This window comes from Panthera uncia, chromosome D2 (assembly GCF_023721935.1).
Source record: "Panthera uncia isolate 11264 chromosome D2, Puncia_PCG_1.0, whole genome shotgun sequence".
Lineage (NCBI taxonomy): Eukaryota > Metazoa > Chordata > Mammalia > Carnivora > Felidae > Panthera > Panthera uncia.
In genome coordinates, this window is record NC_064818.1 from 74,564,343 (window position 1) to 74,706,190 (window position 141,848).

The window sequence follows — 141,848 nt, forward strand, 5'->3', positions numbered from 1 at the left end:
GTCTGGAAGTTTTCCTTCCCTTTCTATTTCTTGGAATAGCTTGAGAAGGATAGGTATTATCTCTGCTTTAAACGTCTGGTAGAACTCCCCTGGGAAGCCATCTGGTCCTGGACTCTTATTTGTTGGGAGATTTTTGATAACCAATTCAATTTCTTTGCTGGTTATGGGTCTGTTCAAGCTTTCTATTTCCTCCTGATTGAGACATTCCCTGCTCATGGATTGGAAGAATAAATATTGTCAAAATGTCAATATTACCCAAAGCTATCTACACATTCAATGCAATCCCAATCAAAATTGCACCAGCATTCTTCTCGAAACTAGAATAAGCAATCCTAAAATTCATATGGAACCACAAGAGGCCCCAAATAGCCAAAGTAATTTTGAAGAAGAAGACCAAAGCAGGAGGCATCACAATCCCAGACTTTAGCCTCTACTACAAAGCTGTCATCATCAAGACAGCATGGTATTGGCACAAAAACAGACACATAGACCAATGGAATAGAATAGAAACCCCAGAACTAGACCCACAAACGTATGGCCAACTCATCTTTGACAAAGCAGGAAAGAACATCCAATGGAAAAAAGACAGTCTCTTTAACAAATGGTGCTGGGAGAACTGGACAGCAACATGCAGAAGGTTGAAACTAGACCACTTTCTCACACCATTCACAAAAATAAACTCAAAATGGATAAAGGACCTGAATGTGAGACAGGAAATCATCAAAACCCTAGAGGAGAAAGCAGGAAAAGACCTCTCTGACCTCAGCCGTAGCAATCTCTTACTCGACACATCTCCAAAGGCAAGGGAATTAAAAGCAAAAATGAATTACTGGGACCCTATGAAGATAAAAAGCTTCTGCACAGCAAAGGAAACAACCAACAAAACTAAAAGGCAACCAACGGAATGGGAAAAGATATTTGCAAATGACATATCGGACAAAGGGCTAGTATCCAAAATCTATAAAGAGCTCACCAGACTCCACACCCGAAAAACAAAGAACCCAGTGAAGAAATGGGCAGAAAACATGAATAGACACTTCTCTAAAGAAGACATCCGGATGGCCAACAGGCACATGAAAAGATGCTCAACGTCGCTCCTTATCAGGGAAATACAAATCAAAACCACACTCAGATACCACCTCACGCCAGTCAGAGTGGCCAAAATGAACAAATCAGGAGACTATAGATGCTGGTGAGGATGTGGAGAAACGGGAACCCTCTTGCACTGTTGGTGGGAATGCAAATTGGTGCAGCCGCTCTGGAAAGCAGTGTGGAGGTTCCTCAGAAAATTAAAAATAGACCTACCCTATGACCCAGCAATAGCACTGTTAGGAATTTATCCAAGGGATACAGGAGTATTGATGGATAGGAGCACTTGTACCCCAATGTTTATAGCAGCACTCTCAACAATAGCCAAATTATGGAAAGAGCCTAAATGTCCATCAACTGATGAATGGATAAAGAAATTGTGGTTTATATACACAATGGAATACTACGTGGCAATGAGAAATAATGAAATATGGCCCTTTGTAGCAACGTGGATGGAACTGGAGAGTGTGATGCTAAGTGAAATAAGCCATACAGAGAAAGACAGATACCATATGTTTTCACTCTTATGTGGATCCTGAGAAACTTAACAGAAACCCATGGGGGAGGGGAAGGAAAAAAAAAAAGAGGTTAGAGTGGGAGAGAGCTAAAGCATAAGAGACTGTTAAAAACTGAGAACAAACTGAGGGTTGATGGGGGGTGGGAGGGAGGGGGGGTGGGGGATGGGTATTGAGGAGGGCACCTTTTGGGATGAGCACTGGGTGTTGTATGGAAACCAATTTGACAATAAATTTCATATCTTGGAAAAAAAAAAAGATCTTGTCAAATAACACAAGGATCCTGTGGGAGGCATTTGCATAAGCTTCCTGAAACCTAACTTGTAAACAGCAGCAACAGCTGATCACGGCAGAGGCAGGGGGACCCTTCTCTTTACAGCCACTCGAATGGGTTGTCTACGGGAAGTTCAGTTCTCCCTGCTTTCACTGAGATGTGTCCTGGTGGAGACTTGTACCCAGCCACTCTGCAAAACAGTTGTGTCATAAGCATGATTTAAATATGACCTTCTAGGGGCACCTGGGCGGCTCAGTCAGTTAAGCGTCCAACTTCGGCTCAGGTCATGATCTCGTGGTTCATAAGTTCAAGCCCCGCGTCGGGCTCTGTGCTGACAGCTCAGAGCCTGGAGCCTGCTTCAGATTCTGTGTCTCCCTCTCTCTCTGCCCCTCCCCTGCTCATGCTGTCTCTCTCTCTCTCTCTCTCTCTCTCTCAAAAATAAACTAACATTAAAAAATGTTTAAAAATAAAATAAATATAACCTTCTAAACACACTATAGTCATTATCTTCAATTTGTGAGAGAATTGAAGTTGTTCCCACTCTTCGGAAGTGAAAGCAACCTGAAAACATGGCAGCCATTAGAACAGCTGGACGCTGAGCTTCCTGGGCACGATGGCTCTCTCTCAACAGCTGAGGATTTCCCGCCCTTAGAGAAGCGGGGCCTTAAGTGTACGCAACCCAGCATCTCAGCTGCCTCACCTTAGCCCTCCCTCACACCCTTCCTTTCCAAGAATGACTCCTCTCACCCGACTCTAGCCTCCATCTCCTCCTTTGCGGCCCACACTGGTCCCGAAGCCCACTCCTCTGGGCTCATCACCTTTCCATTTCCATCAACACTTGGTGAAGGCTTCGTGTCGAGTTATGTGACATTCATCCAATGAACCTAGGAGCACCCAAATTTGTCTGCCACTTAGCCAACCTTTCCTCGTGGTGTCCTGAGAAATACAGGCAGCAGAAAATAAGTACTGGACACTTTTTCTTACTATTTCAGCATCGTCCGCAACTAGGGTGACCAATTGTCACCAGGTTTTTCCCGGACTCAGGACGCTTCTGGGACAAGGAACGTTCAGCTTTGAAACCAGGAGAGTCTCCGACAAATTGAGGCAAATTGGTGACTGTTATCGATTCAGTTGCACCCCACCCCCCAAAAAATGTTGGAGCCCTAACTCCTAGTACCTGAGAAAGTGACTTTATTTGGAAACAGGGCCATTGCAACTGTACTTAGTTAATTAATAATCAGATGACGTCATTCTGGAGTATGTTGAGCCCCGAATCCAATGTGACTGATGTCCTTATAAAAGGGGGAAATTTGGAGACAGGAATGCACACCAGAAGAGTACCATGTAAAGATGAAAGCAGAGACCAGGGTGATTACAGCAGAAGCCAAGAACCTAAACATCACCAGCAATCCACCAGAAGCAAGAAGAAAGTTCTGGAAGATTCTCCCTCACAGACCTCAGAAGGAACCGACACTGCCAGCATGTTGCTCGTTTACAAAAGTCTGGGCTCACAGAGAAATCATGCTAGATGGTTGCAGACAAGGGAAGGGGTGGGTGAAATTTAAGCACTTGGGGGACGGTGAAGCCACAGAGGGAATGAAGTCACTTAGAGCTTCACCGGGCTCTACGAGGAGCTGGGGGCTTTTGAGGATTGCATGGGTAAGAGCAACCCAAGTCCTGTTCCCAGCTGGAGCACTGGGATTGGGGCTGTGGGTGGGGCTTTGGCAGAACTTCCCATGGGATTGAGTCAGGAATGAGCCTCCCCACCCCAGCAAATGTCTACATGCGATGCCTGCCGAGGAAGCTACCAATTTCCAGGGCATCCCATTGCACTCTTTGAATAAGGAATATGAGCCAAAGACCAGAGGAGCGTTTGCTGAATGTTCTGGACTCTGCCGTATCTTCAAGGCCTGGGTACAACTCAGAGGAAGGGAAAAGGGGTTCCGATTCCATAACCAAGACTGAATTTCCTGCCACTTTGGCTGGGGGGAGCTCAGAGCCGATTAAAGTTGATTTAGAAAAATAAGAACACTGTGACATTTCTTATGTGCACAGATGTAGAGGAATATTCATATCCGACGCACATTCATGGTGCTTGTGATAGGATGTGCTTTCAATTTCTGCAAGCTGAGGCCCGACTGGCTGATGTCCCAGGGCCCGTTCCTTCTCTCAGCTTCCTTGCCTCAGCTGAGCAGCGGGTCCTGTGGAGACAGACACTTCTCCCCATAAACCCCAAACGGAAGTCAGTTTAGAGGGACTCCTACAGTGCTACAGCTGCGCTCTGAACTTGAAGGAGAGGGTAGCCTGCGATGAGGGAGAAGGGCGGCGGGTAAAAAGGAGACAAGAGTTGCCTGGAGAATGGGAGGCTAGAGGAAGACTAATTTGCAAGCCCGCCCTCCAGAATCCTCCGGGGCCTCTCTAGCGCCCCTAGAGGCCACCTCAACTCCAAGGTTCGCATTTCCGCCCCAGCTATTTCTGGCCTCCACTCACAGATCAGGGTGCCCATCAGATTGGATTACAGCCCACAGCTCACTGCACTGTCACATCTGCCATCTGCAAACAGAAGGGAGTGTATTTCATTGGCGGGGGCGGGGGGGTGGAAGGAAGGACTTAGGGTCTGTGGCAAGGAAAAATGGAACGCGGTGAAGGAGAAAACTCTGTTACAAACTCTCCAATGAGCCAGGATCATCCACCTTCCTCTTCTGGTTGTCTTTAATCTTTTATTTTTGGGGGAGAGCTCACGTCTTTTCATAAGGCCTCACCCCTAAGTTGTAGCCTCTGTATGTTTCACTAGTATGTTCCGTCTGCCAGGCCACCCTTCCGTCGTTAGTCTCCACATGGCCAGACGCCTTAGACCTCTCTACTGTCTGAGTATCTCCTAAAACCCATGAGCTTTAGCCAGGGATTTGATTTTGAGTTCGGAAGAGAAATCAAGAAAAACCATCCTAAGAACAAAACTAGTGATGGTGTTTTGGTGTCTCTGTTCATTTCCCCAGAGACGGGGCACTGTGGACGGGAGCTCCTCTCTCAGGCAGGGTGCCCAGCACACGGGTGAGTCGTGGTGGATTGTGAGATGGCTCACAGGTTACTACCGCTACTAACTAACGTCTCAGGATGCACGACTTTTAAGAGAATAGGGCGTATCCAAGGTTATTCATATAATGAAATTACTTTCACTCACTCTCACTCTGATAAAGTCTCGTGAGTGCAAGAAAGGGGGGTAAAGTGCAGACGGCACACCCAGAAGATTTTGACCACCTTGGATTCTTCCACGGCTCAGGATGCACCTTTATTGGTATCCCATTAACAATTATGGTGGCTTGACAGGGGTGAAGTCTAGTTATACCCGTGGGGGTATATTAAGAATGTGACATCACATGACTCCTGTCTTATGACAGAAACAGTCCCTGGGCTTGAATGCCTTAGAAACACAGACCCTAGATCTACCAACCTGCTTTGCTCCCCAGAGGCACCAGCTTCTCCATGTCTCGGTTGACACTTCTTAACAATGAGGGGCGACCGGGTGGCTCAGTCGGTTAAGTGTCCGACTTCTGCTCAGATCATGATTTTACAGTTCTTGAGTTCGAGCCCCACATCGGGCTCTGTGCTGACAGCTCAGAGCCTGGAGCCTGCTTCAGATTCTGCGACTCCCTCTCTCTCTGCTCCTCCCCCGCTTGCACCCTGTCTCTCTCTCTCTCTTTCAAAAAAAAAAAAAAAAAAATTAAAAAATAAAAAAAAAAAAGAGAAAAAATGACCATGACACATGATCTCCCTCACGGGTTGCTTGCCAAGGTAAAATGAACTACAGGAGATCCTCAACTTGCCAAAGTTCCAATGATGAGCTCTTAGAAATAGCACGAAAACTAGCTGTCGAGAAAGTCTTTTCAGCTCTGCCTGATACCAACAGATGGAGCTAGCTAGGTATCACTCGTGTGGAGGACAGAGGAACCCAGGAACAGCCTTTGGGAATCTAAGGTGTCCATATGGCTCTTGCAAGAAAAACGTGCCTTGAAGTTGGAAGGGTTTGAAGTCATTGCCAAGATTTACATGGCAGGCTTTCATCTTTACCACTGCACTAGCCTCTGCCATGAGCACGTGTTTGCCAGTGAACTCAACCTGGGTTGTTCATCCAGGTTTAGGCTTGTTCTCGTGGAATCATGTCTCCGTTTGCAGTCAGCGTCTGGTTTGTACGATAAAATATCTGGTCTCCCTACCCAGTGGGACCCTTGAGAAGCCATTCATTTCAGAGTTGGCACCCAGGGGCTGGTACGAAGACCGTAATTTGCATCCCTGGCAAATAACACACTGCATCAAGAGGGAGAAAATGGTATGACTTTTTCCCGTTTTGACTTAGAATCCAGTGGTAGCTTATATAGCGCGGGGGTTCTCAGCCTCGGCACTGTTGATATTTGGGGCTGGATAATTCTTTGTTGTGGGCCTGTCCTGTGTGCCGTGAGATGTTTAGCAGCATCCCTGGCCTCTACCTGATAGATGTGATAGATGCTGGTAGACCTCCTCCTCTTCCCCGCCCCCGTTTGTGACAGCCAAATGTATCTCTGGACATTGTTGGATATTTTCTGGAAGGTAAAACCGACCCTCTTTGAGGAGCACCAAGGTAGTACGTCTTACAGTAAAATTTGATGTACAAATCTGAGTGGGTTCAGCCTCAGACAGTCATGGTACCTGAAATAGCACCCAAAGTCAGGAAATTTGAAGCCTTTCCCTTTGGGTCTGGAAGAATATACTGGTGGTCATGAGCTCCAGATTTAGAGTCAGACTGATTTGAATGTGGCTTTGCCACATACTAACTATGTAGCCTTATAAGTTATTCAACCTTTCTGAGCTTGTGTTCTCATGTGTATGTGGGTAAAAAATATCCCTCTCTCCCAAGGCAGTTACAAAGACTAGAAGGGACATGACATGTAAAGCATTTAATGCATTTGAGGCATTCAATAAACAGCAGTAATAGGGCATCAATGGTGATGAGCTATGCTATTGTTACTAGGCCTTGGACAGAGGCATGTGATGGTTGAATAGGCGGCTGTATTTGGAAGGCACTGAAGGCAAGTCAGGTTTCTTGGGAATGGACCCTTTAAAAGAAAAATACATAAGACTTTGCCTATAAATATTTGGAGGTGCCGTGTAGTTCTACTGGAAGCCTGCCTCTTTGGTACCTGATTTGATAATCAAAAAGGTACATGTTGATCATATTAAAAGATTCTTGAAACTCATGACATAGGGAGTTTCCAAAATAACACATAGCTTGACCTCTCTGACACAACCCCATCTCTCCCCAAATCTAACCTAAGCCCCAACCGGGGACATGGGTACTGCATAGCCCATGAGCCCAGGACTAGAATGTGTGAACCCTTGGTCAGACGTGATGGCCCATGCTCCAGCTGATGGTCCCTCTGTGTCAAAATCTTCTCCAGACAGTGATATGCTAAGAGAACATGAGCCATTCCTGGTCCTGGAATGTTCCCTGAAACCCAGTCCTGGGCTTTGCCTCTACCCCTGACTGTGCTTATAAATCTTTACTTCACTCTTTCTGAACGTCAACATCCTCACCTGTAAGATAGAAACAAAAATAATGCCTACTTCTTATTGACTATAAATATTGAATAAACTAATTAGTGTGCTCAGCATAGTTCCAGGACACCGTAAAAGGCCCTACACATATTTATGTCTGACCACCTTTCAGACACTCGTGCAAATTAAATGAAGCCATGCTTGGCGGCTTGCCCACCACGTCCCAATAAGCTCACACACCCCCTTCCGCGCCTTCCCACTTCTGCCGTAATTTGGTCCTTCTTCCTCTGATAACCTCAGCGAGGACTTTGCTGGGGAGTGCAGGGTGCCCACTGAGCTTTCTAATGGTTTCCTCCATCAGCACAGGGGAGCCAGACCCTGTACTGTCTCCTTGCTGGGAACAGAAGACGCACGGCAGACGGAGACTCACCATGGCCCCAGCCTGCGTGCATGCGGGCACTGAGCACCAAGAAGTCACTCTGTGAGGGACGTCTCAGTATTGGGAGCCCCTCTTCACTGATGGGAGATCCGACCTCACTCGGACACGAAGCAGGATGAAAAGAACATATTGTTTTAACAGCAGGGTCAACTTAGGCAGCAGGAACCACCGGACTGGCACCCAGGGCCCAGGATACTTTTTGGGGACCCATGAACAAGTCTTATTTCTCTTCAGATCGATTTTTTTTTAATTAATAGAACCCAGCTGGAATTATATTTTTCTTATACCAATGCGGTCATAAATATAACCTTTTATTTATATTTATATTTATATTTATATTTATATTTATATTTATATTATTTATATTTATGGAGGAAGTGGCCCAGGAAGATAAAGTGCATGGGGCCCACCAAAGTCATGATGTGACCCTGCCCAACAGCTATGCGGTGTGTGGGTCTTTGGAAGGGAACTGCTGTTGGGGCAAACAGGAAGATGCTCTTCGGGGAAGAACATGGGACCCTGAGGTCAGGTGCCTGAGGAACAAAATGGGAGGTAAGCTTTTCTTCAAGAGCAGCTGAATTAGTCTCTTTGGGCTCTTTGGGGAGGGGCAGGGGATGCCGAGGAACCGAAGGCAGAGAGAGAGACAGGGAGAGGAATGTGCGTAGGGAGAGTAGTCAGTGGGTGGCATGGGGCTGCCCCAAGTGAAAGGAAAACCTGAGGAGTCTCTGAGAATGGTGGTGGCCGTGGTGAGAGCAGGGAAGGTTGTTGTTCATTTTGGAGCTGTGTGTATCTTCCCTCCCTTATCTCCCCCAACTCAGCTTCTCAGTCAAGTCGATTCTACTAGTAAGTTTTGTGCAAATGGAGTTTAAGCAGAAACAAAAGTCAAAGAGGAGGCAAGTTCTATGTCGATGCAAACGGTATGCAATCTGCACGCCCAGAAGCAGGAGCCTCGTCACAGGGGACCCTGAGCCCATCAGTGATTTCCCTTTTTGTGGGAAAGGCTCTGAATCGGGGGGATTCAATGACAATCTTGCATAGACCACAGGGGGTGGCAATGTCCCAGTCATCGTGGGAGCCCACAGGTCACAGCCGCTCCGTCGCCTTCCACCTCTTGGAAGGTGTCACTTCTGTTTTGAACCCGGGGCAGCCAGGGCCCCGATGCCGGCTGCAGAGTCTGGTGGGCACAGAGCACGGGGAGTGACGGCTAGTGAGTTTCTTTTCGGGACGACGGACACTTTCTGGAATTGGTGGCAATGGTTATGCAACCTTGCAATGATCTTTGAAAACAAAATGAAGTAAAAAACAAAAACAAGAGTGGGACGAATCCAGCGCAGGCCTTGGGAGTGGCTGGATGCAGGGCCTCACAGATCATCTGGCCCATCTCTCTCCACCTGCAGTTCTGCCTGGCTTTGGGTGGCCCCAGCCTCCAGTTGCCTCCTGCGGCTCCCCGCTTACCTCCTCTCGGCTTTGGGGAGCGCAGAGGGAAGTTCTCCTTTCTTAACATTGCATGGAAGTTTCCAGTTTGACTGTCCGTGGTCATCCCTGAACCGGACATTGTGGTCAGGGGCATGGAATGTGCTGATTGGCCTAGACCCGTGTCCCTTGGTGGGGGGATGGGGCACAGGGAGTTAGCAAACCTCGAGCAAATTGTGCGCTCGAGAGTGGGGGGATGGGGAGGCGGCTCCCCGAGGATAAATGGAGTCCTGTGGCCAGAAGCAGGTGTGGGTATTGACTGGGCAAAATTAACAGAGGTTGAGTAACTGACTCTGTTTTTTTTTTTTTTTAAGTCTCTGTGCCTTAGTTTCCTCATCTGTAAAAATGAGAATAATGGTAATACCTGTCTACCCAGGTGGTTGTAAGGATTAAATGAGTTAATCATTTCTATCATTTCAACTTCTATATCATCTAATCATTTCAACTTCTACAATCAGGTTGTGTACTTCCTCAATAGACTGGGTCTTTCTTTAGTTATCAGCAATTTTTGAATGTGCTTTAGCAATACTCAGTCTGCTCTTGTTTTTCTTTTTTTTTTTTTTTTAATTTTTTTTCAACGTTTTTTATTTATTTTTGGGACAGAGAGAGACAGAGCATGAACGGGGGAGGGGCAGAGAGAGAGGGAGACACAGAATCGGAAACAGGCTCCAGGCTCCGAGCCATCAGCCCAGAGCCTGACGTGGGGCTCGAACTCACGGACCGCGAGATCGTGACCTGGCTGAAGTCGGACGCTTAACCGACTGTGCCACCCAGGCGCCCCTGCTCTTGTTTTTCTGCATAAAATAACTATAAACAGTTGGCAAATTTCTACCGAAGATTGCAGTAATAATAATAACAGCCCCAGGAATCGCAGTAAGATTAGTAGGGGAGAGCTCTAATCCTGGCCAGCCTTTCTCCTAAATCTCAATTCCAAACATTCTTCGTTTTCAAGCGGCCCGACAATCAGAATCCAGAACCACACCGAAGAGAATGTTCTAGATCAGGAATCTAAGCGCCTTGACAAAGAGAATGCACAGCCTGGCCATTCCTGCAGTTCCCTGGAGAGTCACGCAGTCTGTCTGAGAAAAGTGGCCCTTCGTGATTCTCAGTGATACCAGAGCCTCTCTCCCCCACTGGGTGCTCATGCCAGAGGGACGAGGCAGAGCTCCAGGGCTGTCCGTGTCACATCGCATTAGTGCTTATTTCTGGAGACAAAAGGCTCCCTTAAACACTAGGAAAGCCTTCTTGTACTTGGACAACCAGCTGAAAACATATAAATTGAATTCCACACTCACAGCACAAATCCATCTTTATAATACGGTCCCCGAAAGTACTTCAAATGACTTTGTGCGAAGAGTTTCTGAGATATGATTATAAGATATGATTGCTTTGGGGGAGGGGGAAAGAGGGAGGATAATTTCATTAGCTTTGTCAGCTTTGGCACAAGGTGACGTTATGAAGGGAATTAGCAACCCTGGAGACTATTAAGGGAATAAATAAATACTTTAATATAATTTGTAAGCCACTGTAATAAGGCCCAGCATGGACAACCCACTACTGTCATTGTGATGTGCTTATGGTTGAAAGTCAAATACCTAAAAAAATAATAATAGTCCCAGGGCGCCTGGGTGGCTCAGTCAGTTGAGCATCCGACTTTGGCTCAGGTCATGATCTCGCAGTCTGTAAGTTCGAGCCCCGCGTGGGGCTCTGTGCTGCCAGCTCAGAGCCTGGAGCCTGCTTCAGATTCTGTGTCTCCCTCTCTGTCTCTGCCCCTCCCCTGGCCATGCTCTGTCTCTGTCTCTCTCTGTCTCTCTCTCTGAAAAAAATATGTCCTGGTTATTATCAAAGAGAAAAAAAATACATATAACTTTCCAAACTATGGTTTGTATAGGTGCTGCTGACCTCAAGGTCCAGGCAATGTGGTGGGCTTGGTTAGAGTCGTCTCAGGCCGATTCCATGGTCTAGGGCTGATGGTGGCTTCCAGATTCCTGGGCAAGGGATGAGGAAATCTGAGTTTTTATCTCCTGGACAAGCCTGCTGTCTTTCCTGGTGGGGCAGGTAGGAAAGACAGGGGGCAATTACTCCTAATCTGTAAATATCCCCCAGAGATAAAGTAGGAATCTATCCCAGGGGTGGCAGAAAGGAGTCTGTTTTCACCACATCGGGGCCGAGAAGATTCTCAGTCACCTCCATCCATTCCCACACTTTACACACAGCGGGGTCCACAGAGAGGGTCTCTAACCTGGTGTCTGCCAGCAAGCACTACCCCTTCCCCACTGGGAGACCTTAGGCAAGTTACCTTGTTTTACCGATCCTCACTTTCCGCATCTGTAAAATGGGGAGGCCTAGGCATGGGTGCTCTGAAGATCCAATGACACGAGGTACCTGAAGCACGGAGAACAGTGCATGCCTCCTGACAGTTGTCCCGCCGCCCTCTCCTGCCTTCTAACATAGACGAAGGAGGGAATCCTCAATTCCTTTTTAAACAGCACCAACAATCTACCGCACACTGTTGCGGGTTTATGAGAAGCTGAGAAGTATGATTCTTTTGAAGAGAACCACACTCAATGCTTCTTGCCTCTGATTTTCTCTGTGACTTTTGAGAAGGCTCCTGGTTGGTCTGACCCCTGGTTACCCGGACGACTTCATCCTCACAGTGACTTCCAGCTCTGTTGTTGGAAGATTCCGATCCTCTTAGGTGGCTGGGGCCCTGTAGAGTGGCGGACCTTTCAGGGATTTTTGACGGAATGCCTTCTATTTCCAGAAATGCGTCCCAGGGGTGCCTGGACGGCTCAGTAGGTTGAATGTCCAACTCTCGGTTCCGGCTCAAGTCATGATCTCGTGGTCGTGGGATCGAGCCCCGTGTTGGGCTCGGCACTGAGCATGGAGCCCGCTTGATTCTCGTTCTCCCTCTCCCTCTGCCCTTTCCCTGCTTGCTCTCTTTATTTCAAAATAAATAAACTTTTTTTTAAAAAATGTGCCCTCCTCTACACAGCTATACAGCATTTTTTGTTATTACGCAGCCTAGCTTCCCTGGGCCCGAAGTGGCTCTAACAGGCACCTGACCAAAGTGGGTGAATCAGTGTTCTTCTCCATGAGTTGTTCTGGAATTGGGGAACAGCAATGAGAAGCAATGAAATACAGCTCAAAATCTGTTGACAGCCATCTCGTCAGCCATTTGGTGGAAAACAGGCCACAATGAGAGAAAAAAGCCAACACACAGAGAGAAGCAGAGAACAAAGACCCAGGGAGAGTCCAGTCTAGTCAGTACCTGACTTTCTTATTCCAATGTCGTAGATGCCCCCTGCACCCCGCTCCTTCCTACCATTTGGATATTTCCTTCCTTGGATTCTTTCAGCCAAAGAATTCTCTTTTTGTCACTTACAACTAAAAACCCTCACTTGGAGCGTTTTTTTTTATTTGATCCAAATACTCTTCATGCTTATTTGGGATGGCATGGTCGTCTTTATTTTGTTTGATTTAATTATTGTAAGAACATCTAACATGAGATCTACCTTGTTAGAAAATCTTCACGCATGCAGTACAGTATTGTTAACTACGGGCACAGTGTTGTACAGAAGAACTTTTGAACTATTCATCTTGTACAACTAAAATGTATGCCCATTGACCGGCAGCTCCCCGTTTCCCCATACGGAGGCCCCAGCAACCACCATTTTATTCTTTGACTACCTTGGTTTGACTACTTTAGATGCTTCATATAAGTGGACTCATGAAGGATTTGTCCTCCTGTGGATTCTATAGTTGCAGGATACAAAAGCAGCACACAAAAATTACTTCTGTTTCTCTATAGTAACAATGAACCACCTGAAAAGGAAATTAGGAAAATATTTCTGTTTAAAATAGCACCAAAAAGAATACAATACTCAGGAATGAATTTAACTGAAGACATGAAAGGTGTGTATACTGCAGACTACAAAACATTGCTGAAAGAAGTTAAAGACACAAACAAATGGAAAGGCATCCTCTGTTCGTGGATGGGGAGAATTAATATTGTTGAAATGTCCATACCGCTCAAAGTGATTTATAGACTCAGTGCAATCCCTTTTAAAACCCCTATGGCTTTTTTTTTTTCAGAAATAGAAATTCTAAAATCCATATGAAACCACAAAAGACCCCGAAAAGCCAAATCTGTCTCGAGAAAGAAGAACAAAGTTGGAGGTGTCACCTTTCCTGATTTCAAAGTATGTTACAAATCTACAGTAAGTAAAAACAGTATGACACTGGCATAAAGACAGACACATCTGCCAGTGGAACAGAACAAAGAGCCCAGAAATCAATCCCTGCATAAATGACCAACCAATCTTTGACGAGGGTGCTAAGCGTGCACAACGGGGAAAAGAGTCTCTTCAATAAATAGTTTCGGGACAACTGGATATTCCCTTTTGCAAAGAATGAAACTGGACACTTATCCTACACCATACATAAAACTCAATTCAAAATTGGTTAAAGACTTGAGACAACAGGAAGGGGCTAAGATGGCAGAACAGCATGGAAGTTTTTTTGCGTCTCTCGTCCCTAAAACGCAGCCAGATCAACACCAAACCATCTTGCACACCAACATTCATTAAAGACTTAAACATAAGGCCTGAAACTATAAAATTCCTGGAAGAAAACGGGGTATAATCCTCATGACACTGGTCTTGTCAACGATCTCATGGATATGACACCAAAGCAAAAACAGTCTCACTCGGGACTACATTGAACTAAAAAGCTTCTGCACAGCAAAGGAAACAACCAACAGAGTGCAAAGTCTACCAACAGGATGGCAGGAAATATTTGTAAACCAACTATCTGGTAAGTGTTTAGTTCCCAAAATATGAGGAAGTCCTACAACTCAGTAACAACAACAACAAAAAAAACCCCTAATAACTCAATTTTTAAAATGGGCTAAGGACTTGAACAGACATTTCTCCAAACAGGACTTAGAAATGGCCAGCAAGTACATGAAAAGATGCTCAATGTCACTAATCATCAGGGAATTGCAAATCAAAACCACAGTGAGTTATCATTCTCACACTTGTTACGATGGCTATTCTCAAAAGAAAAAAAAGACAGCAAATATTGGTGAAAGTGTAGAGAATTAGAATCCTTGTACACTGTTGGGTGGCATGGTTTTTAGTATTTTATTAAACCTACTGTTACGTTACCCTTGGAATTCACTTTTGTTGCAATATGCGGTTACCCTCAGAAAAAACTGGGAGTCCCTCAGGGGTACATAATCCTAACATCTCTGGGTGAAAAGACACCCTCTCTGTGCAGGTCTGAAAAAGAAGAATATTAGAGAGAAAGTCACCAACAGCCCAGCAGGCGGAGAGTCCCAACTGTCTGGAATTTCTCAGAATTTGCTGCTTTCAGTTATTGTCTGTAAGTGCAGAATTTATTACAAAGTGGACCTAACTTTGTAAGAAAAGAGTATGAATTTCTCCTTCAGCTAGTTTGAAAACATTTGGGCAGAGTTCAAAGTCAACAATGACTCTTGGCTCTGGAGTTCTGCATTCTAGCATGGGTGGGCAGGGTTTCCCTGGTTGCTCAGCTCTTAGATTAGATTAAGTTGAGTATTTTGTGAAGCATCAAAGACCCAACGTTTCTCAAAAAATGCCAAGAAGACTCTTGTTTCCCAGGCAACAGCTGTTGCTGTCCTTTAGCTGGTTCCCCACAAATTAATCATGAATATAAATGAAAGTGTTTCTCAACGTAAGTGACTGCCACCCCGCTCTGCCTGTTGAGATAGCACTGGAAAAAGAAAAAAATAGAACAAGGTCTTAAAAAATATCAATGGTGCAACTCAAAGCTAAGTGTCCACAGTATAGCCGAGTGGCTATAACACTGGTCAGAAGAGGGTCTGCCAAACCCAAATACTATAGAAGCACACACTGCCTTCACAGGAGCCGGATGCTTCCAGGTAGGAGGCAGTGTGCTTTCTGCATTTCACGCCATTCTAGCAGAGTGTGGACTGCTCATTGGCTCTTTTCAAAGAATGCTTTCAGGAGCTGCTTGTACCAGTATTTTATGCTATAGTTTAACTTTTGAAGTGTGTCTTCTTTCCAAGGTCAAACACATGTCAATTTGAGTGCATTAGGCTGCAGTAACAGAAAATCAACTCAAACTGGATTAAACTAGAGATCTATTGTTTACGTGAGAGGAAATCCAAAGATGGGTGGGCTTTGGGTGGGTTGACGTAATCAGGCTCATAATATAATTGAGACCCAGGCTCTCTCTGTGATTCTGCTCTGCTGTTTATAGTCAACTGCGTCCTAAAGCTGTCTTTCCTCCTCATGATAAGGTGGCTTCTAGCAACAACCAGGCTATGTTCTCCCTGTTCATATCCACAGGACAAAGAGAGAGCAGCTTCTGGAAGCCTTTCAGAGGAGCTCCTTTCAGAGGAGCAAAGAAGAATGTTACCAGAAATTTCCAGCAAAAAAATTATCATATTTCATTAACCAGAAGCATATCACATGCTCCTTCCTAACTACCTCCTGGTGAGGAGGAAGGAACCCCACTTGGACCAATCAGGCACATGCCTAGACCCAAAGGTGGTAAAGGCAGTTTATCCTGACTTATTAGGATTATTTGGGAAGGGGTAGATAGCTGAATCAAGTCTGAGTGCTATTAGAAAAGAACACAGGAAAAATACATAGCTAGGCAGTCATATATTTAGCTAATGATAACCAGCCAGAAGTTCAAATAACTCATTTTCCTTTCTAGGTTGGCATTTCAGTGCAAATATCTTTCTTTTTCAATTCTTCAAGTCCCACCTCTCTGTCTGTTGTGGATGGAATGTTTGTGCTTCTCCAAAATTCTTATATTGAAATCTTAACCTCCAGTGTGATGGTATTAGGGGGCAGAACCTTTGGGAGGTGCTTAGGTCATGAGGGTGGAATGCCCTAGAAGACACATGGGAGAGTTTGCCCTTTCTCTCTCTTATTGCTTCTAAAGATTTTTTTTTTCATACAGGTATCAGAAAGTATGCAGGATAATACAACAAGCACTCACATACCACCATTTAGAATTTTCTAAGTACTAGTTCAGATCTTTTCCTTTGATCAGAAAAATAAATGGTGATGGATAACATTGAGGCTTCCTTTCCCATTCCTTCTTCCCAGACCGAGTACGACTGTGAATTTGGTGAGTATAATTCCAGTCCATTGTTTGGGATCTATATACAGAGTTGGTTTTTTTTTTTTTTTAATCATTTTTTGAAGCCCACTTAAGTTTGTGTCTGGTTTCCTCAGCCAGGCTTTTAGGCCTTTGAGCAGTGGGAAAACAACATTTATTGAAAGCTTACAACATGCCCGACACCATCCTAAATACTTCACATACATCATCCCCTTTAATCTTCATGGTAGCCCTATTCTTTGGGCACTATCATTATTTCATTTCTATAGATGAGGAATCAGAGGCGCAGATGGGCCCAAGGTCGCGTACCTAATCAGTGACTGAGGAAGCCCATGCGCATGCTCACTGTGTGGACTGCCTCCCCTCCCTTTTACTTCCTGCCTGTTGACACAGCTGTAACAAAATACCAGAGACCAGGTGGCTTATAAACAACAGGATTTATTCCTCCAGTTCTGGGTGGGAACTCTGAGGTCAGGGTGCCAGCTTGGTGAGGTGAGTTGAAGGCCTTCTTCTGAGTTGTAGATTTCTTGCTGTGTGTTCAACATGGCAGAGGGGGGAAGCTAGCTCTCTGAGGTCTTTTTTATAAGGTACAATCCCACTGATGAAGCGTCCACCCTCATGACCAGATCACCTCCCAAGGGACCCACCTACTACTAATACCATCACATTGGGGGTTAAGTTTCCAACATATGGATGAGGGGGGCACATAAGCAAACAGACCATAGCACTGCCCCTCATCTTGAGCCCTTGCACCAGTATCCTGTCATGCTAACCTCAGGCTGTAATGTTATCCCGGCTCATCCTCTCGGCCTCAGAGGTCTTGACACACTAGGTTGATTCTTTTTTCCTCAGACGGAGTGAACTAGAAAAGAAAATCTGAAGGCGATGCTTGTTACTTAGAGCGTCCTTTGTGGAATCTTCCTCATCAACAAGGACCACACAGTGGGGATCCCATGCTAGGCTTTGAGGGTGAGGGGTCCTAGAGGCGCTATAGGTCCTCCTGACTCCTGGCTCCACACCAGGCTGGCCGTCATTGGGTGCTTCTATCTACGTGTCAAAATGCGTGAGGCAGAAAATGGATTAATTTTAGGTATATCCCATGAGAGTAACATCAACTAACATGTCATTTTGATAATGTTGAAACCGTATTATAATTAATATATACAGTATGTATAATAAGTAGAACATCTAACACTTTTATGGAGCTTTCCAAATGCCACATGTTCTAAGCAGGTATGAACCCATTCAGTCTTCACAACAATCTTAAGAGGAAGCTGATCCCTATTTACAGATAAGAGAACTGAAGTGCAGGGCAATTAAGAAATATATGTTTATAAAGGTACTCACATAATGAGTTCAACAAATCATCGGTGCCCACTGGAGGCTGAAGATTGAAAGATGCATAAGGCTGGTTTCTGTCCTTACAATTTTATTCATTCATCCACCCGCAAAGAGTTATGCATTATGTCTGTCACTGATCTAGTCCTTGAAGAAATTAAGAGATAGATTCCCTTACAACTGGGTGGAAAGGCACTCGATAAAGATAGGAACAATAAAAACGATGAACATGCGCTATGGTGTCAGTAGTGATGGGAGCTCTGGAGGGAACATGGCAGGTATGGGAGTCAAACATGAAGGGCTCATCTCGGTGCTGGGAGGGGTCTCTGAGGAGCAGAACTTTCTAGGTAGCTAGAGCAGACTGTCAAACCTAGGTCTTCCAGGCTCTAAAACCCACATCCTTAACCGCTCCACCATACTCCTGTTTGCAGCAAAGTATAAAGCATATTACATTAAATCTTATACATCTCATATTCTCTCTCGCCACCCCCCCCCCCTCCTACACTACTGTGGAAGTGTTTAGTTATGCCCTATGCCCAGGCTTTGTTGGTCAGCATTATGAGGGGCCATAGTGATTTACTAGGCACAGCCTTTACGTAAAAGATGCTCAGAAGTTATCTCTGAGGGACTGAGAGTTGGTGTCAGTGCAGGTAGAGGGGGGGTTGAATTGTGTCGAATTTTCTGAAAGCTGACTTGAATTTTGTGGGCTGTGCTTACCATATGCTGCAAATGAGCACCATGAGGTCGGCAGTGTCCTCCAACCAGGCTGGTAGAAACAATTCTATTTTAGATTCAGAGTGTCTTAGATCATGCCGGGAAGACCTGGACCGAGAGCAAACTTGACAGGTGCCCTCCGCCTTATATTCCTAGTTGTTCTGAACTGTGCAAAGATTAGTCAAGAAATAACTGAGTGGTACACATTTGAACAACTTTGTGTGTCTGCCACTTGCCGGTTTGGGTTGAGGTTTTAGGGTAGAGATTATACACATCTCTTTGGGAAGGAAGGCTCTTTTCAAGAACTAAGGATCATGTTCATAAAACCCTAGTATAAGGGCCCCCGCCTGTGACTGCAGCTCAGCAGAAACCCCGTGTGCTTTCTCTTCTTCCTGAGCCCCAGGCTTTGCAACTTGCTACTCTGTTTTGCCCTGTGGAATCTCCGAAACCTGGGGACAGCCCACATCTCCTCCCTCTGGGAAAAAAAACTGTCTTTTCTTGGAGTCGGGCTACTTTTAAACGTCTGTTCAGCCCTGGAAGGGATCTGAGATGTTGGGCAACCTATGGGCCTCGGACTAGGTCACTGTTGGGTCTCCAGCACAGCTCAACATCGGCCTCATCCTGCTTCTGCTCACCCCTTTACACAGGTGTTGATCTCTGATAAATACCTCGTTGGCCAAACTCTGTCACGGCGTCTGCTTTAGGAAGACCCGATGTGCAACAGACATCAATGAAGGCTTCCAGGAGAAGTGTCTCTTCTGGTTAAGTGCGGAAGGACTGATAGAACTAGGCAGAAGAATGAGGGAAGGAGGCAACAGCATGTGAGAGTTCATACAAGTTCAGTTCTGGTATCTTCTAGGCCTCCTCTTGCTCTGTGTTGAAGGCTGTATTGCTAGCATATGGGAGAAAATGCAGTTGACTCAATCAGTTAATGAATATTGAGATGGCATCACAGGAGTATTGGAGAGAGATATATGGGTAGACATCTACGACTGGGCCCGGAATATGAGAATATTTGTGCCTCATCAAAAGTTACCCTCTGTGACAGAGGCTCTTGGAGGTAGAGGGAGGTAGTGGGGAAAGGGCCCTAAGGATGTCAGCTGACTTCCTTCCTCAGCCAGCCCAGAGCCTGCTCGTGAAGCAGAGGCTCTGTTTGGGCTCAATAACATGAACTTCCTCTCTCTGGTGTTGACCGTGACACCGCTGGTGCCGCCGGCACAATCTGATATCAGCAGTAACCAAACCTAAAAAGCCACTAGGGGATAACAAGCCGGCAGTAGGTTAACTACGCCAGGTTCGTTCCATAATGGAAGAGCAGAGCTTTTCCCTCCCTGGAACAGGCCTCTTGCTGAACTTGGAGTTGCTCTCCTGGCCCAGCAGGCTTCTGCCAGTGCCAAACTCCATGTCTTACCAGATGCATTTTGGCAGCCCACGCGGCATAACTTGTGCTCAGGGAGCTTCCTTCTTGGTGAGAGAAGTGCCCTTGGGAGATACCAGTCTTAGGGGCCATTGTCCCATCTGCAACCCAGGGTTCTGCTAGTTTGGAGAAACGGGAGCTGAGTATAATGTCAGTGTGAACCACAAGAAAATGATCAGATGCGACCATTTGTTGATCAAGAGGAATGGCAGTTTCATATGATTCAGTCCAGAAACTGGTGGGATTTGGATGAACCCTCCCTGTGGGTGGGCGCTGTTCTACTTGGAGTTATGACAGGGAGTGGACCTACTTGCCAGGAGCCATTATTCGTAAGCGTAAGTAGAGGAGGAAGTGTGCATGGGCACCCAGCATAACCAAGCAGGGTGCGTCAGTCAGAGAATGTCCTTCGTGGTGGTTGCTGTGGACCAGAGTCCACTGTGCGGAGGGTGTGGCAGAGAGAGAGATGTCTAGAGCTGGTGGCAGCAGCAGTGGCGTGGGGCCAGCTGGGGAGCAGTGCAGTCCTGGGCAGATTGCTGGCATGCTTTGGGGTAAGCTGCTCCTCCTCACATTCCTAGTCAAACCTGGTTTTCCTGTTTTCTAGCGAGTGTACTAGTTTTCCGATACTCTTGGAACAGTCTCTTTTCTGGTAAGCCACGAGGTCGGTTTTGTTCCTTGCAAGTCAACATGTTAACAAATCTACGTCTTGGGCCATATGTTTTGCAAATGGCTTCTAGATAATGGATTTTATCAATGTCTTGACTGTATAAGAACTCACCTGTCAAGTAGCCCAGGTCAGCAGTGGGCTCTAAAGAAGAGGCCTCACTTCTTTGATTCATTTCTTCTTATTTATCTTTTCTGATTTAGAAAAGAAATTTACTATGGTATCAATGTGTGTTTTTCAGAACTATCCATTTAATTTAGTCTTTCAAGTTATATATACATATATATGGTACTTAAATTTTTTTTAATATTTCCATACCTACAATTCAGTCCTGTTCTTCTATTATTTGTATTTTTTCTTCACTGTTTTGTCTTCAAGATTTGCCAAAGAGTAATCCATATACTTTTTTTTTTCAAAAGAAGATTGCTTTGATTTATTAATTATACTTTCTTTTTCTACTCTATTTCTCTTTTGTCTTTATTATATCCTTCTGGTTTGGTGGAAAGAATTTATGTTTCTTTCCTAATGCCCCAAATAGAATGCTTAATTTGCTCACTTCTCTCTCTCTGTCTCTCTCTCTTTCTCTCTCTCTCTCTCTCTCTCTCTCTCTTTTCTAGCAATAAGAGGTGAATGAATCTGGATCCACTCAATAAGCATGTATTGAGAGCTGCTATGTGACGGGCAGAGAGCTAGGTAGAAAAAGGCATAATATGAATAAGACATGAATATGTGTCCCCAAGAGGTCAGGGGAAGGGAACAGGCATATTAAAAGAAACTTTTAAAATGATATGAATATTATCATTAGATGCGATTAATAGAAACTTTTGTCTCTTGTATATGTGTTTGTATTTACCAATATTTCAATGATACATTTTAAAAATTTACCAATATTTCACTCATGAACACATGCTACTTATATAATGAGAAGAACATAGGAAATACCCTTCTTTAAAAGAAAAAATACGACAGTGTGAAAATGGTGAATCTGGAGATTCCAGAAAGACCTCCCCGAGAGGAAGATACCAGATCTGATTTTTCAAGAGAGGAGGAAGAGCCAGTCAAAGAAAGAGGACTCGGTGTCTCAGACAGAAGGAACAGGGTAAGCGAAGACCCAGCAGTGGGAGACAAGAGACATGACCTTGGTTGACAGGGAGGTCCACGAGGCACCTCACTGCTGTAGCCCCAGCAATGATGGACAAGTAAGATGGCCACCAGCTGGCCCCGTAGCACCGACCCTGGCAAATGCTTTGCGAACACGTGTGACATTGAATGAGGATGGATGAGGGAGGGAAGGGGGAGAAGGGCAGTGGTCAAGGGAGAGCATTGCCCTGGAGGATAGACTTGATGGAGGTGAGCATCGGGATACAGTTTTCAGAGCATAAGGGAAATGTTTTACACTACCCGAAACACTGTTTTAGAAGAAAAGGTACTGTTCAGGGATGGAGAATTTCCCCTACAGTTTAAAATCTGATGTTGTGTTATTATCACTTCCTTGAATCATTAAATTTCATAGTAAAGCACCTACTACCTCCTGTTGTAGATTAATGAGCCCTAATGCAAATTCTGCAATGGCAGTGTAACCCCGACACGAACATATTACCATGTAAAGACTGTTCTTATGGGCTAACTAAAGCAGGGAAGCGATGGGTTCCTCAATCATAGACCCCATAAACGTCTTCGATAATGGTTGCTCTATTCACCTCTCTGTTCGGGCTCTCAGCAGTAACTCACATCCCCCACTTCCAGAGCCCCCAGAGAGCGCTCAGCTAGGAAAGGCAAGACTTAAAATGAGAACATTTTAATATCACTGCCATTTACCACATGGCAAGTTATGGTCGGAGCTAAAACATTTTATATATATTTTTTATATTTGTGATTTTATACATATACATATACATATATATATAACGTATCTAATCAGAAGCACGAATTTCCATTTACCAAACTGCTTCTCAATAAACCGCATTATTTAGCTCATCAAGCTTTATAGAATGCTCCTTTCTACAATTATCCAAGAATCCTAGTGGTTCTCCCTTTTAAAAATGTTTTAAGTGAAATTTCAGCCCGATCCTGCAGAGAATTGACTTTTATAACTGCTACATTCTGCCATGAGAAGATTAATGACCGTCTTCCTTCTCTACTGTCTGTTGAAACCCTTCATGCAAATGAGACAGATGTGACACATAGCGAAGTCAGATGTGACTTTCCTTGGCTGGAAACCCCTGAGCATTAACTTGGCCCTCAAGAGAGCATCCTTCAGAGGAAGGCGCCACGTTGTCATTAATTGGCTTGTTTGGCAAGCACCCAGCTAGGTGCGTCTTGAGGCAGATATGTGGGTCTGGTGGCTGTCCCTTGGTACCTGAACCAGTTTCCCAGCTGTGGGGCTGAATGACTGACATCTAGGTGAGGCTGTGAAGCCCAGGCTCCCTGCAGGGTCCGTGTAGACAGTGAGTGCAGACTCTGGGATTCAGCTCCTACTATACCAAAGCCCTCTTGGGAACTTGAGCAGACCACTGAGAGAAGCAGGGTGAGAGGGGAGGAGGGCTGGCACCTCCCAGGGCTGGCACCTGGCTCATCACCTGAGGACTTCAAAAATGGCTCCTTTTCATTAGCTTCTGTGACTGACATCAGGCCTAGACGCAGCGATGCCGCGACCGATCTAGAACACCGCGTTGTCAAATGGAAATGGGGCAGTCAAGCAATGAAAGACATGCTTTTATCATATGAGAAGGGCATACAGTGGGCAGCGCATTCTATTCCATTAAAAACTGTTAAATTTCTGTATTATAAAAAAAAATCACAAAATAAAGGGCAGATTAAATTAGGAAAATATTTGCAAATGATCGTATCTGGTTACTGAGGGGAAAATATTTACAAATGATTGTATCTGGTTATTGAGTGGGAAAGAGAAGAGTAAAAATATCACCTATAGTATGATCTCAATTTTCTGAAAAATAAAACGTATGCATTTTAAAAGGAAGACATAGTCACTTACAAGAAGCCAATCCTACCAGTGACCATATACTTAATTTTTTTTGTCTTTATGCTTTTCTGAAACTTCCATGCTTTCTACAATAAGCATTTATTTGTTGTATGATTTAGAAATTTTTAGTAAAACGAAGATAGTTATACTCACTCCTGCGAATAATAGAATTAAAACCAACTATAAGCATAAAGATATTTACTGTAGTTTTTTATCTTCATTATTTAAAAAATTGGAAATAGGGGGCTCAGTCAGTTGAGCATCCGACTTCGGCTCAGGTCATGATCTCGCAGTTCGTGAGTTCGAGCCCCACGTTGGGCTCTGTGCTGTCCGTGCAGAGCCTGCTTCAGATTCTCCGTCCCCCTCTCTCTCTGCCCCTCCCTCCTCTCAAAAATAAACATTTTAACAAAATGGAAATAACTTACGTATCAGGCAAGGAAGGGTAGACTAGTTAAATAAATCCACTCTACCAAATATTGTGAAATCGTTCAAATGATAATGATGACTACATAAATATTATAAATATAATTTTGATAGAATGTTCAAAGGAAAAGATTGACAAGATGTATGTGTATTACACAACTATGTAAAATACATCTTCATTTGAACAACTGGGAGAAAATGTGTAAATAAAAATAAAAACATTAGCAAATGAAAGTTACAGATACATTTCTAAAAATTATATTGTTCTTCATATTTCAAAAGAGTAAAACAAGATAGTTCTGAACAAACACTTTTGGTACAGGTCTGAGTGCTGTGAGGCCCCTTGGTTTTCTGCTGTCATCTCAGCCTCTTGATTCAGCCTGTCCACACTCAAGCTTCATTACAGGGTAGATTTGAATTATAAGTCGTTCATCTGCCCTGGGCAGAAACACAAGCATAACACTCAGAGATTCAAAGTTCACAGAAGAAAACTGGCATTTATTTTTAATTGCAACAATTAGTAGATTCTGTGAAAGACCAGACGACATCAAAAAGTCCTTAAACCTGTCAGAGCATCTCACACTCCACTTCCACCAAAGTTCAAGCTCGTTAAGAGAAGAAATCAATAGAATCATTTCCCCCCCCCCCCCCCGGAAATCATGGTCATATACCAGATACAATCTTGTTAGGTTAATCTAGTTTATGAAATGCTGTTCTATGACCACATTGTTAAAGGCACTGTTTACTTGGACTGATAAAATTGATGAAGAAATCAAATAAGAAAGCCCTTTCTAGTTTATTCTTCCTTTCAAAAAACAGCCAATAACTGGATGAACACACACTGACAGAACCCAAGCGGCCTCAGAATGAGATATGCTGGCAGGTCAATTACGGAGACCAGCTGGAAAGAGATAAAGGGCCAGAATGGGCCACTGAGAGGCAAAGGGCGACAAGGGTCCTCATCCTTAATAGCCAGGACAGCCATTATTACATTGGAGAATCTTACATGCAGTATTTTTATGCCCTAAAATCACCCACAGTCACAGGGCTCAGGGTGGCAGGGCCAGACCAGAACTCTCGCCTGCCTGACTGTCTAACTGTAAAGCACTCCTGATCTGAGCATCCAACCACCCCTCCTGTGCTGACCGTGTAAGAGAAGCACATCTCTCACATGACCTACCTGGAAGAAATCCATTTCATCAGGACTGCGCTTCTCAGAAACATCCTTTAGTCAAGTAAACCTCAAATAAACTGTCAGGGTGGAGCCCGGCATGGGGCTTGAAGTCAGGAACCATGAGATCATGACCTGAGCTGAAACCAAGAGTCAGAAGCTTAACCAACTGAGCCACCCAAGCTCCCCGTACCTGTAGTATGTATACATGAAAGGAGATCAGTAAGGACAGTAGCCAAATAATCAGATTGATGATCCTTCTCAACAAAGTAAGGGGTGGGCAGAAGGTGTTTAAGGAAAAATCCGAGGAAAGTTGAATAGATACCAAGTCTAGGCTGTCAGCCCGGAATTCCCTCCCATTTGGCCAGTCACCCACTCCCCTTCTGACTTTGCCCACATAACTGGGTGCCTTTCTTTTCAAATGTTTTGACTGTGCTAAGGCCTCATTCCATCCCCTGGAGAATTTCACAACCATCCCTACATTTGATGTGGAGCAGCTCTGTATCCTGGAAGATGCCAGGGTTTGGAGTGAGAAGACCTGGTGGAGGTTCCCCTATGCCACTGGCCGGAAGTGTGATCTTGGGTAAGTCACTGATCCTGTTTGAGGCCAAGTTCCTTCATCTAGAACATGGGGTTGGTGATACCCACCGCTAACAAAACAGGTTTAGTTTGGAATTCAAGTGCTTTTGTTTAAATAATAAAGAAATGATCAAGTTAGAATATCAATGTTCTAGAGGCACCTGGGTGCCTCTGTTGGTTAAGCATCCAACTTTGGCTCAGGTAATGATCTCATGGTTCATGAGTTTGAGCCCCACATCGAGCTTCGTGTTGACAGTGTGGAACATGCTTGGAATTCTCTCTCTCTCTCTCTCTCTCTCTCTCTCTCTCTCTCTAGCTCTCTCGCTTTCTCTCTCGCTCTTGCTCTCTGCCCCTCCCCCAACTCTCTGTCTCTCAAAATAAATAAACTTTAAAATACCAATGTTATAAGGAAAATAACAAAACAAGTGCAGTAAAAGTCTTGGCACATATTGGTGCCATAGTTGGTGGGGGGCTGAGCAACCAATGTCCAGAGAAGGTTTTGAGTGAGGACACAGCCTGAGAACAGCACTCAAGGGATCTAGGCCTGGAAGAGACACTAGGTAACATCATTCTGAAAGGCATTCAGGCTGTAGACCCCCCTCATTTAGAAGCCAATCCCTGGTGGGGCGGGGGGCTGGGTGGTTCAGTGGGCTAAGTGTCTGACTCTTGATTTTGGCTCAGGTCATGATCTCACAGTTCATGGATCCAAGTCCTGCATCAGGCTCTGCACTGACAGCTCCGAGCCTGCTTGGGATTCTGTCTCCCTCTCTCTCTGCCCCTCCCCTGCTCGCTCTCTCTCGCTCTCTCTCTCTCTCAAAATAAGTAAATAGATGTTAAGAAAAAATAAATAATAAAGCCAATACCTGTGACCACCAGAGGTGAGACCCAAGCAGCATTCGGTGCAGTAGGCAGGATGTGGTTTACAGGACTGCTGTCCCTACCTATGGCTCTTGGTGGGGAGCACAGGTCAGGGCTTGCCTGACAGCTCAAACAGCCTGTGTCTTTGGCTGTGTCAGGACACCCTCACCTTTTAGAAAGTGTTGATTTGGCCCCTGTAGCCAACTTCAGCATGGTCTGTCCAGAGCTGTGATTTCCAAACACTGTCTGATGTATTCACTGTGGGGACCCTGTAAGGCTTTGTTTAAAGCTGGCCACTGTGGTTTTGGTGTCCTGATGACTGACAGCAAATTCAACTCCACTTTCATCCAAATTCTTATCGCTACGTCTCTTGCCAGGTGCACCTTAAAGAGGGAAGAGCTTTCTTCAAATGCAAGGTGTTACAGCTTCGATGGGCCAGTGCCGTCAATGAAAACAGGAGGCCTAGATTTATTCCCCAAACTCTGTGAGGTGCTTAGGAATCTAAGTGTTATGTTGGGCTTTTAAAATATGTTGTCTAAGGTAATGCTTTTAATCATCTAAGAACAGTTACTCCTCTCCCTGTAAATAATAGAAGGGAAAAAAAGGAAGCTTAATGAGGTCAAGTAATCTGTCCAGGGTCACAGCAAAGGCCCTTCTATTACTGATGATAACTGTCCAGGACTCTCCCAGGAGAGGAGGGCCAGGAGAAGAAAATCCAGCATGAGAATTAAAGAACGGAAAAGGCTTAGCTAACATGGAAAGTCCTCAGCTCACTGTCTAACACGTGGTTCAAACCTCAACAAATGGGACCCGGTATTAGTACTGGAAAGGCATTAAAAAAGATCTGCAAAGGATTACATTCGGGGCATGGTTTCCACAGACTTGTGGACACAGAAGTGCTAGAAGGCATTTGGCCAAGTGTGAAGGTCAGGAATTGAGCAGGACCGCCAACAGTGTTCCTGAAGCTGTTCGTTATCCTGCCATTTTGAGTGGGATGAGTGAAAACAAAAACGCAAGTTACAGCTGCACGAATGGTGAAATATAAAAGGAGAAAAAAAGGAAATAAAAAACGATCCACAAATTTTCCCTTCAGTTAATTTCATTATTCCTGGAAGTGTATCGTGTTCTTACACACATTGTTTTAGCAACCAGAATTATGTTCCTTTCCCTTTTTCCACAATTACGCCAGAACCAGGCCACCACTATCTTTCTTAGTTTTGGAAATAAGATCTTGGCGACAGTCCTTAAACTTATTGGCAATATTTGCTCAACCAAGTGGCTCAGAGTCTATGTTGTCACCTACAGGACATAGAACAGAATTTTTTTTTCAAGTCTAATAAGAGACTGTGTCTAGTGTATATAAGAACTTTTATAACTCGGTAGTAAAAAGACAAATAACCAAATTTAAAACTGAGCAAAGGATGGGAAAAGACATTTCTCCAAAGACCATGCATAAACAGCCAATAAGCACATAAAAAGATGCTCAACAGCGTTAACCATTAGGGAAATACCAATCAAAACCACCTCACATCTAGAATGACTATAATAATTAAAAAAAAAAAAGACAGAGATAACCAATGTTGGTAAAGATGATGAGAAATTGGAATTTTTATACTGCTGATGAGAATGTTTCCTCTTTGGGAAACAGTCATTCGGTTCCTCAAGAAGTTAAACATAGAGTTACGACACGAGTCAGCAACTCCACTCCTCAGTATACACACGAGAGAAATGAAGACACGTTCACACAAAAAAGCGTACAGGAATGTTCATAGCAGCTGGAAAGTGGAAACAACACAACTGGTCATCAACAGATGAATGGATAAATAAAAAGTGGTACATTGGAACTATGAAATGTTTTTCGAGAATGCAAAGGAATAAAGTACTGACACATGCTTCAACCTAAACAAATCCTGGAAACATGATGCCAAGAGGAAGAAGTCAGGTACAAATGGCCACGTGGTATATGATCCCATTTATATGAAATGTCCAGAAGAGACATGCTTATGGAGACATGTGGTGGCCTAGGGATGGGAAGGGGGGCAGGCAGGTTGGGGAAATATGGGGAGTGACTGTTAGCGGGTACAAGTTTCCTTTATGAGGCGATGAAAACATCCTGAAACTAATTGTGGTGATGGTTGCAAAGCTCTGGGAACATCGGCAAATTGTGCAAGTTAAAGAAATGAATTGTAGGGTATATGCATTCTATCTGTATAAATCTGTGTTGTTGTTGCTTAATCCGGTGCTTCCCAGACAGCTAGAATTCGTTGCACCTGGGCTGTGGAGTGGGTTGTGGCATGGGGGTGGGGGGTGGGGGGCAGCATGGTACTGCCAGTAGTCAGAAGCATGAGTTTTGGAATCAGACTCACCTAGGCTCCAATGCTGGCTCTGCTTTCTGTTGGCCGTGTAACTTCAAATCACTCTGTGAGTCTTAATTTTGTCATCCATAGGACGCTGGTGATCATAATCTTGTGACTTTGAGATGATTAAGTGAGATGATACAGGTAAAAGGTAGATCATTGTATCTGACACGTTATGAGTGTCAGCAGTAAGGTATTGGCTTCATCGTCAACATCTCCATCCATCCTCAGATCTATTTACTCAGTGCTCTTTCTTTTTCTTTTTCTTTCTTTCAAAAAAGTTACTTTAAAAGTTTATTTATTTATTTTGAAAGGGGGGCAGAGGGAGGAGAGAGAGAGAGAGAGAGAGAGAGAGAGAGAGAGAGAGAATCCCAAGCAGGCCCCTCGCTGTTAGCGCGGAGCCCGATGCGGGGCTTGAACTCGCGAACCGTGAGACCATGACCTGAGCCGGAGTCACAAGTTGGATGCTTCCCTGACTGAGGCACCCGGGTGCCACCGCAGTGCTCTTTCTGATGTGACTTTGGAAAGTTTATGAGGTAAGTGTTCAGTTATCTATAATTTCCATCTTCATCACTTTTCTCTGCTTCCCCCGACCTGAGCGGAATAGCTATCAGAGATATCAGCAATATACACTTGACCCTTGAACAATGAGGGGCTTGGGGGCCAACCCCCTATGCAGTTGAAAAGCTGCATATAAGTTTTGGATCCCCCAAACTTCACTGCTAATTGCCCACTGTTGACCAGAAGCCTTACCAATAACATAAACAGTTGATTAATACAAATGTGTGTATTTGTACGAATTCTATACTGTATTCTTACAATAAAGTAAGCCAGAGAAAAGAAAATAATTTAAAAAATAATAGTTTATTATTATTATTATTGTTATTGTTATTATTATTTTGAGAGCAAGAGAGCATGAGCAGGGGAGAGGGGCAGAGGGAGAGAGAGACAATCTTTTTTTAAATTTTTTTTGACATTTCATGTATTTTTGAGAGAGAGAGAGACACACACACAGAGCACAAGTGGGGGAGGGGCAGAAAAAGAGGGAGACACAGAATCCAAAGCAGGCTCCAGGCTCTGAGCGGTCAGCACAGAGCCCGATGCAGGGCTCGAACCCACGAACCATGAGATCATGACCTGAGCCGAAGTCAGACCCTTAACCAACTGAGCCACTTAGGTGCCCTGAGAGAGACAATCTTAAGCAGGCTCCATGCTCAGCTTGGAGCCTGACATGGGGCTCGATCCCAGGACCCTCGGATCATGACCTGAGCTGAAATCAAGAGTAGGACACTCAACCGACTGAACCACTCAGGTGCCCCAAGAAAAGAAAATATTAAGAAAATCATGAGGAAGAGAAAATACATTTATAGTACTATATCTGCTGGAAAAAAAAAAATCTGCATCAAACTTGTGTTGTTCAAGGGTCATCTGTACTCTTATCTCCACCAGCTTTAAAAGAAAGAAAAATTGTTCTAGTTCAGGGATGCAAATGATATAGCAGTGGAAGGATGCTCTGGGCCCTATTACCACGCTTTGGAGCTGATGTCTTCTGGCATGGGCATGGGGTGAAATTAGTTTTTCAGGCATGGGAGAGGAGCACAGGTTCTGTCCTATTGAAGAGATCAATAGTCCAGTGTGTCCAATATTCTGTCGCCACACTGGCCAAGACAGATGCTTCAGAGAAGGCCATAGAAACCCATTAACATATTTAATTCACACTTTGTACCATGGGAGACGTATTGCTATCCCAGCCCCGGCTGGTCATCCATCCTTGCCCTGAATATTCAACATTCATGTCCTCAAGGTAGCTTACAGATTTAAACTAGTGAATCCCTCTTCCTCCAAGAGGGTCACTTGCTGCACCTCTCTGTCTGTGAGTGCCATCACTGACTCCTCATTGTCACCTGAAACCTGATTGGCCTTATGCTTATGGCCACTTAAAGCTCCTGCTCCCTTAGTCATTTATTGAGGACCAACTGCATGCCTGAGAAGTGTTTGGCATTGGAGAGAAAGAAAGATTGGAATTTGGTCCCTTTCTCAAAGGAGTTCTAAGTCTACGAGGACGAATTTATTCCCCTGTATTACAGTTGCCTAAAAACGTGTTACTTTCCCTGCTAGACAGAAACGTACAGGGATAAAAATCACGTGGAGTATATATATTGAAATAACACAGAAGAGTGGTTTCTCAGAGGTCACTACACAATACGTTGACTTACATCACATTGGCCAGAATTTAGCCTCATGGCTGGATCTAGTTGTCAGGGAAGCTGGGATATATATTCATTGAATGGCGTGAAATATGTGCTCAGATGCAAATTGTGGTTCTGTTTCTATGAAAGAACAGGAGAATGAATTTTGGGAGCCAAGTAGGAAACATCTGTCATAGGAAACATCAAAGATGTGCAATAAGGGGGTGATAAATGTAGACCTATGGGTATTGGCACCTCTGGATGCCCCCCAAAGCATCAGTAGGGAAGGATGTGGGGCGGGAAGGGAAGCAGCAACACTTGCCAGAGAGCAACTAGAAGGAAAAAGGAGTTCATTGGCTTTGACAGCTGAGATGGTATTGGAGGTGATCTTTGAGAACATTGTTTTCTAAGAGCGATAAGGTGGACCAATTGTTTTGTACCTTGTGTTGAATGCATTGGGGAAAAAAGAGACATCGACAAAAATTATTCCTGGAAAGAAATCATGTCGAATCTTACAGTAAAGGGCATGGCAAAGACTCAAAATTAAAGTCAGGGCTGTTAAGAGAGTCGCTCTGAACAGAGTGGCAAAGGTCGTGGAATGGAAGTGGTAAGACCTGGGCACCTCTCCTGTTTGAATCCTCAGAATACCAGGAACTTTTGACTTTTGTCAGTCGCAACTTCACCACCTCCGGGAATACATCCCTCTATTTTGAGCCAAAATAAAAAGAATGCAACACTTGTTAGCTACATAGCCGATCGTGTATCAGATGATCAGTGTAAACTCTGCCAGCACCAATTTTAATTCTTTCAAAACAAGCTATGGAACCTTGCTGTTTTCCCCTTTATAAGAGTGCACTCCAGCTCCCTGGCAATTTAGAGCATATTTTTGATTTGAGTGGATCCTATGTCCCATGGATTACAATCCCTAAAACCCCAAATAAATGCTTTAGTTGCTTTACAAACCTCTTCTTACTGATCAACAGTGCAGATGATGTGCTGAGCACAGAGGAGAGAGAGAGAGAGAGATGGAGTTTGATTTAAAGGAGAGCCGCAGAGGAAAAACTGCACAATGAAAGCCACCCCAACAAGCCTGCAAATTGACAGGTGGCCTCAGGGGTAATGTATTGTTTCAAATATTTTCAAGACCAGACGCGCAGTGTTCTCCATATTTAGAAATTGTGTATATCAGAGCCATTCATCTCATCCATTCTTTTTTTATTTTTATTAAAAAAAATTTTTTTTAACGTTTATTCATTTTTGAGAGACAGAGAGAGACAGAGCATGACTAGGGAAGGGGCAGAGAGAGAAGGAGACACAGAAAATCCGAAGCAGGCCCCAGGTTCTGAGCTGTCAACACGGAGCCCCACGGGAGGCTTGAACTCACAAACCGCGAGATCATGACCTGAGCCGATTGAGCCACCCAGGCGCCCCTCATCTCATCCATTGTATCCATTTTGTATTCCTATATCCCAGTCCTATTCCTATGTTTGTCCTATAAACTTCTTGAGAGCGGGGACGGTTTCTTCTTGGCTACACTGCAGATGCCTAGGACAGGGCTTGGCATTTGGTAGCTGTCCTAAATCAACAGATCAAAGAAAGGCTAAGTGGGGCTTTCAGCCCTTGCTTTTCACGATTTCCAGCAGGGCACAGAGGCCAATGCTGCCCCCACGGCAAAGCAAACAGACGTCATGGAAAGCAGCCCCGCCCCACAGGGACAGGCAGCCCGGACCTGGGCGGCCGGACCCTGAAGGAGGCTGAACCGCGGAATCCAAGGTGGTGGGACCTTGCATCCGACGGAACCAAACGGCGGCGCTCAAGGAGCCACCCGGACTCTGCTTGGAACGGAAGCGCAGCGGCCGCCGCTTCCGGGTTGCCGGTGGGCGCCGAGGGCCGGGGTTGCGCCGAGGCGATGTTGCCCTTCACGGTGAACTTCAAGGTGTCTGCGCGCACCCTCACCGGGGCCCTCAATGCTCACAACAAGGCGGCGGTGGACTGGTGAGGGCGCCGCGCTCCGAGGCGGCCGGGCTCGGCCAGGAGTGTGTAGGGGAAGGGGAAAGAACGAGAGATTTCACCCCCCTGGTTAATTTGGCCTCGCCAAGCCGGGGGGGCTGCCTTCACGCTAGAGACTTTCTTTTCATGCTGGGTTTTTGTTGTTCCTATAAAAGGAGTAAATGCCCCACGGGCGAGCCCTCCCTGTGCAAACAGAGTTGCCCCGTTTCTCCCAAATTCTTGCTTTTTGCTCTTTCGCCCCGCACCTTCGCCCCCATCCCCTTCTCGTTTCTTTCCCTCGCCGCCGACCGCCAGCTGGTCTCCCTCCGCCATCAATTCCCCTGCCCACTTTCTCTTCCCCAATTTGTGTCTTCCTTCTGTGTCTTATACCTGTTTCTTACCTGTAGCTATTCAACAGCTTTGCCAGACGAGGCGCCTGTTTCCTTACCTGTCATCTCACCTTTACCTTTCCACTGTAAACCAGCACCGCAACTCCGACCGTGAACCCTGAGGCATAAAGCAAAATTCTGTACGGCACGTTAGCCAGAGGACTGAAACCTCCTGTCTGTCCAGTGTTGCCTTATACATGCTTACGGCTGTATACGCATGTCTCTTAGAAACTTTTTTTTATCCAAGTGCAAAACAAATGTCAACATTTTCAAGCTAGCTAGACGTTTTATTTAAATGAGATAAGGTAAAATACTGACCTTTATGCTTAAATAATAATTTTGTTAATGGTAGTATATATTAGATTTGCGATTTATTTTAGCATGTCTCTTGGCAAGAGAGAACTTAAGTCTTTGTTTTGTACTTAAGTTTTCATGTCACTGTTTTGTTAGGGGCTGGCAAGGTTTAATTGCTTATGGATGTCACTCGCTTGTAGTAGTGATCGATTCCAATACTGCTCAAACTCTTCAAGTTTTAGAAAAACATAAAGCTGATGTGGTCAAGGTAAGTCAAATTCCACTTTCACCCTATAACGTATTGTCTATTCAGAAGTTTTAAATACCGCTAGATTCTCATCAAGTCATATATAAATGTTGTATGTATAACAGTATAAATGTTGAATAGCTTTTAAATATGATAATTTATCGGGGTATAAATGGCAATCCTAGATGAGCTTTTAGATACTAGCTCTTAGGTGATTTTGAAGCTAATAGTCAACACCAGTTCTACCATTTGCCAGAATACTTAGTATATGCCAAGATTTGAGCACTTAGCATATGCTAAGCATTTACAGATGAAAGCCCTCAAGCAATTCATTGTCTAATGAGGAACAATGAAAACACAGATACGGTTTGATAAGTGAACTCTGTGGAAAGACAAAGGAGCTACCTATCACCTAGTTTTGGGATCTGGGGAGAGTCACAGAAGTCTTTCCAGTTTAGGGACTGGTCAGCCGTCATTAGCAAATGAGGAATTGGGGAAGAGGCACCCCAGGAAAAAGGAAGGATAGGCACAAAGGTAAGTAGGTGTGTAAAGATGGCTAAAAGTGGGGATACACTTAAAGGGGTGATCGAAGAGGAGGCAGCCAGAGAAATTCATCCGTCCCGCAAGTGTTTCAAGGTTCTCACGGAATTAGGATTTTTAAGTAGGCAGTTGATAAGGTCCTATTGGCATCTTGGGAAAACTTACTCTGGCAGCAGTGCAGGATTTCTTGGAGAAAAGGCAAGATGGGGCAGGGAGATCGTTTAGGAGAGTTTTGCCATAATTTTAGCAGGAAATTCGAAGGGCCTAAGATTAAGCCAAGGCATGAAGGAGTCCTATTCAGGAGCTGCTTAAGAAGTAAACCTGATAGGGGTGCCTGGGTGGCTCAGTCGGTTTAAGTGTCTGACTCTTGATTTCAGCTCAGGTTATGATCTCAGGGTCGTGGGATTGAGCCCCGCGTGGGACTCTACATGAACGTGGAGCCTGCTTGGGATTTTCTTTCTCAAAAAAAAAAAAACAACAAAAAACTTGATAGCCTTTATAGTAGTCAGTTTAAGGAGAGTCGAAGCTATAGAATGATTCCAAGTTCTCTCTGAATAAGGGAATGATGTTGCTATGACCAGGTGAGTAAGTATGAAATCAGTGAGTTAAATTTTCAGCATGCAAAGTCTCAGATGCCTGGTGCACTTGACTTTTGAATTCTAGTGACCTGAAATTTTGAGGGAGAGGATTAGAGCTAGAGGTTTGGGGGTTTGGGTTTGTTTGGTCATAGCTTTATTGAGATACTCCTACCATAAAATTCACCCATTTATGGTGTACAATATCCATGGTCTTTAATATGTTCATAGAATTGTGTAGCCATCGCTGCAGTTTCATCACTGAATAGAAACCCAGTACCTATTAGTGGCTGCCTCTGATCTTTCGTTTCCTCATCCCTAGGCATCCAGTAAAATAGTTTCTGTAGATTTGCCTATTCTAGACATTTCATATAAATGAAGGAATAACAATATGTGGACTTTTGTGCCTAGCTTCTTTCACCTCTCACTCAAGGTTCATCCATGTTTTAGCACGTTTCAGTGCTCCGTTCATTTTTATTGCTGAAGAGTATTCCACTCTGAGTATACCACATGTATTGATGGACATATGGGTATTTCCCACTTTTTAGGTATTAGGAATAATGCTGCTATGAACCTGTATGTACAAGTTTTCATGCAAACATGTGTTTTCATTTCTCTTGGGTGCATACTGGGGAGTGGAATTGCTGACTCATATGGGAGCTCTGTGTTTAACTTGTTTAGGAACTTCCAGACTATTTCTAAAGAGGCTGCACCATTTTACATTCCTATTAGCAGTATATGAGGATTCCAATTTCTCTACATCCTCAGCGATGTTGGTTTTTCTCTGTCCTTTTGATTGTAGCCATCCTCCTGGGTATGAAGTGGTTCTCATTGTGGTTTTGGTGTGCATCTCCCTAGTGACTAATGATGTTGGACATCTTTTCATCTTTTCGTGTGTTAATTGGCCATTTGTATATCTTCTTTGAGAAGTGTCTATTTTAGTCCTTTGCCCATTTTAAAATTGTATTATCTTCTTATGGAATTACTAGAATTCTTTATATATTCTACATAGAAGTCTCTTAGGAGACATATGGTTGGTAAATATTTTCTCTCGTTCTGTAAGTTATCTTTCACTTTCTTGATGGTGTCCCATAAAACATGAAAGTTTTTTTTATTATTATTTTTTTAACGTTTATTCATTTTTGAGAGACAGAGAATGAGCAGGGAAGGGGCAGAGAGAAGGAGACACAGAATCTGAAGCAAGCTCCAGGCTCTAAGCTGTCAGCACAGAGCCCAGTGCAGGGCTTGAACTCACGAACAAACTGGATCATGACCTGAACCGAAGTTGGACACTCAACCGATTGAGCCACCCAGGCACCCAAACATGAAAGTTTTTAATTTTGATGTCCAATATGTCCATTTTTTCTTGTTTTTTCTGTTGTTAAAATTTACACCTTTGTTTTCCTCTAAGAAATTCTAAAGTTTTAGCTCTTAGATTTAGATTCATAATCCATTTTGAATTAATTTTTATATATAATGTGAAGTAGGGAAAAATTCAGATGCCTTGTATCCTGCGATCTTGTTATTAAACTCATTAGACCTAGTAGCTCTGGGGACACTTTTTACATAGTCATGTTATCTGCAGATAACAGTTTAGTTTTTTCCTTGATAATCTGTTATGTCTTCTATTTTTTTTCTTGTCGTATTCATACTGCATTGGCTAGGACCTCTACTATAATGAATAGGAATGGTGAGAAAATACTCTTGTTCCTGAGCCCAGGGGGAGGGCATTCAGTCTTTCACCGTTAAGTCTGAGGTTAGGTACAGGGTTTTATTTTGAGGAAAAATAGGTTCTCTCTCTCACCTACTCCCCAATCTTTTTGGCATTTCTGGAGTTTTCACTTCTTTGTGTGGATCCATGTTTCATTCTGGTATTATACTCCCTTTGCTTGAAGAAATTCCTTCAAGTTCTTGAGGTATATGTCTAATATAGGATGATTCTCTTGGCTTTTGTCTATAAAGGTATTTCATCAGTTTTTTTCTCTTATAATGCTTTAAAGATATTCCACTGTATGTGCAAACTCAAACACACAGCATTACATAACTTCTGAGAGAAATTCTTATCTTTATTTCTTTACATGCAATGTATGTTTTCTCATTTGGCTGCCTTCAAGATTTTCTCCTTATCCTTAGTTTTTAGCAGTTAGATTAGGATATATCTAGGTGATTTTAAACACATACACACACACACACACACACACACTGCTTGGCATTTACATAAATGGAATTCAAGCACTTAAATACATGCATACGGTCAATTCTTATCTATGATAGTTTTATTCTGTAAAGTTGATGCAAACGCTGAAATTGGTGAATACTGAAATGTTGATTATTTCTAGAGGAAATACAGGTTAGGTTCCTGTGAGCCTCCTGTCATAACATTTTCATCAACTGATCAGTATATAACCTTGTTTCATATGTGTTTTTGTTGATTCATTAACATTGAGCGCACAGCCAGCAGCACTAAAGCTCATGCCTGAACAGAGCTTATCTCGTGTTTTTTCCAGAAGGCACATCACAACTTCTTGGGCTTGGGACCACTAGATAGCACTTGGGCACTGTGCTTGGGGACCATTTTGAATTTGAACAATGAAATCCTCAAGAAAAAGCACAAAACGTAAAAGACTCTTAACTATAGAGAACAAACAGAGGGTTGAAGGAGGGGTGGTGGGAGGGGGGATGGGCTAAACGGGTAAGGGGCATTAGGGAAGACACTTGTTGGGATGAGCACTGGGTGTTATACAGAGGGGATGAATCCCTGGAATCTGCTCCTGAAATCATTATATCACATATGCTAACTAACTTGGATGTAAATTAAAAAGTAAATAAATTAAAAAAAAAAAAAAAACACGCTTGTTTGCGTTATGAGAGCTGAAACAAGCACATTTTGTTTTATGTGGGAATTTTCACCCCTGTGCATGTGTCTGTGAATGACAGTGAAAGCCCTGCAAATACTGATTTTTTTAAATAAAAGCATCAATTTCAGTGAGGAGGCAAACTCACACAGCATCTGCAAATAATGAGTCCTGACTGTATACACACAAAAATATACACATAAATGCACATTCAGACACGTATGCTTGTACACATTTATACACATACGTTTTATTAAAAAAAATTCTGGCCTGAGGAAAAGATGTATTACAGTAGAATTTTAAGCCTTCTCAACACTAAACTTCAGGAAATGTTTTGTTGCCATCTTTTTTGTGAATGCTGTAGGAATTGGTTTCATACTTCCCTGCCTTAGCATTAGGCATAAACGTGTGTTTACGTATATATACACACAAGTATCTATATGCATATGTTTATGTATGTATATATTGGAAGATTCTGTGGCTTTTGGGTTCATTTATTAAACACATACTTGCTGAGCACTATCTTTGGCCCTGTGTTAAGGTCTGGGGATAGCAATATGACTGAGCCCTGTGTGATCCTGCCCAGTGGAGCTTACAATTCATGGGTTGGTGATATAGGTCAGAACAGGGTAAATAAAGCAATTACCAATTGTTGTTTGGAAAATCCTTTGAAGAAAGCAAGCTGGATGCTGAGCTAGGACAGTGGAGAGATTGTGGCCTTGGAAGGCCATGGCTTCGGGCAAAATGAAGACCATATGTTTTATTCCTGTCTCTAACCATCGGTATTTAATGCTCAGGATTAACCTGATTTGTGCCAGAATTCTTGTGGTTTTTATTTTAAAAATTCTTCTCTTACGATGTTGCTTGAGGTATGAAGCATTCCTTTTTTTTTTTTTTCAAAGAGGAAAAATTAACATTTTTTTCCCCAATTTTAGGAAAAAGACAGAGGTTTTTTGCTTGCTTTTATTTTTTCCTATTTTTTCCTCTGCAAGGCTTTGGTCTTTCTAAGTTGTCTCCTTTTAATTAGGAGAGGAGAATATGGAAAACCATTCTACTTAGCAGTTTAGGATTTCAGATGTCTTGTCATGATTAGATCTTATGATTGTAATGCAACTTAAAAAGCATCACAAATAATAAGTCTGATTTTTGAGACAGAAACCAGTTTCCTGTTGATGCTTTCTAAATATTTTTGTAACATAAGTGCAGACTGTAGTTGGGGTTCTGGTTGATGTTCTATGAAAATTGTGTTTAGTTTCATCCAGTACAAGTATTTACTTGATTTGATTTCTTCTTGATACTAGGTTAAATGGGCCAGGGAAAATTATCACCATAACATTGGCTCACCATATTCCTTGCGCTTAGCTTCTGCTGATGTCAATGGAAAGATCATCGTTTGGGATGTAGCAGCGGGAGTAGCTCAGTGTGAGATCCAAGAGCATGCCAAACCTATTCAGGGTGAGGAAAGTCTGTGCTCCGCTAAGTGTTTGTGTTAATACACTTACTCTTAGAATGGTTTTTCCCCCTTTAATTTCATCACTTCCCAGTTAACGCTTGATTGTGTTTAGCCTGTTCTATTGACCTGAATCTAGCTTTCTTTTCCTTATCAGTGTATTTCTGTACGTTTCCTCAAATCTCAGCTGATCTGTGCTTCTGTAAATTGTGCTGATTTTAACATTGACTTCAGTCAAGCATGATGAGAAAAATGAAGCTGCTATAAACAATATTGTAATCTAAGCTATAACAGACGTAAACTTGGCTGAACTGCTATTTTGAATTAGTCCTCAGTGCTTACTTTCTATTAATAGAGATGATCCACATTTTATTTTCATTTGCCTATAGATCATTTGTTTGTTTATGTTACTGACTTAAAACCAATATGGTATTCTTTAGATTCCAGGCTTTGACTGAGTGGCTTTCCTGACTGAATGAATTTTTTAAAAATTCATTTAAAAATGTTTTGTCGAGTGTTTTGTACTAGGTGCTGAACTAGATGTTTATTGTTTATTATTGTGAGAATAAACCTGAAACTCTGCAAAGTTCTGTTAAGTAATTCCACAAAAATGTTAGGAGAATATGACCTTGATCATGGCCAGCACAGTCTAAGACACAAAGTTTTAAGTAATGACTAGTGAAAACTGTCTTGTATTTTCTTTGAAGTAATTTGAAAATGTTGACCTTGAGGTTCTACTGTCCAGACAGCTCATTTGTATATAAAATTGCACTTTTTCTGTTCATTCTTCGCATAAATACCCATATATGCAACATAGGGAGAAGGGAAGTTGGGATTTTAAGGATTATGAAAAACAAAACAAAGTAAATGTCAAGAATACATTAGCCAAGAGTTCTGAAGTGATTTCTGAATTTTGCCTTTATCCGGTCTTTGCAGATGTTCAGTGGTTGTGGAATCAAGATGCTTCCCGAGACTTACTACTTGCTATCCATCCACCAAATTATATTGTGCTTTGGAACGCAGATACCGGCACCAAACTGTGGAAGAAGAGCTATGCAGATAACATTCTTTCTTTTTCCTTTGACCCTTTTGATCCCTCACATTTAACTTGTGAGTAATAGTCTTTGGTGGAAAATGAGTTCTTCATAATATAGTTAATACTATATACATAAAATATGCACAACCCGCATCGTACATCTATAAAGTGAAAACAACTGAGCCAAGCGGAGAAGTCCATATATCTGCAGCTCCTAATACAGACACTAAATCATAATCCCGTATCATTTGCAAGTATTTTGATGGTTAGAAATTTAAATCAGCGAGCTGTAACTTCACTGTGTTGAATTCGTAAATAGAATTAGATTAGCCAGGGAGAGGGAGTTGCTGGGCTATGCTAATTCAGGCTTAATTAAATTTGTTTTTCTAGGAACATTTAAAGAACCTGAGTCAAGAGTTTCATTTAGTATGTGGCCAAATTCAGTTCCTCTTTTAAAAAAACCGTTTAAATTCATGCCGTGTGTCTTGAGTGCCATAAACAGACGCATGTGAGGAACAGAATAAGCCCAAGGGGATTTTTTCTTGCAGAGGTTGTTTTTGCCAGTGCGCTTTTGATAATTCACTGAGCTGCTGATCTAAAAACTAGAGTTGTTGTCAGACATGTATTTTTGTAACTAAATGATTTAGGAGAGATTCCTTATTCAGTATCTGACAGGTATTTCTTGAGCTATCACTACATGCCAGGCGTAAAGGAAATGAAGGGGAAGGGGGGGTGGGATGGGCAGGTTGTCAGATTAGACAAAGTGGTCAGAATAGACTTCATTTTGATATTTGATCAAAAACTGGAGAGGTAAGGGAATTAGCTGCGGTAAAGAATGTTTTCCCTGAATTTGAATGACTCGGAGTTGTGACTTTTATCTACCGACGTGTGTTCTTACTGAGTGTATATTTGTGTGTTGGAGAAGGAAGAGAAAGGTGTACAAACAGAAACCAAAATGGGCAGTGTGGCCGTGGAGCTCCAGTAGTGTGTGGTTAGGCTTTGCCTGTTTCTATCTGTGTATACGATCTTGTGCCTACACGAACTCTCTGCCTGGTTTGTGTGGTGCCGTGGGGACGCAGGGGTGGGCTGCGTTAGCTGGTCGACTCGGGGAGGGAGGGCATCATAAAAATGGGGAATGAATAAGACCTTGGAAAGTGAGTTCTGTCATCTGAAAAGGAGATAAGGCCTCAGGCTAACTTACTGCATCTCTGTAATTTGGTTGATAAAAGCACTGTATATTTCAAAGCTTCAGTTCACCCAACATCTTTGATTTACTCCTATTGAATGTGCTAAGGCTGTCATAACTCTTGAATACTTCTTTGCTCTCTGTGCTTAAGGCAGCCTCACTGTCTGCAGGAAGCCAGGGTAGACAACATTTCTCTGTTCAGATATCCTTGTAACGGCCCCAGTTTTGGAGGGAGATTATTTTTCAGTCATAAAAAGGCATAATTTGTGTTGGTAAATGTGGTGCTGCCTTCTTGAATACTTCTGTTTCCTGTACATTCATTTAGTAAGCCATTGTTGGCACTCTATTTTTACTCTAGACATAAAGAGAAAAAGAATACTCTTTCATATTTCCTGAGGTTCAGTCCGATGCTCCAGAAGAAAAAGGAAATATATTTAGATTGAGTAGCTCATGATAATCATAAAAAATTAATAACACATCAAATATTTGAACTTAGCTACGTGTGATATGTAGAGTCTCTTATATATGGGATTTTTTTTTCTTCTGTGAATTTTATATTCTGAAAAGTCTTTGGATTTTGAAGTTAACGGATATAATGAAGAAAGGTTTTTAATGAAAGTCCGTGCACTGAATTTATTTGGAAGAACAAACATTTGTTTTTTCTGCCGGCAACCGTCTGGTATCGTTTTAATATAAAACATTAATTTAAAACACTGAGCTTGGAGGCCTCCGATGAATTGTAATGGACCACCTGTTTGACTTCAACTTGGAGAACATTCCAGTTATGTTATGACTACATTACACTGCCAGTTCTATATTACTAAAATTACCATTACCTTGCTTTCAGACTTGTATTGGAATAAAACTCTGTGCTAAACTTGATTAAACTTTAATCAGAGTTTTGCTTCTCTCAATATAGTACTCACCAGCGAGGGTATTGTATTCATCTCAGACTTCTCTCCAGCCAAGCCTCCCTCGGGCCCTGGGAAAAAAGTTTACATATCCAGCCCACACTCCAGTCCAGCTCATAACAAGCTGGCTGCAGCCACAGGGGCCAAGAAGGCTCTTAATAAAGTAAAAATCTTAATTACTCAAGAGAAACCTAGGTAAGTTACAAGTGTAAAACTAATAACCTTCATCTATTCACCGTTTATCTGCCATCCATTCATGCAGCATCATTTTTGAAGATGTGCTTATACTGGTTTTCTCCTTTACCTCCCCCTTTCTTATTTCTGGTTTTGAATTTACAGGAGGAGAATGTTCTGTCTCTTCCCCAAAGAGGAGATTCTGCATTAAACACGGTTCCTTCACTTCTATTCATTGTGCTAACCTCTCCCCCGCTAATTTTTACAGATCACAGTTTTTGACTTCAGTTGTTTTTATCTCTGAAAGTATAAGATGAAGATTTTAAAGTTGGCTGTTGAGTACATTAAAAATTTGGGGGAAAAAGCTGGATTTTCATTTTAAATATATTTTCCTGACTTAAATGCCGTGCAGTCTCATTAGCTGCTAAAATATGTGTGTTTCTCTTACACATGTGAAGATGTTTCCTATACTGGTAAAGGGCCAGGATTCTAGGGAACAGTATAGCTGTGTGACTCAGAAAATTCTTTAATGTTGCTCAGATTTCAGTCTCCCAATCTCTAAAACAGTGTTCTAAAGGATTTTAGATGGTCGTTGTAAGGATTAATAGATACAGTAACTTAAGTACTTAATGTAGTGGCTGATACTTAGCAAGCATTTATTTGGTAAATGCTACCTGTTGTTTATCTCAGAAATTGGAACGGAATAAAATTTTATTTTAAGTAGCTAATTTTATGCATTAGAAATAGATTTTAGTCCTTTTTTTCCCTAGAGAGCTATGATTGTTCTTGTATTTTTATTGCTTTGGCAGTTTTTTGGCATTCATTTTAAAAAGGCTCTTATTTTTAATGTGCTAAAATTATTCTCTCTAGATTTTATGGTTAATTACCTGAAAAAATATGTGCTAAAATACAAATAGCTCTACAAATATATTCTGAATTTATATATAAGTATCATTTTTATGTATTCAGCCATAGGCTGATTACGTTTACTAATTTATCCCCCACCCTGTGCTGAAATAATTTAAGATTGTTCCTTAAATGCCTTAAGAGAATTTTCTATTTTTTTTTTTTTTTTTTGATTCTGTGTTGTAAATACATCTTTTGAAGTCTGAATTGTTTTATGTTATGATTTGGGGAAATGGATTCCTAGTCCCTTCGAATAGAACCACTCCAGGTGCGTTCACATCCATCATTACATATCCAACTACAGTTCTGGGCAGCATTACGGTGCCTATTTTATAAGTGAGGAAATTGAGTTCCACATTGTTTGAAATATGTTCCTCAAGCTTGCCCAACTAGGAAATGGCAGAGCCAGGATTTTAATGCAAGCTCTGTCCCTCTTCTAGTCCTCTAGCCTAACTTTATTTTAATTTGAAACATTTTAATCATTATAGAAAAGGAAAATAGCACATAATTATATGTTTATTCCTATTTAAATATGTTTAATATGAAAAGTTGTGATTAAATATATGCAAGTCACGACTAAAATGATTCTTGAGTCTCTTGAACAGTCTTCTGCAATCGTTATATAGTTTTATTAATTTTATTTACACAGAAGAAAATGCTGTGATAAGTGAATATGATGCCCTACTTTGTTTCAAAACAGATTTAAGACCACTTAAAAGTGAATGAAGGCAGAGGGGAAGTGACTTGCCCAAGGCCGTACAGATAGTTCATTGACTCCTGATCCAGGGGCCCTAATTGGCTGAATTATTTTTGTTTTGATGCTGAGTCTTGATTTCAGCAGTCTGTCTGGTACCTTTTTTTTTTTTTTTTTTTTTTTTTTTTAAATATTTGAGAGAGAGCACACGAGCTGGGGAGAGAGGAGAGAATCCCAAGCGGGCTTCACTCTCAGCACGGGGCCCGACGTGGGGCCCTAGCCCATGGACCGTGAGATCATGATCTGAGCCAAAGAGTCGGATGCTTAACTGACTGAGCCACCCAGGTGCCCCTGTTTGGTACTTCTAATTGCAAAATAAAAATAAAACTCCTGGGGCGGCTGGGTGGCTTAGTCGGTTGAGCATCTGACTCAATTTCGGCTCAGGTTGTGATCCCAGAGTCGTGGGATCGAGCCCTGCGTTGTGCTCCACACTGAGCATGGAGCCTGCTTGGGATTCTCTTCCCCTTCTCTGCCCCTCTCCCCTCACTCATGCTCTCTTTCTCTGTAAAGTAAACAAAATTTAAAACTTTTAAATAAGTGAATAAAACTCTCTTATGAATGCCAGTACAGTTTTGTCACCTACCGTCTTACAGACGTCGTACTTTAAATTTCTCAGAAATTTAGAAATGTCTCTAATCTATGCAATATTGTTGTCATAAATTTGGATTTTGGCATGTAGTAGAGAAATAATTTTAGATGCTAGTCCCTGTTGGTCATTTCAGGAAACAGTTGTACATTCACATTGACAGTTCTGTGGAAAGGACAAAATTCAGTATTTTATTAGCTTTTTTGATATGAATAAAGTCTTTGACTCATTTCTTGATGCCTAAAATACATTTACTTTTTTCAGTGCTGAATTTATAACTCTCAATGACTGCCTTCAGTTGGCATATCTGCCTTCCAAAAGAAATCACATGTTGTTACTCTATCCTCGAGAGATTTTAATCCTTGACCTTGAGGTGAATCAAACAGTGGGTGTGATTGCAATAGAACGAACGGGAGTTCCATTTCTGCAGGTATCTGTGATTTATAAATTACATCCCCAAAAATTGATTATGAATGTTATAGAAAGAAAAAACATAATCGTAGAAATGTCCTTAGTTCCACCTTTTCTTTTCTGTTTATTTAGAAATTAACAATGTTGTCGTATATTCCAATTTTTCTACACTTTCAATTGGTTTGATTTACCCTAGAAATTCTTCTGACTGGTCTGGAGCTAAGTATTGAACTGTTTAAGTTACCTAGACAAAGACAAATTTTTTATGTATATAAGTGGAGTTTTTGAATGTTCATTTAGTTTAAGGCTTGGAGATTATGTGTGTATTTTTGTTTTCCTTTTATTTTTTTTTTGCCCATATTCTCTAAATATGAGTTCTGAGCTTCCCAGTATATACTCTTTAATCTATTGTGTTTTTAAAAATGATTATATTATCTATTTAAAGGTAATACCCTGCTTTCAACGAGATGGTTTATTTTGCCTACATGAAAATGGTTGCATAACTTTACGTGTTCGAAGATCGTATAACAGCATTTTTACCACTTCAAATGAGGAGCCAGGTGAGTTTATATCTCAGAATAATATTAATGTATTTTTCTTTAGAATTTCGTAAACCTTCATGTGGCAGATACCAGCCAAGGCATAGAGTTAATGGTAATCCTGGCCTTGAGAAGTAGAATATGGTTGTGCCCTGGATCGGGCTCCACACTGACAACACAGAACCTGCTTGGGATTCTCTGTCTCTCTCTCTGTCTGTCTCTCTGTCTCTCTGTCTCTCTCTCTCTCTCTCTCTCTCTCTCTCTCTCTCTGTGCCCCTCTCCCATTCATGCTGTCTCTGTCTCTCTCAAAATAAATAAACTTAAAAAAAAAAATAGAATATGGTCATAATATGAGGCATAAAAAAGCACAAGCCCAAGATTCATCTCTTGGTGTTACAATAGTGTTCGTCCTACACAGCAAAGAAAGTAATGATTTGTAATTCCTTCTCAATTGTATCCATGAGCCAAGTAGGTATTATCTTTGTGAATTTTTCTTCAGCACAAGTAGACCCAGTAAAATACCTTTGTTATTACACTCCCTGACTTCACCTGTGCTTTAGGAATTTCCATTGTAAAATGACATAGGTTAATAAGTCACCAGGGTACTCAGTTGTCATTTTCAGTCTTCTCCTGGAGAATGAAAGCGGTGTTTTGTAAAGTGATGTACTACATAAAGGCAAAGGTGACTTTCACATCTTTTGTAGAGAGCCATTATTTTCGGGCTCATTATATAGACCACTGTAAATTATGATGCTCTATAGTGTACTGTACATTACTTAATCATATCACTGTTGATCCTTTTTCAAAGTTATTTTCTTTTTTAAAAATACTAAAAAACAAGCCATACTGAATATAGTTTTTATTTTGGAAATTAAACTTGGCGTAGACCGTCATTAAATGAATTATATTTGTATTCTGAAATTAGTAGTAATTGTAAAGGGAGAAGGCATGTGTGACAGACTCTGCCCTAGTGAAGGAATGATGTTCTTTTTAGTTGAGGTTTGATTTGAACTAAATAGTAGTGATACTGTTGCGATTGTTTTCTGCCATTTAAAAGAAAACAATACTGTGTTAAGATCCAGATCCTGTCCAGGAACTTACCTATGATCTACGAAGCCAATGCGATGCCATCAGGGTGACAAAAACCGTGCGTCCCTTCAGTATGGTGTGTTGTCCTGTCAATGAGAATGCAGCTGCCCTCGTTGTGAGTGACGGCAGGGTCATGATATGGGAGCTGAAGTCTGCTGTTTGTAACCGAAGCTCACGGAACAGGTAAATGAATCAACGGGATCATTTTCTGGTTTGTTTCCTCTTTTTAAAAGATTACCAGAATCATATGAAAATAGCAGGGACTTTTTTTCCTACAGAAAATATTTTTAAAGTGAGAATTCAGACTTTAGATTATCAGGGAATTGTGTAAATCTGCCAGGGAAATTTGCCTGTGGGTAAGATGAATAGGTACTGTAAAAGTGGGTAGAATGCCATGATCCGAAATTGGTAATTTGAGTTACTGAAATGTGACGTCGGTTTTAAATATGTGAAATCATGTAATTGTTATGTCTTTGCAGTAGTTCTGGTGTGTCACCTTTATATTCACCAGTGTCTTTCTGTGGAATTCCTGTAGGAGTGCTACAGAATAAACTCCCAGACCTCTCCTTAGACAACATGATTGGTAAGCTATTTTCTTTCCTCTAACGTTTAGGTTAGGTATTCTTCTTGAAGGGCAAAATTAATAGTCTCTGGTTTGCAATTATTATAAAGTCAAAGTTAATACTTGAGAAAACTAAAATGTGGAATCATTCTTCCCTCAATAAATCCGAGAGTATGAAATATTTAAGCATAAAAGCCTAGATGAGCATTACAGTTACTAGAATTAGAAAATGTTCATTCATGAGAGATTCTGATTTAAATGAAGGGGATGACATTAGGCCTCCAAATACCAGATGTAGTCTGTGCTGAGTCCTGCCCTACCTCCCCAGGGCCTTCATGCTGGCTGGTCCCTTCACTCTGAACACATACTTTCTTTCTCTCCCTTTCTGCTACTCCTGATTCAAGATTCAGCTGGAGTGTTGCTTTCTTTAGTCTCCCTAGCCTGACCTAAATGGTCATTTGTGGTCCCTAACAGTGGTCAGTTGACTGTAGTGATTTTGTTTCCTCCGGTAAATTATAAACTCTGTAAGTTTGGGTCAGTGTTTGATTCCACTTTGTATCCCAAGCACTCAGCAAAGAGCCTTGTACATTCAAGATGTGCAGTATACATTTGTTGAAGGAACAAAGTGAGCAGTTTTAGAAAAAGGTTATTTCAAACATTTAGATGTACATTTTAAAATTTTCATGTTGGGGATTCTTTCAACAAATATTTAATTACAGATAACATATTGTTTCAGAGTTATTTAAGTATTATAGGGTCAGTATATACTAAAGGCAGAATGACGATTTATGATTTCAAATATTGTACAACTAGAAATTGTAAATATGCTAAAGAGTTTTGATGTCTAGTTCTTTGAAAATTATGGCTCTGGCTCATAAAGGATTTTCTGTACCGTTATTCATAAAGTTGATATTGTTTAGTAGGTTTTTTTTTAATGCTGATGATGATTATGCTAGAAAGAACATTACCATATTAATCTTCAAAAAAAATTTTTTTTCAACATTTATTTATTTTTGAGAGAGAGAGAGGGACAGAGCACGAGCAGCGGAACCCACGGACCATCAGATCATGACCTGAGCTGGGTGTCAGATGCTTAACCAACTGAGCTACCCAGGCCCTCCTCCTTTATTAATCTTTTTAATCAGAGATGACATTTGGGGCACCTGAGTGGCTCAGTTGGTTAAGCATCTGACACCCAGCTCAGGTCATGATCTCACGGTCTGTGGGTTCGAGCCCCACGTTGGGCTCTGTGCTGACAGCTGGGAGCCTGGAGCCTGCTTCGGATTTTGTGTCTCGCTCTCTCTCTGCCCCTCCCCCACTTGTGCTCTGTCTCTCAAAAATGAATAAAAGTTTAAAAAAATTTTTCTTTTTAAATCAGAGATGACATTTATTGGTGCTGTGCTAAATGCCCTGCATGTTACCTTAATAACCCTGCAAGGTGGGTAATACTATTATTATTTCTATTTTATGTAAGTGGGAACTGAGACCCAGAGAGATTTAAAAAACTTGTCCCAAACCACACAGCCAGTAAGTGGAAAAGCCCCCATGTGAGCCCAGTCACCCAGTCTGGAATCTGCTCCTTGGCCATGACTTCCAGTCCTGGCTGCTCTACTGTGATCTTAGGCAAGACCTGACTTCTCCAGTCCTTGCTTTTCTCACGATTCTTCCCACTTGCAAAATCCTTTTGCTCAATGGCACTAACGTGTATATTTAAAATTCTTTCTCCTCATCTTCCAAACATAATCCATATGAGGAAGTTTAGACACATACTTGTTTTGCAGAATTCATTTTGTCAGTAACACAGTTTGCTGAGTTAATTGACCTTGTCTTCACTTAATATAAAATATTAAAGTGAGAAGAATTATAAACACCCATGCATAGAACTAATCAGGAATATGAAGCCCACAGGAGGCTGAAATTTCATGCTGTTTAGGTATCTAAGTGATATAAATTACATTTTTTTAAGAGACAAAAGGATACGGATTGTATACAATTCCTGACAATGTAGTTGATTTAAAAGCATTAAATAAATAAAGCTTTGTTACTTGAAAACATTTTAATTAAAACTTTTAATTAAACTTTTAATTTGAAATTCACTATGTCCTTAGTGATAATTGAAAGCAATTCATTTAAATACAGAGGCCTGATTTATATTCATTGGGTAAAGCCTGCTGCTTTTTAAGACCTAATCTGCCCTACCTTGTGAACTGCCTCTATGGGAGAAGTTTGAAGAAAAATATGGCCATTCTCAGAAGTCAACTCCAAGCTACAGAGGGTTGGTAAACATGGTACCTATATGTTGAACTTCACATTCCTTTAGACTCTGTTTTTTGTTACCAAAGGCTGATATCAATTGTATCACTGATCTTAAGGGATCATTTTATTTGGATTAAATTGATGGCCATTTTTCCTGTACGTCTTACGAATTTTAAAGTGTCGCTTTATTAAAACGACTTTATAGCTTCAGAAAGTTATAGTCAACATTCAGAGTCCCATCATCCACTTACAGTAATTATTTACATTTTCCCCTTTCACAGTGTATGTGTGGTGTGTGCATACATATGTATATGTATGTGTCTACACACACCCACACTCATGTATCCTTTACTATGTGTTCTTGACGACTATGTCCCGGTATTCAGTAGTGGTTTATAGGAAGAAAATTTGTATATTATACTCTTTTTAGTGAGTGGTCTTGATTTTGTTGTACTCTTCATATTCACGTTTTGTTAAAATGGTTTTACCGAATCTTTTTAGTTTGAGACTTAATAACCTAAGTATAAATGCTATATCTGAAAATAATGCCCATCTAACTGTCAACCATGACAGTTTACACATTATTTATACCATATATTAACATATATTCTCATGTTTGTATGTAACATATATAACTTATTTATGTATGTTATTTTATATGTTTATATATGAAGTATTTAATTATAAGGCTTAAATTTTATAATTACATTGACACACTGAGATTTCCCATTAGAAATCTAGATGGGTTCTTTGAACCTGCAGTAGGCGATTACTATTTTATGTATACTTGAGCAAGTGCATCAGTTTGAAAAGCAACCCTTTAAAAAGGCAGGCGGGGGGCGCCTGGGTGGCTCAGTCGGTTGGGCGTCCGACTTCGGCTCAGGTCATGATCTCATGGTTTGTGGGTTCGAGCCCTGCGTCGGGCTCTGTGCTGACAGCTCGGAGCCTGGAGCCCGTTTCGGATTCTGTCTCCCCCTCTCTGTGCCCCTCCCCTGCTCCTGCTCTGTCTCTGTCTCTCTCAAAAAATAAATAAACATTAAAAAAAAAATTTTTAAAAGGCAGGCGGTAAGGTGGGAATGTACTGCAATATCCCACTCCGTAGAAGCTGCTCTCGAACCCAGGTCCCCTCATTGGCTTTGTTTGGTGTCCTCGTACCCGGAACTCAGGCTGAAATCATGCTTCTTAGATGACAGGTCCCTGAAGTCCGGACAGCAGTACTCCAGAGTGGTCTGTCCTCTGAGATGGTAGACGGTGCAGTGTAAGTCCCATAGCCAAGTACAGAGCCACTGTTCAGCTGTAGCCCCTCGGGTGCTGCGTGATACCCTGTAGGTCTGAAGAGCATTTCCACTGAAAAGTTTCTTTACCTTTCAGCATACGTTATAACGAATATGTTTGTATTTTTGATTACCGATCAGGACAAAGCGCCATCGCCGGGGAGGAGCATCCTAAAGGCCCCGTTCTGCAGGAAGTGCACCTCAGGTTCCTGCTGACGGGACTGCTTTCAGGGCTGCCCTCACCTCAGTTCGCCATCCGCATGTGCCCGCCGCTGACCACAAAAAACATCAAGGTGTATCAGCCACTGCTTGCTGTTGGTGCGTATTGGACCTGTTCTTTTTTTAGTCCTTCATGCCTCCTTTCGTTTGTAAGACATTTAAGTTTGCTGGTTACTGGAAAATCCTTTCTTTGAGGATAAGGAGGAAGAGGCCCAGTGAATCACGTATGTACACATCTTAAAATACTTTGCTTCTTGGGGCGCCTGGGTGGCTCGGTCAGTTAAGAGTCCAACTCTTGACTTCGACTCAGGTCATGATCTCTCACTGTGTGAGTCTGAGCCCCGCGTCAGGCTCTGCTGACAGCGTGGGGTCTGCTTGGGATTCTGTCTCCCTCTCTCTGTGCCCCTCCCCTGCTTGCTCTCTATCTCTTCTCAAAATAAAAATAAACTTAACATTTTTTTTCTTTTTTCTGTCCTTTTAAGCCACCCTTTTTAGTCATTTAATTTAATTTAAAAATTTTTTAAGTTCATTTATTTTGAGAGAGAGAGTGTGAGCACAGGGTAGGGGCAGAAAGAGAGAGAATCCCGAGAAGGCCCTGCGCTGTTAGTGTGGAGCCCACTGTAGGGCTAGAACTCATGAATTGTGAGATCATGACCTGAGCCCAAACCAAGAACCTACCAAGCCATCCAGGCGCCCCTATTCATTCATTTTGATCGCAGTGTTCACTCCTCCACCTGACCCTGGGTGATAGAGCCCCTGACACAATGGGTATCTTTCTGAAATGTTAAGAGGATAATCCCTGTGTGATGCTGAATCCAGATTCCTTGTCTTCATTTGGACTACCCAAGGCTTATTCTGTGCATGTCGTTTTGTTTTGGGTTTTTGTTAATGAATAACATAATCATAGCTAGTATTTTAATGATAGCAGTGCTCTTCATCTGGTATGAATTATGTATGAAATGTTGTTTAAAGTGACTGTGGTCTCTCTAAAATAAGATTTGCCTTTTGGGTTGAAATTGCAAAGTTTTGTATTATAGATAGAAAATTGGTCTGGGTTTCAACTTGCTGTCACATTAACTTATAGTAATGTGAGTAACCTAACTTCCTTTATAGAGGAAAGCAAATTTTAATTTGCTATTAAGTATATAAGGTTAAAGTCCATTTCTCTATAATTTCAAAAAGTATATTCATTTGAAATTGTCAACATTTTTTCTTAAGAGGCTGTTGGTTGGCTTCTGGCTTTCACTCTGGGCCTGTAACACGATTTGTGATTTTTTTTTTTTTATCCTAAAGTGAAAACCTGACCCACAGTTATTTTGTTGCTAGGATGTCTCAGCGTCTCAGCTAACAGTTGACTTGTGAGTACTGAAGGCTCACTGGAGTAATTCTATTTGTCAGTGTTCGGATTTTCCCATTTTTCCTATCACTGTCTTCCAAAAGTGGTTTGCGTTTTAAGGTTTGGGAGTCTGTGTGTACATGTGTCCACATTTATGTAAATCAAATATTTAGTTTTTGCTTCAGAAACTATTAAGCCTCTTATAGAAATTTTAATTGGAATTTGTCAGTGTACATTATATGGACGTGCATGTACAGTGTCAGTATACCTAATTTGTGAAATAGGATTTGGTCAATTTCTTGGAGAAAATTACTTCTTGGCACAGCTAAATAATAAGAGCTGAGTCGGGATCTGAGATTTCTCTCTTTTTTAAAAATTTTTTTTACAACTTCTTTTAAGTTTATTTTTATTTATTTTGGGAGAGCGAGTGAGCAAGGGGGTGGGGGGGAGAGGGCGAGGGCAGAGAGAGAGGGAGACAGAATCTCAAGCAGACGCTACACTGTCACCACAGAGCCTGATGTGGGGCTCAAACTCACGAACCCGTGAGATCATGACCTGGGCTGAAATCAAGATTTGGATGCTTAACCGACTGAGACACCCAGGTGCCCCAGGATCTGAGGTTTCTATTGTAGAAGAAGCTCTATTGTACTGGTATGTCGTGACAGTCAAGTCATTTATTGAGTTTAATACAATCACAAAGTAAAAGGAAAAAACATAAATAAGTGCCTAAGCTTTTGTAGAGTCACTAGGGGAAAAGAGGCAGACTTCCACTGTGGAATTCTTCCTCCTATAGCACCCCTAGAAGATTAGATCATAGGTTCAGCATCATCAAAACTTGCAGAATATAGAAATCATTTGATTATTATGAAGATGTTAATTGAAAGATTTTAGTAATTTTTTAGATATTGTCTCAGCGCTAGAAGTGACTAATTATTGTGGAATAGATGATAAATGCACCCAAGTATGATAGTGTGTTTTCCTAAAATAATTTTATAAGATATTTAATGAAGCTTTATTCAGCAGGTGAGCTAAAATTGGAGCTTACCTAGCATTTTTACTTCTTTTATTATTATTATTCTATTATTTCTACATTCGATTACTTCGCATGAATCCATTCATTTTTTTAAGTCATGCGCAGCGAGAAAGTGATTGGCCAACAAGTTATATTGTTGACTTTTCTGGCTTCATTTATAAAAACATTTTAAGGACTGAAACTTTACTTTTTTAAGTATGGCCATGTCCCTTCAAATTAAATTTTAGACATACACACTACCTGAGACCATGAAAAGCATTAGGCATAATAATAACTATAAACCAAAATTACACTGATAACAGAAATAGTACTTAGTTTGTGCTAGGTACTATACTAAGTGTTTAAAATATGTCTTCTAATTTACTCTCCAGCACATAGATTTTCTATGGGATTAAGAACACAGATTAGTATAGGTAGGTGATTTGTAAGACTGTAAGACAGAGCCAGAGCTTGACCTCAGGCTTGTAATCCACAGTGAACCGCCATACTTGACCATCTCTATGATTTATGTAATGTAAAAGACAAAACAAAAAAATCTTTGTAAAGAAGAATGCAAAAGTCCTGCTTAATGAGTTCTGCTAGGTTGCCTTTTTGAGGACCAGCTATATAGTAAACACTCCAAATCTCAGAAAGTATGAGTTCTCATGTATAAAAAAGCTCAGCAAAATGCTTCTTCAAATCCTGTGTGTATTGAGTTAGAGTTTTGAAGTCTTTCTGTAAAGACTGGATTTAGGTAAGATTCAGACCATGTAAGATTTTTTGAGAAGAGAGAAGACAGAGAAATTAACTCTTTCTTCACTCATAGCTTGGGTTCCTTTTAGAAAAGGTAAATTTATAAAATGATGAAAATCTTGAGAAAAGACTTGTTGGAAAGATCTGGAACTCCCATTAGATTAATACCCTTCTTTTACATCATTTCGATAGGTACAAGTAATGGTTCTGTCCTGGTGTACCATCTCACCAGTGGGCTGCTGCACAAAGAGTTAAGCGTCCACTCTTGTGAAGTCAAGTGAGTATGTCGTTGTGACATTGACATCACAAATACAAGAATATTGGAAAAAAGTTCTGGTAGAATTTTCTACATTGAATCCTCTGCAGAGGTGATTATTTGCCTGGAAACTTTGAACAGTGATTATTCAGGTTTAGAGTAATGGTTATGTTAATCAAGGCTGAGCACTAATTGTTTGCTTTGTGAAAGGGTATTAGGCAGTGGGAAATTTTCTTTCTACCTTTTATGGCTGCATCTTATTTCTACAGTCTAGGATATTCTCTCACTAGATATCACTGCATTTCCTTGTTCATATTTCTCTGATTTGTTTTTCATGTCTATAGAGATCCATCAGTAAGACTGTTCCTGAAAAATTTGAATCAAGTTGTTTTAATTATTAACAAATCTGATTTGTTTTTTGTTTCAACACCATGAGGAAAGGACCAAACTGTATGGCATTTCTTCTTTCATTTTGAGAGGTGATGTGTTTTATGAGTTCTGTGCATTCAGAGATGTCCAAGGGAAGAAGGTTGCTTCCTGTTTTAATGTGTGCGCATTATCTGCTCCGTAGCTTTTTTTTTTTTTTAATTTTTTTGGAAATGTTTATTTCTGAGACAGAGACAGACAGAGCATGAGTGGGGGAGGGGCAGAGAGAGAGGAAGACACAGAATCTGAAGCAGGCTTCAGGCTCTGAGCTGTCAGCACAGACCCCGATGCAGGGCTCGAACTCACGAACCGTAAGATTGTGACCTGAGCCAAAGTCGGTCACTCAACCGACTGAGCCACCCAGGCGCCCAGATAACTTCTTTTGTTGATGGCATGACTGCTTTTCTTTGCCCCAGCAAAGATGGATTGTGAAGTTATGCATGTATAATATAAATTTATCACATTTCTACCATTTTTGATCTTTTAACAAACATAAGAAAGGCTATTTTCTGTCCTTTGTACTTTATATAATTATAGGTCTCACGCATATGTTAAAATTCGTATGATCGTAAATTCGTATGATGATAAAAGTGAACACGTTATTCTGACTAATTGTGTTTTCCGAATGGGGAAGGGTTAACCCTTTAAGTATCACAACTTCTGATTGTGATGGAAGTTCCAGAAAAGCTTACATTGCCTTCAAGTGTTGTTTGTGGTGCAGCCCAAATGACTGTTGGTTGCCACCTTATGCTGTGCCCTCCAGCAGCCCCTTAAATACCTTTCCGTGGAGTCGTAATGTCTTTAGAAATCACTAGGGTGTCGGGTGCAGTGACACAGGTCTGAGTTTGGCCCATTTCAGGCTCTTGTTCGTCTTTTCTTCCGGTAGACCTTTCTGCCACTGCTAATACCTGCTCTCTCCCTTTCTTGTCTGCATTTCTTCTCTTGACATTCCCTTTCACCCTTGCCTTTGTGTAGTGTTTCCTTCTGTGGGTGACACCAGCCAGTCAGACTCTCCATGTAATCACAATGTGTTCTGAGGATTGTGTTAAGTGCTGATATTTTGCATGACCATTTCATTGTATCCCCACTACAACTTTATGTGGTAGGCACTATTTTTATTCCCATTTTACAGAAAAAACTCAGTATTGTAATGTGTGAAACAGTAGATGGAATTTAACCTGGGTGTTTCAAGCTTCAGAACTGACCTTTATTTATAGTACATGGGCTACATCTCCAGCTAAAAAAATGCATGTAGCACACATTTTGGCAACAAGATAAAAATGTTGACTGAGCTGGGATTCATATACCTGCTTCTGGAAAATCATGTCATTTTCATTTTTTTCTGAACACTGAAATCTTTAATAAAGACTCAATAGCTAGTTTATCAGCAAGCTATTAGTTTTTTTTTTTTTATAAAGCCATGGCAAACTAATTTTATCTCATTTTATTTATTTATTTATTATTTATTTATTTATTTTAATGTTTATTAATTTTTTTTAATATGAAATTTATTGTCAAATTGGTTTCCATACAACACCCAGTGCTCATCCCAACAGGTGCCCTCCTCAATAACCATCACCCACCCTCCCCTCCCTCCCACCCACCATCAACCCTCAGTTCATTCTCAGTTTTTAAGAGTCTCTTATGGTTTGGCTCCCTCCCTCTCTAACATTATTTTCCCTTCCCCGCCCCCATGGTCTTCTGTTAAGTTTCTCAGGATCCACATGAGAATGAAAACATATGGTATCTGTCTTTTTTTGTATGACTTATTTCACTGAGCGTAACACTCTCCAGTTCCATCCGTGTTGCTACAAAAGGCCATATTTCATTCTTTCTCATTGCTACGTAGTATTCCATTGAGTATATAAACCACAATTTCTTTATCCATTCATCAGTTGATGGACATTTAGGCTCTTTCCATACTTTGGCTGTTGTTGAGAGTGCTGCTATAAACATTGGGGTACAAGTGCCCCTATGCATCAGCACTCCTGTATCCCTCGGGTAAATTCCTAGCAGTGCTACTGCTGGGTCATAGAGTAGGTCTATTTTTAATTTTTTGAGGAACCTCCACACTGTTTTCCAGAGTGGCTACACCAGTTTGCATTCCCACCAACAGTGCAAGAGGGTTCCCGTTTCTCCACATCCTTCCAGCATCTATAGTCTCCTGATTTGTTCATTTTAGCCACTCTGACCGGCGTGAGGTGGTATTTCAGTGTGGTTTTGATTCATATTTCCCTGATGAGGAGCGATGTTGAGCATCTTTTCATGTGCCTGTTGGCCATACAGATGTCTTCTTTAGAGAAGTGTCTATTCATGTTTTCTGCCCATTTCTTCACTGGATTATTTGTTTTTCGGGTGTGGAGTCTGGTGGGCTCTTTGTAGATTTTGGATACTAGCCCTTTGTCCAATAACTCATTTGCAAATATCTTTTCCCATTCCACTGTCTGCCTTTTAGTTTTGTTGATTGTTTTTAATTTTTTGAGGTCCTTTAATTAAAAAAGCTTTAATTTTTTAAAGCTTTGCTGTGCAGAAGCTTTTTATCTTCATGAGGTCCCAATAGTTCATTTTTGCTTTTATAACCCTTGCTTTTGGGGATGTGTCAAGTAAGAAATTGCTGTGGCTGAGGTCAGAGAGGTTTTTTCCTGCTTTCTCCTCTAGGGTTTTGAAGGTTTCCTGTCTCACAGTCAGGTCCTTTATCCATTTTGAGTTTGTTTTGTGAATGGTGTAGGAAAGTGGTCTCGTTTCATCCTTCTGCATGTTGCTGTCCATTTCTCCCAGCACGATTTATTAAAGACACTATCTTTTTTCCATTGGCTGTTCTTTCCTGCTTTGTCAAAGATTAGTTGGCCATACTTTTGTGGGTCTAGTTCTGGGGTTTCTATTCTATTCCATTGGTCTATGTGTCTGTTTTTTGTGCTAATACCATGCTGTCTTGATGATTACAGCTTTGTAGAAGAGGCTAAAGTCTGGGATTGTGATGCCTCCTGCTTTGGTCTTCTTCAAAATTACTTTGGCTATTCAGGGCCTTTTGTGGTTCCATACAAATTTTAGGATTGCTTGTTCTAGCTTGGAGAAAAATGCTGGTGCAAGTTTGATTGGGATTGCATCGAATGTGTAGATAGCTTTGGGTAGTATCGACATGTTAGCAATATTTATTCTTCCAATCCATGAGCACGGAATGTTTTTCCATTTCTTTATATCTTCTTCAATTTCCTTCATGAGCTTTCTATAGTTTTCAGCATACAGATCTTTTACATCTTTGGTTAGGTTTATTCCTAGGTATTTTATGCTTTTTGGTGCACTTGTGAATGGGATCAGTTTCTTTATTTGTCTTTCTGTTGCTTCATTATTAGTGTATGAGAATGCAACTGATTTCTTTACATTGATTTTGTATCCTGCGACTTTGCTGAATTCATGTATCAGTTCTAGCAGACTTTTGGTGGAGTCTATCGGATTTTCCATGTATAATATCATGTCATCTGCAAAAAGCGAAAGCTTGACTTCATCTTTGCCAATTTTGATGCCTTTGATTTCCTTTTGTTGTCTGATTGCTGATGCTAGAACTTCCAACACTATATTAAACAACAGCAGTGAGAGTGGGCATCCCTGTCGTGTTCCTGATCTCAGGGAAAAAGCTCTCAGTTTTTCCCCATTGAGGATGATGTTAGCTGTGGGCTTTTCATAAATGGCTTTTATGATCTTTAAGTATGTTCCTTCTACCCCGACTTTCTCGAGGGTTTTTATTAAGAAAGGATGCTGAATCTTGTCAAATGCTTTTTCTGCATCGATTGACAGGATCATATGGTTCTTATCTTTTCTTTTATTAATGTGATGTATCACACTGATTGATTTGCGAATGTTGAACCAGCCCTGCAGGGCAGGAATGAGTCCCACTTCATCATGGTGAATAATTCTTTTTATATGCTGTTGAATTTGATTTGCTAGTATCTTGAGAATTTTTGCATCCATATTCATCAGGGATATTGGCCTGTAGTTCTCTTTTTTTTTGCTGGGTCTCTGTCTGGTTTAGGAATTACAGTAATACTGGCTTCATAGAATGAGTCTGGAAGTTTTCCTTCCCTTTCTATTTTTTTGGAACAGCTTGAGAAGGATAGGTATTATCTCTGCTTTAAATGTCTGGTAGAATTCCCCTGGGAAGCCATCTGGTCCTGGACTCTTACTTGTTGGGATTTTTGATATTTTTGATAACTGATTCAATTTCTTTGCTGGTTATGGGTCTGTTTAAGCTTTCTATTTCTTCCTGTGTGAGTTTTGGAAGTGTGTGGGTGTTTAGGAATTTGTCCATTTCTTCCAGGTTGTCCAGTTTGTTGGCATATAGTTTTTCATAGTATTCGCAGATAATTGCTTGTATTTCTGAGGGATTGGTTGTAATAATTCCATTTTCATTCATGATTTTATCTTTTTGGGTCATCTCCCGTTTCTTTATCAGTAGCCTGGCTAGAGGTTTATCAATTTTATTTATTTTTTCAAAAAACCAACTCTTGGTTTCATTGATCTGTTCTACAGTTTTTTTAGATTCTATATTGTTTATTTCTGCTCTGATCTTTATTATTTCTCTTCTTCTGCTGGGTTTGGGGTGTCTCTGCTGTTCTGCTTCTATTTCCTTTAGGTGCGCTGTTAGATTTTGTATTTGGGATTTTTCTTGTTTTTTGAGATAGGCCTGGATTGCAATGTATTTTCCTCTCAGGACTGCCTTTGCTGCCTCCCAAAGCGTTTGGATTGTTGTATTTTCATTTTCATTTGTCTCCATATATTTTTTAATTTCTCCTCTAATTGCCTGGTTGACCCATTCATGTTTTAGTAGGGTGTTCTTTAACCTCCATGCTTTTGGAGGTTTTCCAGACTTTTTCCTGTGGTTGATTTCAAGCTTCATAGCATTGTGGTCTGAAAGTATGCATGGTATGATCTCAATTCTTATATACTTATGAAGGGCTGTTTTGTGACCCAGTATGTGATGTATCTTGGAGAATGTTCCATGTGCACTCAAGAAGAAAGTATATTCTGTTGCTTTGGGATGCAGAGTTCTAAATAATCTGTCAAGTCCATCTGATCCAATGTATCATTCAGGGCCCTTGTTTCTTTATTGATATTGTGTCTAGATGATCTATTTATTGTTGTAAGTGGAGTATTAAAGTCCCCTGCAATTACCACATTCTTATCAATAGGGTTGCTTATGTTTGTGATTAACTGTTTTATGTATTTGGGGCTCCCGTATTTGGCGCATAGACATTTGTAATTGTTAGCTCTTCCTGATGGATAGACCCTGTAATTATTATATAATGCCCTTCTTCATCTCTTGTTACAGCCTTTAATTGAAAGTCTATTTTGTCTGATATAAGCTACTCCAGCTTTCTTTTGACTTCCAGTAGCATGATAGTTCTCCATCCCCTCACTTTCAATCTTAAGGTGCCCTCAGGTCTAAAATGAGTCTTGTAGACAGCAAATAGATGGGTCTTGTTTTTTTATCCATTCTGATACCCTATGTCTTTTGGTTGGAGCATTTAGTCCATTTACATTCAGTGTCATTATAGAAAGATACGGATTTAGAGTCATTGTGATATCTGTAGGTTTCATGCTTGTAGTGATGTCTCTGGTACTTTGTCTCACAGGATCCCCCTTAGGAAATCTTGTAGGGCTGTTTTAGTGGTGATGAATTCCTTCAGTTTTTGTTTGTTTGGGAAGACCTTTATCTCTCCTTCTATTCTAAATGACAGACTTGCTGGATAAAGGATTCTTGGCTGCATATTTTTTCTGTTCATCACATTGAAGATTTCTTGCCATTCCTTTCTGGCATGCCAAGTTTCAGTAGATAGATCCATCACTAGTCTCATTGGTCTCCCTTTATATGTTAGAGCATGTTTATCCCTAGCTGCTTTCAGAATTTTCTCTTTATCCTTGTATTTTGCCATTTTCACTATGATATGTCGTGCAGAAGATCGATTCAAGTCACATCTGAAGGGAGTTCTCTGTGCCTCTTGAATTTCAGTGCCTTTTTCCTTCCCAGATTAGGGAAGTTCTCAGCTATGATTTCTTCAAGTACACCTTCAGCACCTTTCTCTCTCTCTTCCTCCTCTGGAATCCCAATTATGTGTATATTACTGCGTTTTATCACATCATTTAGTTCTCTAATTCTCCCCTCATACTCCTGGATTTTTTTATCTCTCTTTTTCTCACCTTCCTCTTTTTCCATAATTTTATCTTCTAATTCACCTATTCTCTCCTCTGCCTCTTCAATCCGAGCTGTGGTCGCCTCCATTTTATTTTGCAGCTCATTTATAGCATTTTTAGCTCCTCCTTTCTGTTTCTTAGTCCCTTGATCTCTGTAGCAATAGATTCTCTGCTGTCCTCTATACTTTTTTCAAGCCCAGTGATTAATTTTATGACTATTATTTTAAATTCATTTTCTGTTACATTGCTTAAATCGTTTTTGATCAGTTCGTTAGCTGTCGCTACTTCCTGGAGTTTCTTTTGAGGAGAATTCTTCTGTTTCGTCATTTTGGATAGTCCCTGGAGTGGCACGGATCTGCAGGGCACTTCCCCTGTGCTGTCTGGAGTTACTTGCGTTGGTGGGCGGGGCCGCAGTCAGACCTGATGTCTGCCCCCAGCCCACCGCTGGGGCCACAGTCCGACTGGTGTGTACCTTAGCTTCCCCTCTCCCGGAGACAGGACTCACTGTGGAGTGGCGTGGCCCCTGTCTGGGCTACTTACACCCTGCCAGGCTTGTGGTGCTGCTTGGATGGGATCTGGCGTATCAGCCGGGGTGGATCTGCAAGGTGCACAGGGGCAGGAGGGGCAGGCTCGGCTCGCTTTGCCTTTGCTGGTCCGCTGCGGGAGGGGCCCTGCGGCACCAGGCGGGAGGCAGACCCGTCGGAGGGATCAAGCTATTAGTTTTAAATGAGATTTGTTATCCTGGATTAGTCATGTGGTATATGTCACTAAGTACATGACTTACACATGCTGTGATAATGTTTGTTATTGAGTGATGCTGAATTATAAAGTGTTACTTGCAATACCAAATAATGGATGTGCTACTCAGGCTGATTTGTGAATGATCACACAAATGTGCTCCATTTTTTTTAAGTTTATTATTGGTTTGTGCCTTTGTCCAGTAGGCTACATTTATGATAATAAAGCACAATACCATTTTCAGTGTCAAAACTTACTACAGTAGCAGTTTATATGACTTTCAGAACGTTGACTGACTATTACTTTGAGCAAATTGAGTGGTTTTTGGAAAATAAAATAATCTCTGTTTTGTCTGTAATTTGGCCCAAGTTAGTTTCTTGGCATTGTAGAAGTTCAAGGCCTTCCCGAGGTGGGTGTCCCCCACCCCCCATGACCGCCAGTCACCTAAGTGTCAAGAAGTAGCCTCTGCGGCAGGCCCGGGAGAACCGCAGATACCTGGTGACAGAGTCTGCGGTTACAGTTGTTCGCTGGTTAATCCCAGCAGAACCATCCTGGATTGAGTCAGAAAGTGAACTGCTCTTCTTAGGAGTTTTTAATAGAGCTCAGTGTGTAATTAAACCCGGACAGCAACTTTCTGATCCTGAGAGCAGTGCGGTGCTCGCTATTGTTTGACAAGAGTTTTCATTCTTTTCCGTTGAGAAATAATCCCGCCCTTATCTAGTTTTCTTTGAAGTCCAACTTGATTTTTATTTTCTTCAGTTGATCAGTAGGAATCAGATAGAAAAGCTGCTGCCGGACTCTGCTCAAAGGCAACAAGCTCACAGTGCTTGATTACAAGCAAGCAGCCACTCCGTGTTCTCTTCTACGCTCAGCACTGGGATGTCTTGTAAACAGCGGGGAAAACAGGCCGAATGCGTGTGGTACAGTCACAAGGAGGAACGCTGGCTTTCCTCGGATATCCTTCATTTAATCCGCCAGAACGTACTGAGTGCCTGTCACATGGAGAGGCATGGTGTGGTGCCTCCCTTCAAAGAGTATGATCCGGGGCAGCGTCTCTCAGCCAGTGGCACTATTTCCTCAAGTTGTTTCGACTTTCAGGCAGCACCCTGTTTGCCCTCTGGGTCTCGGCAGGCCCCAGAGACCAGATCCTGTGTGATTCTTACAAGCTTCTGTGGAACTCCGTCCCACTGTCTTTTGTAATAAGGAATCAAGAACACACTTATGTAATGTCTTTTTTCCCCGCTAGATCGTAAGTTCCAGAAGGCCCGACTCATGTCACAGTGGTACTCTCAGCACCTAGCACAGTCACGGGTACACACTGGGTACTTCACAGGTACCTCTGTAAAAATAATGAATGAAGAAGGGGGACCGGGATTCTTGGTATCCAGAGGTCGTGGCATCACTACTGGAGCATAGGTGTTCAGATAGCCAGCAACGAGCCTTGGAGAGTGTGTCTTAGGTTTGTCGGTGAACAGATCTGCTCAAAGCTGCCAGACTTACAAAGCACCGTAAGTCCAAGATGATTTCTCACTTCTTTGTTCACTCTAAGTAGAAATCTACTTAATGAGTACTGTGACGTGTTAGAGAAGGGAAAGAGAAGCATGAGACAATGAGGCTTTTCAGTGAATGAGTAACCAAGTTTATATTGTATTCAGTATAGGTGTGCTTTGAGTTTAGTAAATGAGGAGGATTCACGAAGAAAATAGGGCTTGACTTTAGATCTGGAAATAAGAATAGTAATGATAATAATGGTAATTGCTACTACATGCAGCGCTTACTGTGTGCCAGGCATTCTTTATGTACACAGTGTTATTATTCCTGCAGTAATAACAGGTAAGGTGTAGAGGGAGCACAGAGCTGGAAGTGCTGAAGCCAGGATTTGAACTCAAGTAGTATTTGAAGAGGGAAGGAGAGAGGTCTTTTCAGGCCAAGCATGGACATTTTTTTAATTGTAATTTTAATTTTTTTTAACATTTACTTATTTTTGAGAGACAGAAATAAGAGAGGGACAGAGCATGAATGGGGGAGGGTCAGAGAGAGGAAGACACAGAATCCAAAGCAGGCTCCAGTCTCCGAGCTGTCAGCACAGAGCCCGATGTAGGGCTCGAATTCACGAACCGTGAGATCATGACCTGAGCCGAAATCGGACGCTTCACCAACTGAGCCACCCAGGTGCCCCATTTTTTTTTTTAATGTTTATTTTTGAGAGAGAGGGAGAAGTGTGTGCATGAGAGGGGGAGGAGCAGAGAGAGAAGGGGACAGAGGATCCAAAGCAGACTTTGTGCTGACAGCCTGACTGGGGCTCGAACTCAGAAATCATTGAAATCATGACCTGAGCCGAAGTTGGACTTTTAACCGACTGAGCCACCCAGGCGCCCTCAAGGCACGGAAGTTCTTAAGGGCACTCAGTTTTAAGCGCCTGATTTGAGTGTTTCAGCACAATTGTACACTTAAAGAGTTATAATCCTTGATAACTATGGCAGTTCCTTTGTTTAACAAATATTATTTTCAGCTCCTTTGGGACCATCTTTGCCCCTCTGAGGAGGGCAAATCGGTGGATACACAGGGGTCAGTGAGGAAAGTTACTGTAGTTAAAGTAGCAGACAAGATTCAGAGGATTGAGAGATAAATTTGGTAGGATGAGCAAATGGCTGGATGGCCTCGGAAGTTACATAGGAGTTTGGATATGATGCAGGAAGCCATCATATCTTCATGCGCAAATGCGAGACCTGTTCGAAACAGCATGTAATGCTAAATCTAACAATAGCTTTCGAATTGGAGTAGATATGGATAAACTTGATCGGGGTTAGCATGCATTTTTTCTAAAGGACCAGATAGTAAAGATTTTAGGCTTTGCAGGCCATAAAATTTCTATCACAGCTAGTCAATTCTGTCATTATATCAGGAAAGCAGTCATAGATGATATGTTGTTAAACAACAATTGTCCCATAAATGCATATAGGACAAAGGTTAGACGTCCCTCCCAGCCAGCCTCTATGACCTTGTAACCAAGGTAGGGCAGTAGTGCAAAATTTCTCCTTCTCCTTCTTATGATTCTGACCGTGCACTTGTCCTGTGGCTCCCCACATGCCCCCACCTCCATTCTCTATAAGCCATGGTGGTAGCACTCTGCAGATGATGTCAGTGGGAGACACTGTGGATTCACCTCCTGTCAGTCCCCATAAAGGAGACTCCCAGGCCTCTGGTTGACAGGTTGCTGTCTTCTCGTTTCTTTGAGATTTTTCTTTTGTGCTTTTCTCTAATTAATAAACCATTTGGAACTGTAAGCCGCTTCCAAATCTAACAGCCAAGTTCAAATTGTTTGCTTCAGGAATTTCTGCCTCCTAGCCAACTAGGAAATTTGATGAAATTCTTTAGTGTACCCAACTTTAAAAGCAGTCTGGCTCAGAATATTTGTTTTTTTTACAATTTTTTAAAATTTTTTAAAATTTAAATCCAAGTTAGTTGACATATAGTGTAGTAATGATTTTAGGAATAGAATTTAGTGATTCATCACTTACATATAACACCCAGTGCTTGTCCCAACAAGTGTCCTCCTTAATGCCCCCTGCCCATTTAACCCATCCCCCCACCCATCACCCTGCCAGCAACCTTCAGTTTGTTCTCTGTATTTAAGAGTCTCTTATGGTTTGTCTCCCTCTCTGTTTTTATATTATTTTTGCTTTCCTTTCCTTATGTTCATCTCTTTTTTATCTTAAACTCCACATATGAGTGAAATCATAACGATCTTTTTATTTCTTATTTTATTTTATTTTATTTTATTTTATTTTATTTTATTGTCTTATTTTATTTAGCATAATACACTCTGTTCCATCCACATACTTGCAAATGGCAAGGTTTCATTCTCTTTGATCACCGAGTAATATTCCATTGTGTGTATATACCACATCTTCTTTATCCATTCATCAGTTGATGGACATTTGGGCTCTTTCCATACTTTGGCTATTGTCGATAGTGCTGCTATAAACATGGGGGTGCATGTGCCCCTTTGAATCAGCACACCTGTATCCTTTGGATAAATACCTAGTAGTGCAATTGCTGGGTCATAGGGTAGTTCTATTTTTAATTTTTTGAGGAACCTCCATACTGTTTTCCAGAGTGGCTGCACCAGTTTGCATTCCCACCAGTAGTGCAAAAGGGTTCCTTTTTCTCTGCATCCTTGCCAACACCTGTTTTTTCCTGAATTGTTAATTTTAGCCATTATGACGGGTGTGAGGTGGTATCTCATAGTGGTTTTGATTTGTATTTCCCTGATGGTGAGTGATGTTGAGCATTTTTTCATGTGTCTGTTAGCCATCTGGATGTCTTCTTTGGAAAACTGTCTATTCATGTGTTTTGCCCATTTCTTCACTGGATTATTTGTTTTTTAGGTATTGACTTGGTAAGTTCTTTATAGATTTTTAGATACTAACCCATTTGCAAATATATTCTCCCCTTCTGTCAATTGCCTCTTAGCTTCACTGATTGTTTCCTTTGCTGTGCAGAAGCTTTTTATCTTGGGGTCCCAGTAGTTCATTTTTGCTTTTATTTCTCTTACCTCTGGAGACATGTCAAGTAAGAAATTGCTGCAGCCGAGGTCAGAGAGATTGTTGCCTGTTTTCTCCTCTAGGATGTTGATGGCTTCTTGTCTTATGTTTAGGTCTTTCATCCATTTTGAGTTTATTTTTGTGTATGGTGTGAAAAAGTGGTCCAGTTTCATTCTTCTGCATGTCGCTGTCCAGTTTTCGCAACACCATTTACTGAAGACACTGTCCTTTTTTCCATTGGATATTCTTCCCTGCTTTGTCAGAGATTAGTTGGCCATATGTTTGTGGATCCATTTCTGGGTTCTCTGTTCTGTTCCATTGATCTATGTGTCTGTTTTTGTACCGGTACCATGCTGTCTTGATGATTACAGTGTTGTAATACAGCTTGAAGTCCGAAGTTGTGATGCCTTAGGCTTTGGTTTTCTTTTTCAGGATTGCTTTGGCTATTTGGGGTCTTTCTGATTCCATACAAATTTTAGGATTGTTTGTTCTAGCCCTGTAAAAGAATGTGGGTGTTACTTTGATAGGGATTGCTCAGAATATTTCCGTACCACTCTTTCTTAAGCAGTGGAATTCTTGCAAATTACTGTGATAAGTGACTCTCTCCTTTGCCACATTTTAATAGTCATTTTAATGCTGCTATGAATCCTGGTAACTGAACTATCTTATTTCATTTGGAGATAAAGTTTTAATTGGAAATAATTCCACATATATTGGAAATGTATGGTAATTAGGCTCAAATGAAAGGTCTTGTTAATATTATTCTTTTTTATTTTTTAATGTGTATTTATTTTTGAGAGAGAGAGCGAAAGCAGGGTGGGGGGCTGGGGGAACAGGCAGAGAGAGAGGGAGACACAAAATCCGAAGCAGGCTCCAGGCTCTGAGCTGTTAGCACAGACAGAGCCTGACCTGGGGCTCAGGCTCACAAACCGTGAGGTGAACCAACTGACCTGAGATGAACCAAGTGACCCACCCAGTTTATTTCACTAAACTTTATTTAATTTCTTACTTTAGGGGTATCGAATGGACAAGTTTGACTGGTTTTCTTTCCTTTGCTACTTCAACACCGAACAATATGGGATTAGTGAGAAATGAACTTCAGCTGGTTGATCTTCCAACAGGTTTGTGTATTTAGTCTATTAAAAGATTGAAAATGGTTTGTCATACTGATCAAAGACGTTGCTATTTATAAAACATGTTCCAAAAAAGTTTCTTTCAACTTGGAGTTTTTTTCTTGTATTCTGTATTTGTATATTCATTTTGTTGTTGTTTTGTCTGTAGTAATTGCTCTAGAAAGACTTGTTTGTATGCAAATTCTGCTAACATAAATGCATGGTAAATGGCATACCATTAGCCTGAACAGACAAATTCATAATTAAATACGGTATCAGGTCTACTTTAAGTACATTGTTATAGATAACCAGAAGTACAGTTTTATTTTTTTTTAATTTTTTTTAATGTTTTATTTATTTTTGAAGGAGAGACAGAATATGAGTGGGGGAGGGGCAGAGAGAGAGAGAGAGACAGAGACAGAGACAGACAGACAGACAGAATCTGAAGCAGGCTCCAGGCTCTGAGCTGTCAGCACAGAGCCCGACGCGGGGCTTGAACTCACAGACTGCAAGATCGTGACCTGAGCCAAAGTCGGATGCTCAACCGACTGAGCCACCCAGGCGCCCCCAGAAGTACAGTTTTAAAATAAATCTTTGTATTAGGCTTTATTAGATTCTCTTTTATAACTTTTGGCCTTTGTAGGAAAACCTTTATAAATTTGTAGGTAAGGATTCTTGTTAAGTGCTCATATTTAAAACTTTTGGTAGTCTCTGGCTGACTGAATAGGGAAATTTGGGAGTTTAAAGACTACAATAGGAAACATTCCAGTAAAGTAACTTGTTCAGAATTGTTTAAAAACCTACAACCCAGTGAATCTCAAAATGAAGAACTTGAAGAAAGAATAAGGTGAGAGTTTCAAATTATTTTATGGCACATGCATGATTTCAAATAGAATTCTTAACAAAATAGTCCTGAGTTTCTCTAAAATGGTGTGGCAACGAGAATATATATGTAGCTGGTTTAACCCTAAGATATGTATGTGTGTACGTGTGTGTGCGGTAAATCAAGTATATGGTTGTTTCCTTGTATTCTCCGTATGTATCTCCAGGGTATGGTTGTTCTTACTTATCAGAGTATGTTACTAAACCTCAGGGAATTAGCCCCACTGGAATCAGTTCAGTGTTCTGGTCTCAGTGGAAGTGGCCTGCCTAGTAAACCCTGCCCCCAGATTGGGGTTTCTCTAATTACATGGTAGCCTGGGGGTGAAATGCTGTTTTCTAGTGTCATTCATTTTTTCCCATTTTTTCCCCCCGGTCAGCTCAAGTTCAAGACTGTTAGTTAACTTAAAATCTTTCTTTCACGTATTTATTTTTCATGAACAAATTTCTAAGTCATAGTTACTGACTTGCTTAAGTGGGATATTTGACTTCATAGATGATTGACTTTTTTAGTCTTGTCTTCTAAAGGAGGGCAGCAGACCAGCGGAGTCAGGAAAGGATGTGGGTGTTTGGCAAATAAGAAGAGGGAGATCTCATTTGATGGCACTGGGGAGGAGGGAGGCATGCAGGCGTTCACTTGTCTTTGATTACTTTCTCTCTTTTGTTTAATGTAAATACAAATGTGAGAAAGTTATTAAAATATATTTGTTCCCACATGAAGTAGAATTTGCATTTTTTAATTACAGAAAGCCACTTAGCTTCTTTGGCAGTTAACTAATTCTTATCATTCCCCAATTTCAATGTGTAGAGAGCTTTTGATAGGAACATGTCAAAGTCTTTCAGTTGAGCTTTGTTCATGGGACAAGAAATCTTAAGTACCAATTTAGAAAGTGTTTTCCCCACTAGTTAGTTTCGTGAGCATGCAAATATTTATATTACTTTAAATATACCAGTAGTTTTTATAGTAGACAATTCCTTTACCATAAATGTGTTGAAACTTTAGAAATTGATTTCTTAATTTCTAAAATATAACTGTAAGAAACCACCGAAGGTGTTCAAAAAACTCTACAACAAAGGAAAATATATTTGTATAAAATAGATATTTGAATACAAGTAATATATTAATTTGTCTTTAACTTGTAATACTTCTAAGAATATGTTTTAAATTTAGAGTAATTGAAATAACTTAGAAGCAAGTGGAAGAATGAATGGGAGAGTAGAGGCAGCCCAGATCAGATTCCATTGGTGTGGATAAGTTCTTGTGTCTTACATGTTTTATCTGTTTTTTTACATTTTCTTTAATATTTGCAATAAAGGTAGGAGCATTGCTTTTCGCGGTGAACGAGGCAATGATGAGTCACCCATCGAAATGATTAAAGTATCTCATTTGAAGTAAGTATGAACCAAAAAAAATCTAGTGTTATCACAATGGAATCTTAAAAATTTGTTTTAATCTCAAAGAAAGTGTACGTATAGAATTTCTTAATGATAATAAATGGTGCTATGCAGCTCTATCCAAGAAAATATTTTGATCACAAAATTAAATTGCTATTTCTTTTAATTTCTTTTTTTTTTTTTTTAATGTTTACCTATTTATTTTGAGAGACTGATAGAGAATCCTAAGCAGGCTCTGTGCTGTCAATGTAGAGCCCGACGCGTGTCTCTGTCCCATGAACTGTGTGAGATCATGACCTGTGCTGAAATCAAGAGTTGGACACTCAACCAACTGAGCCACTCAGGCACCCCTATTGCTTTTAATTTCTACTTAAAAAGATGAGATAGCATTTCATTAGATTGGTAAAACCAGTAATCTGTTTGTTCTGCTATAGCTCTATTGTAAATACCTATCACCCACTAAGAAAATGTTATTTGTTACCTAATGAAATTCTTATGCATTTCTATCTCAGCATGGGTTTGTTGAGTGAAAGAACTGATGTTCTTTCCTTATAATTTTAATTTTAGTAAGTTTTGACTTTTTCATTCCAAGAGAAGATACATGTAAAGCAAGATTATTAAACATAGAGACTGAATGAAAACCAATCAGAAGAACAAAAAAGAAAGAGTAAGCTGTCCACAATAGTTTTCAAAATTGCTTTAGCTTGGGGCGCCTGGGTGGCTCAGTTGGTTGGGTGTCTGACTTCAGCTCAGGTCACGATCTCACGGTCCGTGAGTTCAAGCCCCGCGTCGGGCTCTGGGCTGATGGCTCAGAGCCTGGAGCCTGCTCCCAATCCTGTGTCTCCCTCTCTCTCTGCTCCTCCGCCGTTCATGCTCTGTCTCTCTCTGTCTCAAAAATAAATAAACGTTAAAAAAAAAAAATAAAAAATAAATAAAAAATAAAAAATAAACAAAATTGCTTTAGCTTTATGAGGATCTTTGCATTTCCATATAAATTTTAGAATTAGCTTATCAATTTTACCCAAAAAAGCTTCCTGGGATTTTGATTGGGATTGCATTGAATCCATAGATCAATGTGGGGAAGAATCGACATCTTAACAGGTTTTGGGATTCATGAACATGGTGTCTCTCTCCACTTATTTACAGCTTTAATATCTTTCAGTAATATTTCTAGTAGCATTTTTGTTGATTCCGTACTATTTTCTATATAGACATACTTCACTGTCGTTTGCCAGTAAAGACACTTCTATATCTCTATTTTCTGGAGTATGGGCCTTTTTCCCCCCCTTGCTTTGCTGTACTGAGTAGGACCTCCAGTACAATGTTGAATAGAAATGATGAGAACTGACATCTTTGTTCTGTTTCTGGATTTTACGGAGAAAGCGTTCAGTCTTTCAACATTAAGCAAAATGTTAGTTGTAGATGTTTTGTAGGTGCCCTTTGTTAGATTGAGGAAGTTTTCTGTTCCTAGTCTGCTGAAACTTTGTATTGAGAAGGTGATGGATTTGGTCAGATGCTCTTTCTGCATTTATGGACGTCACCATGATGGTGGTTTTTGTTTTAGGTCAGCTAATATGGTGAATTACATGGACCTCTATTTCATGTTAAACCAACTTTACATCCCTAGGATAAATTTTTCTTGGTCATGATATATTATTGCATTTGATTTGCTAATATCTGGTATATTCCTGGGTTTGATTTGCTAATGTTTTATTAAGGATTTTTTGCATCTGTGCTCATGAAAGATACTGACCTAGTTTTCATGTACTATCCTTGTCTGGTTTTAGAATCAGGGTAATGTTGACCTTGTAAAACAAGTTGTGAAATATTTCCTCCTCTTCTTTTTTTCTGGATGAATTTGTGTAGAATTGGTATTATTCCTTACTTGAATAGGAAGATTTCACCAGGGAACCCACCTGGGCCTAGAGCTTTCTTTGTGGAAAAGCTTTTAAATACATATTCAGTTCTTTCCTAAATATATAACTATTTAGGGTTTGTTTTTTTTGTTTTTCCCCAATGAACTCTGGTAGTGGCTTTCAAGAAATCTGTCCATTTCAATGAAATTGTTGAATTTATTGATTAAAACTTGTTCATGATTTTATTTTAATGTCTGTTTCACCTGAATGATGGCTCTTTCATTTCTGATATTACTGAATTACAGTGATCAGTTTTGTTGATATTTTCAAAAAACCTTGTTCAGTTTCTTTAATTTTTCTCTATGGTTTTCTAGTTTTTGTTTCATCGAATGCCATAGGTATCTTTTTTTTTTGCCTGCTTACTTTGGGCTTAATATGTTCTTTCTCTAGTTTCTTAAGATAGAACTGTATACTCTGGTTTCTCTTCAGATCGTATAAATCTTTCGCCCTTTTAAGATAGAACTGTAGATGATTGAATTGAGGTTTTTCTTTAAAATTTAATATAAGCATTTAATGTTACATAAGCACTACTTTTTCTGTACCTTACACCTTTTGATGTGATGAGTTTTCTTTTAATTCACTGTATAATAATTTTTTTAATGTCTATTTTTGAGAGACAGATTGAGCGGGGGGAGGGGCAGAGAGAGAAAGAGACACAGATTCTGAAGCAAGCCCTGAGCTGTCATGTCAGCACAGAGCCCGATGCAGGGCTGCAACTCACAAACTGCGAGATCATGACCTGAGCCGAAGTTGGACGCTTAACCAACTGAGCCACCCAGGCGCCCTTATACTTTAACATTTCTGTGGGTATTTAGAGATACATTGTTTAATTTCAAAATATTTAGGGGTTTGCCAGATATCTTTCTGTTAATTTATGATTTTGATTAGAGTCAGCATATTTTATTTTAGTCCTTATAAATTTCATGTGATTATTATGTGGCCCAGAATGTGGTCTGCCTTAGTGAATGTTCCATATGCTCTTGAAAAGATTGGTTTGTAGTTATTCAAGTCTCACATTCATACAGATTTTCTGCCAGCCTTTCTCTCTATTACTGAGAGATGAGTGTTGAAATGAACTTTGTTCTGGATGTATTCTTCTTTTGAAGAACTTGAGTTCTTGCTTTAGATATCCTAAAGCTCTGCTCTTGGGTACATGCATATTTGGTATTACTATTATGTCCTTTTGATTAATTGACTTCTTTATCATTATGAAATATCCTCTTTATTTTGGTCCTATTCTTTATTCAGAAGTAGGTCGGATTTGTCTGATTAGTATAGCCACTCCTGCTCTCTTTTGACTAAAGTTTGCATGGTGTATCTTTTTCTTCCTTTTACTTGTGTCTTACCTATGTCTTTACATTTAAAGTTGATTTCTTCTAGAAAGCATGTAGTCCGGGCTTGTTATTCTCTTTGGTAATTTGTGTTTCAAATGACAGTGTTTAAATTATTCCTATTTAATGTAATCATCAATGTGACTTATGTTGAAATCTACCACCTTGCTATTTTCTATTTTTTTTACTTTAAAATGAGTTAATAAGGATAGTTTTTAATTTCTTAGATTTCGTTTCTAATATGCAAAATGTCAATTGTTATAAACCACATAAAAGTTCTTTGTGGGAGGTCCTCAATAACTTTTAAAAATGTAAAGGAGTCCTGAGACTGAAAGTTTTCAGAATTGTTCAGTTAAACTATTTGGACTCCAGTCTCTCCTGTTTCCAGCCAGTCTTGACTCTATATACACCTGCTAAGTTAATACACCTAAAACAACTGATCACTTTATCCCTCCTATCCGAAAGCCTTCAGTGATCCACTATTCTCTGCAAGATAAATCTCTTTATAACCTAGTCTGACATGTTCAAGTGTTCTAAGTCTTTTGTGATGTGATCCAAAATTCACACTTTAGTCTTTCTCACCATGATTGCTGTCGCACGTTCTGCATCAGGTAGCGTGTTCCCCCGCTCTGTGTCCTTTCTTGTCTTGGCCATTTGTCACATTTGTAACTCTGCCTGCAATGCCATTGCCCCATTGTCAAAATAAATCTCTTCTTTCGTAGTGAATCTTTATAGCATTCACCAGATTTTGTCTTATATTAGTTATTTACATACAAGCCACTAGATGCCTTTATGTTAGACATAGTAAAAAGTGTAACATATTTCATTTGTATAGTCCATCGTGGTTTATAAAATTAATTCATGTGCGCTCTCCCCTCCCCTCCCCCTTTTTATTCTTAGAGCATTCAGTGAGGGAGGTAAGACAGGTGTTATTAACACCATTACAAAGATAAGTAGACTAAAACCCCAAAAGATTACCTGGTTTGTCTGAGGCCACATAATTATCAAGTGGCACAAATTATCTTGTCCTGAGCAAGAGAACATAAGTCTTTGGATGCACTGAATGTAGGGATCTTTCTACTCTCACATTTCCTCAGTGTCAGCATGATAGAAACTTTATGAAAACCTTTACTTTTTCATTTAATTTTTACCATAATCCTCATACCAATTCATTGGGTTAGGTAGGGGTATTCTCATGTCACGTGCCAGAAAATTAAATCTTGGGAGGGTTACCATATTACCATAAACTGTTTCACCAGGATATGAACTTGTGCCTTTTTTTATTCTGTCTTCTGAGCTGGGCTCCTTACGTAAGTTTGGCTGTATGGCTCTCAAAGGTCATCTTAGGGTTTTACCTTCTTGAAACTATTAGCCATGAGAACTAAATGTTAATTTATATCGTCTGTATTTAGAATGTGTCATGTGAGTTTTCTGATTTACTCAACTTTTTATATGTATTATGGTGAAAATCTTGCAATAAGGGGCTTATTTAGTAATTTTGTTTATTTTAGGCAGTATTTGGCAGTTGTATTCAAAGATAAACCCCTGGAGTTATGGGATGTTAGGACTTGTACCATTCTGAGAGAGATGTCCAAAAACTTCCCTGCAGTGACTGCTTTGGTAAGTTCCAGCTGAAGAACTAAATGTTCTTCATGCGTGAAGGACATAGGCGTGTGTGTGTGGTGGGTATTTTTCTTTAGCTCGAATTGAAGTCATTACTGCCATGTATTTTCTTGTTAAAAATGTGTGTTCAAGAGAAGATGATCTAAATACCTGGAGATAACTCTTATTTTCTTGGTTCGGTTAAGATAATACCGTTGGTGGAATTCCAATTACAATTTTACTTAGATGTTTTGAGGAACATGATAAACATACTCCAAAAGATTTATGAAAGGATAAAAATCATAACAGCTAACTCGGCCTTGAAAAAAGTGGAGGACAGTATTGGGAAAGTGGTCTCACTTTATGGAGAAAAATACTGGATCTCTACCTAATACTCTATTCAGAAGTGGGCTCTCCAGGATTAAAGACCTAAATGTAAAAATGTAAAGCTGTAAGATTAATATAGTCAAACAAAAAAGAATACTTTTGTGTCCTGGAAGCAGGAAAGGGCAATAGAAGCTCAAACCAAAAGGCAAAAAAAGAAAAATTCATGCATTTAATTATGTCAAGATTGATGCTTTCTATTCAATGAAGGACACTAACGTCAAAGTTAAATATAGAAGACCAGTTGGAAAAAGAAATTTACCGGTGTCTGCAACCAACAAAGGACCAACTAATCCCTGTAGGGGGTTGGGATCGTGGGAAGTCCTGCACTTATACAGTGACAGGACAGGAACCCCCGTGGAAAGATGGCCACAGGACGGGAGCGGTTGGTGGAGAAACCTAAAAGGCCAAGAAGCATATGAAGAAAGATTCAAACTCATCTGTTTTTAAAGATGGGCAAAATAAGATAACCATGGTATAACTCTTAGACTAGCAAAAACTGGGAAACCAGATGCGGGTGTGGTATGGGACACAGGAATCCTTATGCAACTATTGGTGGGAAAGCAGATCAGTGAGGCGCTCTGCAGAGCAGACTGACTGCGCCTGGGCAGACAGACATCCCCTGTGTGCCAGCTCTTCAGCCCCTGATCACAAAGGAGCTTCTGTGAGGGTACTGACTGCAGCGTTATTTGTCGTGAGAGTTTGGAGGCAGTCTGGGTATCCTTTGCTGAAAGGATATTAGATTGAATGCATTAGAATAGGTGGGAATGCAAAAGAATAAGTAAATAAAATCAGAGCTTTGAGGTGGATCTGTGGATGACAGTGGGCCATGATTGGAGGAACACGAATCTCACCCTGTGCACCTGCAGGGGAGAGGTAGAAGTAGGGAAGAGGAAATCTCATAATTATATTTATTATTTTCATTTTGTAAGAAAAAGAAAGCACCAAAAAGTTAGACCTTTTGGAACTTTGCCATTAAACTCTTCTACCTTAAGCTCTCATTAAAGATTAGAGGGAGAAGGAGGTAAGAGGTAGACTATTAAAATCTGCCTTAAGCACTAATTAAAATGCATTCATTCAACCTTTGTGTAAACAGATAAAACCTCAGAACAAATTGTGAATTCATGTGCAGTAATAAGAAGTGATGCCAGGCAGTGGCGAGCATGCCCAGCTGTTCTGGAAGGATTCTTTGACTGAAGTAAACTCAGCATTTCCAGGTGTGCCTGTCTTTGCTTCCCAGGAGTGGTCACCATCTCACAACTTGAAGAGCCTGAGAAAGAAACAGTTGGCCACCCGAGAGGCCATGGCCCGCCAGACTGTGGTCTCAGATACAGAGCTGAGTGTCGTCGAATCGTCCGTGATCAGGTGCGGTGTGCTGTTTCCTGCCTTGGTCATTTGGGATACCAGTGTCATGCTCGGGAATTTGACAAGTGTCACCCAAAGGCATCTCTAGCAGCAAGGTGCAGTCTGCTTTTGAACATACTTTGTTGTGCTTCGGTGCATACCTGGAAGACTGAAGTGAATTCTATTATTTCATTTCTTAGTGCGGTCAATAACGTACCCAGTAAATTCCACATGTCGTCATCCATTAGCGAATGTGTTCCATAAACTTCAGCTGCTGAAATTCAGATGAGTGTAGCATGAACATCTAGATACATCATATTTTCATTTTATGTACACCAAAGAAAATACAGAGAGAATTCTAGATTTATGGACTGTCCCCATCCCCATTCCCATCAATTTTACAAATAAAAAACTTCAGAAAGAATGATGGGTCGAGGTAAGGCCTCTCTTCTGCTGAGGAGTGTTCTGCAGCAGAAATGGTGAAGAAGTTCCTTGTGTGAGGTCTAGATGACCGCATGCCTCTGAGGGGGGTAAGTGTTCTCTCATAGTGTGACCAGTTGGGAGTCATTTGTGTTTTGTTGTTGTTCTGGGTTGTTTTTTTTTTTTTAAGAGAGAGTAAGCCTGTGAGTGTGGGGGAGGGGCAGAGGGAGAGGGAGAGAAGCTTAAGCAGAGAGCCCAAAGCAGGGCTCAGTCCCACAACCCTGGGATCATGACCTGAGCTGAAATCAGGAGCTACCCAGGCGCCCCTAATTTGTGTTTTCTATATTAGTAGCTGGGCAAAGATCCGTTTCAGCCTTTTGTTTTGTTTTTTTGTTTCTTGTGATTTGTTTGTTTCTTTGAAATCATTTTGGACCTCTTGTTAATGCATCTATATTTTGGGCAAGTTAATTAACTGTCACTCTAGGGAAAAGAAATACCTTTATCTTCTCTCTATTCCAAAGCTTGTTGCAGGAGGCAGAAAGTAAATCTGAACTCAGCCAGAACATCTCTGCCCGAGAACATTTTGTGTTTACTGATAATGACGGCCAAGTTTATCATCTCACGGTTGAAGGAAACTCCGTGAAAGACAGTGCTCGGATTCCACCGGACGTGAGTCCAACTCCTGGTTAAATCTTCATTGAGAGTTCTGATCAAAGATTCTGTTGATTCCATATCCAGGGAAGCCATAGTTAAGTTGTGAAACTGTTTCAGAAAAGTTTAATGTAAATAATAAACTTCACTATTTAAGGAGATACTATCATTGATAATAAACTTGTCCCATACTGCTAGAGAATAACATTGTAACTACTTAGCGTAAATACTTACTACGTGTTACTTACTTTTTATCCCTTTAATAATCCATGAGGAATTATTTCCATTTTATCTGTGACAAAACTGAGGGAGAACAAGTGACTTTCCCAACATTACCCAGCTTAGCGACATGGCAGTTCTAAACTCAGGTCTGTCGTCTGACTCCAGTGTCTCTCCTCTTTCCATTTCAGGCATTACCCTGAAGGATTTGACTTACAGTCTAGCATTATTTTGGGGTAATAGTAATCAGGTTGTAAGTGCAATAGTATTATTAATATTTACTAACTTATGTGTATCCTTCTATGACCTTGTGAGATCCCCAGAGGTTCTGTAGTTCACAGTTTATGTCCACGTGCATCTCAGAGGTTGTTCTTAATGAAGAGATTAAGAAGATGTTTTTGTTAACTAATACTATTATAATGCTTAAGTGGAGGGATGAGACGATGGCATAAAATACATCTATTCATTTAAAATTGTTGTCTAAAAATGTAATGTTTTAGTTGAATGCCAGCCCTCGTATTTTGCAGGTGACTCAGAGTCTCATGGGTTGTAGTCAGGATGGCGGCCTGGGTGCAAGGTCCATTTCCAGATGGCTAACTCGCAGGGCCATTGCAAAATAATGCAGGCTGTTGACGAGTGGCCTCTGTTCCTCCTCACGTGGCCCTCTCCAGAGGGTCGAGTGCCTTCCTCCAGAGCGAGTGATCCAAGAGAGAACACGGAGAAAGCTGCAGTGTTTAGGACCTCGGGCGATCACACTCCATCATTTCCTCAGTGTGCTGTTGGTTCACGGGGCAGTCCTGTTCATCGTGGGAGGTGACTGCCAAGGGACATGAGTCCTCAAGGCCGGATTAGTGGGACCTCTTAGAGGCTGCTGCCACATCTTCCTTGTAAACAACAGAAGAGTTGAGGCCAAACAACCTTCTCTCCTAGAAATGGAAACTAACATGTGAAAGTACTTTTCAAACCAGTTTCATTTTTACTGTTCTATAGAACAGGTCATACCTGAGACTTAGTAATGCCTATTTTGACCTTTTTCCAATTGTCACTAGTTTGAAAGGATGGAGGTGGTAATGAGAGTGTGAAAGATTGATATTTGGTAGTCCTAACAGAAAGGTAACTTACTTTAAGCGTATAGAATGAAAGACCACTAAGGGGTACAGACGGAAGACTTGCAGTGCCCTGTGGCCGTCCCGTGGAATCTGTTTGCTGTCTTAGAAAATAGAAGGTTCCTCCTCCGGAAGCCCAGAGAAGCCCCATCTCAGCACTTCTAGAGCCACTCGCAGGCAGTTCCGTCTGCTGCTAATCTGCTCCACGCTTGCGATGAGGATATAGAAACGATCCAGTAATTGAGATGCCAGTTCCTCCTTACCCCAGAAAAAGTTGAAAACTTTTGGACATTAGACCCAAGTTTCCCTCTTAAAAGTATTCCTTTCAGGATGATAATTGTGCCTCAGGACTTGTAAGATTCTGTCTCCTTTTGTGGAGGTCTAAAGTAAGGCTATAGCGAGTCTCCATCTGCCTGCCAGAGCCTTCTATTCCATGGCTAGAAGCCACTTTCTCATGGAATGACCAGCCTCCGGTGAAATGAGTATGTAGTTTAGAGCAGGTTAGAGCAGTTAGGGAAAGGGATTTGAGCATCTTCTCAATAATACACGAGGAATTGGCTCATCATTTTTATTCTCTGGAATTTAAATATTTTCTAGGGACTAATATAGAATTTAGGCAGGGTTTTGTTTGCTTGTCTTAATCCAATATTTATTACCTTCCTCCCAAATGTGAAGTATTAAACACTTGCTTTGAGTTGGCCCCAGAACTATAGTGTATATACAGACGGTAAAAAGAAAAGGAAAGTTTGGCGTATTTTAAATTCTGGAGTGTCTGTAGTTGATTGCCTTTATTCACAAAACTGGAACAGTGGGAGAGAATGAGTGTCCCTGCTTTGTGGCCAGCCTTACTTCTGATCTTTGGAACATCATATTTTATATACAGGAACATAACAGTGTCAACTAATAATACTCTGTTGAGTTTTAATCTTACATTTAGTTCTCTCAGGATTATTTGGAGCCACAAAGCAGCTTTATGCCGCATCCTCTGAAAGCACCTTGGTATTCCATGTGGCTCGTATCCCACCAACAAACTCTTAGGTAGAAAGATCTGGATTGTTTAATTATATGGTTGTATTAATATCTTCACTTATAATTCTAATTTGATTTCAGAGCTTAAATTTTAAACTTTTACGTTTTAATTTTTAGAGTTTAGGAAGTAAAGTTATAAAATGTGAAAGTTTTTAAAACTAAATAGTAAAGGCAAATTCTTTTTTTTTTTTTTTAAAGTTATTTATTTTTGAGAGACAGCATGGGGGAGAGGCAGAGAGAGAGAGAAAGAGAGAGAGAGAGAGAGAGAGAAAGAGAATCCCAAGCAGGCTCTACACTGCTACCGTGGAGCCCGATGTGGGGTTCAAATTCATGAACCGTGAGATCACGACCTGAAGCTGAAATCAGGAGTTAGACACTTAATCAACTAAGATAGCCAGGTGCCCCTAAAGGCAAATTCTTAATTAAAAATTGTTTAATAAGACCTTGGAGTGTTGCTTCATACTATATAGAATTCTGTTTATTTAACATACCTTTCTAAGTTTTTTATTATTGAATTCTTTGAAATACTTTTTTTTTTTAAAGTACGCTCCATGCCCAGTATGGAGTCTAATGCAGGGCTTGAACTCACGACCCTGAGATCAAGACCTGAGCTGAGATCAAGAGCTGGATGCCTAACCGGCTGATTCACCCAGGCGTCCCTAAAATAATTCATTTTTAATCCAGTCTTTTTCTTTTATTTCTTGACTACCACTAGGATTTATGCAGTATTTGACATGTGGGCCAGTCTATTAGTAGTCAATTTGGCAAACCTTGAGCTTTCTACTTCCTACTATGGATAGCATGAGAACTAAGCATGTGGATTTTTATTTTTATTTTGTTTTATAGCTGTAAAAGCAGATTTAATAAGTGGAGAAATAAATAAGCAATAATATGGTTTAATAGTAGCATGTATTGACTGCTGTGTAGTGGGCATTGTTTTGAGCCCTTTCCTGTAGAAATTCATTAATAGTAAGAGGAACTCCTCAAGTTTCATGAGCTTAACCTACTTGATCCATAATAAATCCAAGAGGCAGGAAGATTAAGTGAATGCGCCCCAAAGCACACAACAGATTTGAGTGATAAAGCTCAGATCCAAGCCCAGGCAGCTAGGACTCCTAGGGTCTCTGTCACACTGCCTCTGTGCGTCTGTTAGAGCAGTAGCCTCCTTTCTCCCCCGCCTGGGAGTTACTACAATAGTGTTACCTTCTTATATTTGAGTTTCCATGTGTACCTTCTTTGCAAAGCTTTCTGTGAATTCAGATTGTGCAGACGCCTTTAATCTACAGTGTCTTTTTACCTTCATTATTCCTGAAGGTAACCGTGAAACTCTGGGTCCCCTTTTCAGTAGAAAAACTGCACAATCCGTTATGAAACAGCTTTGAGTAGTTTCCTGTGGAATAGATTGGTTTATCCTTTTGCAGTGAATGATAAGTTGGAGACAAGAGCTCTCTGGAAAAGGTTTTCTTCCTTCTCTTTATTTCTTTTAATTTGCTTTCTATGAGGTATTTCTTCCTTAAAAGATATCTTTTCTCTATAAATTTAGTTCGGATAACTTAATGTCTGTCAAATTGAAATCTCCTGTTTCTTCATCGTTGAAATTGATGAACTAGGTGGGTGGCACTTTTAGTGTCCGAAGTCTGTTAGTATTTGATGGCATTCATACTAAAGCAAAACCGTTTATAGTGAAGTTTTAATTAAAATACCTGTATTATTTTATCACATTAGGTAAAAATATTTCTCTGTTTTGATGGCTCTTACGTAGTGAAAACCATGTGTATTTGTTGCTGTTGTTTTCTAGGGAAGTATGGGTAGTATTACCTGCATCGCTTGGAAAGGTGACACATTAGTTCTTGGAGATATGGATGGAAATTTAAATTTTTGGGACTTGAAAGGCAGAGTATCCAGGTATGATTTAAGAATGCAATATTACTTGATTAAAAAAAAAAAAGTAGCTTCTTGTTACATTTCCTTCGGAGGCTTGTGACATGGTAAGTAGAATCCTTAACCATGACCCAGTGTCGCTTGCACCCTTGGGTCTCTTGTCACTGAACTTGGGAGGAAGGGCCTTGAGCCAAGCTCTGGGTCATTCATCGGAGACATTTAGTGTGCAGGCAGAAGTGCTTGCTGAGACATTATTCCAGTTGTTGTGAAAAGGCAGACCCTTTCCGTCAGATGGGACCCCTGTCCCAGAAAGCAAAGTGGTTCTCGCGTCACCAGACCTTGTCAAAAACAGACCTAGAAAGAGTCATTGGACATAGTTTCTGGTGACGAGATCTTACCCTGCTTCATACTGGCATTTTGTTTTTGTGTGTCCTCAGAGGAATACCTACACACCGCAGCTGGGTGAGGAAGATTCGTTTTGCCCCTGGTAAAGGAAACCAAAAACTAATAGCAATGTACAGCGACGGTGCGGAAGTGTGGGACACGAAAGAGGTGGGCTCAGCCCCGGGAGGGGCCCTCCAACCAAGCTGTATACAGGAGCTGTATTCTTCTCCCTCCTTCTGATGTAGAAATGAAGCCTGTGTAATGGGTTGAGCAAGCTTCTCAAAACCATTTTCTCGCTTTTAATGGTATCACTGTCTTTGGAATCTTTAAAATCCAACCTACATGTGGAAAGGAGATTGCCAAAGACTGTTCGGTTTTAACTCGCGCTGGTCTTTGCCACAGGCACCGTCTGTGATGAACATCTTCCTTTTCTTTCTGAAAATGACAACCAAATTCACTCTTGTAGGTTCAGATGGTGAGCAGTTTAAGAAGCGGAAGAAACGTGACCTTTCGGATATTGGATGTGGACTGGTGTACTTCAGATAAAGTGATCTTGGCATCAGATGATGGGTGTATCCGAGTCCTGGAGATGTCTATGAAGTCCACGTGTTTCAGAATGGATGAACAAGAGTTAACCGGTATGGGACGCCAGTGAAAGTGTGTGTGTGACACCTGTCTTTATTTCGTCCAGGCTGCTCTCTTCCAAAGACAGAGCTGCCTGTGTTTCATTTCGGTCTTGCTTTCTAACCATCTGAGTTTAAGGAAATATATTAACTTCAAGCTTGAGTGCGCTGGACTCTGTAACTGCAGATGCCAGTCATTCTCCGCCTCTGGTTTGGCAAGTGCCCCTTCTTTGACCCTTTGCAGAGTGCTTTGTCAAAAGATCAAAGATGTCTACGTAAAAATGATACACTTAGAATTCAGGAGAACTCATCAGAGGAGGTGAATCTAGTGGTTAGGTGCTGCTGGCTTTTTCCTAATGAGCTTGATCTCTTTTGCAAGCATATATCACTGGGGTCGCCTGGCTGGCTCAGTAGGTAGAACATGTGACTCTTAATCTCACAAGTTGGAGCCCATGTTGGGCAGAGAGAGACAGAGAGAGGGAGGGAGGGAGAGAGAGAGAGAGAGAGAGAAAGAAAGAAAAAAGAAAAGAAAGAAAGAAAGAAAGAAAGAAAGAGAAAGAAAGAAGGGAGGGAGGGAGGAGGGAAGGGAGAAAGAAGGAAGGAAGGAAGGAAGGAAGGAAGGAAAGGAAGGAAGGAAGGGAGAAAACAAACCATGTTAGAAAAGAAAGGGGCGAGCATGTATCATAGAAAAGGTACTTTGGTAAGGACAGACAGTGTTCTGTCATGAATTTTGATACCTATCTTAAGATAGGTTAAATGGCCAGTCAAAATAAAATTAGATGATTGCTCTATCATACCTATTTTTAGATTGTTTTTATCAGAATGAAGAATATTTTAGTAACTATAACCTCTGTGACTTTGAAAAAAGAGTGGGATTGTTGGTTTGAAAGGCAGCTTGTGTCCAATGAAATACAGCGTTCATCCTTGGAATGTGCTTTTGGAGGGAGACAGACCTTCTGATCCTAATTGGAGCGAAGCAGGAAACTTCCTGCATTAAGTATTCTCCAGGCATCCCTGCGGTGTGCACTCCAAGCTGCTGATCTGTAGAACATTTCCTAAGAGACTTGTTTGGTCACTTGCTGAGTTTCAGCCTAGAACTGGCAGCTCTGGGAACTGTCTGTACCTCTGGAAGGTCAGTCTTTGGCACATTCAGAGACAGTGTTTTGAAACCTGCCCTTGGACCTTGCGTTCCTGCTTGAGGTGCTCCCAGCGTGCTGCGGATGCTGGCCGGGCTCCCTTGAAGTTCTGTTAGGTGTGCTTTGTTTTTGTCGCTTCCCCACCCCTGCCAGTGGATTTGGTACCGTCGCTTCCTCCTGTGTGACTGTGATGGCCACCTGCTGAAGCCAGGGGTTGAGGATTGCATGCCCGCATCTGTCCTTGAGACGTTTGCCAGCTCCGCAGAGGGGCGGCCATCCCCTCCTTCCTTCCGTAACACACCTCAAGTTCTTGCGGAAATCGAGGGAACTTCAAGATGGTTTTCTTTCTAATTTAGTTACTAGTTGTAGGTTAAAGAGGTGCGCTAGTATAATCCAAATGTTTGAAAACTTTTCAGTCACAATTAATTTAAAATTCGAGTCTACCAAAGCCAAGGTAGCTCTTTCTTAAATTAAAGTGACTACAGAATCGGAGCCCATCGTTAAATCATTCCTATCCAATCTCTAGTGATGTACCCTCAGCCAGAAAGGGAAAGTCTTTAAAATAGTAATGGGGAAAGGTCAATATTGACCTTTAAACAACATTCGATACCCATTAAAGAATCAAAACTGGTGGCAGTGTAAATATGGAGTTAGCAAGAAGAGGTCTCTGTGTTTACCTCCAGATACATGCTGATATGGTCTGGGAAAATTATGTTTAATATATTCTTATTCTGGGGAATTAGACAGTTTGGGCTTCTTAATATGGGATGAAAAATCATTTTAGGTCATATGCAGTGATATACTTAATAAATTTTCTTTAATTCTCCTTAATAACAAGTAGAGAATATCCTACTGGTTCAGGTTTGTCGGTTTTCTTAGAACAGCTTAGAAAGTCCTCTCCCCCTGTCCCCCCGTTTACATTTGTCTCAGCCCTCCCCACCTCAATAAGCGAGAAGGTCTGACAAACATCGAAGACGAGGGGCCCTGTTTTTGAGTTGGAGAACCTTTGCTGCCTTATTTATCAGGGTCATAAAATGGCATTAAAAAAAAAAAATCATAAGACTTTTTTTTAGCGGCGTCAAGAAGGAATCCAAGAGTGTGGGACTTGTTTAATGACATTCCAGTTGGATGCAGTTTCCACACACCCTGAAAGGCGTCGGCGTGGTGTTAGAGACCACAGTCTGGTTCCTCCCGGCTGCTCGGGCCACTGCTGGACGCTGGACGACACGCTTTTCCCCGAGGGAGCACACATAGAAGGAGGCTTTCTGCAGTCAGATTTATGCCCAAACCCTGCCTCTTCGTCTGCCTCTGCTTTCCAGTCATTTCCAGTGGTTTTCTTTTGGGGTATTTGGAAATGTGTCACGACTTGCGGGGGCAGGGGGGAGGTCTGGGGTTACTGAACAGCATGCAGTGCATGGAACAGTCTGGACGATGAAGAATGGTCCCGCCCAAAATGTCAGTAGTGTTTCTTGTGTCCCTTCTTCCCCCCCTCATTGCGTCATAGTGAAAAAGTCACCAGGGCAGGGTCCTCTCCTTCCCAGACCGCCTGCACGCCTTGCCATTTGCCACCTCCGCTTGGCGGGGGAGCGATCTTCCTCCTGCTTTTCTTCTCAGCTCTTCAGTGTTTTCTGCACCGCTGTCACACAGGCAGCCAAGAGTCTGGGCGTGCTTCTGTTTGACACCCCGATAGCTGTAGCCCAGACCAAGCAGAACGTGTGAGGGAGAGTATCTGTGCCGCGAGCCGCCTTTTCATTCTACACTGTCATTTCTAGACGTGAACGAGCTCTTGTAGCTGACTTTCTCTAGCTGCGAGATGGTCACCCGTTGTGTTCTCATGGCTGATCTTTGCCCTTGAGAAGAAAGGTAGGAGGGAATGGAGTTCACTTGCAATTTGTTCACCCCCATTGGGATGCCATCAGCAATGTTTCGTTTCGGAGAAATGACACATTTTTTTTTTTTTTTTTTTTTTAATTTGAAGTTTTTTTTTTTTTTTTTTTAATTTTTTTTTTTTCCAACGTTTTTTATTTATTTTTGGGACAGAGAGAGACAGAGCATGAATGGGGGAGGGTCAGAGAGAGAGGGAGACACAGAATCGGAAACAGGCTCCAGGCTCCGAGCCGTCAGCCCAGAGCCTGACGCGGGGCTCGAACTCACGGACCGCGAGATCGTGACCTGGCTAAAGTCGGACGCTTAACCGACTGCGCCACCCAGGCGCCCCATGACACATTTGTTTTTAAAAATCAGACGTTTCCCTCCGTTTGCCCTGGCTTGGTAAAGGTTGTCTTGCTCACATTATGTAAAAACTGTGGAGTGCTGCTTTTTAAGAATATTCTCTTGTGTCTTTTCATTGTCCATTGATTAAGAAACTACCACTTAACCTGGAAACTTCCTCTGTTTCCAAGCTTAATTTGTACTGTTAAGTCTTTGTGTCCTCACATGGACTATTTCCAAACATTTTGTAACCTAATGCCAGCAGCCACTACCGTCTGAAAGTGGCAGGGGCCGACTTGAGAGCTGGAGGATTACGTGGTTGTCTAGTAAGGGTGAGTAGAGAGAGAGTGTGCTAATAAGTTAACCCACGCTCGTCTCTTCCGGTGCTGGTTTTAATGGTTCTGTAGGTATGTAGGTGAGTCTCACTCTTACCAGGTACATTCCTCTCTTAATAACCTGGGTGTACAAGATAGATTTTACCGAATGGAAAAATTTTAAAAACTTCATAGCAACAGAAACTATCAGCAAAGCAAAATACAAATGATAACCTGGGAGAAGGTATTTCTAGAAGTTATTTCCAAGTCCTTAATAGACTATCCACAGAGAAGAAAATATATATATACCAATGGCCCTTAAATATATGAAAAGATGCTCAACTTTATTCCTAATAAGAAACATACAGATTAAAATTACACTAAGAATCTGCTTCTCAACTGTCAGATCAATAAAAATTGAGAGCTTGAAAACATGCCCTTGCAGATCTGAGGAAACCAGTAACTCGTGCAGTACTCACGGAGCACTCCCCGGAGGAGGGGATTGGGCAGTAGTTCACAAAAGTGCACGTATGTTTACCTTTTTACTCAGCAGTTCCACTACTAACGATTTACCCGGACATGTCCATCCATACATGTGACCATAGCAAAATTCTGGAGAGAATAAATTTGGGAATATGTGCACAATGGGATAGTCTAGCAGTAACTTGAATGAGGGCTGTCTCTGTGAACTGATGTGGAGTGATAGGGGATGGGTAGGTGAGCAATGCCAGGGTAACGGTGTGTGCGGTCTGCTTCTGCACTTGCTTCTTTTACAGAAATAACAGCAACGCAGAATAATCCAAGATCTAAAGAACACGATTAGTAAAAGGAGTCATAGGAGGTAGATGGAAAGATGGAGAGAATCGGGATGGGTGAGACTTCAGTGAATAGACTAATATCATATAGTTTCAAGTTCGGAATCACGTAAATGTTGTGCATACTCAGAAAATACAAGTGACCCTTGAACAGCATGGGGCTTAGGGCTGTCGGCCCCCCGTGCAGTTGAAAATCCAAGTATAATTTTTCACTCCCCAGAAACTTTCCTGATAGCCTGCTGTTGCCAGAATCCTTACCAATGACCTAAACAGTCGATTAACACATACTTTGTATGTTATATGTATTATATGTGTATTCTTATAATAAAGTAAGCTAGAGAAAGGAAAATGTTATTAAGAAAATCACAGGAGATTTTCATGAAATCATAATTTTGTCAACTCATGAGAGAAAACACATTTGCAGTATGGTGCTGTATTTATTGAAAAAAATTCACCTGTAAGTGGACCCGTGTGGTTCAAACCCATGCTGTTCAGAGGTCAACCATAAAATGAAAACAAGGGTGAAAGAAAAAGCAAACTCTGGAATTGAACACAAACCATTCAACCAAACCATATGACAAATTGGTAAGAATAGTTCAAATAACTGAAAGCCAGAAGTCTCCCGGTGCACCGTAGTGGTTCATACTGGGGACAAAGAGCCGCAAAGGAATTTGCCCTGGGTGGTGGCACCAGTCCACTCGTTGACAGTGGCACTAGTCATTCTGAAACTGTTTTGTGTATATTATCAGCTGGAACAGGCCAGTAAATGCAGTTTAGGGGAACCAGGGTTCCTATTGAGGGAAAAGGGAGATACAGACACGGAATGGGGGGTGCGGAGGAAGAACCCTCCAGGAGTGGATCTGCATTGGAGATACCAGTATAAATTCGTGACTTTTTTCTTTTTTTAATGTGATTTCCTTAATTTTAATGTTATTTCCTTATTTCCTCATATCCTGGTTCTGTATACTGATCTCACACCTAGAAGCAATGACATTTAGATGGCAATGAGCATTCCTTGCACCCAGATTTGATTTATAAATTCCATTTCCCAACTAAAAAGAACCAGGGCTCCTTGGACAGTTTATTCCAGGACAGAGGCAAGAAAGTTACATGATGAGTCTGGGACATTGTATGTTGCCAGAAACTAAGGAAGGAATTGAAAGACTAATGAGAACCTGTCATAAAGATGTAAAAACTAGCATTTAGGGGCTTCCGCTACCAAATCTGGGGCCGTCTGAACATTGCAAAGAATAACAGCTGTATTGATTTTTTTTTTAATCCGTTATTTCCTAGTAATATTCAAAGAAAAAGAGGAACAGGTGTGGGCAAGAAGAGAAGGCTTCTATTTGTAGAAGAATGCTGGTTGATAAATGGAAACAGAATGATGGAACTAGAAAATCACCAATTTCCCTTCCTAATGTATAGTTGGCTCAAGCCAGGGTCATCAGTGGGTGTCAGACCACTGGGTGGAAGGGAATGGGAAATTCGGTCTCACAGTATCTCCCCATGCTGCACCCCACCCGCCATGTTACCTACTAATTGTAAAGAGGAAACTGTGCCTTGACTATGACAGAGCCCATGAGTTCCCCTTAACTAGATGATCAGATTCATTGTTAACAGGAGGCCAGCTGACATGCTCCCTCCAATGGAATGTGGTGGGAAGTATGCAACATCCCTTGTATCCTTTTCTTGCCGAAAATGTTTGACCAGAGTTTGAGGCTCAGAAAACACACAAGTCACAATGGAGACCAGTTCCTAAGACAATGAATGGGCCAGGACTTTTCCAAAATGAAAACATTGTGTAAGACCAAAAACAAAAAGGTGAGAAGACTGTTCTAGATTAGGGGAGACTCAGGAGACATGAGAAGCCAGTGCAGGCAGGAGCCTTGGATGGATGCTGGGCTTCCGACAAGGAATATACCTGTCAGGATAAGGAAGTAACAGAGGTCCTCTGAATATGGACTGCAGTTTAAGTGATTTTAATGAGTCAATATTAAAACTCTTGGGTTTGAAAAAAAGTAGTATTACAAATATTTCTGACCAGAGGCTCCTGGGTGGCTCAGTTGGTTAAGTGTCCGACTCTTGACTTCGGCTCAGGTTGTGATCTCACAGTTGTGAATCTGAGCCCCGCGTGGGGCTCTACGCTAACAGCATGGAGCCTGCTTGGGATTCTGTCTCCCTCTCCCGCTGCCCCTCTCCCGTTTGCTCTTTCTCTCTCTCTCAAAATAAATAAAAATAAACTTAAAAAAATTTTTATAAAGAAATATTTCTGACCATGTTCTGACTTTGAAAAGTCCACACAAGATATTTTATCTATGATTTAATTCTTAGCTAACAACATAGAATGAAGTTTTCTAAAGCAGTACTAGTAGAAATGTAATGTGAGCCCCATATGTTAGTTTACATTTTCTGGTACCCACTTTAACAAAAGTAAAAAGAAACAGATAAAATTAATTTTAATAAAAATTTTATTTAACCTAGCATATCCAAAATTTTTTCAGCATATAGTCAGTATTAAAAATTACTGATGAGGGGCGCCTGGGTGGCTCGGTCGGTTAAGCGTCGGACTTTGGCTCAGGTCATGATCTTGCGGTCCGTGAGTTCTAGCCCCGCGTCGGGCTCTGTGCTGACCGCTCAGAGCCTGGAGCCTGTTTCAGATTCTGTGTCTCCCTCTCTCTCTGCCCCTCCTGTTCATGCTCTGTCTCTCTCTGTCTCAAAAATAAATAAATGTTAGGGGCACCTGGGTGGCTCGGTTGGTTGAGCGTCCGACTTCGGCTCAGGTCATGATCTCACGGTCCATGGGTTCGAGCCCCGTGTCAGGCTCTGTGCTGACAGCTCAGAGCCTGGAGCCTGTTTCAGATTCTGTGTCTCCCTCTCTCTCTGCCCCTCCCCTGTTCATGCTCTGTTTTCTGTCTCAAAAATAAATAAACATTAAAAAAATTTAAAAAAATAAATAAATGAATAAATAAATAAATGTTAAAAAAATTTTTTTTAAAAATTACTGATGAGATATTTCACATTTTTGAGTGCTCAGTTTTCAAAATCCAGTGTATATTTTACATTAGAACTTATCTTAATTCAGGACAAATTTTCAGCAGAAATACTTAAGCTGTTTTTAGATTCTATAAAATTTACAACTGAAAAAGTGGCCACGAAGCTATTCATCTTCTTCCTAATAGATTTAAAAGTTATCCGATGACCGAATCAAGTATTAGTTTTTAAATTTAAGTTAGTTGAAATTAATTAAGGTTAATTCCTTAAAGTTGAAATGAAGTTCCGAAGAACTGTATTCGCTCGAGTGTCCGACCCAGCAGGCTGTGTAAGTTAGCTGCCGCACAGCTGCGTAGACACCGGGCCCTGGGGCTTCTGCTTCTTTAGGCTAGAATGTGCTGAACAACAGGCAAATCTCTGTTGTGTCCTAAGTAAGCCAGCTGTTGCCTGTAGGGGATGCTAGGGCCCGTGGTCTAGGAAGATGATCCTTCTGTTCAAGGGCTGCTCTTACAAGTAAGACCTGAAAATGCCTTTGATCAGAGGTGGCTTTTAGTGACAGGCTCAAGGTTGATGGGCCGTGTTGTCTAATAGTCTCAGAAGAGCAAAGATGGCAAATGGTATCAGATGACACCGGTAAGTACTGTTTTTAGTATTTCAAAATAATGAGCTTTCTTAATGTCGGTTGAGTTTTGTTACATTGAATCTTTTATTCACTTAAGATCAGTGTTTTCATACCATACAAGGACAGTTTACCTTTTAAAAAGGGGAAAAAGAGATATTAATCATTTGAATGAAGAGACTCTCCCCACTCCTCGCCTGCTTGTCTTTAAGCAGTGATTACACTGAGTACACTCTCTCAGCTGCCACCACATTTCTACTTTGTTCTCTGTTGACTTCTCTGTAAACTGCTGTAGCTGAAGCTTCGTAGCAGGACTACAAAATTTTATTGAGAGAAATTTTATTATTTTATTTATTAATTATTATTTATTTTTAATTTTTATTATTATTATTTTTTTGTCTAGAGCCTGTGTGGTGCCCCTATCTCCTTATTCCAAGGGCCTCTCTTGCCTTGAAAGCTTTCTTATTACACCAGCCGTGGAACGGACAATATTCTCTGGACATTTCTCATGTGTAAGTTTTTACCACTTGCTGTTTTCCTTTCTTAATTTCCTTGGGGTTGAAGGGCACCCTGAAAATCAGTACAGCGGGAGCCTGTAAAGACAAGCTGAGGCAGACACATTGAAACAATCCCTGATGTGCCTCTCGTCCCCACCCTCCGGGGGCGTGTGGGGGGCTGGGTACACGAGCATCTCTCTGGTTGTGGTCCAAATGTGGAATGTGGTATGTATGATGAGTGTGAAGATGGCCAATTAGGCCAAGAGGAATTTGAAGCCAGGCTTCAAATCCATTTTAAAAGCAGCAAGAATGGGCTTACTGCAGAGGTATTGTATGTTTTATGAATGTCCCCACCTGCCTCACTGTAAAAATATACGGTGACTAGTAGTATGGTTATTAGTTAAATCTGCGAGTGTTATTGGACTTTTGCCATGTCGAGTGCACAGGTAGGCAGGAGTTAGGGGAATAATAAAAAAAAAAAAAAAATAGTGTGATGGGTATCTATTCTCCAAGAAGTATCTCCTTGGAGAAATGAATGTCCATTTTGCAGAGCAGAAAGAACAAATTCCTTTAGTCATTGCTAGGTTCCTTATTAACATGAATCTAAAATGATTGTTTTTAAAGCCAACTGATAAATTTTCTGGTTTCTTGAAAGCCAATGAGACTTTCTTTACTCATCTTTGTTTGTTTGTTTTAAGTAAAACTAAAAGCAGTCACGAAAGGTGGTTGATAGGTTCTTGAGTAGTTGCTGTTTGGTCTCTAACCAGCTTTTTAAACCAGCTATTGCAAAGGGTATTTATTGGCACAACTTTTTTTCTGGTGAAGAAATACATGGTTGTATTACATGTGTAAGAGCATGAGCTGACTCAATCTTTTCTGTACAGTGATTATCCAGAAAATGAAGAAATAAAGAATCTCCTTCAAGAACAGCTGAATTCATTGTCAAAGTAAGCACTCCGGCTACGTTTTATGAAAAGATAAGACTAGGAGAAGGAAAATATTATAATTTAGGCTTTTTGAAGTTAAAGTAAGTTGTGTTTAGAAAATATTAGTAGCCCCAAGGTGAGACCGTTCTGTTCACAGAGGTTTATCTCCCTTGAGGATCTTTGTTTTGCAGAAACATAGTTAGTCAATAGTTACAAGGACAACATCTACCTTCGCCAAGTCTATAAGCATCAGGTTGCTGTGGTCTCAAGTCAGGGCAGGGTGGAGGCTGTGGCTTGAGCACCTCTGTGGCTCCGCCCACCTCCACCTGCAGTGCCCTGTGAAGCCTCGTGCTAGAGGCCACGCACAGGGTGGTTCTTGTGTGGCAGCTGCCTTTTCTAAAATAAGTTCTCTGTGTCCAGTGCTGCGCGTGTACAACTCTGAGAAACTAATGTGCTCCCTGGAGGGAGGGCATTTAGAAGTACCCTCTAATTGGCATTGGGAATAACATTGCAAAGGAAGTGGAAAAGTATGGGTCCACCAGGAGTTCTTGGTAAAACATGATGCATTTTTGCAATCTTAGAATCTATCACATGTAATAAATATACCATGTTTTATTGACGCCAGATTCAAAGTAATTACTGTTTTCTGCATCCAAAAGTTAACATTTGTGTTTCAGTGGACAAGAAAAGATTTAAAGAACCTCTTTTCCTCCCCTGATTTATGAATATTCTGTATATGGCTATTTTAGAAAAACCAACTTACAAAAACCTGGCTTTTTTTCCTTATGTATTTTTTGGGAACAGTTTCTGAATGTATCTTTCCTAAAGTGTATATTGTTTCTGATGATTAGCAAATCATTTTATCAACAGTGACCTTGTTCCTATTGTTAGACATCTGTTCTTGTTTTCAAAACCATGAGTTGACCTGTTGCCAGGGTGTAAGCCAGAGTCAGAGATCACGCCCTTGTGGTGGTTGACAGGTTCTAGTTCTCTAAGCCTAGACACACTCTGTGCCTTCTAAAGCATTTGTAACTTCAGTGTCATAGCAAAGCAACTTCCTTCTAGGCATACTACCTAGTTCAAAAAGAACAAAAAATTTAAGGAATAACAAAACTTTAAGTAGATTAACAATACTGAGTGTGTTTCCCCTTTCAAGAGTATAGTGGTTTAACTCCTTTATTGTTTGGTTCAAAAATTTTGCCTTGCCTTTGTCTGGATTTTTGTTTGCAGCGACATAAAGAAACTCTTGCTCGATCCGGAATTCACTCTATTGCAGAGATGCCTGCTTGTTTCAAGGTAACACTGAAACGCTCTGTGTAAGAGACAAGAGTATTTCAGATTAACTCATTTGTCTTATGAAGGGTTTTTATTTAAGACCAAACCTTTTCAGACTTTAAAACGGCATATCAGTTCATCCTTTAGATTTGATTTACAATTAACTTTGAAACAAGTAATACAAATAGGAAAAACAATTACATTTTTAACATGAGATCTAGGCCTTCTCTACTGAAAAGATTGCCTCCTATGGACAGCTTTTTAAAATACATGTTTTAGGGGCACCTGGGTGGCTCACTCGGTTAAGCGTGCGGCTTTGGCTCAGGTCATGATCTCGTGGTTCACGAGTTCAAGCCCCGTGTCCGGCTCTGTGCTGACAGCTCGGAGCCTGGAGCCTGCTTTCAGATTCTGTGTCTCCCTCTCTCTCTGCCTCTCCCCTGCTCGCGCTCTGTCTCTCTTTCTCAAAAATAAATAAAAAACATTAAAAAATTTTTTAAAAATGCATGTTTTAAAGTATCAGGCACAAAGGGTATGTCCTCAAATACGCTGAAAAATTGTATTTAGAAGCAGTAACCTGTAACTTCCTCACTGTACAACAGAGTTGTCACTTGCACAAAAATACCCTTCCGTCCACTCCCCAGAGAATAAATTGCAACTATTTCCATACCTTATTTAGCCAGTTTTCCCAGAGGAATTTCTTTAATGTGAAGCTCCGGTCCAGATTAAAACGTGTGCTAATGGCAAACCGGGTGAACCATTGCCCAGGCTTCGGAACCACGGCGCCGATCTTCCCGCGGCACAGCGGGGGGTTGGGGCACGGAGGGGCCGTGTGCTCAGGCACCTGCATTGTGGGAGGCCCAGTGACGGGGCTGGACACGGCGCTGCTTCCTCTCTCTCCCTGCCCGGCCCAGGCCGGTGTCCCGGATGGTTTGTCACGTGACGGCGCCAGGCTCCTGGCTCCTGAGGCTACTGGGGGAGCCCCTGGCCGCACCCGTGTCTGCCGTGTGGGCTCAGCGCGGCTTCGGTGTCCCCCTTGTCAGGCTGTACGGCGACGAGTCGGAGCTGCACTTCTGGACCGTCGCCGCACACTACCTGCACAGCTCGTCCCCGCGCAGCCCAGCCGTTGGAGAGGCCGCCCCTCGGGACAAAGTGAACAACCCGCTGGATATATGTTATGACATCCTCTGTGAAAATGCCTATTTCCAGGTATTCCATTTCGTATGTGAAACTCTGTGACGCCCTCATCTTGACCACTTATGTCTTTGCGACTATCTTGAACTCGAGAAACGTGCCAGCTAAGTTGAAATCGTGTAACAGAAATGTGTCCGTTGGCACCCCTGCCTAAAAAAGGCCTGACTCCGGCCTGGAAAAGCTCATAGATGCTTACTGAGTCTTCAAATACACATTAGAATTTTATTATTAAGCCTTTGTTTTCTTAAAATTGTTCACTTAGAAGACTCTTTTTAATTCCTCTCATTTTATTTTCTATAAATAACAAATATTTCTTTCACTTGACTTGAATTTGCCGTGTTGTGTATAAAAAGGTGGTTTCATAATGTTTTCACTGCAGTAGAGTACTTCGGTACTCCGTACTTCAGAGGGCTTTCACCCAGCTGCACCTGACGCCCGGTTTCTGTAAATGGGCAAACTTGCACACAAATGAGAATTCATGTCAACAATTTTCCTAATCAAATTCTTATTAAATGGTTGGATTTCTATGAAGTTGACTATCTAATAACGTCAGAAGTCAAAATAGGGTTTATAAAATGATTTTTTTAAGTATGGTAAAATTTAATTCAAGTCTTATAATCCAGGCTCAATTTTCTTTCTTTTCTTTTTCTACTCTAGAAATTTCAGCTGGAAAGGGTTAATCTCCAGGAAGTAAAGCGGTCAACTTATGATCATACAAGGAAATGTACAGACCAGCTACTTCTCTTGGGTCAGGTACGTCAACTTTTATAACCCTTTCGTGTTTCAAGGAGCTGCTCTTTGATTAGTATTTCAGAGTATTACGTTAGATCACACGCACACACACAAATGGGTAGATAGATCAGAGTATTTCTCTGAAAGTATACATGTAAATTTAGGCTGTCTTTCAAAATAAGACCAACAAAACCTGTGAGAAAGCAAAAATCTGTAGTTGACCAGCTTGGAATGTTGACTTCTATAAATGTCCGATGAGACCTAACTGTTTGGGTGTGGTCTGGTTTTGTGTCTCAGAATTGACAGATGCAAAGCTAAAGTAAGCAGTTTCTTGAGCATTTGCATAAGCCAGATTGTGGTTTTGCCTTTATTTCAAAGAAGCAGTGGGAGACTTTGTTGTTTTTGTGCATAAACACAGCATTGACCAGCCAGTTTTGAAAATAAAGGTCTTCTTTAAGCTGTAAACTTTAGTGTTCCAGATTATAAATTCGGGAAGGTGCTGTTGGAAGAAAACAGTCTCATAGTTACAAGAACGGTTTCTCTCATTAGACAGACAGAGCTGTGCAGTTGCTATTGGAGACAAGTGCGGACAACCAGCACTATTACTGTGACTCACTGAAAGCCTGCTTGGTCACAACTGTCACCTCGTCAGGCCCCTCCCAGAGCACCATTAAGCTGGTGGCGACCAACATGATTGCCAACGGCAAGTTGGCAGGTAAGGCACACCGTGGGGGTGTGGTGGTCAGTTCCCGAAAATCCAGCCTGTTTCCAGCAGAGCATTGGATTCTGAAGGCAGTTCTTGCTTTTTGATATATGCTGGAGAAAAATAGGCAGTGATCGCTAGCTCTTTATACGATGACCGTGTCTCGTAATCATCTGAACCGGAACACGTCTTAGGTGGGAAAGGGGCACCGCTAACGCTTCCCGGGACAGCGGGCCAGCCGCCACAGGGGAGGCGAGGGCGGGAGCCCCGCGCTCTCCCTGTTTGCTTCCTGCACTGTGTTGGCGCTGGCCGCCCCCCCATCCTCGCATGGTAACGTTGTAAAACTCTCCGTTAGCATTTTGCGTTGAAATGTGAGTGAAGAACGTCTGCAGTGGGTATAAAATGCGTGAGACCAGATGAGGTCCAGTGGTGGCTTGTCGGGGACGGGCCGCCGGCTCACCGGGGCGGCTGCCGTTCTGTCTTCCAGAGGGCGTGCAGCTGCTCTGCCTGATCGACAAGGCCGCGGATGCCTGCCGCTACCTGCAGACTTACGGCGAGTGGAACCGGGCCGCCTGGCTTGCAAAAGTAGGTCACCCCAGGAGGTGCGTTGAGCGTTTGGGATAGAAAGTTGGGCCTTGTCATTTAGAAGTGGTTTTTGGCTGCAGAGCTGCTGTGCGAATGAATGTTTTCTTGCAACTCCCGTGCTCCTATTTAGGAGGATGAATTCTGTGGCTTCTTAATGAAAAATGGATCGCTGTGGTAGCAGTTAAGCGAAAGCAGCTGGCCCCTTTCCCCGCCGGGGTGCGAGCCCAGCCCCCAGCCCCCAGCCCCGGGGCCTTGCCGGGCCCTCCGCTCCTCAGGCTGGGCTTCCCACCGCTGTCGATGGCGAGCGGCAGCGTCAGGGCAGCGTGCTGGCAGAGCCGGGCCTCGCGTTTGCTTCCTAGAAACAGATCCCCTTTTGATCACGTGACAGTTTTCTCTACGTAGCGCAGGATGTCTTTGTTTTTCACGTGGGCCTCTTTCTCAGGTCCGTTTAAATTCCGAAGAGTGTGCCGATGTTTTAAAGAGGTGGGTGGACCACCTTTGCTCTCCACAAGTCAACCAGAAGTCAAAGGCCCTCCTGGTCCTCCTCTCCCTGGGCTGCTTCTCCAGCGTGGCCGAGACCCTTCACAGGTACACCCAGAGTGCTTCGTGGCGAGTCGGGGTGACTGATTGCTTCGTGCTCTTTTGAGGCTCTGTGGTGTGGGTAGAGCACTCGCCGTGCGGGGTGAAAGGAGAAGCTTACGGGTTAGGTTTATGAACCCCTGCAGGAATGGAACAGTCCATGCTTACCCGTCTTCACCGGGCCTGGGAGCTCTGGGCTCCCGCCAGTATAGTAGCCAGACCTAACAGGTACCGTGTATTTAAAAACAATATAAAAGGGGCGCCTGGGTGGCTCAGTCCGTTAAGCGTCCAACTCCTGATTTCAGCTCAGGTCATGATCTCACGATTCGTGGGTTCGAGTCCCAAGTCGGGCTTTGTGCTGACAGAGCGGAGCCTGCTTGGGATTCAGTCTCTCCTTTCTCTCTGCCGCCACCCACTCATGCATGCGCTTTCTCTCTCAAAATAAATAAATAAAACGAAAAAAAAAAAGTAAAACAATACAAAAGAAGTCTTCAGAGAATTCAGCTTTGAATAGTGTAACTAAAATGAAGGCCAGAGAGCAGCAGGAAGGGTGTCAGCGTTGTGGGTGGGAGATGTCCCAAAATAATGTCCGAAAATAATATGTATCCCTTCCAGGACATTTAAAATTAAGGGAGGCTGAGGCAAATATGGCCAAAAATTCCTTGTTAAATCTGGTCAGTGGATATGTGGATGCTTGTCTTATCTCTGTAGATTCGTGTGTATTTCAACTATTTCACAGTTTTTGTAAATGTTAATTAAAAAGAGCCTGGGGGTGGGGACACGAGTATTGTCCCCTGCTTTCCTCTATGAGCCAGAGATTGGAAGGTGCTAGTATAACCTACTGGCACTTAGGTTTCCAGGGAGAACGGGCACAACAAGTCTTTGTACGGAAATACACCCTTGGGTGGGTCTGCCCCCAACTGCCGTAAATCCCAAAGCTTGAACTCACTTTGGTCTCTTGAGCAGCATGAGATACTTCGATAGAGCTGCCCTGTTTGTGGAAGCCTGTCTCAAGTATGGTGTGATCCAAGTCACCGAGGACACGGATATCCTTCACTGGGTGGATTATGCCGAGGGGAGGCAAGTGGCTGAGTGGGCTTCTCGAAGGTCCGTACTCAGATCCACCGAAGTCAGGAAGGAGGGAGGATGGGAGGGAAGGGTCAGGAAGAAGGTGGCTGCGTCGCTGGCATCAGCTGTCAGATGGACGGGGAGGCAGGAAGGACTGGAAAGGGACGGGACTCCGCATTCTGTGAAGGCTTGTTTGAACTTAAAGGAAATACTTGAGGACAAGTCCAGGAGCCGTGGCGCTACTTTAAAGTAGTGCTGTTGAAAAGAGTGCACTCCGTGGAATAAAACGTGTATATTTACCTGGGAATATATATTCTGGAATAGGTAAAAAAGATACTGTTACCCAAAGCGACAGTCTAACGGGAAACCATGATACCATGATGGCACTTCAGAGATGTGCGTCATGCAGGCAAGTCACGGTGGCCCACGTATTAGCAGGAACTTTGACTTCTGACCTCACATGAGTCACTTGTTTTTCTTTGAAAAGATTGGGCTTGAGCTCGTGTTGGCTGAGCCCTGCTTGGTCTCATCACACCTCCTCTTGAGTTACTACATTGTGGCCTCATTTCTGCCAGATACTTGGTCTTCTGTGTATGTATAGTGTATGTTTTTTTTTACAGACAATGAAACTGATCTTGAACTTATTCACTATCCTATCTCCAGGCACTGGTGAACTTGGCTCTAGTTGGAAGGGGCCATTTGGAATGTCAGAGCGCAATGAAACAGGGCTGTCTGAACGACCCCCCTCCTCCCACCCACCCCCCGCCCCAGGTAGCCAGAGCTCCTGCCTCAGGGCGGGCTTTATCATCAGAACCTCTCTCCTAAGCTGGATCTGCCCCCAAACCACCCACCTCTGGGCCTTTCAGATGCCACAGGGTGTACACTTACATCTTCCCTTTCTTTTTCTAGTCTTTGGCTGCGTTAGGCTTTGAGGGAGTCTAGGAGGATTTAGCTGGATCTTCCTTAGAAGGAATAGCTTTGTACTCAGACCTCGCCTCCCCCAGGCAGGTGTCTGCACCTGCGCCCTCCTGAGGGCACCCTCGTCCCTTCTGAGCAGCCCCCCACGGAGCTGGTCTTTCTTTCCTGCCCATGGGAGCTTGGTGGAATATAATCACAGCCTTTTCTGCCCTTCTTTTCCTTAACTGTGGTTTACAGAAACTCATCTCTGCTATATATGCAGATTATGCCCGAAGTTTGAAGAACCTCGGTTTCAAACAGGGAGCGGTTCTTTTTGCTTCAAAAGCTGGAGCGGCTGGCAGCGATTTACTGAAGGAGCTGGAATCCCCCAAGCTAGAACGGACTGAAGAGTGACAAGTCCATCTGTGCTGGGGAACCTGACCTCGTAAGCAGGGCGGGGCAGGAGGTTGGTCTGGCCGTGCTCACGGTCACGATCCAGACTGCGGAGGACCCCGTCCCTGCCAGGGTCCCCGGGAGCTGCTCACGTGCACAGCAGCAAATGAGCATGTGTGTTGTCAGGGGCCACTTCCACGTCCCGTGTTGATCTCAGTAAAAGATGCGAACGCTTCAGATTTTGAAAGGGTATATAACATTTTATACTTTTGGAGACAGCCTTAAGAGTCCCTGGAAATACTTTTAATTTTTTTAAACTTAAAATTCAAGTGACTGAATTGCTTTTCTCATTGACTAAATGTAAAGATGTTTGGAAAATCTAATAGTGAGAGAAGTTTGTGAGACTTAATTCTCAAATATGTGCTGTGCCTGTGTTTATACACAGTCATTCAAGGGACAGAGCGGAAATATTTAAACAGTAAAGATGACTTTACCAAAGCATTCCTTGTTTCTTACCTTGAGAACATAGAACGGTTGATTCTCTGCTTTAGGCAGTTGCTAAATTTTGTAATTTTAGGCTAATAGGCTCACAGGGAAATTTTAAGCTTTATGTTTTATTCTAGGATGTGGAATCTTGGGTATTTTGAATTTTAACTCCTTCTCTGATGCATGACACTAACCTCCTTTTTGAAGTATCTGTGCTTGAATTTTCTGTCTTTGTGTTTGTCCAATAACTGACATACGTGAGATGTGACAATTGTAAATTATTGCTGTCTGTGACTTACAGAAATGATAAATAAAAAAGATATTGCAGCCAGGCGTTTGTGTTCCCCGAGCTGCGGTGCACGAGGCCAGGGGCTGTGCTGGGTTCTCGGGCGTCAGTCCAGGTGCTTACCCTGCAGAGTCCAGGCTGCGGGCCGAGTCCAGAGAAACTGGAGTAGGAAATCTGGGAGTGTGGTGCAGGGTTGGACCAAGCCCTTGCCCCCTGGGCAGATCTGCTCTGATTTCCGGAGGGAGCAGGGCTCGGCGTGCAGCTCTTGGTGAGGTGAGGAGAGGGGGTGGCATTCCTGTCATCCCTCCTGGATGTCCGCATATGGTTTTTAGATAGAATCATGGCCTCTGCCCTTAGAGGTCAATCTGAGCCCCTCTGACAAGGAACTGGAATCCATGGGGAGGACGGGCCTGTCAAAAGGAATGCTTGTTCCGAGACTGGCAGTTTGGCTGAAGGTTCTAGAGGAAATACAGGATCCATCCATTTGTCCTGTAGGCAGGTTACATCTGAATACCTAAAGGCCATGGGCAAACACCACTCTCTGTATATTATTAGTTAAATGATTGCCCCCATATATTGTGTTTATTCGGCCATCAGCTAGCTAAAGGGAAAAAGAATGCTGGCCTTACTAAGCCAAGAGGAAAATAAGAAGTCGTACTCCAGAGTGGGGCATTTTGAAAATTAAATATGCTTTGGATTCGAGGCCAGTGACTAAGTAATGGGGCGCTGCCGGCCTGTGGGGATGGAGGAGAGGACGGCCAGGCACAGCAGCGCGGGGAGAACCCATTAATCAGGGACGGCCGAGGGCCCGAGGTCTGTCACAGTCCAGCTGGGTAGAATGGCAGTCGTTACTCCTCACAAGACGGAGACCAGGTCTGTCAAGATCCACCTGAAAGTCCCATTCCAGACAGAACCTGGGCTCCCCTTTCCCTGGTGACCCTGTGGGCTGGAAGCTGGCCCTTAGCTACACTCACCTTTGCTGCGTGTTCAGGGTCAAGAGCTGATGAGGAGGAATCACCTTCATAGGCAGCCTGCACTTCTGCTTATCTTTTCACGAAGGATCTTCAGGAGCATGGTGTTACCAGGGCCTTACGAGGGAGGCTTCCCAGGATGAAACCCGCAGCCGGAATTGGGACGAGAGCGACAGTGGCTTCGGGGCTACAGGCGCCTCCCTTTCCCGTGCCCACAGGAGCACCGTCTGGGCCTTGGCCCTTCCCTCGGCCGCCAGGCCGGCAGAGGCGGGAGGAAGGCCCCTGGGTGACCCCTGCCTCCCGGCTGGCCCCTGCAGAGCCCTTGCCTGCCGCTCACCCTTCCCTTCTTCCTGCTCCGTGGCTGATGTTCTGCCGCCCGTGGCATGCTGTAGACCTCCCCGCAGCCTTGCTGCAGGTACGTCCATTGCTTTGCAAGTGGTAGCAGGACATTTCGCTCTTCTGAAATCGACACCGGAGTGGCATCTGTACGAGCCTCCCGTCCCTCACTGCCATTCCTGGTCAGAAATCCACAGAACAGACGCTGGTATGAAACCAGTTCCCCTCCCGGCTGGTTACTGCCCGGAAACGCCACCTCTCATGAGGACAGTGTCCTGTTTCGGGGACTCCTGGGCTCTGTGGTCATCCATGATAGCTCGTTCTCCTCAGTGGCGGTACATGACCCACGTCAGGCTGAGGCGCGAACTTGTCACCGTGCAGCAGAAGGGGTCCTGCAGGGCAGAGGCACGGCCGGGAGAGGCCTCCAGCCAGCAGGACTCTGGGTCACATTCTTGTAACTGATTTGATGGACTCCAGACGGTTTGTGAGTGAAAGAACTCAGTAAAATGAAACGGCACTTGAGATTGAGGACCCTTGAAGGTGTTACTGTTTGTTTGTTTTAATGTTTACTTTTGAGAGAGAGACAGAGACAGAATGTGAACGGAGGAGAGGCAGAGAGAGAGGGAGACACAGAATCTGAACAAAGCAGGCTCCAGGCTCTGACCTGTCAACACAGAGCCTGACGCGGGGCTCGAACTCACGAGCCGTGAGATCACGACCTGAGCTGAAGTCGGCCGCTTAACCGACTGAGCCACCCGGATGCCCCGAGGTGTTGCTGTTTTAAAAGAAGGGGAGCGAAGAAGCTGAGTCTTGGGAACGCACTTCTGAGAGCTGCTGGCAGCTGAGTAGCCAGGCAGGTCTGGAGGACACGTTGGGGAGCAGATTGTCCGCTGTCTTTCCTGTCCTTAGAGGGTCCTTCAGTTTGTTTGCTTTTCAGCCATGCAGGACCCACTGAAAATAACCCCATGAAAGCCTGACTTTTGTCTCACTCAGGATTTCCAGTGGTTCTGAAGCTCTCACAGGAGTCCCTTCTGGCACTTTGAAGCATTTACCTTCAGCATTTGGCTCTCTCGCCTGAAAAGGCCAAATAAACACCATCGCAGCCCCCTTCTTTTTTTTAAGGGATATTGAGAAATAAAGACCTAGTCAGACAGATAAGATAACGGTTCTAAATGTCAGGGAAGGAAAGACATTCTGCATTTTTCAGGTAATTTGGGTTGATTTTTAGCTTTCCTGGCTTCCATATTTATATTTAGCACAGCCAAGTGCAGTTAGGGAAGAGGGCTCTTCAAAACCCTGTGATGTACTGCTTCAGAAAGACAGGCTTCAACTGATAGTGGAGAATTAAGATCGGACAAAAAGACCTTCCTCAGTCACTACCTTCAAAATGTAGCTCAGGTCAGTTTTCTCTTTGCAGTTAACGGTATTCTTAACCCTGCAGGAAAGTGGGCTGATGGTGGAGGCTGGGGGAGGAGGCAGGGTCATCTGGAAGGGGCCTCTCCCTGGAACTGTTCCTCTAGGTTAGGGGTCTGCAGACCAGCCTGCTCACTGTCTGCTTTGTAAATAAAGTTTTATCGAACACAGTCCTGCCCATCTGTTGTCTGTGGCTGTTTTCATTCAGTGGAGTTGGGTAGATGCTACAGAGACCATATGGCCTGAAAAGCCTAAAATATTTAAATATCTGGCACTTCATGGGCAAAAGTTTGCCCATGCCTACTCAAGGACCCAAGTGCTTCCTTGTGATGAAATTTCAGGTGTCCTACTGCCTTGTTGGGCACGGATCAGTATGAAGCCCTTTGCGATTTTTCTGTGACCGGGTGCACGAGAACCAATCTCTTTACAGAAAGCTGTTTGGGCTCCCTCCCATCTGGCTCCTCTGCGGGCCCAGATCTCCATGGTGGTGGATCTGGGAAACTACATACGACATGTACCACCTGGGGTGACCTTAGTTTTACTCCTGACAATTCTGAGACTAAAGGCGTCTGTAGATATAAAAGTTTAAATCCAAGAGCTGTTTCCTATCAGCATTTTATTTTTTTTCATTTTTATTTTTAAAATTTTTTTTAACGTTTATTTATTTTTGAGACAGAGAGCATGAATGGGGGAGGGTCAGAGAGAAGGAGACACAGAATCTGAAACAGGCTCCAGGCTCCGAGCTATCAGCACAGAGCCCAATGCAGGGCTCGAACTCACGGACCGCGAGATCATGACCTGAGCCGAAGTAGGCCGCTTAACTGACTGAGCCACCCAGGCGCTCTGACCTATCAGCATTTCAAAGCAAATCGCAGTTTTACTCCAGATACCTCCCAACATGTCCTTCCCTAGGAAGACCCTCACTTCACTCTAGTCTTTTGACATTCACCATTATTTTTTAGCCAGAATACTTGAGGCAGGGTAGAAGATGAAACATACTCTGTCCTAAGCCAGTGGTAGGTACTGCTGTTGCTGATGTGAATTCATAGGGTGCACACATTTATGAAGATCATCCTGGGGAGAGAGTCCTGGGTCAGGGGAGTCGCAGTGACTGATGGCTAGGGCTTGCCATCCACGTGGACGAACCGGGAAGTGGGACAGTAACCAGAAGTGGAAAATGGACGAGTCTGCAATATAATCAAGTGGAAAAGCTCAGGAGGGAATCGGCAAATCGGAATTTGCACAGACACGTTATGGAAGGGAGGGAGGCCCAAGAAATGAGATTTCTCAGGCTGATTTGTGGGGAATGACGGGGAGTTTTCTTGGTAACTACCTGTCCAACAACAACATTCAGTTCTACAGATCGTTTGCTTCCTAGCGGTCTTCCAGCGTGCGTGTCAGTGGGGAATTTAATCGAACAACAGGCCCTTTCTCGTCTTAAGTGGCCGGTCTTTGCCAAGAGCAGGTCAAGGACAATGGACTGTGTCCTGTCAAGCAGCTAGGAAGCCGTCCCAGAGGGTAATGTCCTAGCAAGACTCCAAAGTAGGTTAGTTCAGGTGATGGTAAGAATCTAAGTTTGTGCTTTGAGAAATACCGACACGTTTCAGAGGGCCTGCTGGAGCCACACTCTGGCCGGCAGAGGAACTCCGCCGAACCTCTTTACCTCTGAACCCGCTCGGTGATCGTGCCCAGCACCTGAATGTGGGGGCAAAGGGGGGAGTGGAGCTTGGGACAGCGTGTTCTGCCATGTAGCTGCCTGACCTCACTGAGGATGGATGGCGTGGCTCGCTTTCCCTCACCGTCCGGAGCCCCGCTGCCTGGATGGGAGCTGGGATTCAGACGGAAAGAGGGAAGGCTGGATTCCTGACTTAGCTCTGCCTTTACCCACTCTGGCGTTGTGGAAAACTCGTGGAAAGAACTTCATATGGCACCTGCTGGGTTGCCCTCTGTCTCTTGAGGCACCTCTAGAAACCTCTGCCAGCTTCTAGCAGTTGTGAAAATCCACACGCAGCAGGTCTGCCTGAGACTCCAAAGCCTCTTCCTACGTCCCCATCCTCTGTTGCTGCCCCTGCCCTGTCCCTCCCCATGGGAACCGCCACCCTCTGAGTACTGGCACAGCCACCACCGGATACTTCTGGAAAACTAGGTAGGCTGGGCTGGAGGGGGCAGAGAGGTGAAGGGCAGCACTGGGCAGCAGGGCAAGTTCACCCTCACCAGGGAGGGGCTGGACAGAATCCACGGGGAGTGACCATGAAAGGGCACGATGCCGCAACGGAAGACAGAGCAGGGGCGGTGCGCTGCGGGTGCAGAGGGCCCAGGGGTGACGGGGAGCAGGCCGACTCCCTGGAAGCTCCCATGAGGTGGTATCAGCACGGCCCTGAACGGTGGGCAGAATTAGGACCAGCAAGCACGAGCCGGGAGTGCCCAGGCACATAAAACAGCACAGGAAAAGGTGTGGTCGTGAAAATGGCCCTGGAACCAGCACAAGCAGCTGGTTCCATTTTTCGGGAGTGCTGGAACGGGTCCCCCAGGCTGGATGGGCGGAGTCGGGGCCCAGGGAGCGCTGCGGGCATCACTAGCCAGGGACAGAGGGAAAGACGGGCCAGGAGGAAGGGGCAGGACCTCCTGAGCCTGCTGGGGTCCTCAGACCGCGGTAGTGGGACCCAGCCAACTGCACGTGAGAAGGAAGTTCAGGTGTGGAGGCGGGGGACTCAGCAGCCTTGCCGGCTCCCTGCTTCACCGGTAGCCCCACTTTCTGTTCACAAAGCAGCTAGTGACCCTCTGGACACGTATTCTCAGCATTTGCGGCCCTGGCCACATCTCTCCAGGGGCTTCCGCTACCCTTGGGGTGAAATCCAAAGTCCTTACCAGGGCCTGACTCTAAAAGGCGCTGCCTGATCTAGCCCCTGGCTTCCTACCTCTCTGTCCACATCTCTGACCTTGACCGTGCCAATCGGGAATCATGGCCCCACCTCATCACTTTTGTGCCTTTGTGGTTGCTGTGCCCTTGGCCCAGAGCCGTCTTCCCCAGGCATTTGCATGGCTCTCTGTCTCCTCCTTCCTCTCTCTACTCAAATCACCTCATTATGAGAAAGGCCGACCCTGAGCCAGGTCCTGTAACTAGCACTCCATCTCTCTCTATTCCCTGACCTGCTTCATTTATCTCCAGAAACCCCAGCATTGTGTGCGTTTGACCCGGCTTGCTCACTGGATTGCAGGCTCAATGAGGGCAAGGCTGGGTTACTCTTGTTCTTTCCTGAGTCCCTAGATCCCAGAAGAGGGTCTAGCACATAGAGAACCATTGATAAATGTTGAATGAATGCATGCATAATACAGGGGGCCTGGCAGGGAGGTAGAGGAAAAGGAGGTGCTCCTTCGTCCTAGCAGGAGCTGACAGCGTGTGTCTTCTCCTCCCTGTCTAAGGTGCTCTTTGGGTGCCGGCCCTGTGTCCCCTACTCAGGATCCTGTGCTTAGTGGCACCGCATGCCGGGGTCGTAGGGCCTCAGACCAGGAGGGGCCATGTGAGGTCTGCGATCTGCCTCCGCCCATCTGAGTAGGAGCCCTGCCCCCCTTCCTGGGCACGAGGCACTCAGGACCGGGACTGGCCTGCCCTGTCCTGCTCCAGACGAAACCAGGCAGAGGAGCAGGGCCCAGGAGCGGGGGACTGCCACCCCTTGTCGGGATTCTGCCCCTTCTCCAAGCGCTCACTCCGACACTCTTTCTCAGGTGAGTGAGCCTTTAATGAGCATGACAGTATGCTGGGGCCCCACATCCGTCATCCCAGAGAGGACAGATGCAGAGGCTTCCTGGCCCAAGTGCCCAGCGAGCCCGCAAGGGGGACAGGAAGTTCCGAACGCCTGAGGGGATGAGCCCAGGAGCTGCTCTTCCATCACGGCAGCAACAGGAAGTTGGTCTGGAGGGCTCATTTCCAGCAGTCCCTGCCTCGGGGCAGGGCCAAGCCGTGGGCTGCTGACAGACGTCACTCCATATCACTCTCACGTGCTGCTGGGCACCGCAGGCCCACTCACCCTGCCTTTGTCTAGTGACCACAGGCCCACGTCACCCTGCCTGTGACGTCATCCAGCTGCCCTGGGAGAAGACACATGAAACAGCTTTTTCTCAGAAATGCCACAGCCTGTGCAATCGGCCCTGACCCCATGACCTCACGAATCTAAAATTAGGAAATCCACTGGATGCTCCATGTGACTGGCTTTTTGGGAAAAGCCAGAGAGGGGACTGCATTGAAGTCCAAGCTGGTGCCAGGCGGAGACAGCCCATGTGATGGGGGGACAGACACACACTTAGGTCCCCAAGGAAGGGTCTGGCCCAGGGAGGACGCAGCCCTACCCGGCTGTGGAGCCGTGGGCCCCAGGAGGGCTCAGGGCAGCCTTCCAGAGCCTCCCCACTTGACCGTGTCCTCGGGCAGCCCCCTAGACTCTGCAGAGTGTTCTAGAAGGGTTACCGGCAGGTGTGGAGTAATCACGTTCCGGAACTTTCCGTGTTTCCCGGCACATGCAGCAGGGCTCCTTTTTCTCATCACATTTCATGTCCTTTAGCAAATGCACATGGTGTTTTAATTAAATGCAATTCCCTGAAAACTGACTAACTGGAGTGTTTAGTCTGACGACATCCTCTGGTCAATGAATACAAAACAAGCGCTTTCGAGAAAGGAAAATGATGTGTCATTGTTTTGTATTTTCTGAAATCTGTAGGTACCAAGAGGCCACCTCTGTCCTGAAAAGCCAATATTTCAGTTTCTACGGGAACGGGGGGACGGCCTGAACTCTGTCACCCGCCACCTGGGTCTGCCCTGCCCCCTCTCGGCAGCACCCGGCCCACTCGCCCCCAAGCCCACCCCAGCTCTGAATCCCAGCTCTGCCATTAGCCAGTCGTGTGACCCCTAAACACGTTAATCTAGCCTTCCCATGCCTCAGTTTCATCATCAGCGCAGTGAGCACCGTGACAGCACTTCCCTTGTTGGCACAGAGCTTGGCACGGCAAATGTTGGGTCTCGTTATTGGGTCACGTGGGTCAGGGATGGTAAATGTCTGGGCAGCCCTAGTGGGTCGGCTTTGGAGAATGAACGCCTTCCCGGGAGCCCCTGCCTCTCAGCTTCCGGAAGCCAAGTTCCCACCTGCACGCGCGAGCCAAGCCATGCTCCGTCCGAGTCTACGGCTTCACGGTAGACAGTCTCGTCCCATTTCACGGAAGGGCAAACTACAAATCAGAGATGTTGAGGACAACTGGGGTGGCCCTCTGTCTTGGACTGTTCCCCAGTGGGGAATTTTCTGAGACACTGGATTTTGGATGCTAAAGCCAGCATGGTGCAGAATGGGACAGTTTGGTGACCCGACTAGTGAGCGACAGAGCTGGGATGTAAGACACAGGCCTGTCTGCTGCCTGCTGCCTCAGGCTGCACTGCGTGCACTGGGCCAGCCGAGTGAATGAGGGGATCTTAGAGGGTTCCATCCGCAGCTGAGCTGGAATCCTGTACGCACTCCTCATCCGGGGTCAGGCTGCGTTCAGTTAGCAAACCCGGCAGAGACAGTGCGAGCCAGGGAGGCGCAGAGAGACGGAGGGAGAGAGAATCCCAAGCAGTCCCCACACCGTTAGCACGGAGCCCCACACGGGACTCGATCACACGATCTGTAAGATATGACCTGAGCCGAAACCAAGAGTCAGACGCTTAACTGACTGAGCCCCCCAGGCCCCCCTGTGCTAACTCGATTGTAATAGAGCAGTTGGGATGGAGGGAAATGGAGGGGCCACGTTTGGGAGGTGAGCGGCCCGTGGCTCTTTGCAAAGTAGTTGCCATGCCTGGAGCATGGGCAGCCGGCCCCTGGACTCCCAGACCTTCAGACTGATTGAACCCAATGGATCCCAGCAGAGAGAGAGCCTGCGGCCATCCTCCCGCGCCCGAGCCACACACACAGCCTGCTGGTGGGACCGCCAGCCCTCCTGCAGAGGCTCAATGGTGTCTCCCAAAATTCATGCCTACCTGGAACCTCAGAATGTATCCTTTTTTGGGAACAGGGTCTTTGTAGTCCTTGGTGATTAGATCATCACTCCATGACTGGTGTCTCTGGGAGGGGAGGGGAGGGGAGGAGAGGAGAGGAGAGGACACAGAAACACAGAGAGAGACAGAGACGATGGCCCTGGGAAGAGACTGGACAGACGCAGCTGCCAGTGGAGGGACACCAAGGAGTGCCGGAAGCCACCAGAAGCCAGGGAGCCTCCAGAACTGTGAGAAAACACAATTCTGCTGCTTTCAGCCACCAAGCGTGTGGTGACTTGTCACGGTGGCCCTAGGACACGACTACACTGCCTTCGACCAAGACCGAGGACCCAGAATTCCTCAGGGACTTCACGTCACAGGGCCGGCACACCCTCCTCCCTAGAAAAGTAGGAATTCTGACTCGAGTCTCCTGGCGGAGGGCCTGGAGCTTGCGTGTTTCTCTCGGCGTCTGCTTTCTAAAAAGAAAAGCAATGGCTTTCAGTTGTACCTCTGGACCTAGAAATTTTGTTTTCAACCAGATCTGCACGGCCAGGCTCTCTGCCTTCTGCGTCCACCCCCTTGTCTGCAGCAGCTCCCGCCACACGTTGCTGGCTTTTTCTGCTGCCCGCTGCTGATCACAAGGATTCGGGCACCAGCGATTCCAAAACCCACAGCCCGGGAAAGTCTGCTTGGCAGTCAAAGCCATCCAGACCCGCGATTGTGGCTTGGGGAAGATTCCAGAGGTAGGAATCTCTGTGGTTTTAGCTTTCCAGGCTTCTGGAGTCAAGATTTTTTTTTTTTTTTTTTTGGTCAATATGTCCCAGTCTGTGTTTTTTTGGAACTGTGATGTCCTGCAAAATATTAATAAACATTTTTAAAAGCATCAGAATGAAATAAGTTTGGGAGATGCCAAAATGAATATGGTTAAATAAGTTCTTTTTATTGCAGACCTTCTCAGGATCTTCAATATGCCAGCTACAAGTTGTGCTCCTCTAGGCAAAGGATATGGACTTTGGGATTCCAAATCCTATTTGATCACAGGTTCTTTCCGTGTTCTGCCTGCTGCTAGCTGATTGTGCTCTCCTGCATTTCAGCAGTGAGGACGTCCCTCCCTTCCTTCTTTCCTGCCAGGGCTTTCTCTTCCGAGTTTAAAAAAAAAAACACTCCACCCCTCTCGTCTTCCCCATAAATCAGTGTACTATGCTGATTTCCAGCCCAGAACCCTTCACCAGGTCTCTCTCCACAGACTGGTCACTTTCAGATGACATGAAAGGTCCTCCCTAACCCAGGGCCAGGCCACCTCTCCTCTCCAGGGCAGGGCCACTCGGCACCTGCCACCTGCACCCGATGACACATTCAACCAGCCTGACGTACTGGTGGCTTCTGACCGTGCGACGCCATCATGGCGTCACTCTTGCTGTCTCACACGCCTTTCCTGCCTCGCCCCTCTACCTGTCCTGACAGCCGAGGGCCCCCCGCCCCATCTCACACCTCTGAGCTCACCACAAGGCCTGCCACTCTCCCCCGTATCACCCCATTCCTCAGTCTGTCTCCTCCACTGGGCCGTAGGCCCTGGGAAGGCGGGGCGGGTCTCACCCACTCCAGCGTCTCCGGCATTTTCTTCAGCACCAGGCATGTCCAGGTTTCCATACGCCTGCTTCTTCATGATGAGTCAGGGTCTGGGACAGGCACAAACCACGTTTCACTAGAGGGTGAGGTTACCGCCATGACAGGCTGTCGGGTGCATAGCCACTGGGTCTTCGCTCACCGCTTCTTGCCTCACGGTCCTCCGGGCTTGCTGTTGGCACAACTACGTTGTTTTTCCTTCCCTGGGCCTGTACTGTTTGATGTTTAGCCTTCTGTGCCTCTACATACACCGGGCATCCCTTCTAAGTACCATGGAGTTGGGTTTTTTCTTTTTTTAAATGTTTATTTATTCTTGAGAGAGAGAATGAGAGAGAGAGAGAGAGCGTGCGTGTGCATATGAGCAGAGGAGGGGCAGAGAGAGAGGGAGACACAGAATCCGAAGCAGGCTCCAGGCTCCGAGCTGTCAGCACAGAGCCCGACGCGGGGCTCGAACTCACGAACCGCGAGATCATGACCTGAGCCGAAGTCAATGCTTAACTAACGGAGCCACCCAGGCGCCCTGGGCTTTGGTTTTTATTTACTCTTTCAGTTGGAGTGTTAGACCACTTACATATCACCCGTTCCTTAATGCACTGCAGTTTAAATCTGTTATCTTGACTCTTTGTTTTCTCCTTTCCCCTACTTGTTTTATATCCTTTCCCCCTCCTCCCTGCTCTTTCGGATTAGTATTTCTTTAATATTCCATTTCCCCACTCGTTACTTATATATTGTCTTCTTCTCATTTCATTATTATCCGGGGGATTACAGCATTCATCGTGACTCATTATTAAAGTCTAACATAAATTAATGCTTTTACCACCTTCCGGACAGTGAAAAGGACCTTAGAACATTCTAATTCCGTTTATCCCTCTTCCGGCTCGTGAGCTATTGTTGGCATGTAGTTTAATTCTATGTATATTTCAAACCTCCTCACGACATAATTATTATTTTATGTGGTCAATATCCATTCAGACTTGCCCACATCGTTCTCGCTCCTCCTGTATTGCCAGCTGCCATCTGGGATCCTTCTCCCTCTGCCTGAAGAACACTTTCCACTATTATCTTTAGTATGTGTCTAATGGTAAGGCAGTCTCTCAGCTTTTGTTTATCTTCATTGTCTTTCATTTTGTTTCCATTTCTTTTCTGGAGAACGTCAAGCCTCCAGAAGTAGAGAAAACAATGAAATAAACCTCTGTGTACCCATAACCCAGCTTAAACAATCATTGCTCAGCTCCATCATTTTAAGGATATTTTTACCGCGGAGTCTAGCCTGGCGATGATTTTCTGTCAACACTTTGAACATACTCCATCGTCTTCTGGCATCCACTATTTCTACAGAGGAACCAGTCGTCAGTCTTACTGATGCGCCTTTGAATATGCCTGATCATTTTTGGATAGTTTTTTTTAAAGTTTATTTACTTATTTTGAGAGAGCAGGGGAGGGGCAGAGAGAGAGAGAGAGAGAGAGAGAGAGAGAGAATCCCAACCAGGCTCTGCAATGACAGCGCAGAGCCTGACGCAGGGCTCAAACTCACGAACCGTGAGATCATGACGTGAGCCAAAATCAAGAGTTGGACGCTTAACCCACTGAGCCATCCAGGCGCCCCTGCCTGATAATTTTTGATTGTCAGACATTGTATGTAAAAAAACTTCGGTATAACTTGGAGCTGTGGATGGGGCTGTCTTCCCCTGGGGGTTGGTTACTTTTTGCTTTTTGCAGGCGGTCAGGTGAGACGCGCCAGCCAGATTACCTGAACTTAATCCAGTTGGGAAATGAGGTGACCCCAAACCGGGCTTTGAACCTTGGGGGGGCAAGTCTACTTCTGGTTGACTCTTATTTTTAGAGTGTAGTGAGCCTTTCAGGACCCCCACTCTGTCCACTGAAACCTCCACTTGGGTTCACAGCCTCTCTGCCACCCCTTTTAAACACAGAAAAAAATCCGTTTTGGCCACTTCTTGGAAAGGACGGTAAGACTCCGGTGGCCCTGGTGCCTCCACAGACTGGGCTGCAGGCCACCACGAGTTTGGGCGTAACTGCCAGATAAGGCGCCTTCCTCCTCATTCAGCAAAGAAGCCACGTCCTGGTCAGATCTCCCCTCCGTTCCATCAATGCTCACCTTCCACTCCTGAGCAAAGGGACAGGTACGGTGTCTAACAGGGCGCTCAGAAATGACCAATAGTGTTGTGATCCACAACTTTTTCCCTAGAGTTGCTTGTGGTTATCATATTTGCAAGATGAAAACGTATAGCGTCGCTGACTCAGGGGCTAGAATCAGATGCACAAAGAGCCCCTGAACAACTTGATTTATGTTGCTTGATTTTAATATGGAGGAAGTCCAGAGGCACCAAAACATTTTTATTTTACGGGTGACGGGGACCCACAGGCTCTAGAACAAGTCAGAAAGTCAAACGCTGCCGAGGCGGGGCGGTCATGAGTGCGAGGGAGACAGACGGGGTGCAGCGCTCGAGCCCACCCTGTGTGCGGGGGATGCCGGGGCCGCAGCTCCGGAAAGAAAATCAGTAGCAGCCGCTGACGCCAGCTGACTGTTGGTGCAGAAGAACCCCAGCCCTGAACGTCAGATCCGATCTTTCAGAAGAAGCTGAAAGGCCAAACACTTCATAGAATATCCAGATTTTTAAGTGTTGGCTTGATTAAAAAAAAAAAAAAAAAAATCCAAGCCAGACAAAATACGACCCCGGGCCAAAATCAACTCTTGTGCCGACAGTTTTTGACTTTTGTAATCATAAAACCAAGAAAGAACCAGCACCGTGCTTTATTTTGTAGTTTCGCTATGTTCGTAAGCAAAGACACTCAACTCTTAGAACCACCTTGGTCTCACTGCACGACCTGTGGCCCCACCTGGGCACACGTGGGCCGCCAGCATGCGCCCCAGGTGTTTCTGCCTCATTCCTGGTCGCCTGAAGTGTATGAACAAATTGAAAACTAGACACGAACACACAGTGTCGTGCAGCCGGAGGACCGAGGGGGCGCCTGAGCACGTGAGCTGTGCCCAGAGCCCCAAGCCATTTCCCTGTGCGGTCGGGATCGAGCTTACTTTCCTTATCCGTCTCCTATCCCTCCGTTGGAGTGACGGTGGCTGAGAGCCGATGCGCCTGTGACGGCCCCTCCGTACCCCAGCGGCTCTGATGGCCGAGAACGGGCCATCTTGCCACGGTAGGGGTGCATCCGTCCCTCCACGGCCTTCTCGGCCCGTTCTCCAGACCCATCACAGGGACAGGGCAAGAGCATGAGATGTGGCATCAGGTGCCCCGAGCGGTGTCCTTCTTGCCCCGCGTTGCCCGGATCCAGCAATTTGCCCCGAGATCTGCATCTCCCCGCGTTCACCAGGCCGGGGAGGCTGCTGCTGGCAACATGCGAATTTCCACAAGCAGCTGGTAGGCCGCGGAGTGAGGTGCACACCCCCAGGCGGGCTTTCTGAGTTTCCTCCTGCCCCCAGACCTTTCTGTGTTTCCTCGCTCTGGCTCCCCAGCAAATGCTCCCGCGTGGCTTCCAACAGGCCCTTCCTCACTCCTGCCCTGCTGTCACCAGAGCCTTGGGGGGAGGCCGTGTCTGGGCCAGGGCGCAGGGCTGGCACGTGGCTTCACTGATGACGGGCACAGCCTGCAGAAAGGAGGTTTTCGTCCTTATTACCAATGACGCCTTAAATGCCCCTCACGGAGGCGACTGGGCCTTGAACGCCGAAACCACCTCTCGGCTCCCCTCCCAGGCTCCAGGCAGCTCTGGTTCTCCCAGTGTGACCCGTCTCCCTGTCCCTCCTCACCTGGTCTCTGCCCTCCTAGGTCCCAAGTCTGCGCTCTCCTGGCCCTCGGGGCATCGTTATCTCTGAAAGTTACCTCTGAAAGTTAAGGATCACGTTCACACAAAAGCCCCAGAACAGGGCCACCGTCTTCTTAAAGTGACTTTTCAGTAAGAAAAGCCCCTTCAGTTCAGGGTATGCTTGGGAGCCGTGGGAGGACGACCTGACAGGTGTCACAGTGAAATGAGCCTTGGAGGCACCTTGCCTGGCCACGTGCTACAGCGTGGTAGTCACAGGTGGACGGAGGGCAGAAAGGAAGAACGCCAGGCCACACTGGCCATTTGAAAAGCGAATTACTGGGGCGCCTGGGTGGCTCAGCTGGTTACGCGTCCGACTTCGGCCCAGGTCATGATCTCACGGTTCGTGGGGTTCGAGCCCCAAGTTGGGCTCTGAGCTAACAGTGCGGAGCCTGCTTGGGGTTTTCTCTCTCTCCCTCTCTCTCGCTGCCCCTCCCCCCTCACACTTTCCTCCTCCCTCAAAAAAAAAAAAAAAAAAAAGTGAAGTACCAAACAATATATAGCATGATGGCTAGTATAATTAATATAATGCAGTGTAATATCACATGTTTATATAAATAAAGTCAAGCTGGGGCACATGGGTGGCTCAGTGGGTTAAGCATCCGACTCCATCTTGGCTCAGGTCACGATTCCAGTTTGTGGGATCGAGCCCCGCAATGGGGCCTGACAGTGTGGAGCCTGCTTAGGATTCTCTTGTCTTTCTGGCCCTCCTCCACTGGCTCTCTCTCACTCTCACTCTCTCTCTCTCTCAAAATAAATAAATAAACTTAAAAAAAAAGCCTCTACAACAAACTCTTATCAGTGGTTATGTCTGCATGATGGGATCATTGGTGGTTTAAAATGTTCACCTTCTCAGGGTGCCTGGTGGCTCAGTCCATTGAGCGACCGACTTTGGCTCAGGTCATGATCTCACGGTCATGAGTTTGGGCCCCACGTCGGGCTCTGTGCTGACAGCTCGGAGCCTGGAGCCTGTTTCAGATTCTGTGTCTCCCCCTCTCTGACCCTCCCCCGTTCATGCTCTGTCTCCGTCTCAAAAATAAACATTGAAAAAAATAAATAAAATGTTCACCTTCTCTGTATGATCCACGTTTTCTAAAGTTTTTAAACAATACAAATTGTCCCATAATGACTAATAATTAATTCTGATGGGGTAGAAAGATTCAGGCCTCCAACCCCCAGCCTCTGCGACGTCTTTTCTCGGGGCACCCCCTGCAGCCCACAGAGGGAAAGGTGGAGGCTGAGGTGTCCTAGGTTCCCTCACAGCGCTGGGGCCACCTCCCTCTGAAAATCCCACTGCCTTATAATTCTCCCTGTCACTAGGCGGCGCCCTCGGACTGTCTCCATCACAGTGCTTATAGCTGTGACCAATTAATTTCAGCGACTTCATTCTTATGCGCTAGTTCTGGTCTTCCCATGGGACTACGTCAACAAGGGCAGGAATCAATGCCACACGGCTGGCTCGGTCTTTAGAATCCATGGTTAGTGCTCAATAAACAGTCACTAAACGAGGGAATGAATGCATTCAAATCAGGACTGTCTCTGAAAGTCCATATCCCTGTCGCTGATGATGTCGGCCATCAGATGGGTCTTGCTGAGACCCAGAAATCCTGCTGGACAGCAGAGGCTCTCCGTCACTCACTGCAGTGGCACATGCATCACCCAGATTAGAGAAAACTTCCTACATGCTTGTCCCCCAGGAGTCTCATTCTCTGCAAAAGCTCAGACTGAGCCCACCTGTGTGATGGGATCCTAATGTTCTCACAGCACTGAGCTACCCAAATACGAAATAAAAACAAACTAGTCAAGCTACATTTTCATGTCTCATTTTAATTTTGAAGATGCACGATATGGGTACAAAATACATGTAAATATAAATAAATTCATATATACATATACACCCATTTCTCCTTTGGGCTTCTGTTTCCAAAGAGAAGCGAAGCTTCTCCTTTAGCCTGTACATCAGAATCACCCAGAGGAATTTACCAGAATGCTGAGTGCTGAGTCCCGTCCACACTTTCTGATACACAGGGTCTCGGGGGACCCCTGAAAAGCGTTTCTAGCCAGTTCCCAGGTGGTGCTGCAGCCACTGCTGGTCCCGGCACCACCTGCGAAGCCTCCGTGAGCCAGAGGACTCTGCCCAGCTGATGGGGAGGCAGCAGCCCTGGAGGACACCGCTGTCCCTTCCAAGAACCCCTTGGAATGTGGCTCCAGGCTGCCTTGTCAGCATGTCCTAGCCAGCACTGGACAGCAGAGGGCGGCAGAGATCCGGAAATGGCGTTATTTGGGCGGCTCATCCCCTCCAAGGAACTCTGGAGTGCCTTCTGTTTGATCAGATCTGTCTGGCCCCTCAGCCCTCCAAAAGCCATTGGCCAAAGAAACCAAAAATGTCCCAATCTATGTGTGCTCGCTTTCGTGACTAGGACCAGTAAATTGATGCCTTACATGGCAGTTTATTTATTCAAGTCAGATGATATCAAACTGCCTTTATAGTCCTGCACGCAGGGAAACTGAGGCCTGGAGAGGGAGAAAGGGCCACACGTTGTGGCAGGCTCAGGATAACGCACAGGCCTATCTCTCCATCCCATTGTGAGTTTTACATTCCCTCCTAGAAAAGAACCAGGCCAGGTGGCCTGAGGGCCAGCTTCCTGTCACGGGTCTCTGGGGGGTCCCCAAACATCTATTCGAGACAGCAGATGATCCCAGTCTGGGATCAGACCCCTCCGGCTGGTCTTCAGAGAGCCCCATGCTCCTTTTCCAAGTGTGCATCTGCCGGTGTGGGCCCATGAGGGGCGGTGGCTCTCCCATCCCCAGAGACTTTGAGTCACCAGACCCCATTCATTCATCAGGTCTGGGCGTGTGGGGGGGGGGGGGGGGGGGGCCGGGGGTGGCCCTGGAATCTGCGTGTTAAACAGGCCCCCACGAGACTCAGGCTGGTCTTCCCCAGCCACACTGGGAGAATCGCTGCGGTGAAACCAGGGTGCAGAGAAGAAAAGAGGCCTGACCAACACTGGTAGTTTCCTGTCTCTGTTCTCAGAATCACCCAGCCTCCATGAGGAGCATTCCTTGGTTCTGGCAACTTCCTCCAACTGTCTCTGAGCTCCCTGACATTTGAGATGCCCAGGACAAGAGCAAAAGTGGAGGCCCCGTGCCCTGTGCCTATTACTGACAGGTTATTAAAATAAGCTGTTAGGTAAGACATGTGTTATTCTTCTACCTTGATAAATGAATCTTCCTCCTCATCTGGAAGGCCAGGTTTGACTTTAGGAATCTAAGGGCCCCCAGGTGGGTCAGTCGGTTAAGCTTCCAACTTCGGCTCAGGGCATGGTCTCGTGGTTCATGAGTTCAAGCCCCACGTCGGGCTCTGTGCTGACAGCTTGGAGCCTGGAGCCTGCTTTGGATTCTCCCTCTCTCTGCCCCTCCCTCGCTCATGCTCTCTCTCTGTCAAAAATAAATAAATGTGAAAAAAAATTTAAAAAAAGAATAAACATTAAAAAAATTAAAAAAAAAATAGAAATCTCAAGAGTTGCCTATCAGAACATGCAGGGCAGAGAGCTGGGCTTCAGCCCAACCCCAGCTCTTTGTCTCGCGTGTGAGATGCACGTCCCACATGTCCAAGCCCTGTCTGTGCCCACATCCCCACCACCCACACATCCTGGCTCTGTTACCCACGGGAGAACGAACCCAGGGAGAGAGGGCCACACAGACCCGGGGTTGGCTCAGGGCGCCAGGTACCCAAGATGAACTCTGAAAGGTCAGGACGAAGGTCCCATCTTGGCCCCGGGGCTCCTTGTCCAGTAGACAGGGGCCTGGCTCCAGAGCAGGTCCCAGCCGCAACCCCGCCCCCCTCCCCGCCCTGGGGCCTCAGGCCAAACAGCCTCAGGGGTGGCAATGTGGGCTCCTCCTCCCTGGACAACCCAGTGCTTGGCACTGATCACGCCCCACTCCTCAAAGGCCCGGCCTCTCTCCTGCACTCCCAGGGGCCCCTCAGCGTGGCCGTGTCCTCATCAGGCCCTGGGCTCCCGTCTGCTACCGAAGCTCATTCCCACAGGTGGGATCCTCAGCTCTTTCTGAGAAAAAAATGGATGTGGGGCCCAGGAGGCTCTGGGGACCCTCTGGGGGCTTTAGGGCGTCTCTAGGAGCGGTGACAGTTGGGCAGGACAATTGAGTGGCCATCCAGCTCTGCCCCCCACCCTAGGAGGCTTTCAGAGGCCCCTTAAAGAGGCCAGATCTGCTATGAGCCTTGGGTGTGCTCAGGGGTCTTGGCCTCGCTAACAGTGGGACACGGGCCTCACCCCGGGCCGGGCCTGGGTGCTGTGGGCAGGGTGGGAGGTGAAGGCCCTGGGTTATCAAAAGCTCCCGGGACAGGCCTGCTGAAGCTACACTGGTTGGTTTGGGGGCACCCACAGCCGTGCAAGGGCTTTCTCGAATCTCAGGGAGCCTGACGGGACGGAGATGGCAACAATCCAGGGCTGAGCAGGGGAAGGGGCCGAGGAGGGACTGCAGCTCAGGCCGAAGGCGTGGGCTGTGCCATGGCCACCGGCTGGGCGGGGAGCAGAGCCTCTGGGCAGGCCGGGACCTGCGGCAGCCCTCATCCATCTCCCCGGCCGGGGTGCACAGGAGGGGAGGGCCATTGAGGTGCAGCTTCCTGGGCCCCACACCACCATTTCTGAATCGGTGGGGCTGGAAATCTGAATTTTAACAAGTCTTCCAGAAGATTCAAATGTACGCTAAAAGTGTGAGAAGCACAACTTGGAAATATTTTTTCATTCATCCAACCGTCAGGTATTGATTGACAAAGCGTAAATAGGAGACTCTTGTCTCCTGTGGCTGAAAAACAACCAGCTCTCCCCAGCCAGATTCCCTCCCTCCTGGAGCCTCCACTGCAATTTCACCTCCTCATGGGCGCCCTTCCCAAAATGGCTGCCACCTCCAAGCCCTCTCCACCACATCCCGTCATTTAGCTCCTTCTTGGCCTTTACCACAGGCAGCAACTAGCTCATTTGTGTATTTTACTCATTGCTGTATCTCCCTCTCAGGAATATAAGGCCCCCACCCCCAAGGCGAGGGCCTGATGTATCAAGATCACCCCTCTCTCCCCAGCGATGCTGGCATTTAACGGGTTCGATGAATATTTGTGGAATGATGAATGAGGCCACCACGACTCGGTGATTCATTGTCGCTTCCCGTAATGAGACAATGGGACGGGTGCCCGCTGGAGAAAGACGGCATTTGAAACGAGGAGAGGTGGAGATGGCAGAAGCCTCGCATCCTCAAGACCCAGCATGGCTGGCTGCCAGAGCCGCTCTCTGGGGACACGCGGTCATGAAAGGCAGAGAGGAGGAGAGGCCGAGAGAGCTCACAAACAGGGCGTCCCCCCTCGTGAGGAAGGATTCAGGGCTCAACACGCTTCCTGGGGTCGGGTCTGTACAGGTCGGAGGAAGAGGCCCCAGTCGGCTCCCAGGCTGGGCCAGCCCAAGGCCTGGCAGGAACCTTCCCTTCAGAGCCTGCCTGTATGTACTTGCTCCTCTGGCACGCCTTGAATTATTTTTTGGCTGCCTTGTTAGAAGATTAAGCTTTCTTTTAAAAAGACGGAAAACAAGAGAGAGAGAGAGAGAGAGAGAAGAAAAAACCTCCAGCAAAGGCTTGACTAGAGTTGACCCCTGAGGAGGGGGCGGCAGTAACTGATGGGCGCTACATTTGTCTAATTAATCTTCTTGTCAACAAAGTTGTTCTTTGCTGGTGCCAGCCCCTGACATCACCCCGCAAGCCTGCCACACTGGTTCGTAACCAACTACAAAGGCCGCCTCTGACCCGGCCCCAAGCTCACCAACCACTCCCCAAGACACCGTCTGGCCTGGACCCCGAGGATGAGAACAGAGGTTCCGTACCCGCCAGCTGAGGGGGTTTAGGAATCACAAACCCGGAAGGCTCGGGGGACCTCCAGGCCTTAAGGAGCCTGGTTCCCAAATACAACTCAGATCCTGAGCTTTTTCTTCAAGGTTCAGTTCTGAGGGGTTCAATTCCACAGGGCAGATCACTGTTGTCTCACGGCTGGGTTGCCCCGGGGGGCAAAGTTGCAAAATCAAGTGCCTTCAGGGCCCAGGCAGGAATGCGAGTATGACCAGGCTTTAGGAACTGGGGGGCGGGGGTGCAGTGCACTGTGGGCAAAGGTTGGAGACCAGCCCTGCAGGCAAGAGTCAAGTTTGCGGAATGCGCGGGTTATGGGTTAAAGTGCGCCCCCTGGTGGCCATCTTCTGCCTCTATAAGAGCCTCTTCACAGATGTCTTCTCCCGGGCTTCCGGGACCATTGCATGTGACATGCACCCACTCCCCCACCTCAGTTTTGTGGCCAGAATCCCCCTCTTGATTTCCTGCAAAGGATTCAGCACCATCCACACTCACCCTGTTTATTTACCTATTATCTGCTCACCCGCCAGCTTCTTAACCAAAAGCTGCACATGGGTAAAATCCAGGGGCTCCGGGAACTCGGATGAGGAAGCATTTACATCTCTGTTTTCAACTTAACATTTCTTCAATTATGAATACAGGCAATATGTCCCAGCGTATTAGCAGTGCTGGTGACTTTGTCACTAACGGGAATCACAGCTATTTTCCCATCACGTTACAGTTGGTGCAATTGACTTGAAATGTCACTTGTGCTCCTCACTATATGAAATGACGGCCGTTAGCACTCTGGTCTGTAGACCTTGTTACATCATATATTAACAAAGAACACTATTTCACAATTAAAAAAAATACTTTGGTGACTGTGTTTTAGGATAATTGGTTGCTTTGTGATTCTGTGCATCTTTCCTTATGTGTTCTCAAATGTTTTGAGAAGGAGCCCAGGGGCCTCCGCTGACCGGTAAAGGGCCCGCCACATTGTAAGCCAACCCTGGGGTCCTCTTTTGTACCATCGGCATGCACCTTGGGTCCTGGCACATGGGAAGTGCTCACTACATTTTTGCTGGCTGACGTAATGAACCGTAAAACGAATGAATAGTGGTGTGGGCCTTAATACGACCTTGCCCGTTTCGAAAAGCCACATATCCTTGAAAGAGCAGAAGGTTCTCAGGAGCCGTTGCTATCCATGCTCCTTTTTTCAGAAGGAAGAAATCCATTGCCCCACTAGGAGAGGTGGGGGTGCCTTGCTCCCCCCACTGAAGGCTTTGGGACCGACCACAGCGTCTCCGCTGAGCAAGACCCCACCGGGCCGTTCCCCCTGCTGTTACAGCCACACAAGCCGCCAGAGCCCACAGCTGCAGACTAGGGGAGGTTCCCAAAAGGATGAAGTGGTCCTTCCCCATCCTGAATCGCCCAACTCATCCTGGTCCTGGAGGTTTGAGCGCGAGGTTCTAGCTGCGCTACCCACTCTGGCCACGCGATGGCGCTGTGCGCCCGGCCGCGGAACATCGTGCTTCAAGGTCCCCGTGCTTGCTGCGGACTCCGACCAAGGATTCCAGGGTAGGGCCTCACGGTTAGGTGTCCGCCTCTGAGCAGCCAAGCCCGTAGACCTCCGGGTCTGGAAAGGGTGCTCGCCGAAACCCCTGCTGAGGTTAATCAGCAGCCGGTCAGTTATGCATCAGTTACCCATCAGTTGCTCATCAGATCAGTTACCATCAGTTCCGTGGGGCTGGAGGTCATCCCCGGGGTAGGAGGCGTGGGAACTCAGGGCAGCAGGCACTGGCCTGGCAGGAGGGGCGAGAGGGGCCTGGTTCTCACTGCCCTCGGGGGTGAAGCCCCAGGAGCTGGGCTTAGAGAGCCTCTAAGTTGCCGTGCACACCCCGGGTCCTCAGAGAGGACCGTTTCGTAGAGGCCTTGGCCCGGTCGTGGGAGCCGGGTGGACTTGAGTTCCAGTTCAGTCCCCCCTCCCCTTTGTCTCCCCTTTCTCTTTTGCAAAGTGAGGGTAATAAGGTCCCCACCAGTTGGCAGGATGTGGGAGGCAATGCTAGGAAAGGCTTACTGGGCAGAGTGCCCTGTGCTCGAGTACAAGGGGGACTGATACCATCATCCCTTTGTGGCCTCGGTGTCATCATTCCAAAGAGGTAGAGCCTCCCTGGGTTGTCGAACTGAGTGAAATGCGTGCGGAGAGCTCACACAGTGGTAATAGGACAGTTAACCCTTACGCTGTTCAAGAAAGAGTACCGTGCATGGATACGTGGACGTCAAGGAGGCCAAGATGTCCCCTCTGATGACACAGTCCCCAGGGGCTTAGAAGTCTATGCCAGGGGGATGGGTCCCAGACTGCACCAGGCTCTCCGACTTCTAGCGAGTGCTGGGGCAGTGAGAAAGGAAAACTCAAGAGGGTGGTGACCGTTCATTCCCCAGATCTTTATCAACAGGGAGATTTGTTCTTGGAAAACTGGTTTCTAGCGAGAGGCTCAGCGAAAACCCGAGGTGTTTCAGGAAAGTAGTGAGACAGCCTTGCCCCTGCGGCCGGGACCGGTCCTGAGGCCCGTTTCCCTGGCCGTGTCCCCGGCACACAAGTCCTCTGGGTCTGTCCCTGTGTGTGTAGTCACTGGGGCGTGCAGGCTTGAGCCCGGCCCTCTCTGAGTCAGCCGGGGCCCAGGGTGTCCATAATTAAGAGACACACGTCAAGAATGTAAATTCCTGTGGTTCCCAGCCTCGAAAGGGTTCATTTGGTGCCTCAGGACAATTACAGGCTGAGAGGGTCTGAAAGAGCCAGTGTTACTGTTTAAAGTGTTATCAGTTTAATGAACTGCTTATGAAGTGTTAATGCATGCAAGCGTAAACACAGCATCTGGGCTTGTATTTTATTTGTAGACTTCAAACCTGGTGCTTGGTGTTTTGAAAATGCCAATTAATGGCGTAGAATCAGAATTTCTAACAGGGAGGAAGGAGATTCTTTTGTGATATCTCCCGAAACGATCTCAAAATCTATGTCACACACAACACACACTCAGCCACTCACACCCAAGCAGTACGGACACAAAGAACAAAAAGCTTCCTTTTTTTGTGTAACTGAAGAAGCGGGCATTTGCCAGTCTGTCGCATGTTGTCGCAGGATTTGGGGTAGTCTTGCTGGAGGAAAGAGCGAAGCATTTTAAGATCAGAAGTACCGGCGGGGGCGCCTGGGTGGCTTAGGCAGTGAAGCATCGACTTCGGCTCAGGTCACGAGCTCACGCTCTGCGAGTTCGAGCCCTGCGTTAGGCTCTGTGCTGACAGCTTGGAGCCTGTTTCGGATTCTGTGTCTCCCTCCCTCTCTGGCCCTCCCCCGTTCGCGTCTGTCTGTCTCTTGTCTCAAAAAAATAAATAAACGTTAAAAAAAGTTTTTTAAATCAGAAGTACCATCAACACAAATTTCCCAGAAGTTGTTCTAGGAAATCTGTCATTTCTACCCCTTTCTTCCGGGCCAGTAAATAGGACGGTCTGCAGTAATATTTACTGCACTTTCATGCGAAGAATTTCCAAACTACCCCTTGAAGCAATGAAGCTGGATTCGGAGCAAATGGAAACATTTTGAAATGGCTTATTTTCTTCCAAAATCTGTATTTTGCTTCCTTATTTCCTGTGAAATCAGTGCCACTCATTAGCCACCATATTTTTACATTCTGCACTGAGCAGAATTTTCTCTCGACTGTATTCCAAATTAAACTTGTACGTTTCCAGGAAAAGTGTAACAAATGTTTGAGTCGGTCAGAAGTTACCCTAATGAGAGCGAGCGAGAGGGAGAAAACATACACGCAACTTTCTTCTTCTCCGGCATAGCTGTTGCTTTTTATCTGCTTCCCGCTTTGGGGGCGCTTTTACTCCTTGGGTCTTGAAAGGGCCTGTTCACAAAGTCAGAAGGCTCAGGAAAAATGTGAAGATGTCCGAACTCAGAGCTTGCGGAACGTTCTGACGGATGCGGGCTTCAGGGAAACAAAGGCGGCGAGGTTTGGATGCAGTCGCCTCCAACCGGTTGCACCGCGTTAGAGCTGGAAGGGAGTCCAGTTTGGAACCCTCGTGTTACAGATGGTGTGGCAGAATTCCAGAGCGTGGCAGCGGCGTGCCCAAGATAATTTACTGATAGACATGCAGGTGGAACCCATGCTTCAAAGTTTTATATTGTTGAGGGGAAAGAAGAAAACCAAAGATATTCTAAAGCTTCAATGGCCGAATCAAACCATCGGCAGATGGATGGGGATAACAGAGCGTCTCACACGCAGACCCGAATAGAGACACTTGTAGATAAAAAATCAGCACATAGTTAAGATCCGTGGGGAAGGGAGGTTCGCCACAAATGATGTTCGGACCAACCATGTGGAAAAAATGAGAGATGATCCCTAGCTCTCCCCATATTTCATTAATCTTTTCATGTTTGTTTTTGAGAGACAGAGAGACAGCATGAGCAGGGGAGGGGCAGAGAGAGAGGGAGACACAGAATGCGAAGCAGGCTCCGGGCTCCCAGTTTTCAGCACGGAGCCTGATGCGGGGCTCGAACCCACGAACCGTGAGATCATGACCTGAGCCGAAGTCGGACGCCCAACCGACTGAGCCACTCAGGCGCTCCTGTCCCTATATTTCAAAATAAAGTCCACATGCATTCAAGAGTTATATGCAAGGACAACGTAAGCCTGGAAGACGTAGGTACACTTTGGATCTTGAGGGAGGGACTTTGGAGATACAAAAGCTGAGATGGAAGTTAAAAAGTAGGAGGTGATTGTGTTTGACCACAGAAACACGAACTCATGTGGCTGTTAGTTAACCCAGTGCAGAGGTGTGTGCTAAATATCACACAGGATTGTACTTTTACGTGAAACGCTATTGCAAAACATGACCCAAATGTTAAGAGGAAAAAGAACACCCGTAAACGGCAAAAATACACACGGTCGACAATCACGCCAAGTGTCTCCAAGCGGTCATCAAAAATGGAAACGAAGCCAATAATGCAAATTCATGCAAACAATGTCGCGTGTTCAGCGGGGAGAGTGGGGGACCGGGCACCATGTTAATGTTCTCCTTTCATGTGTTTTTTCCCCCAAACTACAAGAGATTAATTTAAGATCGAAAACAAGTTGTTGAAAATAGCAAGACCTTCCGTGTCTGACCCCCTCACGCAGACTCTGGTGTTGGCCGGGGGGGTGGGTATTTTCCCAGGTAGGGGTGGGGGGCCGTGTTCTCACAAAGCGGGCCCAGCCCCCTCACAGCTTGTTCCTCGCTAGCCACATCCTTCAGGGTGGATTTTCCCAGCCCCCTTAGGGGGGGCAGGGCCTTCAAAACCCCAAACAGGGGGTGGCCTAACTCCCCACCGGCATCTGCATATCTACCCTGGGATCTGATCGTCACCACATTCTTCTGTCTCAGGGGAAAGATACTGTCACTTAGGGGTCCATTTGGGCTGCTCAGAGGTTTCTGTTCTGTTTGTCCACCGTGAACCCAGAGACTCTCATTCTCTATCTTGGCCAGAGGCAAGCGCAGACAAAGCTCCACAAATGTCAGTCTTCCTGGTTCTGGCTCCCATCCCATAAACGGGAAGGAACTTTAAACTCGTTTGGGGCGTCTGCGTGGCTCAGTCCGGTAAGCGTCTGACTCTTGATTTCCGCTCAGGTCGTGATCTCACGGTTTGTGGGTTCGAGCCCCGCGTCATGCTCTGCACTGAAAACATGGAGCCTGCTTGGGATTCTCTCTCTCTCTCTCTCTCTCTCTCTCTCTTCCTTTCTCTCTGCCCCTCTCTCACTCGCACTGTCTCTCGAAATAAATACACTTTGAAAAAATTTTAAAAATCAATAAAAATGAAACCCATTCAGCAGCACCTGTTGGCCCTGCAGAGCTGACCTGATTCAGGGTCTGCTCCAGCTCTACGGCCAGCACGCCTGTGGTGGGCATCTCTTTTCAACTCTGTATTCACCACTTTGGTAGCTTGAGGTTGGCCATTCTGGGACTATTGACACCACAGAAATGGTCGAGCGCTTACATGGCGATTCCGGGCTCCCGCGAGGGTGTTCGACTCAACGTGGCAGAGCCGAAGTGCCTTCTATGGCCTCACGCTGATGTCAGAGAGTATCACGTCTCTGCATTCTGTTGGTTACAAGTGAGTCAAAAACTCATCTGGTTTTTAGGGGGACAGAGAGTAGACTCCACCTCCTGATGGGTGAGTAAATCTCTTGAAAGGTATACAGAATGAGAAATGGGATGAGAGATACTGCTTTTGGGAAAATGTAACTCGCCATAGAGTTTTAAAACATTAATTTTTTAATGTTTATTTATTTTTGAGAGAGAGGGAGAGCGAGAGCACGAGAGCGAGCAAGCATGAGCAGGGGAGGGGCAGAGAGAGAGGGAGACACAGAATCCAAAGCAGGCTCCGGGCTCTGAGCCGTCAGCACAGAGCCCGACATGGGGCTCGAACTCACGAACTGTGAGATCGTGACCTGAGCCGGAGTCGGAGGCTTAACCGACTGAGCCACCCAGACGCCCCTGCCATGGAGTTTTAAAATGTGATTAGGGATTTGCCTGCAGAGGCTACAGCACATTTTTCTAGATATTCTATTGGCACGGTTACCCTTCCTCTGTTGAGCCACATATTTGATTTCTGAGGATACACAAAAGGTATTGAAAGCCGACTCTAGTAAACTACCTAGTAGATAACTGTGCTGGATAACAATAGTACCAGAAAAGGAGACGTTACAGTGGTAATGGGGTCAGCTTTCATATGCGTCTTTCCCCGGGGCCTGAAGACAGCTCCGAAAGAGGACACCATGACCTGCTCTCAGTCGTAGGCGTGCAAACTTCTAAAAGGACTCGTGTGAAGGGCGAGTTCTTCTGGGCTATTTGTACACATTACAAAAGTGGCATGTTTTACTACAAAACCCGTCTTATTGCCTTGTAGCACACTCTCCTTTCCTTTTGCAACCATCAAAATATTAGTAGGCATAGTACCAGACCCATGGTAGGGTCAAAGTAAATATCTGGTTGATTCGTGATCCAGAGCCAAAACAAGCCTGCCCCTGGTTCAGTTAGGGCCTTAGGTACCAGCGGTAGTGAGCCAGCCGTAAAAAAGAGAAGCTGACCATTCCTCTTCAGACCTCTAAATATCCTTTAATGTGTTTGGGGCGCCTAGGTGGCTCAGTCAGTGAAGCATCTGACTTTGGCTCACGTCATGACCTCCTGATTCATGGGTTCGAGCCCCGCGTCGGGCTCTGTGCTGAAAGCTCAGAGCCTGGAACCTGCTTTGGATTCTGTGTCTCCCTCTCTGCCCCTCCCCTGCTTGCGCTCTGTCTCTCTCTCTCTCTCTCTCAAAAATAAATAAAACTTGGGGCGCCTGGGTGGCTCAGTCGGTTGGGCGGCCGACTTCGGCTCAGGTCACGATCTCGCGGTCCATGAGTTCGAGCCCCGCGTCGGGCTCTGGGCTGACGGCTCGGAGCCTGGAGCCTGCTTCCGATTCTGTGTCTCCCTCTCTCTCTGCCCCTCCCCCGTTCATGCTCTGTCTCTCTCGGTCTCAAAAATAAATAAAACGTTAAAAAAAAAATTTAAAAATAAATAAATAAATAAATAAAACTTAAAAAAACATCTAATGTGTTTAGTCCTGGAGGACTCAGGATATAAATAATAACGTACGTTTCTCTTGCTTCATATTCTTGATTTATCTCTTTCCGAAGTCCATAAATCTGTGTCTGTATTTCTTCCCATCCTTACTGGAGGACCGTAGTGGGTAGAAGAGTGGGTGAGCACCACAGGTAGTGCTCCAGGCTTCCTCATGGCCTGTAAGACAGAGCCAGATGGACCAGTTGACTTCTCTCTCCTCGGGCCACGAAGTATCCTGTTTTAATTCTCAGGCACCACTTGTCAATTGCGCTTTAACCATCAGATAGTAAAATCCTAACGTGTTCTGTCACTAAGGCAGAGAAGCCCATGGAAGTCCTTACGCATCTACGCTGTCTCATTATTTGGAGCTTAGCCTGTTTCACCTGTGCCCCCCAAAGACTAAGGAAAGAACTCCGAATATGTTTTTAGTAGGACTCAGGATTGTGGACATGTTGATGCTTACATGGGATGGCAGAGACCTTTCCAGCGCCTCATGTATCTATCGTGTTCCCTCCTCCAGCCCCGTTGTACAGAGGTCAGGTCACGTGACTAGTTCTGCCCAATGGGTTGTGAGAGGAAGTGGCCTGTTACTTCTGGGTTGGAGCATGAGACTGAGGGGGCCGGATATGCAAGTGGTCTCTTCCCCTTCCATGGTAATCGTGGAGGTCAGATGTTCCAGAGAGTATAGCTGTAGGATGCAGGGGGCCACCATTAGCCTGGGTCTTTACATGACTATGTGGAGTACCACCACCCTTGAATATTTCCTGGTCTCTGGCCACCCCGCACTGGGAACAGACTAAACCTTTGTTACGTTAAGGCGCTCAACTTTTAGGGTTAACTAATTGTCGTAGTATAGCCTAACCTAACGAATAGGACTGGGAGCTAGCCACGTTCTCATGAAAGGTTAGCTGAGTGGTCCTTTCTTTTTTTTTTTTTTTAAATTTGAGGGAAGCGTCTTTTTTTTTTAATGTTTATTTATTTTTGACAGAGAGAGAGACAGAGCATGAGCAGGGGAGGGGCAGAGAGAGAGGGAGACACAGAATTGAAAGCAGGCTCCAGGCTCTGAGCTGCCAGCACAGAGCCCGATGCGGGGCTCGAACTCACAGGCCGTGAGTTCACAGATCATGACCTGAGCCGAAGTCGGACGCTCAACCGACTGAGCCACCCAGGTGCCCCTGAGTGGTCCTTTCTAAGCAGAGCACCGCATGGCGTGGGGACAGGGGTACAAGACTGCTCTGCTGGTGGGAAGAATGCCACCTAACTTTTGATTTAGGGAAAATCAGCATGGGACTGCCAGTGGCCTCTAAAGGATGTTTCCTTTGGACACAATAGAAGTAAAGCAAATATAGTTTATACTTGACCAGGATATATTTCTGGGCTCAGGATCATGATAAGTGTGTAGAGAGTCTAAAAGCCAATGTCTGATGAGCTAGGTGGACACCTGGCTTTTCGCCCTGCAATGGGTATGTATCCTCAGTAGTGCTTGGATGTGCGTGTGTGTGTGTGTGTGTGTGTGTGCACGTGTGCCTATACACCTGTAAGTTCACAGGAGAGTGGAGCATATAATCGTTAGAGGTATCATTTCTTCATGTTGTAGCTGGCAACCCAGTGGCTCTACTCCAGAAGCTAGTATCAAACAGTAACAGATATTTGTAAACACTAAATGAAGGAAGTTGGAAAACCAACCCCAAAAGGAAGAAGGCCAGTCATTGAGTGAACTATTGGGGAGCCAAGTAGAGTTGCTAAAGCACCAGATTTGAATTCTGACTTCCTGGGCTCGGATTTTCATTTCCTCCCTCATCCAGCATATGGCCTGGGGTTAGTTATACAATCTCTATCTGCCTCAGTTGGAAAATGGTGATGTCGTACTGTTGTCATAAGGATTACAAGTAATGGCTCTTAGATGTCTGTATTAGGATTGTGTTGAACTGTCACAGAAAATGGTGGCTTAAAACAAAAGAAAGATCGTTATTTCCTTCCATAGGGGCTGGCGCAGGGGGCGGCATGGGCGCCCTGGGAAGCGAGGCAGACCAGGCTGGCATATTGCCCAGTGTCAGGGACACAGGTCCTTCTAACTTGTTGCTCTACCTTCTTCAAAAAGTGGCTTCCAGGGGCGCCTGGGTGGCGCAGTTGGTTAAGCGTCCGACTTCAGCCAGGTCACGATCTCACGGTCCGTGAGTTCAAGCCCCGCGTCGGGCTCTGGGCCGATGGCTCGGAGCCTGGAGCCTGTTTCCGATTCTGTGTCTCCCTCTCTCTCTGCCCCTCCCCCGTTCATGCTCTGTCTCTCTCTGTCTCAAAAATAAATAAAAAACGTTGAAAAAAAAATTAAAAAAAAAAAAAAAAGTGGCTTCCACTCCACGACCCGAGATGGTCCACTGGTGCTTCAGAGCCTCACTGCAGCTAGCAGGAAGGAGGAAGAGAGGCAAAGGGCACACTCTGTGCATCTCATGAACCAAAACTTAGTCCTGTGGCCACACCCGGATGCAAGGGAGGCTTGCAGATGTTGTCTCTAAACTGGGAAGCCTTGTGCCTCACTTAAAACCATGGCTTCTAGAATTAAAGGAAAGTGAAGAGCAGTGTCAAGGTGTACAGCCTGCGGTCTTGAGTATCTCCAGGGCTCCAACCAGTTCCATGGTGCTTCGTGAGCGGGCGGGAAATGCAGACTAATACTCTTACCAGAGTGCCGCCATATTGGAAGAAGCTGGTCATGCTTCAAGCACGTGATAGATCGCACCTTCGTGCTCGGAACCCTTTTGTGCTCAGGTTCAGTATAGGGACTATTCTGTTTTCACAGAGGAGTGACAACAGTTTAAAAGGGAGAAAAGCAAAAGCAAGCACGGGAAGAGACCGAATCTCGTGTTCCTCGTGAGAGGAAATAGCTGCACCCAAAGGGTGTCGAAGGCGCTGGCACAGTGGGTGGTGTGGGTGCCCCGGGAAGTGATTTGAGGTGCAGGCTCCAGGGAAGTGATTCCTCCAGCTAACAGAAGGGTCTCGGACAGACATGTCTGTGGGAAATGCAAATGAGAACTGCCCCGGTCCTTCCCAATGCCACCCAGGGTGACACTGCACCTCACTTCTCTTCCCGCAGCTCCTGGAGAGGGTAGAGGAAGGAGAGGGAATGGGAAGGAAGACAGAGGAGGCTCGTGGAAGGCGGGGGCCGGGGAGGAGGAACTGCCATCTCTGAAGCCACCCCTCCTTCTCCCATGGCTTTGGCTGCTGGACTGCAAGTAAGCGGCTGATCGTCTCCCAGCTTTGCAGGATGGAAAGAGGATGGGTTGTCCTAACCTTTTCCGTGTCTGAGACTCTGGTTATCTTTCTGGAAGCGGGGGCAAAGGGGTCGTCTTTGCTCCACATCAGTCAGTCCTCTCCTAGAGGCTTTTATCATATATATGCCCTTGTGTTTCTAAACCAGCAGTTCTCAAAGTGTGGCCTGGGAACCCCTGGGGTTCCCCAAGAAACATTCCGAGGATCCACTATGTCAAAACTATTTTCATAGTAATGCTAAGATGTTATTTGTCTTTTTCGCCCTCACGGTGGAGTTTTCCAGAGGCTATGTGTAATATTGCAGTGGAGTGAACACAGAAGCAATGATGAGACTCTACCTGTCTTCTCTTAACCCAGATTTTAAAGAGATTTGCCAATACGTAAAAACTCTGCCACTCTTCTCAGCAGACATTTTTGTTTTGAAAAACATAGTTGTTTGTTCATAAAAATGTTAGGCATGTTAATATGTAATGGGGTTATGGTGTTATTGTGAGTTAATGAATTTTTTTAATGTTTCATAGGTTTACTTTCAAATATGGCAAATATTAACACATACAACCCACATTAATCCAAACTTCTTTTAGGTCTTCAGTGATTTTCAAGATTAAAAAGGGTTCTGAGGCCAAGTAATTGGAGAGCAAATCAACCAAAGAGTTTTTGCACCACTGGTGACTGTGTGCACACACATATAGACTTCAGAGTACGTTGTGACCAAATATCCTTTCCTACCTGCAGGCCAGAAGTTGGAAAACTTTCCTGTAAGGGCCAGAGAGTAAATATTTTAGGCTTTGTGAGCTGCCCCTTCTCTGTAGCAACTACTCCACTCCACCGTAATATACCAGAATCTGCCATAGTTGATGGGTAACAAATGGGCGTGTGGACACTGAAATTTGAACTCTGTATAATCTTCATGTGTCACAAAATATTATTCTTCTGCAAATGTTTTTCTTCTTCCACATAAATAGATTCATAAATCAGAAAACACCCTTGTTTCCCACTCTTTCGTTGGGAAAATATGATTATCCGTGCTACATCACCACTTTTTTCAAGGCCATTGGTGGCCTTCAAATTTAATGAGTGGTGAAAGATCAAGGGTGAGATCTGGAGTTTGCTTTTTTGTGAGGGATGCTTGTGCCTCAGAGAAGTGCCTGTTAAGAACCAGCTAAAGGCAGGACAGGGAGAGATACTGGTTAAGAAAAGAAGAAATAGAAAATACAGTGTCCTGGGGCACCTGGATGACTCAATTAAGCGTCCAACTTTGGCTTCGGTCATGATCTCACAGTTCGTGAGTTCGAGCCCTACGTCAAGCTCTGTGCTGACAGGTCAGAGCCTAGAGCCTGCTTCAGACTCTGTGTCTCCCTCTCTCTGCCCCTACCCTACTCACACTCTGTCCCTCTATCTCTCAAAAACAAATAAATGTTAAAAGAGAAGAAAGAAAGAAAGAAAGAAGAAAGAAAGAAAGAAAGAAAGAAAGAAAGAAAGAAAGAAAAAGAAAATACAGTATCCTGACCCGGGGTCCAAATTGTATAACAACCTCTGACTTTTTTCCCACTCATTCAACACGCACTGTCTTTAGAGAGTGTTTGCAATGTACGAGATGTATTGCAAGTTAAAAGATAAAAAACAATTGAATTGTATTTTCTGTAGAGACTTTCTGGAACAATTCTTGTGAAGTCGCAAACATGGAATCCATGAATAGCGAGGATGGATGCGTGTCGATGTATTGGTGACGCCTGAAAAGATGTTAGGAAGAAAACTGGGGTCTCATTCTGGAGGGGAGGCCCACGTGTCCCTAAAATCTAACTCTGAGAGTTCATCTTCTGGGAATTATCTAGAGAAAATCATCAGGCAGGTGGGGGAAGGATGCAAGGATGCTTATCGGAGAGCTGTTATGGTGTAACAGGATACCCTGCAGATGTGAAGAATAATGAATTAGGCGACTACTGTTACCATGAAAAGAAGTTCATGAAATGCTGTAAAGTGAAAACACAGTCAAACAACACATAGGCCACGGCCCCACTTGTGTGAATAGATATATCCCGTTTATGATGTGTGAGATCGACATAACCAGTTTATATTATAGACATACTGAGTTTATGGGTAGAAAAAATTCTGGAAGGATATAGATATATATCCACCAGGTGCCATGTCTGAGAGTTTGGGTTATAGATGCATTTAATTATGTTCTTTGTTCTTCTCGGCGTTTTACAAATTTGTTTATTTGCTAATTCAGAGCTACCCTTATAACCAGAAAGGTATTATTTTTATAATGACTATTTTGGGGGTGCTTACTCTATGCCAGGCACCGGGCTGAGTTCCTCAACTCTTAAATTTTTATTAAAATTTTATGAAGAAAGCAGTTGTTTGTATTTTATGATTTGTAATAAAAATAGAAAAAAAGTCTCAAGATTCCCTAGCTTCGTTCCACACATTTGGAAGGCTCTGGAGGCCGGCTCCCGCTGATATGCCTTGCTGCCACTCTGGGAACCAGAATCATGGAAGGAGACTCTGGGCCAAGTCCCCACCGCTCGGAAAAGTGCTGAGGCCTGAGTCTTCCCGGCCAGGGCAGAATTCCTGGGGCTTGGCCGCAGGGGCAGGGTGAACGGATTCAAGCAGGAATTTTGCCTGTCTCCCTCTGTTTTTAAAAGAAATGGCCACGGCCTAAACTGGGTTGAGCCCAGTATTATCTGGTTTTCTTTAAAGGCTGAGCACGGACGAGCTGCTGCTAGTTAGTTATGTGGGACTGTCTGGGGAACGAGGTTTCTGGGAGAGGGTGTGCTCAGCCCAGACCCAAGTCCATTGTCAGCCGGGCCCATCGACCCACGGGGATGTGCTTAACAGATGCAAGCTCGCGGGCGTGAGCATTTCTGCTTGTAATTTATCCTTTGGAGCAAGGCTACGGTCCCCAACCTGGATTTTTCTAACAGTCGACAAATCAAGAAATGACCAAAGGTGATAATGCGAACCCAGTTCGGGCTCCAGTTTCGTGCGTGGCACCCCTGCTCAGTACCGGCCTCTGGAATAGGACGCTTGACAAGTCCTCAGCTTTTTTTTCTTTTTCCTCCATTTCTTATGAACTGCAGCGTCTGTTAGATCCGAAGCGACTTAGATGCAAGTCCTACTCTGCCACATTCTGCCTATGTGACCTACAGTGAAGTCCCCGGTTCTTTCTGGCCCTCAGTTTGCCCACTTGAAAAATTAGATCTAAATATTAGGTCATGTTTTGGTCTGTTGACTGTTTTAAAAAAGTATAAGTTGGGGATATAGCGATGAGGTCCCGTCTTCCCTTCCTACTGAGGTACAGCCTCCAATAAGGCAAGCACAATGTTTGGATTTTTTTTTTTTTTTTTTTGGCCATGTTGAAAGCACCAGAATTAAAGAGCTACGCGATTTTCAGCACCAGTGCATTTAGCTGGGGTATTTCCGCAGGCAGGAGCAAGGGAGGGGGGCTTCCGAAATCATATGACACAGGGGTCCCCCGACCTACATAAAACAAGTCGGTACCCCCTGGGGCCAGCCGGTTGGAGCTCCTCAGATCACGTGGCAGAATTAGGCACGGTTTATGGTTCTTTTCAGGGAGCAGATTCTCCAAGAACGGTGTAAATGTCAGTTTCGTGAAAATCCATTCTAAAAGCCCCGATGAACTTCTCAATCATCTGCTCCCCGTTCCCCCCCCCCCCACCCCCACAGCTCTCCCAGAGCTCCCGAGGCGCTTCTGAGATCAGAGAGCATAATTACAAACGCACTGGGGCTCTGGGGATGGTTTACAGCTTAATTAGCTCCCGTCCCTGCACCGTCTCTGATTCTCGGCCTCACGCTTGGTGCAGGAGTCCCGACTGCCAAAGAATTCAGAGCAGGAGCCTCCTGGCTGGTTAACACGCTCTCCCCGGTCCCTCCTGATGCTCACATCCAGGTTGCAATTAGGCCCAGCCTAGAGGAGAGGGAGAGGCCTCTGTCTGGGCATCCGGAGCTGGGGGTGGGGGGAGCGGCTTGTCTGAGCCAGCCCGGAGGTGAGGCACCGCGGAATGTGGAGCGGCGCAGGCTGCAGGAACATGCACCTGCCCGGCCCAGCCCAGGTCAGGAGGCTGCAGGCTGCAGGTGTGTTTCCTGGGGCGTCTGGCAGGGGCCGGGCATCGAAGACACCTGGGGTTAGAGGGGCTCCTACCCTTGGGGCGAGGTGGGGGAGGGGCGGCCCCTGAGCGTGAGCACCCTGGACAGCACAGGCCTCTGGAGAGGGCTTCGGGCTTTGCGACACCAACAAGCCTCTGTACCATCACCTCCGGAGAGCCCCTCTCAAAGCAAAGTGCACACCGTAAGTCGAATTTCTTGGTCCTCATGACTCCCCGGTGGCCGTCACCGAATTCCTGGCTTCAACTACATTACTCTACCCGAAAGAGACCTTCTCTTCCCTCCCGGAGAGGAGGGAGCTTGGAGGAAGAATCCAGCTCGGAGGCAGAAAAGACATCAGCTGGGCCCTGATGCCTGTCCAAGACGACAGAAGAAAATAGTGTTGCCTCCCTGCCCACCCCCCACCCCCACCCCCGGGCCTCTCAGCCGGGCGTGTCTGCAGAGGCTCTCTTGGCAGGGGGCTGACTTAGGACCCAGACCCTCTGAAAGGGTTTAAGCCACACCCCTCCTTCAAAGAGAGGGAGTGAAATACAAAACTGAAATGAATACATCTTGAATTTAATGCCTACGAAGCATCCTGTCAGGTCTAGAATTCACCATCCCTCTACTTCGGTATTTATGTACATACATGTTCGAGTATCGGCAGAGATGTGTTTAACCTGTTTGATATTACAGGTGAGGGTCTGACCTCGCTTCTGGGGATACACCTCATGGTCAAGGGATCCTCTGAGCTCACAGGTGTCCGCACACCTGCCGGGTATGCCGGGCCTGTGCCGCAGACTTGGGACTTTCTCTTTCAGGAAAAAGGGGACTTAGGGGGAGTGTTGGGGTGACCGAAAGAGCTCTATACCCATTTCCTTTCCTCTCAGGGCAGTGAATTCTCCTCCCTGCTTGCTCCCCTGAACTGAGAATGCCCTTTGTGTGTTCTCCAGCGCTGAGCCGGGCTGCACTTCCCTATCTGGTGAGGGAAAGAGGTCTCCGCACAGCCGGAAGCCAGAGTGACTAGATGCACTATTTATAAACAGGCATTGACTGCATGCCGGCCATATGCCTGGCGGGTGCTACTTCTGAGGTGTTCAGAGGCTGGCAGGGGAGACAGCTGCAGCACCCCAAGGAAAGCTCCAGAGCGGGTGGGCGTACGAAGTGTCCCAGAGCCTGGAGAACGTGGGAATAATTCTGGCCGAAAGCGGGGAGACCACACAGGGGAGGTGACTGCCGCGGGGGCTCGAGGATGACGGCGTGTCCCTGGGCTCGGGCCTGAGAGAGAGTGGACTGCAGGCCAGGGGCTGAGGCCGGAGAGGTGGACTGTGACCTCGGGGGGGGGGGGGCCCTGCATGTCACTCCAGCAACTGGGAGGGGATCGCCTAGTGCACAGGAGCTACAGACGGAGCCAACAAGGAAACGGTGTTTGGTGACCAGGCTGCAGAGTGGAGGCTGGAAGGGAGGGGAGGGTGAAGGGAGGGTCACCTCCACTGACCACTTGGCAGCAACATCATGGCGACCTGTTGGCCACAGCTATGAGTGGTCACACCGCTGTGCATCCTTCCACCGAGCCCTTGGGCTCCCTTTCTTTGTACCTTTCTGCCTATAAAATAGAGATCTTCCCACAGAAGCTCTAGCTGGGTTTGGACCTAGACCCAGAGCCAGCTGGAACCCAGCCCCCCCAGAACTTGCTACCCAAGGCGTGGTCCAGGAGTCAGCAGTATCAGCATCCCCAGAGAGCTTATTAGAAACGCAGAACCTCGGGCCTGCCCCACACCCACCGCATCGGATTTCTCTGGCTCACCGGAGCCATGTGACTTCCCGAGGGGTTTCTGGGCCAACAGTGGCCACTGCCTGGGGGCAATGTGACCTCGAGGACGGACCCTCCCACTCCCAAGCTCAGGCCACGCAGGGCAGGGCAGGGGCCAAACCCCGCATTCTCTCCAGGTGCTAAGCGAGGCTACAGCTTAGGTTTTCCAATACTCCAGGCAGGAGGCCAGCCGGAAAAAGGGGGCTCGGTCACTCCCAGGCACACGGCGTCAGGCGCCCAGTCAAAACACATGACACCCTGGGAATGCAGGTGAGCTCATGCCGCCATAGAGCGGCAGGACTTCGTGCTGCAACAAGTTATGTGCGTTTCACCGGGGAGGCGGCCTGTACAGGTGGAGTCATGCGCCCGTACCTGTCAGCGCTCACATTATCCACGATTATCTGGATTTTCTTTCCATTTGGCCCCAGAGGAGGAGCCGCCACACAACGAGTTTAGCAGAGTGAAGTCACTGACTTCGCACTGGATAGAACAGTATCCTCGGATGCAAAGAATAAGCAGTCGAGTGTGTGTGTGCACGGGGGCTTGCGCGTGTGTGCAAGGGGGCGGGGCTGCCGACACAGGACACACCTTGTTGCAGAGGAACGCTGCTTTTCTGCAGGTCACAGCACGAGAGAAGCTTCTCACCACTTTTAGGGCCTTGGGCACTTGAAAATAAGAAAAAGGAAAAGTTTTGAATTAAAATTTATGGTTGAGCCTGCCCGTCTGGGAGGAGCAGGCTGCGGAGGCTGGGAGAAATTGGAGCCCAGCGTCCCTGTGAATGAGAGAGACGACTCTCCCACAGACCGTGAGGTGGCCCCTCTTGGCCAGCCGCTCCCGGCTCTAGCTGCGGATTGGACGCTCCTGGGGGAATGTTTCAAAAATGCTGATGGCCGGGCCACACCACAGACCAAGCTCTGAGTTACAGCTTCGCCAGGTGATTTTCATGTGGCAACAGGGTTGAGAACCACTGGCTGAGGCCAAGGTCCCCAGAGCGGGAGGAGAGGGGACAGGCTCCTTGTTTCTGACCCGTGACCTTCCCCTCTGCCAGGGGTGATGGCACATGCCTGGTGGGTACAGGAGGGGAGATTTTGAACACCTAGGTCTTTGAGAGTTTTATCCACCCACAGAGGGACCCAAATAGGTCGGGTGGGTGGGTCTGACAGATTCCCCTGCAGGGATGTGATATCAAGTCGGTCACCGTCCACACCCCTCCCGACCTCTGAGCACTTCCGATTTCCATCTAGAGAGCATTTTCCAAAGGACTCGGACATCCTTGATCTTTTAACCCGTGTATTAGTTTTCTATTCATGATGCGGCAAATCACCACAAATGTCGTGGCCTGACCCAACACCAACCCATCTTACAGTTCTGTGGGTGAGAAGTCCAACACGGCCGTCTCGGGCTAAACTCAAGGTGTTGCAGGGTGGCGCTCCTTCTGGAAGCTCCAGGGGAGAACGCTTGGAGGCCTCAGTTCTTCCTTCCGCCCGCCACACCCCTGAAAAGGAGAGGGCTGTTTTGTTATGAATGGAGCCCTCACCCAGGGCTCAGAAAATTCTACCTTCCCGTCACTTCCCAGGAGAACGTAGGTCCCTCCCTCCGTCTTCATCCGTAGGTCCGAAGATGCCCAATTCAATCGTTAGGCTATCCTAGCAAAACGAAAACAAGCAATTACTCTCTTTCCTGCTTTTGCTCGTGTATTTTTGGATTTTAAGATCAAATAATAGCGTGCCAAGCCAAATCTCTGGATGTGTGTTGGAATGGTCTGAGCCCCGTTGGCTGCTACTACGGGCCAACTGGAGCCAACGGACAGGAAGAAGCCCACACATGGAGGGGTTCCGGCTCTTCCGGAGGCCGTCACCACCATCGCTGGTGTTGGGGGCAGGTTTTCTGGCTGGTCTCTGTTTACCTCTGAGGCGGTGGGTAGGGGTAGGATCGCCATCATCTGCAGAGAGTTTGAAATACAGGAACAAGACTTGCTTCTTTCCTCAGAACCTTGGAAGTTTATTTACAAAGCCCTCCAGTTCCTGGGTCAAAGGCACTCACCGCAAGACCTAAGGTGTCCTCAAAACGATCCAGGCCCCAGTCAACATTTATAACCCGGGGCTTTGGCGCAAGTGGCTTCACGAGTCTGCTTGAGCTCCACTTAACTTCTGGACGTTGATCATCCGCGGGAGACCTTTTGCCCGCTGGCCCCTCTCTCTTTATTATACTGCGCAATGGGGAATACACTTGACTTTCAAAGGCTCAACTTGTGCCATTCAAAGGAAAAATGCCCACCTCATTTTTAAGCCCTATCTTGTTCCTCGTCAGTCTGAATAAACATTACTCAACAGCCCAAGTTACTTAAGCATCAATCATTTCCACTTCAAGGAGAAGGTAAAGGGAACAAAGATGTGACAGCACAAAAAAGATTGAAATTTAACCACCGCTGGGTGCTTTCCAAGCTTGTTCAGATTAGTTCTTCAAAAAGAAGGCTCAGAGAACGGGCTACCTCAAGTTCACTGAAATTCTCTTTCAAGGTTTATGCGTGGGTTCACATCCCGGAAGCCCCAGGCAGGTGGCAAACTCGACCAGGGTGTATTTGTGCTCTCTCTCCTCCGGAGAAATTGCCACACGCCTTTGACATCCCTTTGCCCTTTGCCGTGCCCTCCCTTGGATGCATCTCTGACGTGCCTTCCACTGCCTCTCCCTCCAACACGTGACCCAGTCCATGAGCTTCTATGTCTCTTTCTCCTTCCCCTCTACCCATCCACTCGCTCAGACATCGCTGACTAATGCCCACGTTTAGCTCTGGGACGCAGAAGTCCGACCTGTGCTCTGCCCTTGACCGGTGGCATGATTTTTTTTTTTTTTAACAGCTTTCTTGAGATATAATATGCATATCATGCAATTAATTTGCCCGTATACTTTGTACCTACAATTCATTGGATTTCAGTATATTCACAGAGTTGTGCAATCACCATAACAATCAATCTGAGAACATTTTTCTTACCCCAAGTAAAAAAAAAAAAACAAACCTGTGTCCATTAGCAGTCATTCTCCATTTCCTGACCCTTAACCCCCGACCCCTAAGCAGCCGCTAATCTGCCTTCTGTCTCTATGGATTTGTCCGTGCTAGGTATTTCCTATCGGAGGGCCATTCGTGTCTGGGTTCTTTCACTTAGCCTAACGTTTTCAAGGTTTATCTGTGCTGTAGTGTGTCAGGACCTCATTCTTTTTCATGGCCGAGTAATATTCCATCGTGTGGACATACTATCTTTTATTTATCCATTTATTTGTTGATGGGCATTTGGGTGGTTTCCATTTTTTTGGCTGTTATGAATAAGGGTGCTGAAGACATTTGTGCACCACGTTTTCGCACGGACGCGTGCTTACGTATCTCTTGGCTACGCACGTGGGAGTAGACTCACTGGGTCGTCTGGTAACTCTCCACATACACCATTCGGAGAAACTGCCAGATTGTGGCAGCCCCCCGTTCACATTCCCAGCAATCGTGCAGTTTCTCTACCTCTCTCCCAGTACACGTTTTGTCCATCTTTTTTTTTTTTAATTGTTATTAAAACCATCCTACTCGGTGTGAAGAGTCCTCTCACTGGCTTCGATTTGCCTGTCTCTAAAGGACAATGACACTGAGCATCTTCTCAGGCACTTGTTGGCCATTTGTGCGTCTTCTTTGCAGTAGCTGCGTGATCTGGAAAGGTAGGTAATCCCGAGGTTTGGTTTCCTTGCCGGCAAAACAGACACAGTCACGAGGTGACTAAATGAGGTCACGGAGATGGGGTCCATGACATACATATTAACCTAGCTAGGCTGAACCGTGCTTCCCAGAATTCCCTTCCCTGTACAGCCCTAGGTTCAGACTGACCGCAGGAGACCTCTGTGGGAAATCTGGAGGGCATAAGCAGTGCGTGGCCATTTTATCCTCTTCAAGGTCGGTACGGGGCACTTTGTTGGCCTGGGACAGCTTCTTCAGTGCCCCCTGGATCTCCTCCTTCGCTGTCTCCGTGTCCTGGCCTAGGTGCCTGTGACTTCTGTGGCTCAGGGCACAGTTCCTGTGGTAGGTGACTCGTGCTGTCAAAGTTGCATGGGGGACAGGTTTGGGGACCCCTGCTGTCCCGCACTTCACGTCAGCTTTCCTTCCTCACTGCCGGCCTGGCGTTCTAATCAGCGTCAGACTCAACACTAGAGGCAACAGCCTTCCAGCGAATTTTCCACCAGCTTCCAGGATTGTGTAAGGCCCATTTCCGATAATGAACCCCCGATTCTCTATCCCTCAGAGGACATCTATTTTCTGAGCGAATCCTGTGAGCTACAATCACCAAGAGCACTTATGGTGCCCC

General features: G+C 44.6%; 1 protein-coding gene and 1 long non-coding RNA gene across 3 annotated transcripts; one reads left to right on the forward strand and one right to left on the reverse strand.

The window, feature by feature from the left end:
• The first annotated feature begins 32,974 nt into the window (after positions 1-32,974).
• On the forward strand, positions 32,975-100,666 carry WDR11 (WD repeat domain 11). 2 transcript variants are annotated; one of them, XM_049645848.1, is made up of 29 exons: positions 32,975-33,141; positions 33,975-34,086; positions 39,337-39,490; positions 40,422-40,595; positions 42,627-42,813; positions 45,303-45,468; positions 45,895-46,009; positions 47,065-47,260; positions 47,557-47,660; positions 51,311-51,487; positions 54,682-54,766; positions 67,660-67,766; positions 69,953-70,028; positions 74,790-74,898; positions 76,505-76,629; positions 77,550-77,697; positions 81,832-81,938; positions 82,352-82,466; positions 82,765-82,936; positions 91,411-91,519; positions 92,389-92,451; positions 93,661-93,726; positions 94,746-94,911; positions 95,554-95,649; positions 96,178-96,343; positions 96,819-96,916; positions 97,359-97,504; positions 98,462-98,541; positions 99,717-100,666. In XM_049645848.1, the coding sequence occupies exons 1-29, from the start codon at positions 33,056-33,058 to the stop codon at positions 99,872-99,874; spliced, it is 3,663 nt and encodes a 1,220-aa protein (XP_049501805.1). In that variant the 5' UTR covers positions 32,975-33,055; the 3' UTR covers positions 99,875-100,666. The 2 variants fall into 2 exon arrangements, with proteins under 2 accessions (XP_049501805.1, XP_049501806.1); XM_049645849.1 differs by lacking the exons at positions 96,819-96,916; positions 97,359-97,504; positions 98,462-98,541; positions 99,717-100,666 and having other exon boundaries at positions 96,182-96,337.
• A 6,397-nt stretch (positions 100,667-107,063) lies between these two features.
• On the reverse strand, positions 107,064-107,912 carry LOC125933010 (uncharacterized). The gene is made up of 2 exons (XR_007460834.1): positions 107,693-107,912; positions 107,064-107,434 (listed from the first exon to the last, which is right to left on the reverse strand). It is a non-coding gene; the product is annotated as an uncharacterized LOC125933010 (long non-coding RNA).
• Positions 107,913-141,848: the final 33,936 nt, after the last annotated feature.

Coding starts and splice junctions, on each gene's coding strand:
- WDR11 (XM_049645848.1), top strand. CDS start 33,056: ATGTTGCCCTTCACGGTGAACTTCAAGGTGTCTGCGCGCACCCTCACC. Junction 39,491..40,421: donor GCATGCCAAACCTATTCAGG/GTGAGGAAAGTC, acceptor CGGTCTTTGCAG/ATGTTCAGTGGTTGTGGAAT. Junction 82,467..82,764: donor AAGTGTGGGACACGAAAGAG/GTGGGCTCAGCC, acceptor TCACTCTTGTAG/GTTCAGATGGTGAGCAGTTT.